Here is a 144,179-nt window from a genome sequence, read left to right as displayed (position 1 = left end):
TGACTTTGTTTAATTTTATTAAATGACCTTTAGTAGTATGTATTTTATGGAATTCAATCTGCATATTAATTTTAGGTGGTCCTTTGTATTAACTTGGCAAGGCTTTGCCAGTTTACAACTTTTTTTAAAAAATAAAATGTTTTATAGTGGTAATTAATATCAAGCAACTAAACATTGAGAATTTATTTTATGCCAGATAAGTAAGTATTTTATGCCATTCACTTTTCCACCTGCTGGGTTTACAAAGGTACATCCAGTCCAGCTTGCTAGTTTGGGGTGGGCTAACCCCCTCCTTCCCCCCCCCCCCAGCTCAGACTTGTAGGTTGGGTTAGGTTCAAAGTACCTTCGGTTTGCTCGATCCTAAAAGCTCACAAGCTTCCATGGATGTATTTTTCTTTTAGTAGCCAGCCACAGGGCTAAGGGAAGGTACTAAACGTGTGTGTAGTACTTATAATGCTAAGTGCTTGGGAAACCCTGGATTTTCACTGCAGTCCTGCATAGGTGCCTTCATTCGGATTGACTTGAATGAAATGCTTTCCCTGGTAATGATACCCATTTTACTTTATGCACTTAAAGGATTCTGAGGTTGTTGCTAGCCCTATGATAAACCAAAAGCAATAACCGAGGTAATGAGGTATTACTACCAAATGATTCCTCAGAAGAACACGGCTTTCTTTTGCAAAAAGGTTTTCCAGATTCGTGTTGACACAATTTTCAATATCGGTTTTCTGACATTTACAATAGATGCTCTCTCTGACTAGTAATGTTACATATATTATCACACGATACATATTTCCAGGTTTGTCTTGAGAACATACATTTTGGGGAATTAAAGGATACTTTGTTTAAGCCCTGAGGCTTTAATGGGTGAGCCTGGAGGAGAGGAAAGCAGAGAAAACTTGGAAAAGTCACAGCCAGAGATTCTGTGCAGTCTGGCTAAGTGACTTTTTGTTAACTTTGCCTGACTTTTGAGTCTGTGGGCAGCCTGCCCACAGGGAAGGGTGATCTTAGGGCTCCTCCCCATGGTGTATCCTTTTGATTGATTCAGGAGTTTGCCACAACTGGCTAGGGTGAGCTGGAGCTTGGATGTCTTTAATAGCTCTCTCAAATCAAGATTGGGGGAAGACCTAGTCACAGAGTTACTTTCCCACAGGGAGGCAGGTTTCTATTTCCAGCTCAAGAGTTGAGTAGTAGAGACTCACAAGCACCTTTTGTAGAGGGAGAACACTGCATGAACCAGATTCAAGCAAGGAAGTGAAATGGGCTTCCTCCTCTTTGTCTCCCAACAAGCAAGTCATCAAAGGTGCCGGACCAAGAGGAAACAACATATCCAGTCAGGAGAAAAGACACACACCTGAGGACAGATCTATATGTGGAGAGACACTTGCTGGTGGGAGGATTCAACTTCAAGTAGTGATTCTTTTTTGGGAGAAGGAAGTGTCCCCTATGAATTTAAGAAAGGAACAGACTCAACTGGAGCCTTTCTGAGAGGCCCATCCATCAGACTCTCCATGGAAGAACTGGGTGAGGAAATTATGAAAAGATAAAGAACTTCTAGGCCTCTGGGCTGGGCTGCACCAAGACCAGTAACTTTTTTTTTAAGGTGACATGGGAATTTTTTTTTAATTTTTTAAAAAAATATTTTTTCAAGGTTACATGATTCATGTTCTCTCCTTTTCCCCCCTCCCAGAGTGGACAAGCAATTACACTGGTGTTATCATGCAATACCTATTTCCATATTATTCATAAGAGTCATCTTTTAAAACCAAAACCCCAAATCATATGCCCATATAAACAAGTGCTAAGTCATGTTTTTCTTCTGTTTCTACTCCCTCAGTTCTTCCTCTGGAAATGGATAACATTCTTTCTCATAAGTGCTACAGAATTGTCCTGGATCACTGCATGGCTATTGTTAGCAAAGTTGATTACATTTGATTGTGCCACAATGTATCAGTTTCTGTGTACATTGTTCTCTTGGTTCTGTTCATTTCACTGTGCATCACTTCCTGGAGGTCTTTCCCGTTCATCATTCCTTATAGCACAATAGTATTCCATCATCATCATCAGATACCACGATGTGTTCAGCCATTCCTCAATCGAGGGACACTCCCTCATTTTCCAATTTGTTGCCATCACAAAGAGCGCGGCTATGAATATAGAGCACAAATATGAATATTTTTGTACAGCCCCTTTTTATTATCTCTTTGGGGCATAAACCTAGTAGTGGTATTGCTGAATAAAAGGGCACACGCCCTTTTATCGCCCTTTGGGCATAGTTCCAAATTGCTTTCCAGATTGGTTGGATCAATTCACAACTCTACCAGCAATGTATTAGTGTCCCAATTTTGCCACACCCCCTCCAACATTGATCACTTTCCATGACTGTCATATTGGCCAATTAGCTAGGTGTGAGGTGCTACCTCAGAGTTGTTTTGATTTGCATTTCACTAATTATAAAAGATTTAGAACACTTTTTCATGTGCTTATTGATAGTTTTGATTTCTTCATTTGAAAACTGCCTATTCATATCCCTTGACCATTTGTCATTTGGGTAATGGCTTGTACAGTTGACTTAATTCCTTATGAATTTGAGAAATTAGACCTTTGTCAGAGATTTTTGTTATAATAACTTTTTCCCATTTTGTTATTTCCTTTTCCATAGATCTGACAGGTATACTATTCTATGTTTCCCTGATTTCCTTTTTTTTCTTAGTTTTTAAAACATTATTTTTTTTGGTCATTTTCATACATTGTTCATTGGAAACAGATCATTTTCTTTTCCTCCCCCCTACCCCCTCCCAACCCCTTCCCTAGCCCATGGGCGATTCGTCTGGGTATCATGTGTCCTTGCTCTGAAACCGTTTCCTCGTTGTTGGTATTTGCATTAGGGTGCTCATTTAGCGTCTCTCCTCGATCATGTCCCCTCAACCTCTGTAGTCAAGCAGTTGCTTTTCCTCGGTATTTTTACTCCCTCAGTTTGTCCTCTGCTTGAGGATAGTTTTTTTTTTTTCTCATAGATCGCTGCACGTTGTTCAGGGACATTGTAAAGCCATTACTGGAGAAATCCATTACGTTCTCTTGTTCCACAATGTGTCAGTCTCTGTGTACCATGTTCTCCTGGTTCTGCTCCTCTCACTCTGCATCACTTCCTGGAGGTTGTTCCAGTCTCCATGGAATTCCTCCACTTTATTATTCCTTTGAGCACAATAGTATTCCATCACCAACAGATACCACAATGTGTTCAGCCATTCCCCAATTGAGGGGCATCCCTTCATTTTCCAATTTTTGGCCACCACAAAGAGCGCAGCTATGAATATTCTTGTACAAGTCTTTTTGTCCATTATCTCTTTTGGGTACAAACCCAGCAGTGCTATGGCTGGATCAAAGGGCAGACAGTCTTTTATCTCCCTTTGGGCATAGTTCCAAATTGCCCTCCAGAATGGTTGGATCAATTCACAACTCCACCATCAATGCATTAATGTCCAACTTTGCCACATCCCCTCCAGCATTCATTACTTTCCTTTGCTGTCATGTTGAACAATCTGCTAGGTGTGAGGTGATACCTCAGAGTTGTGTTGATTTGCATTTCTCTGATTATAAGAGATCTAGAACACTTTTTCATGTGCTTATTAATAGTCTTGATTTCTTTATCTGAAAATTGCCTATTCATGTCTTTTGCCCATTTTTCAATTGCAGAATGGCTTGATTTTTTGTACAACTGGTTTAGCTCTTTATAGATTTGAGTAATTAGACCTTTGTCAGAGGTTTTTGTTATGAAGATTGTTTCCCAATTTGTTGCTTTCCTTCTAATTTTAGTTACATTGGTTTTGTTTGTACAAAACCTTTTTAATTTGATGTAGTCAAAATTATTTATTTTGCATTTTGTGACTCTTTCTAAGGCTTACTTGGTTTTAAAATCTTTCCCTTCCCAAAGGTCTGACATGTATATTATTCTGTGTTCACCTAATTTACTTATTGTTTCCTTCTTTATATTCAAGTCATTTGTCCATTCTGCGTTTATCTTGGTGTAGGGTGTAAGGTGTTGATCCAAACCTAATCTCTCCCAAACTGTCTTCCAATTTTCCCAGCAGTTTTTATCAAATACTGGATTTTTGTCCCAAAAACTGGGATCTTTGGGTTTGTCAAAGACTGTCTTACTGAGGTCATTTACCCCAAGTCTATTCCATTGATCCTCCTTTCTGTCTCTTAGCCAGTACCAAATTGTTTTGATGACCTCTGCTTTGTAATATAGTTTGAGATCTGGGACTGCAAGGCCACCTTCCTTTGTATTTTTTTCATTATTTCCCTGGATATCCTTGATCCTTTATTCTTCCAAATGAACTTTGTTATGGTTTTCTCTAATTCAGTAATATAGTTTTTTGGTAGTTCAATGGGTATGGCACTAAATAGATAGATAAGTTTGGGTAGGATGGTCATTTTTATTATGTTAGCTCGTCCCACCCATGAGCAATCAATGTTTTTCCAATTGTTTAGATCTAGTTTTAATTGTGTGGAGAGTGTTTTGTAGTTGTGTTCATATAGTTCCTGTGTTTGTCTCAGCAGATAGATTCCTAAGTATTTTATATTGTCTCGGGTTACTTTAAATGGAATTTCTCTTTCTAATTCTTGCTGCTGAACTGGGTTGTAGATATATAGAAATGCTGATGACTTATGTGGGTTTATTTTGTATCCTGCAACCTTGCTAAAGTTGTTGAGTATTTCGATTAGCTTTTTGGTTGATTCCCTAGGATTCTTTAAGTAAATCATTATATCATCCACAAAGAGTGACACAGCTTGGTCTCCTCATTGCCAATTTTAATACCTTCAATTTCTTTTTCTTCTCTAATTGCTACTGCTAGTGTTTCTAGTACAAAATTAAATAATAAAGGTGATAATGGGCATCCTTGTTTGACTCCTCATCTTATTGGGAAGGCTTTGAGTTTTTCCCCATTGCAGATGATGTTTGCTAATGGTTTTAGGTATATACTGTTTATTATTTTTAGGAAAGGCCCTTCTATTCCTATGCTTTCTAGTGTTTTCAATAGGAATGGGTGTTGTTTGTCTAGGGCTTTTTCTGCATCTATTGAGATAATCATGTGATTTTTGTCAGTTTGCTTGTTTATATGGTCAATTATGTGGATGGTTTTCCTAATATTGAACCATCCTTGCGTTCCTGCTTTGAACCCTACCTGATCGTAGTGGATAACCCTTGTGATGACTTGCTGGAGTCTTTTTGCTAGTATCCTGTTTAAGATTTTTGCATCTATATTCATTAGGGAGATTGGCCTATAGTTTTCTTTCTCTGTTTTTAACCTGCCTGGCTTTGGGATCAGTACCATGTTTGTGTCATAAAAAGAATTTGGTAGAACCCCTTCTTGGCTTATTCTGTCAAATAGTTTGTATAGTATTGGGGTTAGCTGTTATTTGAATGTTTGATAGAATTCATTTGTGAATCCATCTGGACCTGGGGATTTTTTCTTAGGGAGTTCTTTGATGGTTTGTTCAATTTCTTTTTCTGACATGGGGTTGTTTAGGTAATTTATTTCTTCTTCTTTTAGCCTAGGCAATTTATATTTTTGTAAGTATTCATCCATATCACTTAGATTGCCATATTTTTTGCCATATAATTGGGCATAGTAGTTTTTAATGATTGCCTTGATTTCCTCTTCATTAGAGGTGAGGTCTCCCTTTTCATCTTGGATACTGTCAATTTGGTTTTTTTCTTTCCTTTTTTTAATTAGACTGACTAGTACTTTGTCAATTTTATTTGTTTTTTCAAAGTACCAGCTTCTAGTCTTATTTATTAAATCAACAGTTCTTTGACTTTCAATTTTATTAATTTCTCCTTTGATTTTTAGGATCTCTAATTTAGTCTTCATCTGAGGGTTTTTAATTTGTTCACTTTCTAGTTTTTTAATTTGCATGCCCAATTCATTGACCTCTGCCCTTCTTAATTTGTTAATATATGAACTCAAGGATATAAATTTCCCCCTGAGTACTGCTTTGGCTGCCCTGATTTACTTATAATTTCCCTCTTTATATTTGTCATTTACCCATTTTGAATTTATCTTGTTATAGGGTGTGAGATATTGATCTAAACATAATTTTTCCCATACTGTTTTCCAGTTTTCCCAGCAGTTTTTGTCAAATAGTGGTTTCTAGTCTCAAAACTGGGATCTTTGGGTTTATTGAACACTAACTTGATGAGGTCATTTACCCTTAGTCTGTTCCATTTATCCACTCTTCTATCTCTTAGCCATTACCATATTGTTTTGATGATCACTGCTTTGTAGTACAGTTTAAGATCCAGTACTGCTAGGCCATCATTCTTCATTTTTTTTTCATTAGTTCCCTTAATATTCTTGATCTTTTGTTCTTCCAGGTTAATTATTTTGTTTCACATGTCTTACACATATACGTCCTACCATTGTACTCTTAAGTTTGAGTTTATTCTTCCTATGAATATTTATGTTCATATTTATGGTAGAGTAAATATCCAGGGTTTTTTAGAAGGAATATCTTATGCCAAGTGTTTTTTTTATTAAATTATTTTAAAGTAATTTTCCAGGGTTACATGATTCATGTTCTCTTCTTTCCTTGTCATGAACTGATGCAAAGTGAAATGAGCAGAACCAGGAGAACATTTTACACAGTAACTGAAACACTGTGGGATAATCAAATGTTATAGACTTTACTTCTAACAGCAATACAGTGATCTGGGACAATTCTGAAGGACTTATGAAAAGGAATGTAATCCACATCTAGAGAAAGAAATGTTAGAGTAGAAATGCAGAAGAAAACATATGATTTAGCACTTGTTTATTTGGGTATATGATTTGGGATTTGGTTTTATAAAATTACTCTCTTACAAAAATGAAAAATATGGAAATGGGTTTTAAATGATAATACATGGAATTGCTTGCCAAGTCTGGGAGGGAGACAACACGAATCATGTAAACTTGGAAAACGTGTAAATTTGTCCTTGGAATAAAATAAAGAAAAAAAGTAGAACAACAAGTAATATATGCTTCCTCCAACATTCTCCTTGCTATAAAACTCGACATCAAATACCTTCTGGAAACCTATCTATCCCTTGGAGTGTAGGTTGGGTGAGTAACTTTGAGGTAGGAGTATAAATAGAAAATTTAGAAAAAGTCATCAGAAGACAGGAAGGGAAATGGAGAGGAGGTGTCTTGGGAAAGGATTCATAAAGAAGGTAATGTTTGGCTGGAAAATTAGGCATTCCAAAGGATAAAATTAATTTGGCCCAACCATTTTGTGTATGAATGAGTTATAAATAATTATAATAAGGACTTTAAAATCCAAATAGGTATTTCTATTATATTCCAGGGGTAATAGGCACTGGAATGTAATAAATAAGGAAATGAGATGAATCTTGAGGGTTCTTGGGAGGTTAACTAGTTTGATGTATTTTCTAGTTACTCTGAGTGGAATTTCCCTTTCTATTATCTCTTGGGGTTTGGGGTTTGTTTTTTTTCCTGCCGACTTTTTTTAGATTTATTGTGTATCGTGCCATCTTCTCTCTCGAATGTCATTAAAGATTTTCCCACTTCACCTAAAAAGTTGATAAGTAAAGCTGATTCACTGCTAAAGGGATACTCGGAGTACAGGACTGATGTAACAGCTACACAAAACTAAAAAAGTAAAGAAGGGTCAACTAAGGAGAGTATGACAGTGAGCAGTAACTGGTTTTGCAAACTTGTGCTGTTTTTTTTAAGGGGTTATTATCTTGGGGGGAAATATCCTTCTAACTGCTTTTACTTTATTTGGTACATTTATAATTTTAAATGGTAAGAGTGGCAGTTAGGCTGACTCAGATCCTACCTCTGCTATCTTGCCTAAATAAATTTCATTGCTACTTCTTTTTGCAAATAAGATTTAACAAATAATAGGGGAATCAGAATTAAATTCTTTTTTTTAAACCCTCACCTTCCATCTTGGAGTCAATACTGTGTATTAGTTCCAAGGCAGAAGAGTGGTAAGGGCTAGGCAATGGGGGTCAAGTGACTTGCCCAGGGTCACACAGCTGAGAAGTGCCTGAGGCCAAATTTGAACCCAGGACCTCCTGTCTCTAGGCCTGGCTCTCAATCCACTGAGCTACCCAGCTGCCCCCAGAAGGAAATTCTTAATTACATAAATGTGATTATTGCATTTCCTTTTGTAACTTTGGTTGCATATAATATTCATCTGTTATGAGGGTTTTTTTCCATGTTGTATGAGCTATGGAGCTAAAATAAGAATTTAAAATTTTATATCTCTCATGTTTAAAATTATTTTTTCTTTGAATTTGTGGCAGGAGTGTTTAACCCCCAGAGAAGAAATACGTTGTAGGCATTCCTTCAACTTAACAAACAAGAGTAGTTCTCCAAACTCACTGTTTATAAGACATCTGTTAACCCATAACACATTCTCCTTAGAAGGTTTTTATGATTCAGATTCCTAGACTCGTCCACCAAATCCTATTGTAAGCAATAAAATAGCTGAACTTCATTTCCTAAAAGTACTAACCACATTCTTGGATCGGAGGAGAACAGAGAAGCCACGTTGGCAAGAAAGTACAGCAAAGAAGGGCTTTTCCCTTTCCCTTCCTTAGAATCACAGCTTTGAAGCAAGTATTGGAAACAGTTTGTCTTTAGCCTGTGCACCCCCCCCCCTCCGGCAACTACTGCTACTTTCTTCACTATGTATATATAAGTAGAGTGCGACGAGAGGGAGTCAGGAAGCATGTATGTGTCTGTTTATGTGTTTGTATGGAAATGTATGAAGATACATATCTATGTTGAAGGAACTGGAAGTGGGTTTTTTTTAATGAGAAGAAAAGATTTAGGAGACAAATGATTGCCTCATTCAAGTATTGCACAGGTCAAGAGCAATGAGTGAAAATGGAAGAAATTGGTGGCCAAAAACTGGAAAATGAGGGGATGCTCTTCAATGGGGAATGGTACATGTTGGTGATGGAATACTATTGTGCTCAAAGGAATAATGAACTGGAGGAATTCCATGGAGACTGGAACGACCTCCAGGAAGTGATGTAGAGCGAGAGGAACAGAACCAGGAAAACATTGTACACAGAGACTGAGACACTGTGGTACAATCGAAGGTAATGGACTCCTCCACTAGGGACAATGCAATGTCTCTGAACAATCTGTAGGGATCTAAAAAACACTATCCACAAACAGAGGATAAACTGTGGGAGTAAAAACACTGATGAAAAGCAACTGCTTGACTACAGGGGTGGAGGGGATAAGACTGAGGAGAGACTCTAAATGAACACTCTAATGCAAATACCAACAACATGGAAATGGGTTCGAACCAAGAACACATGTGAAACCCAGTGGAATTGTGTGCCGGCTATGGGAGAAGTGGTGGGAGGGGGTTGGGGAGAGGAAAAGATAATGATCATTGTTTCCAATGAATAATGTTTATAAATAACCAAATAAAATAATGTTAAAAAAGTAAAAAAAAATCAGTTCCACCTGAGACTCTTAAAGCCAAAAAGAAAAAAGAAAATGGAAGAAACGCTAGTTTAGGTTTCATGTAAACATTTTTTTTCTAATAACTCTTTAATAATGAGGATGTGGGAGGGAGGAGGGAGTTCACTGTTACTTACTGAACACTGCCTAGCAGACGGAAATTAGGTATTTTGAAAAAAAAGATCCTTGTTCAGTTATAAGTTACATAAGGATTAGAATGGCTGGTTGCCAAAAATTGTAACTAACCCTTAAGTCACAAGAATGTTAATAACTAGATTTACTAATAAGAAAAAAACTAAGAGAGAAATAGAGAGAGGAGGTGAATAATTCCCTAGCCTAATAATCCAGAGCCTAACAACTCAATATCTGTATTCAAATCGAGGCCTCGGAAAATACTCTCCCCCCCAGCTTCCTGCTGGGCCTCATCTTATAAATCCTTACTACACCCACTAACTCTCTTATATCACTCCCCAGGAACCAATCAGAATTTCTCAATTAACCTTGTACCACCCAGGGGGCAGGTGTGGGATCAATTCCCTGGTTACTTATTGACCCAAATTCAAAACAAATGGAAGGAAAATCTAAATCTCTGGTTGATCAAATAAAAATACAAATTCTCTTCTCACAATCCCCCCTGTGATTCTTTTGGGATACGAGCATGTGGAAATCTCCTCAATGAGGGTCTTGGGAAAGTAATATGCCTCGTCTCCCCAGTGAATCATTTCAAATAACATATATATATAAGAATCCTCCTAATACAGGTGTATAAAACATTTGCCCTTTCTATGGGGAAATTACAGCAACCTGGGAACAAGAGGGAAATAAAAAAGAAAGAAAACAAAAACAATAATTGATAGGCACATTGACAAAAAAAGCCAATTAGCGAGCATTCCCCTTTGGCATAAGAATTTACATTTAGAATAAATGTTCAACCCCCTTCAGTTCTGTTCATTCTGCATCTCTTGCTGCAGCATGTGGTTTCTATAGGCATTTCCATGGCATCCTCTTCAAAAACAAAAATTTGCCTTTCTGATTTGAGGCACTGGCAAGTCTCTTCTCCTAAAATTCCTGCAGAGGATTTTCAAACTCTGGATTTTAGAACCACCAAACAATTAAAACCTTATAACCCCCCTCCCCCCAGGGTGCTGACCAATACCAGGATTACCCCATAGTAATAAAATTATAAGAAAAAAGAATACACAAACTTACAATAAGTCCTTGGATTATGAAAGGATTGTATAGTCACAATACTTTTGATGTTATTATAGTGAAGTCCTAAAGAGAGCTTGTTTTGAAAGGCATCAGACACTGTAGTGAGATAGGAGCCTTGATGAGGAGACTCCTATTGTCCTTCACCTCTCCTAGGTGATGCTGACAAGAGTTATTGGGCAAGTAATAGGGGATCCCCAGTTGTGAATGGCCAATGGGAAATTGAAGTTCTCCCCTATCAGGTGAACCAGGGGATACCCCCATGTTTTCATTACAGCTATTCTGAAATGTAATATTGCCTAAATCCTATTTTAAAAATCATGAGAACAATGTGGGACTGTCCACAAACCCCTGTGGCAGGCTAGACCAGCTCCATAGAGCTTTTCGAGGTGAAGGCAAATATATTCCTGGAAATTTTATGAATTGGGATTGAGGAGAATGCTGAGCACAGATCTATCATAATAAAATATGTGGCTGTTTTGGAAATAGAGGAGATAATAGAGTCTGAGTTGGGAACCACAGGATGCCTTTTTATAATGTGATTATTTATAGCCCTTATAGGGGTGTATGGGGTGTTCAGGGGGGTAGTATCTCTGGTATGGAGGGCTTGTCATGCCCTCCTAGGGCAGCTCTCCAGCCTCTGACCCCCACCTGACACCCAGCTCTCACTTGTGGCTCCTAGTAGCTGCTAGCATGCGGCAGCAGCCACACCCCAGGCAATGGCTTCGACAGGCTGGCTAAACCTTGTGAGGGTAGCCATCGGGTCGTCGACCCCTGGTGAACAAGGGCTTTGCTCACCCAGTATGTGAAGACTGCTTCGGTGGAACAGACAGAAGAAACCAACAAGAAGGTTCAACAGCTGAGATGGCGATGCAGCAAAGCACTGTGGAGTGCTCAGGGCATGTTGGAGCACAAAGGACAACACGGCCATCCAATGCAGCTGAGGAAGTCTCCAGGTGTAACGACTTTTCGTGCCACTGGGCCCAGGTTTCCAACGCCGAGAGAGTGGGACTGTCTCTGTTCATCGACTTTTCCACTTAAATCTCCTTCACGCACAAGTGTCTTTGTGCACACTCATCTTTCATAGATGAAAATGCACAAAGACAATCATCATCCTCAGTTACCGAGAGACTACCACTATATTTATAGCCCTTAAATCCTGTACAAATTGATATACATGTTTTTTTTTTTTTTTTCCATCTGGGTCTAGTTTCGGCTTTTTTACAGGTAGAATAGGTGTATTATATTCAGATTTGCATGGAATTATTATTCCTTGCCTAACTAATGAATCTCTCATTGGGGTAATTCCCTTAATTGCCTGTTTTGATAGGGGATGCTGAGGAATTGAAGGAGGTGGACCACCTTTGGTCTTAATTTGAACAGGAACAGCTGATTTGAGTAGCCCTGCATCAGAAGATGTGGCCCAGGGAGACTCAGTTATATCAGCTGGTATTTTGGGGGGGTGGGGGACTCTTTTACCTCTTGACTATCTAAAAGAAGCACAGGGAGAAAATTTAAGGATTCCTCAGGCAATTTTAGAGTTATAGAGCCAGAGAGACAAAGTCAAGATGGCAGCATAGAGGCAGTGACAGTTCAGACCTCTGAAAACCCTTCCTTACCAATTACAAATTAAATGCTCCTAGGGGACTGAAAATCAAACCTAACGACAAGACAGAGCCAAGGAACCCTCCTGCTGGACTCAATTTAAAAGATATGCCCCCCAAAATCTGGAATTTGAGAACACTCTGGTTTAAGGGGAAGGGAGAAGGAAGGTCCCAGGACCCCTCTCCCACCTAGAGCACTAAGCCTCCATTAGTAGCTGGTAACTCTGGGCAGACAAAGGTGCTGTTCTGGAGGGAGTACCTTGTGGGCAAAGCTGAGCCAGACTCAGAGTGTCGAACACAAGCAGTGGTGAAGGAGTTAGAGGAGTGCAGAGTGGGCAGCCTAGTTGCAGCAGTGAAGGACCTCCATATTGCTGCCCCCTTCCAGGAGGTTTTGGCTTTAGGGCACATCCAGCCCAACCCAGCTGGACTTAATCCCATCAAAAAGTCTTCAGAAGGCAGGGAAGCTCAAGTTCCAACACCCCTCCCCCACAGACTGCTGGACTATAATCCAATCAAAGCCTCCAGAGGGTAGGGAAGCAAAAGGTCCAATATCCCTCCCCCACAGACTGCACTGAGAGATTTGCTGACAAAACTCCAAGAGGGAAGACTGACAGAAAAGCCCAAAACCAAAAAAAAAATGAGAGCAGCAAGAGCACAGACAACTGCAGAGAGTAAAGAACTGGCAAATTTGAGCAAACAACAGAAAAAGAAAAAAGAAATTACAATTGGCAGCTTCTGTACAGGCAATGAACAAAGAGCAAATGGAGCAGAGGAGGAGGGAACACCAAGAAATAAAACAGAAAACCCAGTGAATTGGACACAGGCTTTGGAAGAACTCAAAATACAATTCAAAACACAATTAAGAGAGACTGAAGACAATTGGGAAAAGAACTTAAAAACTAAGATAAGTCATTTGGAAACAGGGGCACTTGAACTAAAACGAGAAAATAGTGTCTTGAAAGCCAAAATCAACCAGCTTGAAAATGAGGCAAAGGAGATGAAAGATGAGGTAAAGAGGATGAAGGATAACCTCCAAAGAAAATCATACCAGAAGGAGAAGGATAATAAAAAATCCAGGGATGAAATCCAGTCTTTAAGAACCAGAATACAACTAGAATCAAGTGACTTCACAAGGCAGCAATACACTATAAAACAAAATCAAAAGAATGAAAAAATTGAGGAAAATGTGAAACACCTCAGTCACAAAACAGAAGATCTAGAAAATTGTTCCAGGAGAGACAACTTAAAAATCATTGGTCTACCAGAAGACCATGACAAAAGAAAAATCCTGGACATCAGACTACAGGAAATTATCCAAGAAAACTGCTCCGACATTCTAAAACAAAAGGGAAAAGTAGAGATTGAAAGAATCCACAGATCACCTCCTGTACTTAATCCCCAACGACAACACCCAGGAATGTTATAGCCAAATTCAAGAACTATCAGAATAAGGAAAAAATATTACAAGCTGCTAAGAAGAAGTCATTCAGATACCATGGAAGCACAGTGAGGATAACACAGGATCTGGCTTCATCTACACTGAAGGACCAAAAGGCATGGAATATGATATTCCAGAAAGCAAAGGAACTTGGTCTACAACCAAGAATCAACTACCCAGCAAAACTGACTATATTCTTACAAGGGAAAATATGGTCATTTAAAAAAAAATATAAGATTTCCAAGCATTTGTAAAGAAGAGGCCAGACCTGAACAGAAAATTTGATGCCCAAGCACAGAACTCAAGAGAATAATCAAAAAGTAATTATAAAAGGGGGGTGGGGGAGATAGAGTTATAGAGCCATCTTGAGAGCATGTTATTGTGGCTCTATATTTGCATAAAAGATTTCTCCCTAACAAATTTATGAGGGAACTAAGCATTAAAAGGAAAGAATGTTCCACTAATAGGGGTCCCACAGACATCATTTGAAGGGAAAGCTTTGGAACCTTTAGAGGTGCTCCTGATACACCTATTACATTTAATGAGCCAATAGAATTGTATTCACAATCAGGTTTACCCATCATAACTGACTTGGAAGCTCCAGAATGGACAGGGATAACTTGTGTTAAGACATCAGGGTCTAGAAAATCAAAGGTTTCTCTCTCTGATTCCAGAGCCCTTCTCCCCCCCCCCCTCATATCATCAAAAGGATCCATGGTTATTTCTCTGGGGTCCCTCCACACTGAGGGGAATTCCCACCATGAATATAATTTTGATGGGCCCCATTTTGGGTGTTTTGTTGTTTGTCTTGATTTGCCTCATTTGAATTATTTATATGTGAGTTTGTAGTATTGTTATTATTTCTAAAGCTTTTAGTTTATTCAACTTCCTACAGTTCATCATTATGTGACCCCTTCTCCCAAAAAAGTAACACATTAGTGGTTGATTCCCGCAAAGGGGCTATGGCCACTCCTTGATTTGGTTTTACTTTTTAAAAATTTTTTTCATTTAAAATTCTTATTTCCTTCCTTAATGCCACCACTAAATCATTGTTATCTTCATCTTTTTTTTTTTCATGGTTGTCAAAGACATAAACTGCTACTCTTCTTAATTTCTCAAGATCCATATCCCAGTTTGGGCAGTTAGTCTTAAAATAGTCCTTAACCACTTTACAACAGTTTTTCACAAATTCTCTTCTTATTTGTCTGACAACACTTTCTCTGGAAAGATCCAGGTCTATATATCTACCTCCTAGTTCAATAAGCCTATCCATAAATTGGGAGGGACTTTCATCTATTTTTGCTTAATATTTTCAAATTTTTCCATGTACCAGGCTTATCAGAGCAAACTCTCATTGCTTTAAGTAATGCCTCTCTAGCCTCACATAATTGTAAATATTCTTCCTTCACATTTGGGTCCCATCTTGGGTCTTCCAGAGGTCAATGGATTGTTCCCTTTCCCTGGGTCTCATTAACAAGAGAAATAATTTTATTTCTTTCTCTTTCTGTAAGAAAGGTTTAAAGCAAATTTTCCACGTCAATCCATTAGGGTTCATAAGGGTAGTAAATATTTTCAAGGTTTTTTATAACTCATCTTCAATGGAAGGGTTATTTGCCTTGAATCTCTTGATATCTTGTGGAGTTAAAGTTATATGTTGTTTAATACGCACTAAATTCCCTCACTTATTGTAAGTGGGTGCTTCTCTTGGGACCTTTAATAGAATTATCTTCGATTTTTTGTTTGAGTTGCAATGGAGTAGGAGAAGAGACAAGGAGGAGGAGTAGGGACAGGGGGAAAGATGGGTCAGGTAGGAGAAGAGGTAGTTTGGATAGAGTGAGAGGTAGTAACTAAGAAAAGCAGCAAGTACTCAGCTGTTCTTAGTTAAAGGGAAAAGACATTATCTCATCCGTCTGTGTGAAACTCTCAGGGAATCAGCAGTAGTTGGGGGGCAACAACAGCAGCTTATCTGTAGAAGTGAAATGGGCTTCCAAATTGCTCAATAGCACTAGACCAATAGCTATAGCCATGAGGCTAATCTGCTCCCCTGTCTATCCCAAACTGCTCTGCCAATTTAAAGAAGAGTAAGAACTTCTAATGCAAGAATTTAGCTACTAACAAATCTACTCAAGAATAACTTATGGAGTGAAAATATATTGAAGAAAAAGAGAGTACTTGTTTTCCCTTCGTGGTTGCCAAAATTTTAATGGTTAGAATGGGTGGTCACCCAAAATTGTAATTAACCCTTAAGTCACAAGATTGCTAATAGCTAGATTTATTAATAAGAAAGAAGAAAATAAGAGAGAAGTATAGAGAGGAGGTGAATAATTCCCTAGCCTAATAATCCAGAGCCTAACAACTCAGTATCTGTCTCTGTATCTTGGCCTCAGAAAATGCCCCCCTCCCCCACCCCACTTCCTACTGGGTTTCATCTTATAAATCCTTACTACACCCACTAGCTCTCTTATATCACTCCCCAGGAACCAATCAGAATTCCTCAATTAGCCTGGTACCACCCAGGGTGTCAGTGTCTGTGGGATCAATTCCCTGGTTGCTGATTGACCCAAATTCAAAACAAATGGAAGGGAAGTCTTAATCTCTAATTGATCAAACAAAAATACAAATTCCCTTCTAACAGAAAGTCTCTGAGTCTTTCACCCTGTGAGATTTAAAATGGTTGAGGTCTTAAACTGTAGTGATTAAAATAGTGGAAGATATAAATTGTGATAGATATAAGAGTGGGTGAGTAAATTTGACCGCAGAAATATGTTTCACTACAGTGTCTTGAGTTTTTAAATCAAATATAAGGTGGTCGCCAGGGAAATATTCCCAATTATTCAAATACCCAAGTCAATTGGGTTTTATAGAGATTTTAATTAACAATACAATGAGTAACCAAAGAAAGGAATAAGTATGAAGGGCCTCAAGTCAATATGGCTTAGACCTGAGTCTTAAAAGAGAAATCAGTCAGTTTTTTAACACTCACTACAAGGTCTGACTAAACAAGGATTCTAGTAACACCAGGCCAGCGTCCTTCCTCAAAGAGTCTTCCAGCCAGAGATTGTTTCAAAGGGCCTCTGTCAAGAGCCTCCAGAGCTCCTACCCCAGAGGGACAGAGCCCCTCAGAGGAGCTCCTCAAGGAGCTCTCCTCCAGAATGAGAGTCAGAAATCGAGATCCCTGAATGAGATCCAAGCTCTTATTTTTAAGGGCAAAATTTCCTCTGTCACCTCCCCTAAGTCCTTACATCTACCAATCACTGTAGATGTTTCTAAAGGACCTCCCATTTTGAATTCACAGCTGAGTAGTTTTAATCTCTTTAGTAAGTCAGGAAAAAATGCTGCTGTGTCGACAAATTTCATTAGAAAAAACCTCTGAATAAGTTATCACCCTTTTAGGTTTAAGTAGTTTACAAGTTGCCCCACCTTTATAGGTACTTAGTATCCCATTGTATCAATTCTAAAACAGTCATGACTCAAAGAATTTCCTGTCCCTTCCATAAGCATGGACCAAAGTACTTTCATTGTTTAGCAAGCCGTTTTCTGTCCTAAAGCAGTCTTAAGTAGGGTGGAGCAGGGACACTCCCATAGCTAGGAGCCCCCACACTCAAGTAGAGTTCTCACCATCTGCTAGGGAATTTTTTTTAAGTAGAAGATTCCCCAATGGGGGAAACCCCTAACATTCATAAGTCTGAGAAATTTTGAGGTTTACAACCCTTCCAACCCTTATGTTCTGTGATTTTGTAGTTCCTGTGTATAAGGTCCTTTACTAGAGACTGGAGGATATGAAGATGAATAAGAAAGTTTTCTTTTTAAAAAAATGATGTATCCTTTAATCTTGTAATACCATGATTGCCTCTGTATCCCAAAGAGATAATTAAAAAGTGGAAAGAACCTACTTATACAAAAATATAGCAGCACTTCTTTTGTTGGCAATGTATTGGAAATTGAGTGGATGTCCATCAATTGAGGAATGGCTGAAAAAATTTTGGTACATGTTGGTGGTGAAATACTATTGAGCTATAAGAAATTATATTATATGAAATGATAAGAAAGGATGATTTCAGGAAAATCTTAGAAAGATCTGCTGCATGAACTGATACAGAGCAAAATAAGCAGAACCAGTGAACATTGTAAACACTAACTGCAATACTATATAATTATCAACTGTGAAAACTTGGCTTCTCTTAGCAGTGCAATGATTGGGACAATTCTGAAAGACTTATGACAGGGAATGCTGTCCACCTCCAGAGAAAGAACTCATTTGGATGGATGCAGATCAAAGCACACTCTTTCACATCAGCATATATGGTTTGGTTTTGTGTAAATGTGCCTTTATAACAATGACCAATATGGAACTGTGTTTTACGTGATAATATATGTAGAAATTGCTTACCATTTCTGAGTAGGGAAGAATGAAGGAGATGGTTTGGATCTCATAATTTTGGAAACAGTATTCTGAAAGTTATTATTACCTGTAACTGGGAAAATAAAATGTCTTTGAATTTTAAAAAAAAGTTATGCTTGTTTTCAAAGAGTTTACAAACTTAAAGTGAGGTAGTACTGCCACACAAATTACAATAATATAAAATGGAATATTCATTTTGAGATGAGACCATGATGAAGTGATTAAGATTTCAACAGGCAAAGATTGGAGTGAACAATGAGGGATGTATGCATTCCTGGTATTAAAAAGCAAACAAATCATAGTTATAGAATTTTGACTGAATTTGGTAATGATGAAAAAGCATTTAAATATTATTTGCCACTGTCATCATCGTAGAGTTTAAACACAAAGAACTAGATATTTGCCTAACAGTTCAAGACCTAGAATGCCACTTAGAAACTTGGTTGTTATGCAACGTTCTACCTTACTAACTTGAAGACATCCTCAAAAATGGAGCAAGAATGTTAGCAAAACAGATTGATGTAGACTATTTAGTTTATGTATAGATAAGGAAACAGACTCTTCCCTCCCTACCAAGAAAAGAAAGAAAAGTCCTTCCCTTTTAGCAAATAAGTTTACTTATATTTGGCCATGTCTCTGTACTGACCTGTCTCTGCCATTAGTAATTGATCATTACATTTCTCAAAGTTATGTCTTTCAAGTTTGATTTCCCTTATAATTTTGTAGTCATAAATTATTAACCTTATAATACTTGCTTCATTCAGCATCAGTTCATGCATGCCTTCCTAGGTTTCTCTAACTATCCCTTTTGTCATTTCTAATTATTCCAGAACTATTAAGTGCCTACTATAATGTCAGACAGCATACTAGGCACTGGCAGTGGTTAATGAAGACTAAAGTGACATCACTATGTTGAGGTCAGTGTAGACTATGTCCACTAATACGTCATTTGGGGAATTGTGAAATGATTCAGCCATTCTGGAGAACAATTTAGAACTGTGCCCCAAAGGCTGTAAAACCATATACATACCTTTTGACCCAGCAATATTATTACTAGGTCTATATCCCAAAGAGATAAAAATAGAAAAAAGATAAGGACTTGTATGTGTATAAATATTCGTAGTAGCTCTTTTTGTGGTGGTAAAGAATTGGGAAGTGAGATGTCCATCAATTAGGTAATTGCTGAACAATTTGTGGTATATGATTATAGTGGAAATGAAAAGCAAAATTAGCCCAAGCAGCAGAACAGATCCATCCTCTGTGGTATCTCCTTCTCAGAGGTTGCCATGAGTGCACAATCAGCTGGGACCAAATCTCCCTCCACTTTAGTCTTGGCTTGTGGCATTTTCAAGCATAATAATCTACTATTGGTGTGGTGGCCAGCCTTGATGCCATTTTTGTGCTCATTGAAGGCATCTGATAACAGTGCTGAAAATATCATGCAAAAAGCTTTTCTAGGAACAAGCACATGGCCCTGCTTCACTCAGTGACTGGGAAAGCCCAAGAACATTGTCCTTTCTCAAAATCTTTGCAAGCACGCTATCATGGAGCTGGCATACAATACTGATGAATTTCTGTGGGCAAACACATTTTGCCGTGATTTTACACAGACCCACACAACTGACAGTATCAAAGGCCCTGGTCAAAGGGAAGAATGTTCTGAACAGACCTCTGTTTTGTTCCTAGCTGGCTCTTGGGTAGATGATCATCTTCCATGTGATGAAGTTAAATGATACCGTCTTGGAGATGGATGAACTATCCTGCTGGTAAACCCTGTGGAGTTCTTCTTTTTGGTTTGGAGGCTTCTAAATTTCCCATCATTTCCATCAAACCATTCCTGATGTTTGCAGGTGTTCTGACGCAGATAAATAAATGAGAGGCTGCTCACCAGATCTCTGAAACCTACCCCCTCCTTTTCTGTTCTGTTGCCAACCACGTGTGGACTTCGCTCTCCCCCAGGGCAGCAGCAATAAACTGTCAGGGCAAGGAAAAGCCCTCTGATCTAACCGTTGCAGTAATTCTTGCTTTGGGGTCCACTGCCCATAAGGGGGGAAGGCTGGGCGTCACAAGGATCTGGGTTCAAATTTGGCCCGAGACACTTCCTAGTTGTGTGACCCTGAGCAAAGCAACCCCAACTGCCTAGCCCTTACCTCTCTTTTACCTTGGAATTGATACTTCGCATCAGTTCTTTAATAGAAGGTTAGGCTTTAAACAGTCCAGAGTCACAAAGCCCACGTGACCACTGGTGCTGCTGGGTTCTACTCTGCTCTTCCCAAAGATGCTCTGTTGTGTCTGGTAGTGCTTGCCTTAAAGTCACCCAGAACTCTATGCTTTGTCCTCTGGATGAGCATCTCCAGGTCTTCCGGAATGCTTCTTTGACCTAGTTAGGGTTCATCGTGGTGGGAGCAGACAGGCAGGCAGTGCTCATTTGGCCCCTTCCTGCCAGGGCGATCACACTCTCTCACTTTGGCTGCTTGACTAGATCAGATTTTGTTGTTGGCATCAATGACAGCTTCTCAGCCTCACCATCACCTCTGGAAAACGGTGCCAGGGCTGACTGGTGAGCCGGCCCTCGCAGGCCCCTCTCCATGCAGTGGCAGCTGCTGGGCTCTCACAGCAAGAGCTGCTTTCCTTTTCCGTCTAGGGGACCTCCTGTTGTCCACAGATCCCGCCGTTCCAGGCCCCAAAGGGGAGAGGGATCGGCTTAGTCAGAGCTCTGGGCTCCCTGTCCTGCCAAGGATAACGGGGGAGTGAAATGGACAACTTGGGGGCCCTTCCTCAAGCCAGAAAGTATGTCAGCAGCCCTTAAAAAAGGCTTCTCAGATGCCCGGCGGCCTGCCTTGGTCCTGTGAGAGGCCCACCCTCTGCCCTGGCATGTGCACAGGGTTGTGGCTGGAGGGTAAAATGGTAAAATGATGAGACAGACAGTCGATTACATGTGATAAATTGGAATGGAATGGCGCACCGGGTCCTTCTCTGGCTCGTTTTACAGGTGAGGATACGGAGGCAAATAGGATTAAGTCCCGTCATAAAGCCAGTGTCCGAGGCCAGATTTGAATTCGGTGTTCCTGACTTCAAGCCCAACCCTCCGTCCACCCCATCTAAGTGAGACCCAATGGAACCGAGCCACTGGCTCCACCCTTCCCGGATCATTGAAGTCCAGATTGGACGGTTTGAGGAGCAAGTGGGTAGCGCTGGCTTCTTCCGTGTCTCCAGGCTCCAAGCACTGCCCGGTACCTGCTTCCCTGACTCTCGTGGCTGCTCGAGCAGCTTGTTCTCCTCCAACTCCTCCAGGGACATGTTTGCACTCAAGGTCGACACCGCCAGCCACTGGCTGACAAGTTTGAGCAGCCACTTGCCCTCAGTCCAGTTCAGCTTGCCTGCCTGCCTGCCTGCCTGCCTGCCTGCCTGCTTAGTTTTACCGGACTGTGGCCGCTGCACAGGCTGCGGCTTCTTGGGAGCCGTAGGCGAAAGCTGCGTGTCAGGTGGACCCTGAGGCAGCACTGTCAGCCCTGAAAAGGACTCGACAGCCCTCAGTGCGGACGAGAAAGCCACCCCCCACATCCAGAGGAAACCCTGCAGGAGCAGAAATGCGGAAGAAAAACAACTGCTTGACTACAGGGGTCGTGGGGGAATGGCTGGGGATGGAGACTGTAAATGATCATCCCAGTGCCAACACCAACAGCATGGAACTAGGTTCTGATCAAGGACACAAGCAATACCCGGAGGAATTGCGGCAGCTGCGGGGAGGGCGAGGGAGGGGAGGGAGGGAAATAATGTGATCACTGTAACCAAGGAATAATGTTCTAAACTGACTAAATAAACTTATTCAAATGGGAAAACAAAACAAGCCCTCAGTGCAGAGGTGCAAGTCTTCCCTGAACAAGGCAATATTGCAAAGAATGGAGCAATCTCCTTCTACGATGGGCTTTCTACATTCTGATGGGAGAGGCAAGCACGTGCAAAAGACTATGTGTCTCAAGTGAATAAATACAAATATACATCTATCAAGCAATTACACAAATTTCCCTGCCATCCTCTAATAGGCACTCACTCAGCTTCGTCTTCTCTTCGTTACCACACAGCCACCACTTCCACAAGTACTTTGTACGGCAGGCATTTCTTCCTTTGGTCTTTTTGAGGAATGAGCAATGCCTCCACCAAGGGGCACAGCTACCTCAGAGGGGAGCAACTGGGTGGAATTCCAAACTTCTTTCCAAATTGTTTGCTCCACCTCAACAGCTATCCAAACAGAACACGAATTTGCCTGCCTTCCTCCAGCCCCTCCGACAATGATCATTTTTCAGTTTTGTTATCTTTGTCATGTGATGATTGGCGGTATGAACATTAGAGGCGTTTTCTTAATGATCCCTTATTAAAGACTGGGGGCATTTTTCCTTTCAGATGGCTGTAGATAGCCTGCCATTCTTTTGAAAATCGCCTTTTCATCCACTTTGACCACTTATCTATTGGGAAATCTCTCTTGTTCTTATATTTTTCTATCACTTTCCTATAGAGGGCTTTGGATAAGGCTAAGGCACTGAACTTAGGCTATATTGTGGCCATTGCATGAGAAATCTGCTATACCGATTTCTCCCAGTGAATTCTTTCCTTTATTATTCTGACTTTGTTTTTGCAGAAACTTTTCTACTTTACATAATCAAAATTATCCATTTTTTCCCTGTGATCTTCTCCCGTCCACATCTATAAACCATGTGACCTATTTTCTTCAAATTGATTTGGGATAAGGATAGACACGTCTTAATCTTCTGGGATGACATTAATCAGAGGCCAGATGGAAGTATTATACATCTATTTGGAGTTTGCTGTGCTAATGGAATTACATGTTTGTCCAAACTTAGTTTCTCCCAAAGTGGTTTTCAGCTTTTCCCTCAGTTGTTGTCAGATATTGAGTCTTTGCAACAATATTTGGCATCCTTGGGTCTGTGGAAGTCTATTCTATGTTCATTTGTTCTGTGTGTTGTGTCCCCTATCTGTCTACCTTTTCTAGTTTTAAACCAGCACTAAATAATCCTGATGATTACTATTTAGTACTACAGTTTGATATCTGAAAGTACTTGGTTTTTTCACTTTTAAAAATGATTTCCCTTAATATTTGTGAACTTTTGCTTCTCCAGATGAATTTTGTTCTATGTCTAACTCTATAAAGTTTTACTTTTCTGACACTGAATCTATAACTTTATTTAGGTCGGTATATATATATATATATATATATATATACCATAAACAATTTTCTTTCCGTCACTACTTCTTGCATTTTGTTGGTAATATAGTTTCAATTAAGTTTTTATTTGACTCTATAGGGTTCTCTAATGAAACCATCATATCATATACCAAGTGTAATAATTTTGTTTCCTCTTTGCCTACGTATATGCCTTCATTTTCATTTACTGTCTTATTGCTAGAACTAGCATTTCTAAAATAGTGATGACAATGTACATTCATCTTTTAACCTTCTAACAGCCTCAAACATTTCTTCAGCACAGGTAATACTAGATCTTGCCTTTCAGTACTATTTAGTTTGTAAATAAGGAATGACCGGTTTGTTACTATGGCTTTTCTTTTAAATTCAATAACTTTATTTTTGGAAATGCACATAAAACATAGACACCCCAAGCTATGTCTTCCTCAGCAATCTCTCTACCAGTCCTGAATTGTGCTTTAATTTACATATGTGGTGGCACACAAAACATCACAGGCTTGCTTGGAAGCCCAGATACATTTGCATTATTAGTAGTACATAAAAATTCTTCTTTAAAGGTAAAACTAAATAAATTCTAAGGATAATTCTAAACAAAGAAGCATAACACTTTGGAGAACGAGGGTTTTTTAAAATAAAGAAAAATTTATTTGAAATATTTTTCCATGGTTATGTTTCATGTTCTCTCCCTCCCCTCTTTTCTCCCCCCTCCCGGAGCTGACAAGCAATTCCACTGGGTTAATCATATCTCATTATTCAATACTTATTCCAATATTATTTATATCTGCACTAGAGTGGTCTTTTATAGCCAAAACCCCAATTATATCCCCATCAAACCACATGACCAATCATATATTTTCTTCTGTGTTTCTGCTCCCACAGTTCTTTCTCTGGATGTGGATAATGTTCTTTCTCCTAAGTCCCTCAGAATTGTCTGGGATCATTGCATTATTGCCAGTAGAGAAGTCCATTACATTCAATTGTGCTCTTGGTTCTGCTCCTTTCTCTCTGCATCACTTCCTGGAGGTTGTCCCAGTTCACATGGAATCCCTCCAGTTCATCATTCCTTTCAGCACAATAGTAATCCATCACCAACAGATACCACAATGTGTTCAGCCATTCCCCAATCGAGGGACACCCCCCCCCATTTTCCAATTTTTTGCCACTATAAAAAGACCAGCTATAAATATTTTTCTACAGATATTTTCCTTATTATCTCTTTGGGGGTAGAATGAGGTTTAAATTCTTTTTTAACAGTTGCATAAAAACTATTCATTATGGGTGGTCATTAATGCATTAATACTAATATGCTTGCTTAAAAACTGGTTCTCTTTTCCTTTACTTGACCAAACAATCTCTTATTTAGCACAAAGTAACTGGAACAGTGAATAATATTTCATGGTGCCAAAAATTAAGAGTTGGAACTTGGGTTAAAGTCTCAGCTCTTCCAAAAGCTAGCTGTGTGACTATAAGCTAGTTATTTTCTATATCTGAATCTCAGTTTCCTAATCTATAAAGTTGTGATATTAGTCATGTACTACCTACCTTGTGGCACAATCAAATGGAATAGGATTAATTTAAGTATTGTGTAAATATGAGCTAAACTCATATCAGCAGAGTCAAGATTCCAGAGAGGGTACGTAAAAATCATGGCTAAGAGCAGGCACCATGAAGTGAAAAAAGAAAGCTTTGGAGTCCTAACAACTTGGCTTCAAGTTCTGTCTCTGAAATATATTAGCTATACAGCCCTGGGCAACTCAACCTTGCTATGCTTCAGGCAATATATGCTCTCAGACTATATATAAGTTGTGGAATAGTTGTTATTCTGCATTGGTAGAATGAATTTCCTTATGCAGAATCCCCCTACAACTAATTCACACGTATTCCTTGTTTTCATTCAGATAACATAAGTTGCCTTAAAAGTATTCCTTCACTTAAGAAAAAAAAAATCTAAATTAAGCAATCTGTTGAAAAGTGATATTTTGTTATAAAAACCAGTTTAATTAAATTAGGAAATATTTATGCTACTCAATTAAGATGGATATTGAACTACTAGTATTCAACTAGAATTGAAACTATTAAATACCTTGAAAAAGAACAAAATTCATATGGCAATAGGAGAAAGGAATATGAGTGATTTCCACTCCCCCCCATTTTCCCCTCCAAGATACATCAACAAGTTAGGCATCAAACCACAACTTCCCTTTGTTTTCCCCAACTTTCTATTCCTAGCAGCTTCTGCATTTAGCCATGGAATCCAAGAGTCAGACTGAACTAACCTTTTCAGTGAGGTCATATTTTAATGCAACTATTTAAAAAATTGAAATCTTTGTTTAAAAAAATAAAAAGATCACTATCACCAGGTTGGATTTATACCAGGAGTGCAGGATTGATTTAACGTAATACTATAAATATAACAAATCATGTTAATAATAAAAACCACATAATTATATCAATAGATGCTCAGAAGGCTTTTGACAAAATCCAACATTTATTTCCATTGAAAACACTAAAAAGTGTGGGAGCAAATTGAGTTTTCCTTTATATATTAAATTTCTACCTACATCCAAAAACAAATATATGATAGAGAAAAGTTAGAGGTGTTTCCAATAATATCATGGTAAAACCGGGATAATCATTTTCACCATGCTATTTAATATAATTCTAGAAATACTAGTTATAGCAAAAACAAGAAAATCAAGGTAATAAGCTTAGGTAAAGAGAAAATAATTATTGCTTTTTGTAGATATAGGATTCTTTGCTAACACGTGAATCAAAAAATTCAAACAAATAATAAATTCAGAAAAGTTGCAGAATATAAGTGACATAAGCCATTGGAATTCCTGTAGATATAAAGAAATTCAGCAAGAAGAGTTATAGAAATTCCATTTAAAGTAATGACAATAGGAATAAAATATTTAGGATTGTATCTACCAATATGTACCCAGAAACTATGAACCCAACCCTAAGACATTTAGCAGAAATAAACAAATAATTGAGGAAATATTCATTGCCCATGTCTGAGCTAATTCAGCAAAACTAAACAGCAATGCCTAAAGTAATCTATTTATTTAGTACTGAACCAATTAAGCTACCAAAGGACTTTTATAAAGCTAGAAAAATTGTTCTGAAGGTGTGGCGAAAATGTATCACACCGACACAAAAACTCCAAAGTAAATAGGTTTATGGAGAGGAGGCCAAACTCCTATAAAGCTGGACCTGGTCAAGATGAAGACCAGAGACCTTGAGCCTCAGGAGACTGCCAAGACAATCTGATGCCACAAAATACAATCATCACATTAATGATGCAAATGCTGATTAAGCTAGAAAGTATTAAAAAAATTAATGGTGGTAACATGTTTATTATTATGGCTGAATTTCCTAAGGTCCATACAATAAGGGGGACAACGATTATGAAACACAGGAGGTAGCCCTTGGGTGCCTGTCTAGACTCCTCCACCCCTGGTCCAACCATCTTGTTATTAAAAAAAAAAAAGGTGTGGTGGGCTAAGTGGAAATTCTTGGGTGATAGGCTTCAGGTCAAGAACTAAACAAGATTTGACTCCACCCTAATCTGTATTTTTCTTAGCTAATGTTTGTAATTCATATGAACCAAACTTTGTTATCTGACTATTAACTCAAAGAACTAATGGCTGTTAGAAGGGGTTGGGGACTGCACACTCTCAAAGGCCATCTGGAGGGGCTGGAACCAAGACAGTGGAGTGCAGGCAGCGACAAAACCTCCCAGCATCCCCCTCCAATCAAAGTTCAGAGAACTCTGGAGGCTGAGCCAGTGAAGGATGGGGAAGAGGCATTTTTCCAGCCCAACACAGTTTAGGAGGTTGGCAGAAAAGCTAAGTAGCGCCAGGGTGGCGGTTAGCCCTGAAGGCTCTGTACACACCATAGCAACACAAGCAAAAGGCCTTGGAGGCAACAACAGCAGCATCAGCAGAAGCTTTGGGAGCTTTCGGAACATGGATGATGAGGGGGCTAGAAAACTGGTCAGAAAGAGACCGCAGGGGCCTCGTGGCTTAGGACCCTGCTGAGTCTGCTTAAAAGCAGATCTGGCTTGCATTTTCTGGACAAAGAGAAGCATTAACTCTTGCAGCCACAGGGGAGCAGGAGCCTGGTCAGAATTCTAGGGCAAAGAGTGCTTGTGGTTGCTCACAAAGGAACACGGGCTCTGGTCTCCGTTCTAAGGCAAAGGAGTATACGTTTTGTAGATGCAGGGAAACAAGGTCCCTCTCTAGATGAAGACCAGAGTGTGAGCCAGAAGAGCAGGGACCATATCACTCCTTCAATCATATCGCTTTAGAAACATTGGAAACTTACAGACCTCTAGAAGTAGTAATGAACACGGGAACATAAAAAACCTGAAGCTTGAGACAGTTCCCCTCCATCCTGAAGCAGAACCCAACTTCAACAAAAAATTTAAAACCAAGAAATAGGCTAGAAAATTAGCAAACAACAACAAAGAACTTAACCATAGAAAGCTAATATGATGATAGGTAAGATCAAGACACAAACCCAGAAGATGACATCAAACAGCTAAAAGCAATGCCTCAAAGCAAAATATGAATTGGATGGCCAACAAGAATTCAGGAAAGTGCTCAAAACGGCTCATCAGAAACCAAGTAGAGAGGTTAAGGGAAAATTGGGAAAGGAAATGATAGTGATACAAGACAATTATGAAAAGATAGTCAATAGCTTGGTAAAAAAGGCATAAAAAATACTGAAGAAAATAGCAACCAAAATAGGAAAAATGGAGAAATAGGCACAAAAACCCACTAAAGAAAATAATTTCTTAAAAAATATAATTGGGCAAATAGAAGTTAATGACTCTGAGACTTCAAGAAACAATAAAACAAAGTAAAAAGAATGGGAAAAATAAAGAAAATTGAAATATCTCTTTGGGAAAACCACTGATTTAGAAAATAGATCAAGGAGAAATAATTTACGAATTATTGTACTGCCTGAAAGCCATAATCAAAAAAAGAGCCTAAATATATTTCAAAAAATCATCAAGGAAAACTTCCTAGAACCAGGGAGTAAAATCGGCATTGAAAGAATCTCCTGATCACCTGTAAGAGATCCCCAAATGAAAACTCCCAGGAATATCATAGCCAAATTCCAGAGCTTTTAGATCAAGGAAAAAATATTACAAGTAACAAGAAAGAAGAAAATCAAATATTGTGGAACCACAGGATCATCCAATATTTAGCAACTTCCATATTAAAGGAGCAGAAAGCTTGGAATATGATATTCTGAAAGGCAAAGACATAAGGGACTCTATAGTTAAACTGTATACATTCCTATATGATGATACACCTAAGAAATTAATTATTATTGGGGCAAGATCATAGCTTTGGGGACAAAAATCCACTATTTGACAAAAACTGCTGGGAAAATTGGAAAACAGTATAGAAGAGATTAGGTTTAGATCAACATCTCACACCCTGCACCAAGATAAATGCAGAATAGGTGAATGACTTGAATATAAAGAAGGAAACAATAAGTGAATAAGGTGAACGCAGAATAGTATACATGTCAGATCTTTGGGAAAGGAAAGATTTCAAGACCAAGCAAGGGTTAGAAAAAATTACAAAATGTAAAATAAATAATTTTGAGTACATTAAATTAAAAAGGTTTTGTACAAATAAAAACAATGCAACCAAAATTAGAAGGGAAGCAACAAATTGGGAAAAAATATAACAAAAACCTGACAAAGATCTAATTACTCAAATTCATAAAGAACTAAATCAATTGTACAAAAAAATCAAGCCATTCTCCAATTGATAAATGGGCAAGGGACATGAATAGGCAATTTTCAGTCAAAGAAATCAAAACTATCAATAAGCACATGAAAATGTATTCTAAATCTCTTATAGAAAAATGCAAATCAAAACAACTCTGAGGTATCACCTTACACCTAGAAGATTGACTAATATGACAGCAAAGGAAGATAATAAATGTTGGAGGGGATGTGGCAAAATAGGGACATTAATGCATTGCTGGTGGAGTTGTGAACTGATCCAACCATTCTGGAGGGCAATTTGGAACTATGTCCAAAGGGCTTTAAAAGACTGTCTGCCCTCTGATCCAGCCATACCACTGCTGGGTTTATGCCCCAAGGAGATAATAAGGAAAAATATAGAAAAATATTTCTAGCCATGCTTTGTGGTGGCAAAAAATTGGAAAATGAGGGGATGTCCCTTGATTGGGGAATGGCTGAATAAATTGTGGTATATGTTGGTGATGGAATACTATTGTGCTCAAAGGAATAATGAAGTGAAGAAATTCCATGGGAACTGGAACAACTTCCAGGAATTGATGCAAAGTGAGAGGAGCAGAACCAGGAGAACCTTATACATATACTATGGCACAATGGAATGAAGTGGACTTCTCTACTAGCAGCAATGCAATGATCCAGTACAATTCTGAGGGAATTATGAGAAAGAACACTATCTACATTCAGAGGAAGAACTGCGGGAGTAGAAATGCAGAAGAAAAACAACTGCTCGATCACATGGGTCAATGGGGATATGATTGGGGATGTAGACTCTAGGATCACCCTAGTGAAAATATCAATAATATGGAAATAGGTCTTGATCAAAGACACACGTAAAACCCAGTGGAATTGCTTGTTGGCTACAGGAAGGGGGTGGGAGAAGGGGAGGGAAAGAACATGAATCATGTAACCATGGAAAAATTTTCTTAATTAAATAAAATTTTTAAAAAATACATATTATTGAGGCAAATAGACTGATGGCACAGGTGTGAGTTGAGGAGTGAGAAACAGGGATATGAGGAGAAAGAGGACAAATGAGGCAAATTGTCTCACATATAAAAGGCAAAAAAATAAAAGTTTTTGCCAAGGGTAGGATGGTTGATGGACAAAACTTGAATGTTTCATCGGAATTGGCTCAAAGAGGGAACATACACATTCATTTGCGTATAAAAATCTATTTTATCCACCAGGGAAAAGGAGGTGAAGGTGATAAGAAACAGTATGGTGGGACTGATAGAATAGAAGGCAAAAGGAGGCAGTGGTCAGAGGTAAAACAGATTTTTATGGAGGGACAGGGTAAAAAGAAAAGGACAAATGGAGTAAAATAGGGTGCATGGAAATACAGAGAGGAATCGTAAGGTTATATGTGAATGGGATGAACTCAACCACCATAAAACAGAAGCAGATAGAATGAATTGGAAACTAGAATCCAACAATATGTTGTTTACAAGAAACACTTAAAATAGACACACAAGTTTTAAAAAGAGGGTGGGATAGAGAAGAATCTATTATGTTTCAGTCGAGGTTAAATAAGGCAGAAGTAGTAATCATGATCTCAGACAAAGTAAAAGCAAAAATAGATTAATTAAAAAATAAGCAGAAAACTCATTTAGCTAAAAGGTATTGTAGACAATGAAGTAATAATGTCAAGGCAAAACAAACTCACATGAACTGACATAGCATCCAGATTCTTAAAGGAAAAGTAAAACGAGTTATAGGAGACAGTAAAACTATACTAGTGGGGATCCTCAACTTTCCCTTCTCTGAACTAGATAAATCTAACTACAAAATAATTATGAAATTAAGGAGATGAGCAGAATTAAATAAGACTTCTAGAGAAAATTAAATGCAAATAGTGTAAAAAATAGACTCGAATACAGGACTACAATCCCCACAAGCCCTTGCTCAACTTCCCCAAAATGCTTTGTAATCTCACAGAAATTCTCAGGTGGGCCGAGATCGAGAAGGTACTTAAGCTGATTGAAAAGGCTTTTGGCTCTCTTCTTGGACTTCCGTTTTGGAGCAGACGTGGCTCTTTCCATAATGTAGGTGAGGTCTTGTCTAGGCCTCTGGCCTAGGCACGTTTTCCTTATCCTGTATTTTCTTTAATCCTTAATAAACCTCTAAAAAAATATAATACTCCTTGCAGAGAGAAACTAATTTCTACCTGCCTCAGTCTCCCCTAAATTTTAACTGTTACAATAGTATACCTTTTTCTTAGTTGCACATGGTATCTTCACAAAAATTTACCATGTATTAGGGCATAAAACCCTCAGAGCCAAATAGAGAAAAACAGACATATTGCATGCAACCTTTTAAAATCAACACAATTTTTAAAATTATATTTACTAAAGGGCCATGGAAATAGATTAAATTAATTGGAAACCATGTAATCTTAAATAAGCATTTCATTAAAGGGAATAACAGCAATGAGATCCCGTACTAAAATTTATGGGATGCAGTCAAAACAGTACCTAGAGGAAATTTCAAATCTCTAAACATATCAATAACATAGAAAAAGAGCAAATCAATGAATTGGGCATGTAATTTAAAAAACAAGAACAAGACAAATCCTCAATTAGTCACCAAACTGGAAATCCTGAAAATTAAGGAGGTTCTAATAAAGTTGAAAGCAAAAAAGGCATTAAAATCACTAAACTGGGAACTGGTTGTATGGGGGGCGGTGGGGGGGGGGGGAGATAAACCATTGGTTAATTTAGTTTTAAAAAGAACTCACCATTTGGCAAAAATTATTGGGAAAACTGGAAAGCACTTTGGCAGAAAGTAGTGATAGACAAACATCTTGCCCTGTATATGAAGTACATGATTTAGACATGAAGAGTGATATCACTAGTAAATTAGAAGAGCACAGAAAAATGTACCTGTCAGATCTATTGATAAGGGAAGAATATATAACCAAACAAGAGACAGAAAAAACATATGAAATAAAATAAATAGAAAATATAATAGAAAATTTTGATTATATCAAATTTAAAAGATTTTGCACAAACAAAATCAATTTAGCCAATTTAAAAAGAAAGCAGGAAATAGAAGGGAAAGGGAAGTTTCTCTGATAATGTCCTAATTTCTCAAATATGTAGAGAACTGGGTCAAAATTATAAGAATCTGAGTCATTCATAGTCAAGGATATGAACAGTAGTCTTCAGAAAATGAAATCAAAACTATTAATAGTCACATGAAAAATAGCCTAAATCTTCTTTAGAGAGATACAAATTAAAACATTGGGGTACCACCTCACTCCTATCAGTTGTCTAGTTGGACAGAAAAGGGAAATGACAAATTTTGGAGAGGGGACGCTAATGCGCTACTGGAGTTGTGAACTAATCCAGCTGATTCAGGAGAGCAACCATGTCCAGAGGGGATATAAACCAACATATTCTTTGACCCAACAATACCTCTAACAAGTCTGTATCTCAAAAAGATCAAAGAAAAAAGAAAATGACTTGTGTACAAAAATGGTTATGGCAGCTTTTTGTCGTAGCAAAGAATTAGAAATTGAAGGGATGTTCATCAATTAGGGAATGCCTGAACAAGTTGTGGTATATGATTTTGATAGAATATTATTGTACTAAAAGAAATGATAAGCAGGATTCTTTCAGAAAAACTTGAGAAATTTATATGAACTGATGCAAAGTGTAGTGAACAGAACCAGTATTGTTCAATGATCAACTTTGAATGAGTAAGCTATTCCAATCAATACAATGATCCAAGAGAATTCCAAAGGATTTAGAATGTAAAAATACTCAAGAGAAAAAACTGATGGAGCCTAAATGTAGGTTGAAGTATAATTTTTTCAATATTTTTCTTGCAACATGGTTGACAAGGAAATATATTTTGCCTTTAAAATGGATGGAGGAGGGGCATGAGAGAATTCAGAACTCAACATTTTAAAAATGAATATTAAAAATAAATAAGAAACTTTAAAATAAGAAAGCCATTCTGGAGTAACAAAAGGGCAAGAACTTAAAGGGTAATAATGAAGAAAAATGGAGGATGGGGATCTTATCAGCACCAGATCTCCAATTATAATAAATAACAGTAATCTTTTTTTTAAATTTAGATTCTGCTATTTGTCATATCAAAGAAATATGAAATAAAACAGATTCCTATCCATTGGCAAATGGCTAAACAAATTGTGGTAAATGTTATGGAATATGACTATGCTGTAAGAAATTTATTTGTTGTGTGGGTTAGTTCTTTGAGAGGAAGAAGAGGAGATTATACTGGAGAAAATGATAAAAAGCAAAATACATTAATATGTAAAAAACAAATTATTTGGTACGGACAACAATTAGGAGAATGGATTACATACCCAACATACAAAGGCAAATGAACACAATAGCATAACTGCTCAATAATACTAAAGACTCTAGGTATTAAGATAAAAATACACTATTTTATAAAAACTGTAGGGGATATTGTAAAACAGTTTTGCAGAAATTAAGTGTAGACCAACAGCTTACACTATGGATCAAGATAAATTCAAAATGGATATACTTTATTCATAAAAAGTACTACTATAAGCAAATTAGAGCAACAAAGAAAATTAACCTTAATATATATGAATAGGGAAAGAGTTAATTAACTCCATAAAGTTTGTGGAACATAGCATAGAAAAATTTTACTGTAAAATATTGAAAAGCTTTTGCACAAATTGAATGCAATTAAAATACACAGGGATTAACTGATTTTGGACTATATCCACGAAATTGGCAAAGATTACAAAAGAAGACAATATTGTTGAAGGAGCAGCAAGAAAATAGAAGGATTTGTATATTTATTATTAGCATTTATTTAATATTAGTATGTTATTATATACTCATTTATATACTAATATACATTCTATATCGTCTATTATATGGTATATATTTACATATAGATAGTATATAATGATGCTATTTAATGTCAGTCTATATTTAAAATTAATATATTATTGGTAATATGTTGATTGGATCAAACCATTCTAGAAAGCAATTTGGAAATATGGTCCAGAAGGGACCACATTTTACTTACCCAGTTATAGAACACTATTAGGTCTCTCCCTCAAGGAAATAAATGAAGAGGGGGAAATACTACAACTCCATTTTTTTGCTATAGAAGAGAAATGAAATAGAAGGCACCCTCCCATTCGTTAAGTTAATCACAGATGCGATTTTTTGGATATTTTGCCACAATAAATGATGAAATGGACAATTTCAAGGGAATCCAGGAAGATATTCTAGGAATTGATGCTGAGTCAAAGTGTGTCTAAGAAAACAACTTACATAATGACAAAATTATTTTTAAAATGTATTTGGAAAGACTTTATATCTCTGACCAATGCATTTACCAACTGCAAATTCCAGAAAAATAAAGGTGCACTGCAACCCACCTACTGCCGGAAAGACAACATAGTTAAAATGCAGAGTGACAAAGCCAACAGAAGAAGTTGTTTTGCACAGCTATGCATATTTGTGATGAGGCTTTTATTTTTCCATCTATGGAGTTGCAGAGGAAGAAGAAATAAGTGCTTATGAGAATAAAATATTTTTTTACAAGTAGCCCATAGCAGCTATCCGGGAAATGAATCAACCTCGCAAGCAATAAAGAAATCATTGATCATCCCCTGAGAGAAGATGAAGACTCCAAAAAATGTTGCAGCCCAATTTCAGAGCTTCAGAAAGTCCAAGCCCTGTGTTGACCAAGTTGGAGAAGGTGTCAGATACCGGAGGGATGGCCAGAACCAGATTAAAATGTCATTGGGAGGTAGTTAAGACAATAAAAAATAAAACATAGGTAAACTCAGTCCATATGGAGCCTTCAGGCTTCAGTTTCATGGCCACAATTTCTATGTGAGGGCAGCAAAGTGGTACGGCAGGCTGAGTGCCAAGTCTGGAATCAGGAAGACTCATCTTCCTGACTTCAAATCTGGCCTGAAACACGTAGCAGCTGTGTGACCCTGGGCAAGTCACTTAACTATTTAGCTTCCTCATCTGTAAAATGAGCAAGAGAAGGAAATAGCAAAATTGCTTCCAGTATCCACCAAGAAAACCCTCACCGAGTCACCAAGAGTTGAACAGGACGGAACAACAACACATTTCTGAGTTTCATAGATCGAGTTCCGCCTATTTATTTTATAGACAGTGAAAGCGATGCCCAGAATGGTGAAGCAATTTGCCTCCTGTCACCGCGATAGAAAGTGGCAAAGTAGCTTCTTCTCGCTCACAATTGCTACTCTTCATCATACCTACAGAACGGGATTCGAGCACCTGCAGGTTTGGCTGAGTCAATGACGTTCAACGCTGTTGGGGACTTGTTTTTGCTGGTTTTCGTGTCAGAGCTGGGCTCTCCTCTCCGGTATTTTCTCCCAGGAGGCCCCCTACCAGAGCATCTCTGCCGCTCAGCATCTTAGAGATGTCCGGTACGGTGCCAGGGTCACACTCAGCGAGTGTCAGAGGCAAGAGCCAAGTCCTGGTTTGCTACCGATTAGAGCAATTACAGGAACCCCGAAATGTCCTCTTTTTGTGTTAGACCTTCCCTTCCACCCAGTAACCACTCACAAACTTGTGGGAGTCCTAGAGGACTTTTTAAGTTTTAAAAATGGAATTTCACAAATCAATTGAACTTAGTTATTTGAAAGGAGCTGCCTGGGCAGAGGAGGTTTCCTTTCATTCACAAAGATGGCCCTTGGGCGGGGGCAAAGCACTTCAGCAGTCAAAAGCTCCCATCCCTGTTCCTGACGTCATAAATCGTGTGATTCTCAAGCTGCTGCTTCCTGTACTCGGCCCTCCTCCGTGCACTGTCGGCCATGCGCTGCCCAAGCATCACAGTCGGCAGTAAGCCACTAGGGGCGCCACCAGACAGCACGAGTGAGTCTTCGGGTCACAAAGGCACAAAGGAAGCCGGTGTATGCCCGCCCCCGGGAAAGGCGTCACACCCCGCCACGCGAGAATGTGTCCCTGCATTCACCAAAGCCCGAGGAAGAGTCCAGCCAGTCCTCGCAGGCAGAGGAACACGCCCGCCGTGGATGAGGGCCTCTTCTTGCCTTGAGTCCTTCGCGGAGGACACAATTGTAAGTCGATGCAGGGCTGCCCTCGGAGCTGAAGCCTACACAGACAGTTCGGCTCTTAGAGAGTCCCTCTTCCCTTCCCGGGAGGGGGGCACGTCTGCCGCCCTCATCCTCCCTCGAGGCCGCCCGAGAGCCTGGCGGAGAGCCAGAGGAGGCCAAGCAGGACTTATCCTGCATGGTTGGAGCTCGGCTGACACCTGCTCCAAAGGGATCGAGTCTTCTCCGATCAACAACTATTACGGCTGTTACCGTAAAGAAGGAAAGAGGAGCCCGTCATTCGAGCTGCTGCTTCCGGGCCATTCCGATCTCTTCCCAACTGCGGGGAGCTGCCGGTACACAGCAACAGGTCCGGCGGCTCAGAAAGGCCTAAGGGGCCTGGTCCCGAAGAGAGCGGAAGTGGTCAGAAGAAGGAGCTAAGCTGCTCCGGCCCGGAGGCGTTTTAGGAAGCGATCCGTTTTCCTGGAGAAACACCCGCTTTGAGCCAGGCTCGGCTCAAACGTCTCCGTATCTTCTCTGGTTCCCGCTTAATGCGGCTCTTTTTCCAGCACTGACGTGACGCGGAACAGCTTCCTCCGGGACCCTTGTTCTGCCTCACATGGGGTTGGTGAGCACGTGGCCCCTCTCCTCTTTGCATCCCCCACCAGGTCTCACGTTTGCGGAAAGGAGTGATTAAAAAACATCTGACGGCTCTTCTGGAGATTTTTAAATCAAAGGACGTTCACTCAGCAATAGCGGGACAAGAGGGGGCGCAGCTCTCGCCTCCAGACCCTGGCCCGGTGGCGCCTCCAATCGGCAGTGCCAGTCTGGAGAGGAGCGCCCACCTCTTCAGCAGGGGCCATTTTTGACCGGAAGTGAGCCCGAGCCATGATTACACAGCTGTCGGGTGTCTCCAAGGTATTCTCTACTCCAGATGAACGCCATCCGATCCTCAGGCAGCCTCGGTCTAGGACTTTAATCCCCGCCTTGCTTTTTGGCAGCTCTACAGGGCACCCTGGCCCGGCCAGCCGCTCTCATTTGGGATACTGAATAGGAGTGAAGTCCGGAATCTCTCGGCTTTCCATTTAACAACTGAAGACCATCCTTCGTGTGAGGGAGTCTCTTTTTAACCCAGAGACCTCACATTTACCTTTAATAAGTACCATCACAATAAAGTCGGCCCATCGAGATTGCTGGAGGACAGGATGGAGACGCGACAGAGTAGCCATCCGCCCCTCCCCCCTTCCAGCCCAGCTTCCTGGTCCTCTGAAAGCCTGACCCGTGTGCCAGGCGGGCCTTTATCCCCTAACGGAGCTCTCCGCGCTCTTAGTCTACCTAAGGGACTACGCTCAGGCCAGAGGCTCTGGTCCCTCTTCAGGGTCATCTACAGAAGGAACACTAGCAGGATCCAACCTAACACTTGGCAGTTCTCTAACCATGCACCGCCTCGAAGGATGCCATCGTGGAGCAGACCCGCCTCTCCATCTTGTCTAAAGGGGGTCCCCAAGGAGTGCCGGACTTGGCGAAAGGGAGGGGGCTGGAGGGTGGGCTGATTCCGGGTTCACGGGAAGCTTTGGCTTGTCAACGTCTCGCATCTTTAGTAAATGAAGGAAATGTGTAGAGCAAAGGCGTGGAAGGATCTCTTACGGGGCAGAAACGTGGCTCTATTTGTTCTCCGCCCTACTGACGAGATCCACAACGTGACGTCTTTCCGTGCCCCTCGATCGTCAGACCTTTGGGCCCTCCTCAGCTCCTCCAGAAGCCGCCTCCCACTTTCCACATTGCCGTCTTGACGCATCCCGTCCGGAGAGCACGACGTCAGATGAAGGAGTGACATCACCGCGAGCAGGGCAGCCAGGCGTAATGCCGGCTTGGGTGGAGCCCGCTTTGTCCGGACAGCGGCTGCGGCTGCTCCTCCCCCTCTCAAACGTCTCCCGCTGATCTGCCTGGCGGGCTGGGGGAGAGGCTGATGGCGTCCAGATCCCCGGCCAAAGACGGGGGCACCAGCGCCTGTGGCTCCGGATCTGGGGGGCCGCCTTCCCCTTCCTGCCCTCTGGTGAGCTGGCTCGAGAGAACACAGCTGGGGGGGGGGGACGTCACCCTCCTCTCCCTCCGGGACAGCAGCCGCCCCCCCTCCGGACCCCCAGGACCAAGGCCGCCAAGTTCTGCCAGCGAGGCTCCTCCCCGTCCTGGGCGCTTCTCGGGCAGCCACCCGGGCTCCTGGCGAGGAAGGCTCAGCTGCCTCCGACGTCCCCACTCCCGGAAGTTGGCCCGAAGTTGGCCCGACCGGCTCGTCTCCACGTCCCAGTTTTTTTCCCTGAAAACAGCGTTTCCGGAGAAGCCTCTGGGTGGGACGTCCCGCCTCCCGCTGAGGGCCTCCCCTGCTCGAGAGGACAGAGAGGCCCGAGCCCAGCCTCGGCTCCCCCTTTGCCAAGAGCCGAGGAGCCGCCACTCGCAGGGGCTGTTCTTTCCCTGCCCGGGGCGCCTGCCTGCGGAGCCCTGGAGGGCCCAACGGGAGCTTCTGGGCCAGCTCCAAGCCCGGCCCGTGCTGGCCGGGCCCTGCAGCTCGCGTGAAGCAAAAGCTAGAAGAACCGGGTCGGCCGGGTCAGCAGCGTGAAGTCACGCCCAGCGAATGCAACCCAGCCACGCGGAGCTTCTTGGAAGTCGCAGGGAGGGCGCCGAGAAGGCCAGCAGCTGCTCTGAACCCTGCGGAGCCCCCCCGCCCAGAGCCCGTGCGGGGGACCCGCCTTCCGTGAAGGGCCGTCCTGAGGCGGAGGCCGGGGGGAGAAGGGGGGCCAGAGACGCCCAGCACAGGGCGGCTGTGCCAAGACGACGAGGGAGACGCCATTCCATGAGTGACGCACACACCGGGCCCTGCTCTGGGGCCATTCCCGGGTCGGGCCCACGAGAGGGGCTTCAGGCCGTCCCTGGTGAGGCGGAGCCCGGCCCGCGGAGGACATGCTGAGGCCCTGCTTTCCTGCTCCCCAAAACCCTTCTGACTCTCATCAAGAAAAACAGACCCCCCCCCCCCAAGCTGGGCCCAGTGGCCACCCTTAAACCGGAATTACACTTTATGACACCGAATGTTCCGCATGAAAGCAGCTTCGTGATACAATGGGTCAGACTCTAGAGCAGGCGAAGATCGGGCCATAACCACAGGCACAGACACCACGTGTTCCTGGACAAAGGACACTCCCTAAGCTACGTGTGGACACAACGAACACGGAAGCGTCTCTGTTCCCTGCCCAGACGCGTGAACATTCTTTGGTCATCTTCGAACAAGGAAGAGTTCTGGATTTTCGAAGTCACTGAACCCAGCCTGTTCATTGTTCAGAGAAGGACTCTGAAGTCCGAAGAAATGAAGGGCTTGGTCAGGGTCCCACAGACAGCAAATGGAAAAGCTAGGATTTGAACCCAGACCCGGTGGCTCCAAAGCGAGCACCTCTTCTACCTTGCCCCGACTGACTTTTGACAAATGAATTTCATTTTTTCCAGGGACCACGTGGACCCGGAACACCCACAAAAACAGAAACGGCCGTCGTTAACATGGAAACTTGCTTTTCTAGAAGACAAAACGGATGTCTTCTGGTCATGCTCAAAGAAATCTGTGTGAACTAGACTTTGACAAGGTACAGCCTTTTATTATGCAATCACAAAACCATGATTCTGTACAGGAATGTCTGAGTGAACAGGAATCAAGGCCCTTCAATGGGGCGTAGAGAGCTCAGAGGACAGAGAGAAGAGCCTGGCGGGCGCTGCTCCGTGCGGCAGTAAGACACGAGTGTTCGATTCGGCAAGTCCTGCAGAACGTCATGCCACAGTGCGCTCGGGGCAACAGGGCCGGGACATGCAGCTGTCACCGAGTGTCAGAGCAGATAAAAAAGCCACGTGTGAATTCAGAAAATAGACAGTGGTTTATTTAGGTGATTTTTAGTGATTTCACTCGGCGTCCCTAACAAAGGACATCCGGACGCTCTCGCTAGGCGATGGCTTTGGCTTCGGGCAGGAAGGCCTCCCAGTACTTGATGAGCTGCACGGACAGAAACAAAGAGGGTCGTTAGTCCATGAAAGCACGACTGCCCGCGGCGTGCGTGCAGCGGCCCCTCCCGAGCCCCGACAGTTCTAGGAGCGGCTGGGAAGGACTTTTGTGAACCTTGAAAATTCCCAGGCCCGACTTCATAAGGCTGGGTTGAGACCATTCCCCACTTCAGACAATGGAATGTGAGACCTCTGCTCCACCGTACTTAAGCCTGCTTTAGGGGAAGAAACTCCTCGCTGAACAATGCAAGGTGCTTACAGCCATACTTGGAGTAAGGCAAAGGTTCTTAAGCCGCGCCTGTTTTAGGACCATACAAGGGGCGCTAAGTACCTGTAAAGGTCAGGCACCTCGTGCGCTCACCAGGAGCCAAGAGCTGAGAACTTACTCAGGCGTGAATGACTCAAAGATTAGCCTACTCAGGTGTGAACTAAGAATGGTCCGTCCTTTGGAAAACGTCTACTGTGATTGGGAGATGGAAGGACTTAGGGGAGGAGACATAGGAGAAAATGCCCTTTAAAAGGAGACCTCAGGAGAGAGAGGGGACAGTCAGCTGGTAGAGTCAGCTGAGATGGAGCTGAACTAGTGTCTCTCTGAACACTAGAATCCTTGCTTGGACAGATCTTGTGGTGAGTGATTAAGGACTGACTGATCTTTCTCTTAGGGCTTGGGCCTGGGTTGGCCAGGGCTGCCCTGAGCCGGCCTTTCCTTTTCTCTCTCTTTCTCTCCCTTTCTTTAATTCCTCATTTGTATGAATTAAAATCTCTATAAAACCCAGCTGACTTGGGTATATTTAATAATTGGGAATTTTTCCCTGGCGACCACCTTATATTTGATTTAAAAACAAGACACTGTCTTGAAACCATATTTTCTGCGGTCACAATTTAAGGCAATTTACTCATCCACTCTTATATCTACCACAATTTAAGTCTTCCACTATTTTAATCACTACAGTTTATGACAACCAACAATTTTAATTATTACACTCTTGCCCTTGGAATGCTCACTTGCCAGGCTGGGTACTGCATGACTGTCAGCCCCTCAGATCCATGCGAGCTGCCCGAGCACGAATGCCCGCCACGAGTGCCCTTTCCAGCAGTAGCTGCAATTCCTGGTGGCCCTTCCCTCCCTGGGTGCCTCTCGGGTGAGTCTCCCCAGGAGTGCTGCCCGAGGCAGTGAGGGAGCCCATTCGGGGCAGAAGTGCCCAGGTGGCACCTCTGGCATCGTCTTTTCCTCGAGTAGATGCTTCTTTGTCTCTTCTGGGCCGCGTGTGTGCGGTCTGTGTGCTGCAGGCATCTCTGAAAGCCCACCTTCCCGAGGTTGTCCAGCACCTGCTCTCGGGCTCCCCAGGGCGAGGACAGCCCCCCTGAGGAGGGCCTGCCAGGCCTGCCGCCATCGGGGAAGGGAGGATGAAGCACTGCGTGCAGCTTCCACGATTCCTCGGTGAGCCACGGCCGTCTCCACTTGAGATGAGGAAACTGAGGCCAGGAATCACCGCACGATGGGTGAGGAAGCGCCTGAGGCCATCTGTAGCCGCCTGTGGATCCCCTCATTCGTCTCTGGGGAGGATTCAGGCCTTGGGCAGTCTCTCCTGGTACCAGGCGACTTATCCTCCCCCTCTTCCATTGATCAGGAAACGGTGAAGGGGTGATAGAGCTGCTCTTCGGTGGCAGCCTGCGGGCTCCGCACGGCTCTGCTGCAGCCAATGCCAAGGACGGGGACTCCGGCCTTCCACTGTCCCCGGCTGGCCTTCTGCCCGGCCAGTCGACAGACAGACATCACAGAAGAGCGCCGACACCAGCAGGGCCTTCCCACTCCTGCCCCAGCAGCTCCGGCTCAAAGGGAGCTCAGAGGGGCCACACAGGGGCACGAGCTCTCCCTGACCATGGAAAGGGCTGTCGGATAGGAGAAAGAAGAGCCGTTCCCGGAGAGGTCACGGGGAGGCAGCTTCACCCTTGAAGCAAGCAGAAAAGACCCGACAAAGCAAGCCCCAAAGAAAGGGATACGTCGAGGGACGGCTGGAAAACGCAGCCGTTTTCCTGTAGAAACCAGAAGTCCGCTTGTAAAGCGTACAGCGAGGGAAGGTATTACCGTGCAGAGGCAGCGTGGCCGGCGGCACTGAACAGTGCCAGGCTGCCTGTCCTCCTTCAGGGAGCCCACAGCGTGAGTAAAAAAATACCACGTAGTGTCGGAGGGGATTGGAAAACACGGGCACGTGAATAGCAGAGATGTTGAACTGGCCCATTTGGAACATAAGTTGCAAACATACAAGCAAAAACACATTCACAGCACTTTTTGTGAATAGAAAAAACTGGAAACAAACTGTCCAACATTACGGGATAGATGAGAAAACTGGTAAATAAGTGTAATAGATTATTCTACACAGGGAAATTTAAACGATGAAGAATTCAGAGAAATGGGGAGACAAACTGATATAGAACAAAGAAATCAGCACTGAAAAGAAGAACGCACAGGGATTAAAATTATCTTTAGACAAAAGATTTCAGGTCAAATACAACTATTTTAAGTCCTTTTCTGTTAAGGTGGCAAACAGAAAAAAGTGTGTGAAATGTCGGGTGTTATTAGTTACAATCTGTTATCAGACTGGTTGTGCTTCATGATTTTTATTGGAAGGTACACCACAGGAGTGATTGCTTATTGGGAGGTAACTTTATATAACACAAAACAGCAACAAGATATTTGTAGGAACGAGAAATTTGTCACATGGGACGGTGGTTTCTGATCAGTTCTCCATTGCCTCTTTTCATCCAAAAGTAATCACATTTATGGTTTTTCAATTTTGAGCATCTTCACTTCATTCCGAGATCTTGACAATATTCACTCCCCACCAACAAAATTTTGTTAATTCCTGAAAAAACTTCTAGATATGCTTCGTCTGGTCCAAGAGTTCTTCTTCTCTTCGTTTACTTTAAGCCATCTCTGCTTCCTCGTGTAGCTCATCTGATATCCAAACATGATGGCTCCATTTGTCATTGATGCAAACCAGCGACAGAAATGTTAGGAGGTTTTTTCAAAAAGCAGGCGGTTCCCCGTGTTCCAGTTTTATCCCTAAGTCTTCTTTAGATGATATGGTTTAACTGGATTTCTCCCAAGGTTTTTGTGGACTCATTTTCCTCCATGACTCCTCACTGTTTCAGAAGGTGATGCATCTCGTGGTTTTCTACCATACGGTTTTGCAAATTAATTGCAAATTAAACCACTGTTGCCCTTGGCTGGCAAATCTCTGCTTGACAAGGACGTTTGATGAATATGGCAATTTCCTGGTCTTTTTGGCCTCCTCATTATGACCATTATTTTACCTTTTTTAAAAACCGCCATAGGAAATGGTGGAAGTTTGTTTCTAATACTCTTTCTACTACAGCAGAACCTATTCACCAACTATTCACCTCTCTTGATTCTTAGATTAAAATTCCTTAAGCGCAATATTAAACATGAACAAAGTATGTAGCAGTTATAAAAAACTGCAAGCTCTAAAGATTTGTTTCAAAATAACTTAATAATTCTAAAGCTTACCTTTTATGTAGACATTTTCCTATTAGAATGACATTATTTTCTACTTAACTCATTCAAATTTGATGCAGCAGAACACTTACTTGTTACCCAGGGTTAGTTTTTTGTTGGAGCATTTGTGGACTCATTTCACTGAGATCCTAAATGTTTCATAAAATGTCATGACTCTCTGACCTAAAGATGCCACTGTAGGCACGTGCCCCAGGAATGTCAGAGAAAGAAAGGTCCTGCGAAAATATTCGTATTTGTGTTGGAACCTAGAAACAGAGCAAATGCCCATTGACCGGGGGACGCCTGAAATCAATAGTGGTGAGTGAATGACACATAATATTCCTGCTGTAATAAATAATGAACATGATGAACAGAAAGAAGTACTGGAAGACACGAACGAGCAAAATGAAGTAAGCAGAACCAGGAAAACAATATGCAAAAACAACGCAAAGGGAAAGAAGAAGAAAACAACGAACTGAAGGCGACAAAATTATACTGACCCATCTTGGGCTCAGAGAAGAAATGGAAGAATGCATTTTCTTCCCTTCTTTGCAGAGGGACTGTGGGAATAGAATCCCACGTAGGATGTGAGAATTGGAAGCTTTGTTCGTTACGTTTGTTGAATTGCCTTTCCCTATTTCGTACTATTATATAAGGGATGGTTCTTTGGAAGATGGGGGGTGAAAATGAAGGTGTATAAAAACAACATACATCAGTAAGATTTTAAATTTAAAAACTTCACCATCTTCTTAAGTGAAATAGTAAACATGGAAAGACTTTCCTCAGGATTTCATTTGCTCAAATCCCAGGACCGCAGAATTTGAAAGTTGGAAGGGCCCTTTCAGGGTCCATAAGGTCCATCCCATACGTGAAAGGAATCCCCATTATAACATACCTGACCAGTGTTCTCTGCTTGACAGCTTCCGACAAGGGAGACCCACTCCCCTCTCAAGGAAGCTCATTCCACTTTTGGAGAGCTCTTAATTGTTAGGAAGTTTTCCCCAATATCAAGCCTAAGAGTGGCTTCTTCACAACTATCTTTCGCTCTTAGTTTGGCTATCTGACAGAGAAAATCGAATCCCTTCTTGACCTGATAATTCCCTTTAAATACTTAAAACAGCTATCCTGACTCCTCTGAGTCTTTTCATTTCTAAGCTAAACGTGGTCAGTTCCATCAATAATTTCGCACAGGATCCAGGGCTCTTTGCCATCCTGGACAAGGATTGATTTTCTCAAACTGTGCTACTCTATAATACTCTATGTGGGCAAAGTACAATACTATCAAATCTTTATTCCTGAAAGCAATGAATATGTGGAAAGTTATTTGAATTTCTCAGGTAAATTAAACATATCTACTGTAGAAACAATGCAAATTATTTGTTTCTTTCAATAAAAAAAATTAGCACTTTATTTTCAGAAATCTGTCTTCTGAAACAGAAGGGAAAATACGAATTCAATTTATTAACAATTATTATCCTTTCTTAAAATAAGAAATGATGTGGAAAGTCAAGAGATATGAACAAAAGACTTGTAAATCGGGACACACAGTCCATAAAAAATACAAAAAACTTCCAAATCAATAATGGTAAAAGAAATTAAAATCAAAAGAACTCTGAGGTTTTACATCATGCTGAACAATTTGACACAGATGGCCAAAGATAGAACTAGTTTGTGTTGGAAGATCTTCAAGAAGACAGGAACACTAATATAATTCGTGTTGAGAGAGATGTAAATTAGCCCACTTTTTCTGTTGAACAATTTAAAATATATAACAAGTTGATAAATTGCTCAGACCTTTCAGCCAACAATTCCACCACTGGCCATAAATTTAAGGAAGTTAGAGAGAAAGAATAGTGCCATACATATATTTACCAAACTATTCACAATGGTACTTTGGTGTATTCCTCCCTTCTAGCCAAAAAAAATTAACAAAACAAAACCTCTGCTACAGTGGGGAATGGCTAAACAAAATATATGAATATGATGAACTTATTGCTTCATAAAAAATGAGGAATGTGAGGACTTGGGAGAAATATTAGAAATATGTAGGAAATGAGTCAGGTAAAGGAAAATAGAAGGAAGGGAATATGGGAACAATGACCATAATAATGTACCCAAAAGTAACACTGAAAGATAATGGAATTAAGATGAAATACAAAGACCCGACTACCATTTAGATATAGACAGGTAGAAAATGTTGCACATACTGTTGATGCACATCACTCTGAGTTCTTTTTCACTTAACTCTTTTTTCTTAATATAAGGAAGAATTCTACACTGGAGTGCTAGAGTTGAATGTTGATAGTGCTATTTTGAAAAGGCAACAACAAAACATTTTACAAGTTATATGGAAAGCAGACTTTATAGTTTTAAAATTACTGAAAGAATCTAGCTTACCTGTTGTTGTGTTTGTACTAATGATTCCAAGTACTTGATAATAACAGTTTTAAAATCTTTTACTCGTTCCTTCTGTTAAATGAAATCAAACAAAATTTCTCATAATTGATAAACTAAATTATTTAAAATGCAATAAGGATATTTAATTACTTAAGAGCAGTAAAACTTCATTATATTTTCATGAAAAGTAGAAAACTATTATACATGCCTCAAATCTTCCAACTTCCTTTCTAATGGTTTTGGAGATTTGTTCAAAGTCTCTCTCTCCTTGCTGAACTTTGGCTTCCCACTGATAAAGAAATACACACAATTACATGTTATTCCCATCTAGCTAAGAAGTTAAATTTAAATCTACCATTCTCAAGTATAACTAAAAAATTAAGGTTCAACAGAATACTTTAGTGCCTCAAGGAAATTCAAACTATAATTCTTGATAACATCCTTTTAACTTTTATGTACTTAAGTGGAACTAATGTGTCCTAGACTTTGCTCAAAAGGAGTTCCGTTTTGAAAGTTTACTAACATTTTACTTCCACGTGGCAGACTGAATCAGGATTAGAGTGCCCTAGTATTTTCAAAGATATTCTCTACAGGCAAGGTATAACAGATGAAAATCTCAAATAAGAACTATTATTGTCATACTGATATTATTCTCTTTCCCTTAAATATTTTCAAAACATGCCTATAAAGACTTTAAAGACTTTTCATTTAAGTAAAAGAAGCTATAAATGTATGTCCATGAAAATATTTGAAACTCAAAAAATCATGTAGAATAAAATCTGATTGAAAAAGGTAAAAATCACCTGTGGAATTATGTTCAGAGAAGAACAAATTCCCTAGTAACCATCTCAAGGTCCGCAGGTAAATATATCAAGTGCAGCAACAACAAAACAAGTTGTGATTAGTGACCAATGAAGCAGCCAAAATAAAAACAACTGTGAAAATTTAAGCTATGCAAATGATGGTTCCCCATTATATAACAACACTAGCACATACTCTTTAAAGAGTGTTTCTATTTATTTTCAAAAATATAAAGTTTGTCCTACCTCTTCAATTTCCTTATTGAAGCATGGCAAAAAAAGCGTATATATTATGACAAACCTCCATAAATGTGCTAAAATACCATATATACATACATATATATGGGAAGAATGTTGCAAAAGACAACAAAACATAGGATAGCTCTTATTCTTATCCTATTTAGATATATATTTTTAACCATTTAAATTAAATTACAAAAGATAATCAAAAATTGTTCTTCTATGTCTGTTCATTATTCTGACCCTGATCCTCACTAGGCACAAACTAAAGGCCCTGAGAGTCTAGTTATTTCGGACCAACTATATACAATTGATTAAAATAAATCTAAAAAATTTCAGAAACACGTGGAAACAACTGAGGTGCTCAATGGTTTAGAAATTAAAGACATGAAAAATATGCATCAATGAATGAATTATGAATAACATATCTAACAATGTGAACAGATAAAACAACTGACATCAATTACCTCTCTGATTTCATTTTTAGCTTGCTGTATTTTATCTGGCTTATTGGCAAGCATCATTTTTGCTTCAGCTTCACGTTTTTTCTGCAAAGTAACCTGAGCATCATCCCATTTCTGCCAACATTTCATTCGATGATCAAATACTCCCTATGAACATAATAACTTAATTTTAATAATTAAATATATAAATTGACATTTCATTACTATAGAAGCAGAATGAAATTGGAGGATATAAAATAATTGGCCTGTATAAATTTTATTCTAATATATTTTAAGATTATCTTTGAAGCAGATACATTAGCAGTTAAGAAAAAACAAATTCACACTCAATGCTTTCAAAAACTGACAACAGATGAAATAAAGGAGGGATAAAATTCAAGCAAAATAAGTGATACAACTAAATCTGTCCACACCAGAATCACAGAAACTCAGAGTTGGAATTTCAGAGGTCATCTGGTCCAAACTGATTTCAAAAAGGAATTCTCTCTGACTTTTACCCAACAAGTGATCATCAAGTGAAGACCTCTAGTAAGGCCTGGGAGGACCATCCATTTCATTTCTGGAAAGCTCTTAAGTTTTATGAAATATTTTTACCTTACATCAAATTTCAAACTTCTCTGTAACTTCTCCTTTGCTCCTAATTTTGTCCACTAGGGCCAAGAAAAAGAAATCCAAACTATCTTCTACATGACAGTTTTTCAAATAACTGAACACAACTTTCCTGTCCCCCACAAAGTCTTCTCTTTTCCAAGCTAAACATCTACTTCATTCAACTAATCCACATATGGCAAAACCCACTTTAAGGACTTTAAAGGAGATTTCTAACAGAAGGATATTGTTTTTCAAATGTAAACCAAAGTTCTAGATCAAAGGATAATGACATTTTTGTCACTCTTTAGAAAACTGTAAACTGTTTTCCAATGGTTGAACTAAATTTTCTAAACTTCAACAATACATAAATGTTTCTCTCTTTGCATGACCTCTTCAACATAGATTATTCCCACCAGGTTTTCATCTAAGCCTGCTTGCTGAGTGACACCTTATTTACTCTTTTCCTATGCATGAATTATAGCATCCTTTCATATAGTTAAGAGTCAATAATTCTTTTGAGATTCTTTGAGAACAGTTCAACGTTTTTGACTCCATATCTATTGAATTGCTTTTCACTACTTTTGCTTCTCTTTTGCCAGAATTTCCTTCTCTCTCTCTGGCACCATGGATTCATTTTTGTCATATCCACTATTTTTTGAAAAATATTTTATTTGATGAACTGGAGGGATTCCATGTGAACTGGAACGACCTCCAGGAAGTGATGCAGAGTGAAAGGAGCAGAATCAGGAGAACATTGTACACAGAGACGGATACATTGTAGCATGATCGAATGTAACTGACTTTTCTATTAGTAGCAATGCAATGATCCTGAACAACCTGGAGGGATCTATGAGAAAGAGCATCATCCACATTCAGAGGAAAAACTGTGGGAGTAGAAACACAGAAGAAAAACAACTGCTTGAGCACATGGGTCAATGGGGATATGATTGGGGATGGAGACTCTAAATGATCACCCTGGTGCAAACATCAACAACATGGAAATAGATAGGATCTGATCAAGGACACATGTAAAACCCAGTGGAATTGTGCATCAGCTACATGAAGGAGTGGAAGGAGGGGAGGAAAGGACACAATTCTAGTAACCAAGGAAAAATGTTCTAAATTGGTAATTAAATAAAATTTTCAAAAAAAAATTATTTGAAAACAATATTCTAGCATTTTGTTTCCTTCCTGATTTACTCTCATGGATAGAATTTCTCTTTTTAACCAACACTAGATTTGTTTGGTTGCATTCTCATAGATTCTGTGTTTCATCAAACACTATATTCATTAAGAAAGCTTTGTAATCTCTTTGAGGGTTGAGTACTCATTCTGATGATTTATCTGGTTGTGCTCTGAGTTTTTTCTCTTGAAATATTATAATAGCCTCCTTCTACATTGGGAAATTTACGTTTCACCAGCCTCGGTCCCTCCTATGTGTAGCTATTTAAGTACAGAAACTGATCATAGCTGCTTTTTTAATCTCCCTTCCTTAGACCCAGAAATGCCGTGAAAGTTGGCCCCTGACTTATTTCCCCTCCTTGATTCTCCTTTCCTTCTCTGGCTAATTTGAATCATCATCTATGACTTTTTATAGGATATGGGGAAAGTATGGAGGATATTCCAATCTGCACTTTTGGGGGGAGTGGAAGTCTCTAATCTAGGAACTTCTCTAGGAAGGCAACCATATACTTTCTCAATTTCCTCCACACATTACTTGGCAGAATCAGCCACCTGTCACTTGTTATGGACTTGGGGGTGAGAAGAGAGATGAGATTTGTTTGTAAAGACTTTGAAACAGGAGGCAATTGCAGCAAGAGTCCCAGGCACAATCCCTATTAGGAATGGAAAGGTAAGTAAGGAAAAGGTATTTAGTAAATACTTTTAAGGAGTGGCAATTTTGGTGTTAATAAGAACTTTATCTTGTTGGGTGAAGTTTCTCCCTCTTTTGTCTGATGGATTTAGATATAGTTGCTCTATATCTGGTACTTATTCTTCCTGGGGAGTTGGGGGGCCCTTACGAGTTAGTTGGGATTAGGGAAAAGTGTCTAGTCTATCATCTTGGTATTTTCATAACCCAGAAGTCCTGTTTAGCACTTTCAATGACTCTAGGTTGCATCCTGCCAAAAAAATTCATCTTTTTATCACTTATAGGTAAATGAAGAGTAATGGGGTGGGGATGAGGGAAATGATAGATGTAAGTGGAGGTAGTATATTAATAATGAAGATTTATTTGTGACATGTACTTAAATCATCAAGGACATCATAGACAAAACTGTACAGTAGAAAGGGCACTGGTTCTGGAATCAAAGGACTTAGGTCCAAATCCCATCCTCACATTTACTGTATGTCCTTAGGCAAGTCATTTAACGGCCCTGGATTCAGTCTGCTTTTCTTTGAATGAGATGATCGGACAAGAAAGCCTTTTTGCTTTGAGGTTCCTTCCCAATCTAAATATATGATTGTCTACAAGGACTCAGCAAGCTACAGAACACAGTACAAATCTGTCAGGGATCCTGGCTCTGTTACTCATTTACCTGTACAGGTATAAAGTCCTCTCATGCCTATCTGTATACTATGGAAGGGATAAGGGATGCTGGATTATAGGAAGTCAATATTCATGACTAGAAAATTAGGTTGGTGCCAAAAGCAAAGGATAATAGAAAGCTGGGTCAAGCAGATCCCTTTAAGAATGATTTGTGGAATGACAAGAACAGGAGTGGCACAGATTAAAAAAGGCGTAGCAGAGCTTTAATTTGCATTACTGGGGGATGGGGTGGAATATCCATTCAGATGTGATCAAAGATCCACAGAAGTAGAGTTCAACAGTCCTGAGATTCCAGCTTGATCACAGTGGACAATACACAATTTGTGACATCTAAATAAATAAGGAGGCTTTTTAAATTTATACTTCCTCTTCCCATATTCCATCTTCTAGTCAAACTGAACTACTCGCTGAAGGCAAGCTGTATTTTCCATCTCTACTTATCCTTTCCTCTTCCCTAGAGTGCTCTCTTCAATCTTCGTTGATATGGGATTTTAAAATGCCAGAAGGTTAGATTCAAATGCCACTTTCTCCAAGAAGATTTTCCCTTTTCCTCTGAAGGTCTATCTAATATTATAGTTCTTTTTATAACAATATTGTCTAAAAATTATCTGAAGCAGATATGTTCCTGTCATATTTTGGATGCAGTGCATCATTTTATTCTTTAAATTAGCTAGCGGACATTCCCCAATTGGCAAATGGTCAAGGGATATGAATAGGCAGTTTTTAGATGAAGAAATCAAAACTATCAATAGTCACATGAAAAGGGTTCCAAATCCCTCCTGATTATGAATCAAAACAACCCTGAGGAACCACCTCAGACCTAGCAGACTGGCCAATATGGCAGCAAAGGAAAATAAGAAACGCTGGAGGGGGTCTGGCAAAGTTGGGACAGTGATGTGTTGCTGGTGGAGTGGTGAAATGATCTGACCCTTCTGGAAGGCAATTCTGAATTATGCCCATTGGGCTTTAAAAGACTGCCTGCCCTTTGATCCAGCGAGACCACTGCTGGGTTTGTATTGCAGAGAGATAAAAAAAATGTTTGTATGAAAATGTTTACAGTCTTTGTGGTGACCAAAAACTGGAAAAGGAGGGGCTGCTCTTCGATTGGGGAATGGCTGAACACACTGTGGTGTCTGATGGTGATGGAACACTGCTGTGCTATGCCTGATTTCTCTATGAACTGGCAAGACCTCCATGAACTGATGCAGAGTGAAACGAGCAGAACCAGGAGAACGTCGTACACAGAGACTGATACATTGTGGCACGATCAAATGTAATCGACTTTGATATTAATATCAATGCAATGCTCCGGGGCAATCCCATGGAACTTATGAAAAAGAATGCCATGCATGTCAAGAGAAAGAACTGAAGAAGTAGAAACGCAGAACGGAAACAGAGGATTCATCATGGAAAAATATCCTAAAAAATAAAATAAAATAAATCATGTGGAAAAGATCAAGTAGCTAGCTGACATTAATATAGTATTTTGTTCAGTCATGGCCAACTCTTCCTAAGTGCTTTTCTTGGCAATGATACTGGAGTGGTTTGCCATTTCCTTCCCCAGCTACAAATGAGGAACTGAGGCAAACAGGGTTAAGTGACTTACCCAGGGTCATATAGCTAGTAAGGGTCTTGAGACCAGGTTTGAACTCAGGAAGAGTAATGTTCCTGATTCCAGGCCTGGTGCTCTCTCCACTGTGCTACCTAGTTGCCCAACATTAACGTTAGCTAGCCATAAATGCCTATTTATATGTGTGTAATATCTGACTTTATTTGGTATCCCTTTTGGCTATTAGAAATATTAATATGATGTTACTGCACTGTCAATACTAGATAGTTTTTCAGCTCAAACTTATGTATATAATTTGCTGTAATATGGTACCAGAGAATGCATGTGTCTGTATAGTGTCCATGTGTACAAATGACACATGTATATGCATGCTTCTAAAATAATGAATATTAAAAAGAAAACAGAAATTTCCCGATCATAAATCCTATGTTAAGTGGAAATAGTGGGGGGAGGGGACAGAAGAAAAGTCTAAAGTAGGGAAAACGGGGCTTACTTTTACTGCGGCAATCAGACGAATGTAGTCGCTAAGTAGTTCTGAAAACACATAAAAGTCAGCAAAAGCTTGTTCCTGATGTAACTGGTCTATCTTCTCTTCAACCTCTGCAAGCTGAGACAAAGCTCTAGATAAAGCAGTATGATCCTCAGAATTACCTAACATGGCAGCACTTTTAGCAAAGGCAGCTGTATTGGCTGAAAGTTCTGAAAAAGAAGTTTAACAACTTTTACTGCATGTCAGCAAGAAAAAGCAAATGAATGCAAGTGTACAATTTCTGACTTATGTCTTTAAGTTGCTGGCATGTTAGTAATCATCAGGGAAAAAGCATGAAACAATCATTCATCAAACAGCATTAGGCAAAATATGCTCAAACACTCCCAAAAATCTGGCAATAAGTGAGACCAATTTCTGCCCAGATTTCCAGATGCTGAATAGTGTTTGAATATTTAAGGAAGGAAAGTGGTAGAGTGGAGACGATCGCGTGCTTTTCCACTCCATTAATGAACATGCCATCAAGAAGTATAACAAATAGTAATCTTTGACCCTCAAACCTATTCATCACTGACTGCGTCCTAGAGAAACAAGTACTTAAATAACAGAAAATTTAAGAGAATTCAATAGCTATTCAGATAGGGAAGTCAAAATTGTAGAAATATTAAAAGGAAATCTCCTTTCCTTCCTTTGATGCTCAACAAGGCCCAGAATGAAGTAACCAAATTATATTGAAACTTGAGCAAAGAATTATTAAACATAATCATTTCTAAAGAGTTTTAGAAAAGGAAAATAAATATTTTTGTTTGTATTCTGGAAATGGTCATTGACAACTGTAATTCTTAGTCACTGTATATTGTAATTATTTGTTAAAGTTCTACAAGTCCTATTTCACAAACGGATATGAAAATAGCAATAATTACTACTCTCAAATTATCTTCAATGAATAAAAATTTTACATATGAATAGAGTTCAGTTACTATTTTAATTAGATTTTTTTTAAACTGCCATAAGGGAAAATTATTTGCTAAAGATAATTTTCTTTTTTAAAAAAACTAGCCTATACTCTTAAAAAGGAACACCAGCATCAAAAATCTCTGTACACACATCCACAGCCCCCCACATTCAACACACCAGATTTATTGTAAAACCTCATAAAAGCACTATAGTTTTCCAATTCTTTCAAAGAAAGTACTTTTAATTCTACACCCCCATCAGAGGAAATGCAGAATCAAATCTGAATATTTCTTTTAAAGGACATTTAAAAATCTTGATGTTTTCTTATAAATTATCTAAAATTTAAGCCACTTACACACATTCCAATTTAGAAACAATTAAATACATGAAGAAATATTATTACATAGAATTATTTTATTTTATTTCTATTATAGAAGCTATTTTAAGGCTTTAGTAACTCTAATGGCAGCTAGAATGGTACAGTGAATAAAAGGACAGTGTGTTCAAAGCTGGCCTGAGCTACTTATTATGTGTGACCCTGGACTAATCACTTAGCCTACTTGCTTTAATTTCCTGATCTACAAACTGGAGATCATATCACCATTTGCTCAAATAAAATAATATTTGTAAAGTACTTGCTTAGCACATGCCAGGCACTATATAATTATTAGGTATTATTATTTATCTACTTCTAAATTCTACAATTAGACATCAGATTTAGATAGATATCAATAAATGAAATCGACAATAATACCATTCAACTACTATTAAACATTTAAAGTTGTCTTTCTAGAACAACACAGTTACTTTAACCTCACAGAAGAACAAAACCAACCTTTTCTGTGACAGACCAAGGCTTCAACACTGGCATGAAGTTTCCTAAGTTGCTGATCCAGATTCTCAAATTGCTGCTGTTTTTCCTCAAACCACTAGGAAAAATTGAAAAATGGGGTTAATTTAGCAAGAACAAACCACTGTAAATTGGGTTACCAATGGCAAGATACAATCCTTGTTTTAAAGCAACAAATTAGCCATGTATAGCCATGGTGGCCAAGTGATGTAGCTGAGAACTGAACTCAATAAGCAAATTAATATCCTATTTTCTACTTCTACAGCTTTAAAATGCAATTGTTGAGGCTCATTAATTCATCTCATTATTCAAGTCGAAAAATCAGCTCTTACTGCATCCGATTCATTCATCTTGATTGTCATTTTGTTGACAGCGTCGGCCGCCTTGTTCACCATCCTCAATATTCCTGCTCCACTCAGAGCCTGAGTATTAACTGCTCTCGGCAGCTGGAATTGAATGACAAATAAGGGCAAACAAACCGGTTAAAAGCCTAGAGGTTTAACTGAGCACAAGAGGGACTGGAAAACAGGGGGGGAGGGGGATGTCGTGTTTTCTTTACTCTCATACATTTCAATATAGCAGGACCTCATTTCTCACATATACTACTTGTACATTCTCAAAGGAAAACTTAAAAAATAGACTTTCATTTGCTTTTCTTCAGCATCTTTACATTTAGATGGAACAAACACTGTGTTTGTCAAACGATATTAAGAAATTGCCAAGTACCTTAACACTAGCCACCTGTTTGTAGCAGGAATAAATTGCTAATAAAGAAAGGGGGTTGGGGGGATGTGTGGTAAGTAAGAGTCTGTAAATTTCTTCTTTTAGGCTAGGATTTATATTTGCAGAGTAAGAATTAATTGTAAAAAAATTTCTTAGTAAGAGCCTTCAAATTTGAAGTAGTATTTCAAATCAGGTAGTATTTTAGCTAATATTCTCTGAGCCTGAAACATCAGCTATGTCTGTAGAACTTCAAGTCTTCAAATATAGAAAACAGGAAGTTAAAAATGTTAATATAAAATAAAGCATTTCTTACCCTAACATTTTACTTTTCATCAAGTGCTTTTTATTAAGAACCTTTTTTTATAAGTGATATATAATTTTATATAAATTTCCAACAATATATTTAAGCAACCACCTAGGATTTTTAAAAAAGAACATTTAGATTACCATTTAAATGTTAGCTCTTTCAAGAAATTATTTCAAATTATTTCCATTAAAACAGATAGTTCTTAACTTAAAAAATTGGAGTATTAAGAAAAATGCAGTACAATTAGGAAAATTACATTTTACAAACAAGTTATGTTGGAGGAAACACGATGACAAAACCCCAAAATTAAATAAATAGAAATATCACCTCAGAACTCTCTAGGAACTGCCTTAAATCAGGATCTTGAAGCAATGTTGGATGTTTCACTGTACGCTGAAGATACCTAGGTTAAAAATATTGGGATTCTACTTCAGGAAAAACAATGTTAAAACATTTTGTCTAAAAGAAAATAAAAATAGGTAAAAACAAAACCATCCTACCAGTCTATAATCGACCTGACTTTAAGTATTCATATAACTTTTTAATGATTGGAAAATATGAAAATATTTTATCTCCCCTTGTAAAAAATAGACTCGAATACAGGACTACAATCCCCATGAGCCTTTGCTCCACTTCCCCAGAATGCCTTGTAATCTCACCTGGGCCGAGATCGAGAAGGTATTTAAGTGGATTCAAAGGCTTTTGAGGGTTTTTTTCTTGGCTCTTTTGGATTTCTGTTTTGGAGCAGAGGCGTCTCTTCCATGATGTGAGGTTATTTTGTCTAGGCCTCTGGCCTAGGCACATGTTTCTTACTTGTATATTCTTAATCTTTAACCTTTAATAAACCTCTAAAAAATATAATACTCCTTGCAGAGAGAAACCAATTTCTACCTGCCTCAGTCTCCCCCTCTCCCCTAAATTTTAATCCTTACACCCTACTTTAAAGGTCAAGATTATTTGTTTCACACAACGCCTCCCTCTCTCTCAATTCTACACAGGGTAAACAACAAAAAAAGGATCAGTCATCACTTGATTTAGTTTTATGATTACAGAATTAGAGCCAAGTACAATCTTAAAGGTAATCTAAGCCAACATCCTAATTTTACAAACAAAAAGGAAAGGAAAGGGAGGTCCTGAAAAGTTAAGGGACTTGCCCAAGAGCAAAACTATGCATCTTTCTAATCAGAAGACCTAGGATCAATCAAAGTTCCAGAAAAATTGGACTGTTCTCAGCAGTGGTAATATTTTCTGTAATGTTAAGTGGTCTCCAAAGAGGCAAGCTCAAAGGAGGCGTGAAAATTACAAGGAAGAGCATGGCTTTTAGTACCCTACAGTCTGGCAGGACTTCTGCCACTTACAGAAGGACACTGAAGGTGGGATGGAAATTCACTGCCTGCATTCACTCCTTAGGAGGGCAGACAAGCTGTTGGGCAATCATTCCCCAGCTGGCCCTTGCTTGGCCCTCTATGTCCCTGGTCTCGCTCCTCCTGGCCAACTGCAATCTCAATCTCTGCCACTACAGTGGCAGTGGCAATGAAGTGCTGACAAGTCGTAGTACTCTACCTGGCTCCGGACAAAGTAAGGATATTTTTATGTCACTAAGAGAATGAAAAATTACTCTTAAAATACCTATTTCATCTTTATCTCTTTTACTAATTAGTTTTGTGAACATTTTTGGATGTATATAACATATTGGCACAGCAATACATAGATTTAGAAATAAACGTGGATAAAAACTACTGATAGGGATGCACAAGCAGAAGAGTTCAGTCAAAATGAACCAGATGATCACTTTAGTCCTTTTTATGGATTCTATGATCTGAAGGGTCACTTTCTACTTATATTAGGCTTCTGGTGAGTCAAGACTAATTTAATCAAGTGAAATGACTTGGAAAAAAATACTAATATACCATAAGTTTGTTTCTTGAAATTTCTGTTCTTAATAGTATTCAAATGAGAAAAAAAATGTATAGCAATTAAAATTTAATTTTTTAAAATACAACATTTGATTTGGGGTTTTATTGACGTGGGCTGCTATATGCGGGTCAACTGAAGGAACTGAGAATGCTTAGCTCAGAAAACAGATTTAAGGAGGAATAAGGAAGATGATAGTTGGTCTCTAAAGGGCAGCCATGTGGAGGATGCTCTGTTTTACTTCTTCTCAGAAGGGCAGAACTCAGAAAAATGGATGAGGATTACAGAAAGGCTTATTGAGATTTGATAAATGGAAAAACTTCCTCACAATTGGAGCTACTTAAAAGTAGAACGGGGAGCCTTCTGGAGGCAAACAACAATATATACATTCACTTACACTGAAAAGACGTAGAAGAATAACTGAAATATTAACAGGAGAGCACTAGTCTTGTAAATGATGAACTCCTTCATGAAAATCCACAAGAAATTACTCACTTCAAAGCCAGTCATGTTAAAGTTACGCTTGACAAAACAATGACCCAAATCCTGGATTCCAGAATAGGTGTAGACAAAGTCAACCATTCTCTCTTTTTAAAAAATTATTGGGTGCAGAGGGGTGGCTCAGTGGATTGAGAGCCAGGCCTAGAGATGGGAGGTCCTGGGTTCAAAAGTGGCCTCAGACACTTTCCAGCTGGGTGACCCTGGGCAAGTCACTGGACCCCCATGGCCTAGCCCTGACCACTCTTCTGCCTTGGAGTCAATATACAGTATTGATTCCAAAATGGAAGGATGGGTTTAAAAAAAATAAAAAATTGTTTTTAACACAAGTTAAAAAAACTAGTTTTTAACCCTGTACATAAATATTTATCATTAACTCAAGTTAGTCTTCTGGATTATTCAAACTGGCCACTGTCAGCATTTAGTTGGTGGAGGATAGAGAGGAGTAAAATTGGGACTTCATTGCTGTTCAGAAATTTCCAATATAGAACTCACTCCACTAATGCAGATCAATAATTTGTCTGTCTTAAATAGCTGTCTGGGTCAGAGAAGCTGATGACATGCCTATGGTCACACAGCCAGTATTATGTCAAAGGCATGATATGATGTTTATTTTCTTGGGAGTTACTGTTTTACCATTAAATGATGCAAACTGGAACAACTTCAAATTGTTGTTTACAGTAGATCCTGTTAAATGTAATTTACCCTTTAAGAGGGCTGTGATTTTATTTTTACCAATTAATATACTAGAAGATATTAATATCCTATAAAATTCTGCCAATAGTAGGAAGAAAATGGTTTTCTTGTTTTTTTCTCGCCTTCTTTCAAGAACCTTCATCTTTAAAATCATACTGCTTGATAAGAAGAAAAGTAGACAGTTGTGGAATATCAAGGCACTGCAGTGGTGAATTGTTTTAGTACTGAAACTTGCTTCATCAATTCTGGGAGTAGAAAACTATTCTTTTAATAGGAATATCTTAAGAATTTGCAGGGATTCAAAATATTTAATCTTATCTCATTTTACAGATTAAGAAACGAATGCATAGAAAGCCGAACAGCTTGCTGGAGGTCATGGGGCTCATTAATGGCAGAGCTAGTACTCGATATCCATGTCTTCTGGTTATTAGACCTGTACATTGCCCAATACATTATATCAAGCGGTCTCTTGTATCTCCTCTAATTTTTTCTTCATTTTACCCACTGAAGTAGCAAATATGCAGGAAAATAATTAGGAATGAGTGGAAACAAGGTTAGTAAGATAAGGCAGATAGACTAGAAGCCTTACTCTGCTTTCTTTGCATATTTTTAATATGAAATGAACACTTTTCACACTACCCTGTTTCTTGTTTCATTTTCTCTCTTTTCTCCACTGAGAATTTCCCTGGCATAACATTTAACAAAGACTAAGTGAGAAAAGTGTTTTCACAAAAGAAGTCAGGCCAACTGTCAATATTCCCTTAAAACTCCCTCACTACTTTACTCTGCATGAAGGTATAATAAGCAGTATGCTGTGTTTTCAATCCAGGAAAGAAGGCAACAGATTCAAATTATATGTCCTAGGTACAATAAATCTTCATTAAGTTACTTATCAAGCATGCCATCTAAAATAGCTCAAATGCAATCACAGAATCATAGAAGGTCTAGAAGGGTCTCTCAAGAGGTCATTCCTTTGTTTTCAGAATTTCTCAAAATCCATCAGCAAGAAAGTTCTCTCCGCGGCTAACTTAAATTCTTCTTGTTGTACTTTAACACTCATTCCCAATAGTGATACAACAAATACTAACTGTACTACACAAACTATCCTTTCTGCACCAGATTCATCATTTAAGACTTTCCTTTTAGCAAATTACTACAAGGTGATTTTCATGTCATGAAATTCTCCTAAGATTTACACTTTATTAATGAGTCACAAGAATGTTCATATGAAGATAAAAATCCTAATTATCTGGTTCTTCAGTTATAAGTGAGTTTAACATTATAAGATATGGTAATTAAGCATGACAATTAATTAAAAGCAAGAGATTTCACTTTTGAAGTCGAAAAGCATTGATATCTGTACCAAATTTATTATTTTCTATATTCTTTATTTACTTTTAAGTACCTTTTACACCTCGACCTTCTTTCTCCCTATTTGCTATTTCCTTTTTCTTTCTTGACTGCTTTTTATTTTCATACTCCCTCTTTTTCAGGAAGACAAAGTGATCAGAAAATATCAATTCTTTTTTGAGTAAAAGAAGAAGAAGATAACATTTTCCCCTTTCCTTAATATTTACCTTTTCAGGTATTCCTTGCTCTTTGATTTTCGGTATCAAACTTTCCACAGAGCTCTGGTCTTTTCTTTGCAAAAAGTTGGAAGTCTTCTATTTTGTTGAATGCCCATACTTTCCCTTGGAAGTATATAGTCAGTTTTGCTGGGTAGCTGATTCTTGGTTGGAGACCCAGCTCTCTTGCCTTTCTGAAGATCATGTTCCATGCCTTACGATCATTCAGAGTAGAACTTGCAAGGTCTTGGGTGACCCTGATTGGCATTCCTTTATATCTAAATTGTCTTTTTCTGGCTTCCTGTAGGATTTTTTCTTTTGTTTGATAGCTTTGGAATTTGGCAATTACATTCCTGGGAGTTGTCTTTTGGGGGTTTAGTGTAGAAGGTGTTCTGTGAGCTCTGTCAGTGGCTGTATTGCCCCCTTGTTCTAGAATCTCTGGGCAATTTTCTTTGATGATATCTTGTATCACCATGTCCAGTTTGGTGTTTATTTCTGGCTTTTCTGGGAGTCCAATTATTCTTAAATTATCCCTTCTCCCCCTATTTTCCAGATCTATCACCTTGTCGGTGAGATATTTTATGTTCTCTTCTAATTTCTTGGTATTTTGGCTTTGCTTTATTGATTCTTGCTCTTTTACACGATCGTTGTCTTCCAGCTGCCTGATTCTGGCCTTTAAAGCCTGGTTTTCTTTTACAGTTTGGTCAAACTGGTTTTGTAGATGCGTGAATTTCTTTTGCATTATTTCCAACTTTTCCTCCCAGAAGGCTTCCATCTTTTTGGTCATTTCTGATTCAAATTCTTCATAGGTTTGTGGAGAGTTTCCATTTCCTTTGGAAGGTTTTGGAGCATTTTCTTTTATATTATCTTCTGTCTGCTCTGTATTTTGTATTTTGGCTCCATAGAATGTGTCCAAAGTCGCCCCTTTCTTCTTATTTTTCTTGGTATTTTGGGGCTTCTGTGGTTCTGTGGAGTTTGCCATTTCTGAATGTGGAGGATTAGTTTTTCTTGTCTCTGTCTGGTGATCAGAGGCTTTAGTCCTGGGCTGATTGTCTATGAGCTTTCCCTGGGTTAAACTGAATATGCCTCACTGGAACTGGAATGGAAGGGTCGGACCACGAGGCCACACTCTCCCCCCGGCTCGCTTTCCGGAAGTTGCCTTCAGAATCGCTGGCCGTGAGGCTGTTTCATCGGCCTGCGGGGGGGATGGGCTGCAGCTAGCCCAAGCTCCGGGCAAGGACTTTCACTGAGACTTGGATAGCAGGATCCAGCCCGTGAGGCTGTCTTGCCCGCCCTGAGGGTTGCTGTTGTTTCAACCAGCTCTCTGCAGGGGAAGCCCCAGGCAGTAACTTTCACCAGGACTGTAGAAGACCCTGAGGGTTCTGCTCTCTGAGCCCGGCCTTCCGGGAGCCTTGGACTCTGCGCTCCTACCCCTGATGTCCGAGGGATCTCGGGTTCTGGCTTTTGAGGGGAGCCGTACCTTTTGAACCGGGTCCAGGTCCAGGAGGAGGGTTCCCAGGGTCTGTGCTGTTGATCGTTTTGAATTTCGGCGCCTTAGGAGCTTATCGTTTGAGATCGGTCGGGAAGGGTTTTCAGGAGATCTGAGCTTTAGCTTTCTCTAAGCCGCCATCTTAACCGGAAGTCTCCACTCCAATTCTTTTTTAAAGAAGTCTTGGGGCTTATAACCTAACAATCTTGGTTTTAAAAGCCTATTAATAATTATCTTATTTAAACTGGGAAATACATGGTTCTGTTTTGAGACAGTGTGATGCAAAGCCAGGCTGGGAAAGCAGTTATTCAAAGTCCTCATTTTAATTCCAAGTCTTATTAGGTTCTATCATATTTTTCAATTTCTGTATACATGGAGAAAGTAAATAAAATGTTTATACTAGCAGTAGTTATAGAATAGTATAAATTTTTTTAAACCATTACTTCCTGTCTTAGAATCAATACTGTGTATTGGTAACAAGGCAGAGTGATAAAGGCTAGGCAACGGAGTTTAAGTGACTTGCCCAGGGTCATACAGTTAGGAAGTGTCTGAGGCCTGATTTGAACCCAAGACCTCCTTTCTCTAGGCCTGGCTTTCAATCTACTGAGTCACCCAACTGCCCCCTAGAATGGTTTAAATTATAAACTAGTTTTGGATATGGGAGGAAAGAAATCAGAATGATTTGACTACCTCCTCTTCTTCTTCTTCTCCTCTCCCTATTTGTCGCCTGTAACTCCCTGCTACATTCTAGAACAACTGCTGGTCCCTCTCCTCTTCCCTCCCAGTGTGCTGGATGCTGGTTTGAGCCTAGTCCACGGGAAACCAGTCTTTACAGCGCGTCTCAATATTGAGGACTGGGTAGCAAGTTACCGTGGAAGACCCTCTCTCCAAGATCCCAGTCCAGATTCCAAGGGGGAGGCTCACCTTTGTGCGCCTCTTACTTAGTAAGTCACTGAATCTTCTTGGCTCTCGGTGGTCCCCTCCAGCCCCGAATGGGAGTGACGGGAAGGACCCCCCGAGGAGCTGCCCTGAAAACTCCAGCCTGCTGACCGGAATGTAAGGGGCGGCTCACAGCAAAGCAGTCCCCACCTCTGGTCTTGGGCAAGTCCCTGAAGGGCTCTGGGCTTCGGTTCGCATTTCAGGTCTAAGTCTAAGAGGAAAAGCACGTTGGGGGTGGGGGTGTTCGACCTCGCGTAATGCAGAGGGCTGCAGTGGCTGACCAGAGACGCGATGATCCCTTCAGGAAAACAAGACCAAGTCTCTGCGGAGTCAGCTGGAGACAAGAGCTTTCACCTCGTACGTACGGCCAGGGAGAGAGAACTGCTCCGCCCCCCCTCAGCCATTCTGTCTCGGAGGAGCCACAACAGCCAGCTCCAAGGCTAGCCAGCCCAGTCGAGGCAGGACACAGCTCGAAGGAGGGAAGGCCCTGCAGTGCCACAGAGGCGAAGGGCCTTGGCCGCGCGCCTGCCCTCAAGGGCCTCTCCTGTGTGCTGCCTGCCAAAGGCTCTCCGTGGAGCTGTAGGAGGGGGAGCTGCAGGCTCCCAGGGTAAGCTTTTAGGGTGTCACCTCAGGAAACGCCTTTGCTTGTCGTTCTGTTGACCGGCCTTTACCTTCAGTCTTAGAGCCAATGCCGTACACGGGTTCTGAGACAGAAGGGCAGGGACAGACCGGGACTGGGGGTTAAGTGACACCAGACTGAACCCTGAAAGTCTGGTTCTCAATTCCCTGCGTCACTGGCTGTCCCCCGTGTACTGGCGTTAATGGAAAGCACTGATGAGCGTTAGCTCTGTGAGTGCAAACCGAGAGAGAACTTTGGGTCTTGGAGAACGGCCTCCTTTGGACTACGCGTTCTGTGGGAGGGCGACTACGCCAATTCAAGGTAATTGGGGGCTCTGCGCCTAAGACAGCTCCCGAGTGGGCGGATCTGCGGTCCAGAAGTCCTTACTTAAGCGCACGTGACGGACGCCCTTCCCCCTCACTGCGGTACACTGCTCAAGTGGATGCTCTTGGGCCCATTAGGAGCCTCTGCAGCAGGCCTCTCAATGGCCAGAGCCAACTCCAAAGGGCAGTCAAAGCCTTCTCCGGCACCAACTCGTGACTGCTCACCTCGTGGATTGTACGTGTTCTGCTATCTCCCCTCTACGACGCCGAAGGCAACGGCTGGCGGCTGAGGGCGGATGAAAGGTGAAGACAAAGCAACCCTCCCCCTCGCCTCGCCGGTCCCCAGGATGGCTTCCTCTCCCACTGCCCACTTTCTTACCTGCACCAGGCCTCACACTTCCCAGACTGCCTTCCCTCAACGGACTCATTGAAGAATGTGTTTTGCTTTTGCAGGGACATCAAGGGGGCAATCAATTCTTCAGTCCCCCAACGACTAGCAAACCCTTACATTTCGTCCAGTTTGATGACAAAACTTCTTCATGTTTTGGGAAGAGACCACAAAGTACAACTATGTTTTCATACGTTGAGTCCTTAATACCTTGTTTCTCTGTGGTCTGTCCTTCATATTCCTTGATAAGGGGACCACGTAAGAATGGGCAGGACACCATTATTACTATCACTAAGTACCTTAGTCTGATTTCTGGCCCTAGTTCTAAGCTCTGATTCCTGTTGAAGTCAAACGGAATGCTCTCATTTCCATTTCTAGCCTCGCTCCATCTCTGGTGTTACCTACGTCATTTCCTGGTCCAATTTCCTACTTACACACACAAATGCCTCTGTGTGTGTGTACACCAATATCCTTTTTCATTTACATTATGGGTTAAACACACACGCAGGCACATAAAAAACATATACATATGTATACTTATCTAGGAAAATGAATGCTTAGTACAGTAAAAAGGGAAAGAGTTGGCACAAAGTGTGTACTTCATCCATCTCTTACTTCCTCTAGGTGCAAGTCAGATTTTCTTAAAGTTAGGGAGGAAGTGTTTGTCAATCTTTGGGAATTTAATTCTATTATAATATACTACAGCTATAAATGGAATGATTTAATAGTTTCATAAAGAGTTTCATAACACAAATCAAATCCCATACAACAAACTCAAGAAGCATCCAAACCCTATTATTTTTGCATCCTATCAAAGTTAAACAAAACTAATAACAACTTAAAAACATCATTCTTTATTCAGATTAACAATGCTCAATTAACACCCACAAACAGTACAGACCTAATAAAAACACAGATAATGTGACAGGAATGATTCCAAATTCTTTGGCCAAATATTCATTTGTCTAATTAGATTCAACAAAACTTTACCTAATTTTTAATTCTTCCTTGTAAAGATAACTGCAGATGTCTCCTATTTCTCTTTGTTCCATATGGTTCAGGAACATCTTCAATTTGTCGATGATCTTAATTTTTAGCATATGATTGCATGATGACACCAAATTAATCTTTAGTTCTAGTCATTATTATATGAACAAGGACTAGAGGGAACATTCATAGCATATTCATAGTATGTACCGAGTTATCAGGTTTTCTCTATAAAGTATTAAATAAAGTACTATTATGGGACAACAGGTTTAACTTAGAAATACTTGTGTTTCATTATAAACACAGTAGTGGGATTAGATCTCTCCTACAGAAATAATAATAAAAAAGATAAGAGTATTACCTCTCAAGGGCTGCTCTTCTTTTTTCTACAAATTCAGTGGACGATGAATCTTCTTTGCCAACCTTCACTTTGGTCATGCCTTTGAAGATATTAAGTGAGTTCTGAATGAATTTTACAGTATTTGAAACAATTTTTATCATAATTATCACAGCAAGAAACTGTTTCCATTACATTTGGACATTACAATCAAAAATACAATAAGAGATTAGTAAAACAGGGGAAAATGCAAGAGCAAGTTTGAAAATTAGCTTAAAATTCTTAAACTATTGCTCCATGTTAAAGGGAAAAAAAAAATCTTTCTTAACTCCCATTAAATTTTATCATATGGGTGACATTCTTAAAAGTCTCTCTGGGTCAGTTATACAGATCCAAAAATTAGGCTGAGCTGCATTTACCACTTGGAACAGAAGAGTAATGGTTTCTTCTGCTTTCACTACTGTTCTTAAGTGAATAAAACATTTATTGTATTTCAGAAATTATAAAATTGGATTTCAAATCAGAATTAATTTCTGTTCAGATTTTTTATTTTTAGGGCAGTATTTAAGAATCTACTTGCCAAGAGAAATAAAATAATAAACCTAATTTATGATTTTAGTGTCTTCCTCACCACATATTTTATTTAGGCTGAATTCTACTATGACAAACTCAAAACACTGATATGAAAATTTTCTAGTAAAATGTCATAGCTGATATCATAAATCTAGCCTAAGGTAAATTTTAAAATTTATATAAATACTGATTATTACAAATGTTTTCCTAGTTGTGGGATATTTGGGACACTAGGGATTCAAGTAAAAACAAATCAATGTAATTCAGTGTTTAAATCTAACTTTAATACAACTACCCCAGATATCAGAGATTTTTTAAAACATGGAATCCCTTTTGTAAAACTTGAGAATACAATAGAACATAGATTTTGTTTCTGGTACTTAGTTTACTATAAATATAATTTATAGAATCTAATATAATTTACTTAATTTTTAGTCCTACTCTGATAACAGCAATTTCTAAAAGTCCTAAAATCAATCAACATACTTGTTGTAATGAAATGAGATAGTATAGTATGCCAGATATAAGCCAAAAATGATTTCACAAAACCTGATAAGTAAATAAATGTACCTTACTACATTAACCCTTCTTTTATATACAAGAGTGAAGTTTCTCTTTTCCTCTTGTCTTCTTGAAGGGCCAACTATGATTTGATAGCAACCCAGTCAGCTAATAAGAATTTTGCACCTGCTTTTTTGTAATAGCCTTCAGACTAGTGTTGGAGTTCTTAACAAGGAATCCATGAACTGTATACATTTTGATAATGCTATTTCAATATAATTGTTTCCCTGAAAAGAGACACAACTAGCTGTAGCAATTAGAGAAGAAAAAGAAATTGAAGGTACTAAAATTGGCAATGAGGAGACCAGCTATCGCTCTTTGCGGATGATATGATGATCTACTTAGAGAATTCTAGAGAATCATCCAAAAAGCTAGCAGAAATAATCAACAACTTTAGCAAAGTTGCAGGATACAAAATAAACCCACATAAGTCATCAACATTTCTATATATTTCCAACACAGTTCAGCAGCAAGAACTAGAAAAAGAAATTCCATTTAAAATCACCCCAGACAATATAAAATACTTAGGAATCTATCTGCTGAGACAAACACGGGAACTATATGAACACAATTACAAAACACTCTCCACACAGTTAGAACTAGATCTAAACAATTGGAAAAACATTGACTGCTCATGGGTAGGACGAGCAAACATAATAGAACTGACTATCCTACACAAATTAATTTACTTATTTAGTGCCATACCCATTGAACTACCAAAAAACTTTTTTACTGAATTAGAAAAAACCATAACTAAGTTCATTTGGAAGAACAAAAGATAAGATATCCAGGGAAATCATGAAAAAAAAAAACCGCAAAGGAAGGAGGACTTGCAGTCCCAGATCTCAAACTATACTATAAAGCAGTCATCAACAAAACAATTTGGTACTGGCTAAGAGACAGAAAGGAGATTCAATGGAATAGACTTGGTATAAATGACCTCAGCAAGACAGTCTATGACAAACCGAAAGACCCCAGATTTGGGGACAAAAATCCACTATTTGATAAAATCTGCTGGAAAAATTGTAAGACAGTGTGGGAGAGATTAGGTTTGGATCAACACCTCACACCCTACACCAAGATAAACTCAGAATGGGTGAATGACTTGAACATAAAGAAGGAAACTATAAAGTAAATTAGGTGAACACAGAATAGTATACATGTCAGATCTTTGGGAAGGGAAAGACTTTAAAACCAAGCAAGACTTAAAAAAGAGTCACAAAATGCAAAATAAATAATTTTGACTACATCAAATTAAAAAGTTTTTGTACAAACAAAACCAATGTAACCAAAATTAGAAGGAAAGCAACAAATTGGGAAACAATCTTCATAAAAACCTCTGACAAAGGTTTAATTACTCAAATTTACAAAGAGCTAAATCAATTGTACAAAAATTCAAACCATTCTCCAATTGATAAATGGGCAAGGGACATGAATATACAATTTTCAGTAAAAGATATCAAAACCATTAATAAGCACATGAAAAAGTGTTCTAAATCTCTTATAATTAGAAAAATGCAAATCAAAACACCTGAGGTACCACTTCACACCTAGCAGATTAGCTAACATGACAACAGAGGAAAGTAATACATGTTGGGGGGGGGGGGGGATATGTGGCAAAATAGGGACAATTGCTGCTGGAGTTGTGAATGGATCCAACCATTCTGGAGGGCAATTTGGAACTATGCCCAAAGGGCTTTAAAAGACTGTCTGCCCTTTGATCCAGCCATAGCACTGCTGGGTTTGTACCCCAAAGAGATAATAAGGAAAAAGACTTGTACAAAAATATTCATAGCTGCACTCTTTGTGGTGACAATAAATTGGAAAATGAGGGGGTGCCCTTCAATTGGGAAATGGCTAAACAAATATTGTGGTATCTGTTGGTGATGGAATACTATTGTGCTCAGACTGGAGGAATTCCATGGAGATTGGAACAACCTTCAGGAAGTGATGCAGAGTGAAAGGAGCAGAACCAGGAAAACATTGTACACAGAGACTAATACACTGTGGCACAATTGAATGTCATGAACTTCTCTACTAGCAGTAATGCAATGATCCAGGACTTATGAGAAAGAACACTGTCCACATCCAGAGGAAGAACTGTGGGAGTAGAAACACATTAGAAAAAACTGCTTGATCACATGGGTTGATGGGGATATGATTAGGGATATAGACTCTAAATGATCACCCTGGTGCAATTATCAATAATATGGAAATAGGTCTTGATCAATGACACAAGTAAAACCCAGTTCAACTGTTACAGAGGTGGATGAGTGGGTGGGTGGAGGATGGGAAGAACATGAATCATGCAAATGTGGAAAAATATTCTAAATTAAATAAAAGTTTTCAATTAAAAAATAAAATAATATAGGTGAATCTATAGAAAGGACTACACTAGAATTCTTGGTCAACAAAATAAGAAAAACAACTTGGTATGCTCTCTCCAAACATACCCTACACACACATATATGCCCTCAAATTATTTTCAAGTCTAGGAAAACAGGAGTATGAGATTGGAAACTTCATGATAGAAGATACTAAAATTCCATACATAGAAGAAAATATACATCTACAAGATGTTGCAAAAAAAAAAATGAGGGTTTAAAAATTAGTGGATGCAGTATGGTACAATGCAAAGAACACTGGTTCTGGAATCTAACACTTACTGGATTACCTTGAGCAAGTTAATCACCTTAGAAGTCAGTTTGCTCATTTCTAAAATAAGGGAACCAAGACTAGCTGATCGAGTTATATCCCTTCTACCTTTAAATATCTATGATAAATCGTGTAATAGAAAGGATGTGATTAAACATCAATGATACCATTGCTAAAATTATAAAAGGAGTCAATAAAAGTCTATCTGCTTTCAAAAGTCAAGAATTTAAAATAAGACAAATGTAAACCTTAAAATTTCTTAGACTTATAAATGTTGGAAATTTCACCATTGGGAAATTTCATACTTGGAAAATTTCTTAGTGATAGTCTATTGGAATGTGAACCCCATTGGCATGGGAGGTTCCTCCTCCTCCCTTCTTAAGATTACTTTAGGAAAGAAACCTTTTGCTGAACAATGGAAAGGGCTTTGACCTATGCTTAAGCATAGAACAGGAATTTCTTTGAGTCATGATTGATTTTAGAATTGATACAATGGAGATACTTGGAATGACAGAATCAGGTCTTGGAAAATACAATTTCCACCCTACTCAGTCCTAACAGGATTTAGGAAGGGCTGCAGCATAGATCAAAATTTAATTATTCCAATCTCTACCCTACTCAGGGTAACAGGATTTAGGAAGGGCTGCAGCATAGATCAAAATTTAATTATTTGAGAACATGACCTCCAACAGACATGTGCAAAGCCACAGACCTCTGGGCGGTCCCGGGTTAAGTTAGAGCCACCATTGGCACAGGGAAAATGATGGACAGTGATTGTTAGATGTGAGAACTGAGGGGAGGGAACTTGGATGGTTTCCTTAAAGATAGAGGGGTCTGAGGACTGGGGGGTGGTTGGAGAGTTTTGGCTCTGAGTGGTTGGAGAGGTGCTCTGAGAAGCTTGCTCTGAGGAAGCTGGAGGTGGGGGCCCCGGACACTGTTTCTCCATTTTGGTCACGTGAGTAATAGGGACTGATCTCCTTTCTTTGCCCCAGCTATCTAAGGGGTATCTAAACAGAAGGGGTATTTAAGCCCTATGTGTGTGTCTCTGTCTCTCTCTCTCTCTCTCTCTCTCTCTCTCTCTCTCTCTCTCTCTCTCTCTCTCTCTCTCTCTCTCTCTCTCTCTCTCTCTCTCTCTCTCTCATTCCTTTCTTCCTCCTGTTTGTAAATAAACTCTATAAAAGGCTGACGGCTGACTTGAGTTTTCAGTTAGGAATTACATAGCTGAATTCCTTGGCGATCTTAAATTAATATATATCAGTCTTTTAAAGTGATTTCCTTGTCACACAAACATGCCCAAACAGTCAAGTCTCATCAAACTTGAATATGAAAAAGCTTAAGTATCAAGGAAATGGACTAGGTAAGAGAACTAAGATACAAAAAGTCAGCCTAGTTTAACACAAATATATCAAATTCCATAAAATCAATAAAGTATTATCTGGGAATTAAGCTACATACTTCTTACCACTTTTTTCTGGATATTAGGAAATCACTTTTCATTTACTGACCCACTTCCATACTCAAATTCTGTCCACTGAAACCTTAATCACTGGAAAAAGCTAGAATCTCCAATTGCTCCTAACTTGATATATTACTTAAATGTTTTAAGTAATAGATTTCTACATACTCTAAAATAATTCCTAAGACGGCATTAAATTAAGTACTTTAGGTTGGCATCTACATCAGGATTCCCCCCCCCCTATATTTGGGAGAAAGTGAAAGTGAATATAAAAACACTTATAAATTTTAAAAGTAAAACATATCAACAATTGAGCATAAAAACTTTAAAAAATAAGACTAAATTCATGCTTACCTACAATACTCTTCTCTGGAGCTGGGGGCACAATATAACCAATATGTAAGTACTTTGTGGCTAATTTGCTGTGTAATCCAAGAAAGTCGCTAAATCTTCTTTTAACTGAAAATTCATTTTTATTGAACATAGACAGGGAAGTCTGCCAAAAATAAGAAGACATTTTATATAATATACATGTAAAATATGTAATTTAAGGTAAAAATTATGAGCTAGTCACAAAATCTTGGATTTGGAGGTTTGTCAAACACTAGATTATAATACTTATTTACTACTATAGTAATCTAGTGTTTGACAAATTCAAAAATGCAAACTATGGGAATGATAAATAACTGCCAAAAATTACTGAGGAAACTGGAAAGCAGTTTGGCAGAAACTAGGTATTGATCAACATCTCAAACCATATTTTGAGATAAGGTCAAAATGGGTATATGATTTAGAAATAAAGGATGTTATAAGCAAATCAGAGGAGCACAGAATATTTTAACTGTAGAATCTATAGGAAGTGAAGAATTTATGACCAAACAAGAGACAGAGAGCATTTGGAGACGTTAAATGGATAATTTTGAGGACATTAAATTTTTGTACAAACAAAACCAAGGCAGCCTAAAATTAGAAGGAAAGCAGAAAACCGGGAAAAAAATTTTACAGTGAGTTTCTCTGAAAAAGGCCTCATTTCTCAAATATAGAGAGAAATGAGAAAAATGTGTAAGAACACAAGTCATTCTCCAATTGATAAATGGTTAAAGGATATGAAGTTAGTTTTTCAGTAGAAGAAATCAAAGCTACGTATGGTCATATGGAAAAATGCTCTAAATCACTATTGGTTAGAGAAATGCCAATTAAAACACCTCTGAGGTACCACTTGACATTTATCAGACTAATATATCAGAAAAAGAAAATGACAATTATTGGGAGAGATATAGGAAAATACACACTGTTAGAATGGTGATTTGATCCAACCATTCTGGAGAGGAATCTGGAACTGTGAATAAAGGGCTATAAAATGTGTAAACCTTTTACTCAGCAATACTACTACTAGGTCTATACTTCAAAGAGATTTTTTTAAAACAGAAAAAGGATCTAAATGTACAAAAATACTTATAGCAGCTTTTTCTGTAGCAGCAAAGAATTAGAAATTAAAGGGATGTCCATCAATTGGGGAATGGTTGAACAAATTGTGGTACATGAATGTGATGGGATAGTATTGTACTATAAGAAATGAAAAGCAGGATGTTTTCACTAAAACATGGGAAGACTTACATGAACTGATGCAAAGTGAAAAGAGTAGGATCAGAAAACTGTACACAGTAGCAGTAATAGTGTATACTAATCAACTGAATGACTTCTATAGTCTGAACAATATGAACCAAGATAATTCTAAAGAATTTAGGGTGGAAAATGCTTTCTATCTCATGGAGTCTGGATGCAGACTGAAGCATACCTTTTTAAACTTTATTATTCTTGGATTTTTGCAATATGGCTAACATGGAAATGTTTTGCATGACTGCACACATATAATGCATTTAAAACTGCTCATCTTCCTTTCTCAAGGATGATGAAGGAAAGCAAAAGGGGGAGAGAAGTTGGAATTCAGAATTTTTAAAAAATTAATGTTAAAAATGTTCACATGTAATTGAAAAAGAAATAAAAATAAAAATTATTCTTATAAGACCCTGCCAAAAAATGTAATTGCACATGCAATAGTAATTTGAAATAACTAATAAAAGCAATTACATAGATATTTTAGAGGAAAAGTTAGAGGAAAGACTACACTTGCTTTGCCTAGGCATTTACTTGTAAAAATGTTGTCAAAAAGTGCTAAGTGACATAGCAAAACTCACCTTTGTTGTCACTCTATACGCCATATAAGCATTCATGCCATCACCTAAAGACAAATAATAAAATAAAAAGAAGTATTAAAGAAGTTTAAGAGAAAATTATATTTAATGTTGTAGTCATTAGCTTATATTTAATAAAGAAAATATATGTGAAAAGTAACACAAGTTGTCAAATAATAGGAAATGCAACACAAAATATTGTCTCACCAACTTTCTCTGGATCTGAAACACCAATTTCTATATCAAAAACATCTCCATTTGCTTCTTCTTCAATCTAGAAAAGAGAAATTTGTGGTATTGTTCATCAAATTCTAATTTGCTAGACCCATAACCATCAAAATATTTTGGATCATGACTGAGTCCAATACCAGTTGTTACAACAAACATAAAGTGTTATAGCAAAGCTTCATTTCTGAGAAAAAAAAATAATACTGTTTTAACTCTTCAAAAATATCCAGATTTTTTGTAACCAAGGAATAATGTTCTAAATTGACTAAAAAATAAATTTCACTAAATGTGAAAAGGATATTCAGTATTATGAATTAATCAAAATGATACCAAAAGGCTTTCTCATTTCATGGTTAATTTCCAACTGCCTATTTTTATAATAAATATTTTCCTAATATAAATACATATTTTTACATTATTTGAATTTTATTTTCTCAAAGTAATGTGCTTTAACACAAGAATTTCCCTTAAAATTTGAACCAAAAAAAATTAAATAGCCATACTTTATTTTTGACAATGGTAGATAAGGGAAAAAACTTAAGTATTACTCATAGGCATGGTTTTACTAGATTTAAAATTCAAGATATTATGTGGCACAGCAGTATTGTTTGGAAACAAAAGCCTGTAATTTCTGCCTATAAAAATCTATGAATTGTGACCTTGGGCAAGTCATTTAACTACTCTCTGCCAATATCAAAGGACTTATCTAAATTACAGATAGGACTTTTACATATTTTCATAACACTCAAAATCTATTGATCTATATTGATAAAGTCCCCTCAATCTGTAAATCACTCTAGAGTTCAACAATATACTTTCATATTATATATAAGATTCTTCTAACAATCTTTTGAGATAAGCTTTTCTCCATTTTAAAGATGATAATATTGAGACTCAGAGGTCTGTGCTTTGCCCAAGGTTTTATGTCTTAAGTAGGAATGCAGTCAAGACTATAACCCAGACCTATGAGAAAGAATGCTAATCACATCCAGAGAAAGAACTGGGTAGGTAGAAACAAAGAAGAAAAACAACCGCTTGATCACATGAGTTGATGGGGATATGACTGGGAATACAGACTCTAAGTGATCATCCTAATGCAAATATTAATAATATAGAAATAGGTCTTGATCAATGACACATGTAAAACCTAGTGGAATTGTTCATTGACTACAGGAGGGGGATGGGAGGAGAGGAGGGAAAGAACATGAATCATGTAACCATTGAAAAATTATTATAAATTAATTAATTGAACGAAGATTTTCAGATAGTAAAAAAATTAAAATTATAATAAAATAAAATTTAAAAAAAGACTATAAACCCAGACCTTGTTTTTCTAAAAGATTTATCAAGGAGGGTTAATTGTTGAAAGGAAAAATAACTATTAATTTTGTAAATTGATTTAGATAGCAAAATATATTCTTTAATTATAAAACTTTATTTAGTACCTCATCTCTTGATCTATCGAAGATCACAGGAGCAGATATACTTTTTGACTCAATTCTGGGTGCCATTAATGTGGTAGGTGTTATAGGGGTGATTGCAGGAGAAGGCTCAGGAGAAAGTATAGGCTCCCTTTCTGGACTATCCAATGAAACTTCTTCTGTGGCTTCTAGACATAAATAAACAAGTTGATGAAAAATAATGAAAGGAAAATTCTAGAATAGTTTATAAAAGACTGTAAACATCTGGCATTCTTCTCACAAATATGATTAATAAGAATCTCTTAAGCTTATTTTGATAATCTTAATTACAAAATAATTATCTCATATTTCTTCCCCAAAGTTCACCTTAACTTCAAAGTTAAAAATAACTCATAATCAATAATTTACTAAGTCAACTATTAATTTTGCATATTCATGGGGGATAAGAATAGGCTAATTAAAAAAACAATTAATATTTTGCTTTCTAATGTATATTTCACATATGGGACAGAATTATTTTTCAATCTTCTTGTACTTAAGATAATATTCAAGTTAACTAAGCTATGGTAGGAAGTTAGCCAGAAGCAAGATGAAACTGAACTGAGTCAAAATTCAGAACCACAGTAATATAGAATAGGCCAGTTAGAAAGGCCTTTTAGTATGACTTATACGTGAAAGGAATGCTCACTATAATATCCAATAACTGTTTTTCCCTCCCTGCACGAAGATCTTCAAGGAGAGTGGAGCGCAGTACCTTTGGGGGAAACCTTTTCTACTTTGAGGCAGTTTTAATTATAAGGAAGATTTTCCTGACATTAAGCCTAATTCTGGCTCTTTGTACTTTCCACTTACTGCTCTGGTTTGTCTTCTGAGGTCAAACAGAATACATGTAACTTTTTTTCAATAACACAGTTCTTCAAATAATAGGACCCAGCAATGAAACTTGCTCAAGATTTCCCTTCTCAGCGTTAAACATTTCCAGTGCTTTTAACTGATTCTCATTTGATAATGGACTCGAGACCTTCAATATTCTGGGTGTTTTATCAGTCATTCTTAAAGCATGGCTCCAAAAGTGAAGGGTTACTCCATTTATAGAATGCCTATTGTGTATTAAAGCACAGTGCTAATGCTTTACAAATATCACCTCATTTGATCTTCATCACAAGCACACCAGGTAGATGTGATTACCTATTTTACAACTGAAAGCCTGAGACTAACAGAGGTGAAGGGATTATTCACCAAGGGTCACCTGGCTAGAAAATGTCTGAATCCCAATTTGAACTGGAGTCATCTGTGTCATGAACCACTTAGCTGCCTCAAGAAGTCTCCAGGATAAGGCAGCCCAACAGTACATTAGGTTTTCTAGCTTCCACACCATTCTGCTGACACAAATTGACCGTATAACTCTCCAAATTCCCCAGATCCTTTTTATGACCATGTGAAGTTGTAACCAAGAGTAAGACTATATTTATCTCTATTGAATTTCATCTTCTTCGGCTCGGTCCAATGTCTAGCCTAAGATCTTTTTAGATCCTCACTCTGTGCTCCAGTGTGTTGGCTTTTTGCACCAGCTTTGTGTTATCTGCAAATCTGAAGAGATCAGAGATATATTCATCCAAATTACTGACTGAAATGTTAAACAGTACAGGGCCAAGTACAAAGTCCAAGAGTCACTTTGGGGAAACCTCTGGCCACACTGACATGAAGCATTGGCAGCGCTCAGAATTAGGACATCCTACCCATTCTGAACCCATCTTCTTCATGAGAACAGTGAGAGAGGCTTCATCAGAAGCTCTGCTAAAGGCTAAACAAACGACAACCCTAGCATTCCTCTCCTCTATTAGTAGTTTGAGTAAACGTGTGACAAAAAGAAATGAGGTTATTCTCACCTGACCTGCTCTTGAAGAACCGTATCTAATAATACCAGAATTTCCCCAAGAACTGAAGTCCAACCCAGTCACCTACAGTTTTCAGTCTCGGTTCTCAATCTTTTGTTTTTAATGTGTGTACTCCAATCCTTCAATTATTGCTAGTGGCTCAATAATCACATCTATCAGTTCTTTCATTATCCGAAGAAGTACTCTGGAGTAATGACCTGAAATGATCAAGGAAGGCCCAAGGTATTCTCTTAATATCTCCTTGAGAATCCGTCCTTTTTGTCTGCGCGTGCCCAGGACGAAGGCCATTTTGCTAAGCAGCGAAGAAGGAAACAAAAGAACTGGGCGCTTTTGCCTTCTATCATCATCTCATCGATTTCAGAATCCTATTCTATCTTCGATCTTTCTTCTTCTCCCCAAACATGTGGGAAAACAAAAAAGCCCCACGGACTTGTCCATAGAGCCCCTCTCTAGCCAAAGCTCTTTCTGAATGTTGGCCTTCAGGACACTTTTTCCAGCCCCACACTATGTTCTTAACTTATACTCAGTCTTGCTTCTCTTCTCTTTCCTTTCTAAAGATCTCTGGTGGTTAATGAATTCTTTGTGCAGATACATCACATACATCATGTTTTTCAGACTAATACCATACTTCCTCCTTAATGGAAACTATTAACCTCTGTGTTTCCATGTTCCTCTCAAAGTCTCTTTTTATCATTTCTTTTAGCACAATAATATTCCTTTATATACAACTACTATACCTGTTCAGTCATTTCCTAATTGATTACCATTCCACTTGTTTCTAGTTCTTTTGTACAACAAAGAGTTGTTATAAATATTTTCCCTCTTTCTTTGATTTCTCTGGGGCATAGCCTAGTAATGGAATTACTGAGTCAAAAAATATGCACAACTTAGTCATTTGGAGGAAATAGTTCCAAAATATTTTCCAGAATGGCTGGGCCAAATTATGGCTACACTAACATGGCACCTATTTGTTTTCTTGCCATCTCTGCAGAATCATTCTACTTTTTGGTCATTTTTGCAATTAAAAGACTAGTGGAGGGGGCAGCTGGGTAGATCAGTGGATGGAGAGCCAGACCTAGAGACTGGAGGTCCTGGGTTCAAATCTGACCTCAGACACTTCCCAGCTGTGTGACCCTGGGCAAGTCACTTGAGCCCCATGGCCTAGCCCTTACGCCTCTTCTGCCTTGGAACCAAGGCAGAGGTAAGGGTTTAAAAAAAAAAAAAAGGAATAGATTGTGTTCATTTACATTTCTTTAATCCGAGTGATTTAGAGCATTTTCATGTTGACTACTGATAGCTTGAATTTCCTCTTTTGCAAATTGTTCAGATATCATTTGAAAATTTATCTATCAGGAAATGGTTATCAGTCTTATATATTTGAATCAGTTTCTTATATAGCTTGGATATCAGATCTTTTGCAGAGAAAATTTACAACAAATATTTTCCCCAGTTAAGTATTTGTCTTAGAAGCACAGCTTTTCATGTACTAAAATTTTCAACTCTATGTAATAAAAATTGTCAGGGGCAGCTGGGCAGCTCAGTGGATGGAGAGCCAGACCCAGAGACGGGAGGTCCTGGGTTCAAATCTGGACTCAGACACTTACTAGCTGTGTGACCCTGGGCAAGTCACTTGACCCCCATTGCCTAGCCCTGACCACTCTTCTGCCTCGGAGTCAATTCACAGTATTGACTCCAAGATGGAAGGTAAAGGTTTAAAAAAAAAATTGTCCATTATATCTGTGATCTTCCCTATACCATGTTTAGTCAAGAATTTCTCTGCCCATAGTTGTGAAAAGTTATCTCCTTCCTGGCTCCCCTACTTGTTTATGACGTGGCCTTTTTATCCAGGTCATGTATAGATTTGGACTTTATTATATATGAGATACTGGTCTGATTCTGTTTTCTGCCAGATTCCTTTCAAGTTTTCTTAGTAGTTTTTATCAAACTATGGGTCCTTTGATTTATCAAACATTTAAAACTACACTAAGACTTTTGATATATCTTTGATATAATTTACAAATAAATAAAAAGAGCCTCAATTTTTTTTCTACTGCTAGGACTGCAATTAAAAAAAAAACAACAGTCTTTTAACAACCATTTCTGAGAAGCAAGTCTTTGCTCAATTGGCATGGCATTTAAGTAACACTAAACAATTATTTAGATGATTCTGTTAAATTACTTAGGACTATATTTCTTAATGTCTTTTAATTATTTATATAATTTTTCTGTGTTTCTTAGTAGCTATTTTACATATTATTTAAATACATATTATTTTATATATGCACACATACACATATGTAAATATATATATTCTGTTATTTTGAATGGAATTCCTTTTCTATCTCCTCCCTCTGAAACTACTACTCTTTCCATATTTTACTGTTTCCTATATAGTATTGTTAGTAATATATAGGATTGCTGAAGAGTTTTGTGGGTTTCTTCTATATCCTGCTACTTTATGCTAATTCTTCAATTAATGTTAGTTAAATGTCAGTTAAATCTCTAAAGTTCTTTAAGTAAACTATGACATCATATGGAAAAAAAAGGTGGGAATTTAGTTTCTTCTTGGCCTAGGCTTGTTCCCACACATTCTTTTTCTTGTTGTTGTTTAGAATTGTATCACATAATAGGGCAATGATAGGGATCTTTGTTTTATCCCTGATCTTAGTGGAAAGACCTTTAGAACTTCTTCATTACAGGTAAAATACAAGTTGTTGTTTTTAAATAATATTTTCCATAAAAAGGAATAGCCCATCTATTGCTGTAATTTTTAGTGTTTTTAAAGTAAACAAAATTTTATTTTATCAAAAGCTCTTCTAGAATGAATTGCTATAATCATACAATTTTAATTTTTGTTCTTAATGTGATCTATCATGTTTATGGTTTTTTAAATATTGAACTAATTAAGCCTATATTCCTGGTAGAAATCCAATCTGGAAAGAGTTAAGAATAGGTCCAACTACAGTGGCATCTCAGAGTCAACCTAGATCTTTGGGGAACACAGGAAACTTCAACTGTGGCATCTTAATAAAAGGAGAAAAAACAACAATGACTAGTAGAGGAGTACAGTGGAGTACAGCCTTTGTAGGAGGAAAAAGTGGCTGTAAGAAGCATATTTTCAAGTGCTGTCTATGGTCCCTAATGGTCCATGTTGGCTTTCGATTCAATAGTAGACACAGATGGCAGAGGTATCCTACACAAGCTCCTGAAGAACTCTAAACTATTATCAACAAGGATCCCCCAAAATATTTCCAAAAGAGGTACTCTAAGGAAATTTAGCCTTTGAGTCTCTTTTCTACTTTTCATGTCTTTTACAGGCTGTTGCTTCCTGTGTTGAAACCATTTATTTGATAGGCAACTCGGCATAGTGAGTAGAAAGGAAGAAGCAGAGTAGTGCAGCATACTGAGGATCTCATTGTTTACTTGAAGCCTTGGGTTCAAGTCCATCCTCTGATACAACAGCTGTGTGACTCTGGACAAATTATCTGACCTTAGAGCACTAGCTAGCTTTCTAAAATTTTAAGTTGAAAAGCAGCTTTAGACTTACAGTGGTATGTATTTATGTATGTATGAATAAAAGAATATGCATCTGTTAAATGTTTACATATCTTGTAAGCTTTTAAACTTTAGAAAAGGGGACAAATTAATTTGAAAGGTACATAATGTTTAAAACATTTTATAATATTTAACTCTATATATGTATTTTTTAAAACCCTCACCTTCCGTCTTGGAGTCAATATTGTGTATTGAGTGGTAAGGGTTAGGCAATGGGGGTTAAGGTTAAGTGACTTGCCCAGGATCACACAGCTGGGAAGTGTCTCAGGCCAGATTTGAATCTAGGACCTCCTGTCTCTAGGCCTGACTCTCAATCCACTGAGCCACCCAGCTGCCCCCATTAACTATATTTTTTAAATGAAACAGCAACTAAGAAAAATATGTTGTGGTTAGTTTTTTGCACAAAATATGTGGAATTCTGGAAAATACGGAAAGTACTGGAAATTTTTCATCAGTGCAAAGTATTTTTAAAACTACAAACAACTACAATATTTTGAAATAATAAGGCATTCGAGTAAAATACTAGATTGTAATCATCTTTGGTCATTCAATAAATCAATCAGTAAAAAGCTAGAAATCATAATATTTTAATTATATTTTTCAAAGATAAATGTTTTAACAAAATTACTGGAAATATGTCCTGTCTTGCTACTCAAAGTATTTCAAATACTATCCACAATTAACACATCTGAATTTAAAAAGTTTTCCATCCATTCTATGCTCTATATTTCGCTTGGCTTTAATAGCCAAAAAAAAAAAAAAAGCTGTATTATTCATAATTACCTGCAAAAAGATCTTCTCTGTCATCATCTAATACGATTTCTGCAGGTTTAGGACCATTGGAATTCGTGCTTAAATCTTCTGCAGGAAGACTAGCTGGTTCTGGAGATGATGGACTTGACTGGTTAAAAAACAAACAAACAGCAGATAATGCATAAACTCTCTGTACTTGCATCTTCTATATTAATATTACATTATTCAAAAAAGATTTTTATAGCTCTCACGTTTTTACATTGCCTAGATTTCCCCTGTATCCTGAAAAGTATCTTTTTTTGACAAGAAAATAAAAATGTTAATAAGAAATAATAAGGAAATAACTCCAGTCATTCTTATTTCCTACTTCCAACAAGGTAACAGTGAACAAAAGGGAAGGTGTAAGTATAAAATGGGTGTATATGCACACCTATGTGTATTTGTATTGGTCCAGTAGATGATACTTCATGCAGAACACTAGAACAATTTCAGTGCACTCTATTCTCAGCTTTAGGTTACCCGAGTATTGTAAGGATCTACATTTTCAGTGGTATGAGTGCCAGCTACACTGACAAAGACTGAAATTCACCTAAAATTTAGAAGACGAGAGTTCAAAGTTACTCTGCTGAAACTTGGTAACTAGCCACCTTGCAAAGCTTAACAAAACCTGTCCTTTAGACAAGAGTTGGTGCTGTTCAGTTGTTTTCAGTCCTTTCCGGATCTTTGTGACCCCATTTGGAGTTTTCTTGACAAAGATATCGGAGGGGTTTGCCTCTTCCTTTTCCAGCTCATTGTATAGAGGAGGTCACACAATTCGTTAAAGAGTTTGAGGCCATATTTGCACTGAGGAAGATGAGCCTTCTTGACTCCAGGCCAGGTATTCTATCCTCTAAGCCACCTAGTTCCCACCAGAATTATATAAGCTGGGGACACTGGGCGGCCCAATGGATTGAGATTCAGGCCTAGCGGCGGGAGGTCCTAAATTCAAAGCTGGCCTCAGACACTTCCCTACTGTGTGACCCTGGGCAAGTCACAACCCCCATTGCCTAACCCCCCACCAACCTTCTGCCTTGGAACCAATGGAGAGTATAGATTCTGAGATGGAGAGAATGATAGAAGCTGTGACCTTGAGACCAATGGTTTTCTGGCCTGGATGGCACAAAACTAAATGTGAATGGAACTGCTGGGACTAGAAAACTTTTTGAAATAAGATGATTTTTCAAAGGAGCAAATCGTGGGGAAGTTTTGTGTTAGTTGGGATGCTGTAAATTTGAAATTTACCTCCTGGGCATCACTTTTCATTTCAAGTTTCTAGTACTTGTAGCTTTTGCAAAGTTTCTAATTACTTGTGATTGTTTAGAAAATGGCAAAAAGATGGCTGTGACTTTGTATCATGTTCCTCCTTTGTCAACCCTGAGACTTGACATGGGTCATTATGTACCAAGAGACATACAATTCATTGCCATACCTTTAGAGTTTGCCTTTTCTAGCTTAGTAGCCCCTAGTAGAATTTACTAACACAACCATCAAGTACTTACGGCTACTTCACACTTTGATGAGTCACTAGTGTTTCATTGAATCTCAAATTAATGTTACTTTAGGATATTAATTTAGGAAATAATTAAAACTAAATATATTGTTTTATGATAAGATTTCCCCAGAAATTTAGAAAAATTACACTGTGTATTTAAATTTTTTTCTTTATTTTATCCCAGTAACAAATGTACACATAAGTTTTCCATGGTTATATGATTAATGTTAGCTCCCTCCCCTCTCCCATCCCAGAAATGACATGTAATTCCACTGGGTTATACATGTATTATCACTCAAAATCTATTTCTACATTATTTATTTTTATAATAATCTTTTAAAACCAAAACCCCAAATCATATACCCAAATAAACAAGTGCTAAATCATATGTTTTCTTCTGCATTTCTACTCTAACAGTTCTTTCTCTAGATGTGGATGGCATTCTTTTTTATAAGTCCCTCAGAATTGTCTGGGATCATTGTATTTACTGCTGTAGCCTTCTGTATTTTTATGCATTTCTTGGGGGAAGGATGAAAATTAAGTGTAACCATGTCAATACTCTACAAATCCCAAAAATGTTTCCAAAGCAATCTATAAAGGAGTTTAAAAGTTATTTGCTTCTGAAAGTTCAGTTCTAGTTAAATTCTAATAAGATGGGAATTATCATAAAACTTGGTCTCCAAATAACTCAGTAAGAAAGGCAGCAACATGCCTCACAAGCACAAATTTTACACTTGGGTAGAATTTTCTGAGGACCTACAAATAATTTTCAAATGTAAGGCATTATAACAACCATAAAGACAACCAAATACCATAGAGAATGTGTCTTGTCATAGGCATAAAAATTTAGATGACTTAATGGAGAGCTGGAAGGCATGGCCTTCTAATTCAACCTCATTATTTTAAGGTAAAAAGACGGAGGTCCAAGAAATTTGCCCAATTCCACATGTAATATGTGGCAGAACTGGAATTTGCACCCACATTCCCTGGCTCAAAATCCTGTACTCTTTACCTGCCCTCTATGCTATCTCTCAGGAGACTTGGATTATAGTCTCAGCTTTTATACTGTTATGGGTATATTTGATCTTGTTTGGATTTTATATTGAGAGCTGATTGATCCTTACCAAGATAGGCTTGAGCGGTTAGGGTAACCTAGTGTAGACAGTTGAAGAATTTGCTGGACACAGCTTAATCCAACACTTTATTATTAATGATGAGAGATAAAGCAGGATTTATATTATTCTAATACTAATATTCTAGATACGCCCCCCTTCTAAATCCTCACATATTTGCTCCTTAAAAGTATTCTTATCTATTTAAGATCCAAATATCCAATTTACTATTTTCCCCACTGGTATGTATAGTGGAATTTGGTGTAATAATCAAATGAATTGGATTCCTGTACTGTCCTGCAAGTCATTAGCCATATTACTTTGGGCAAGTCACAATATTTCAAAACCTGTTTTTCTTCATTTACAAAATCAAGAATTGTTTTTTTAAAAAGTATCAATAAAAATCTATATAAAATATTTTCATTATGTACATCATGTTATGAGCATTGAATAACATCAGTCAATAAACATTTATTAAAGTCTATTATGTGCCAGTCTCTAGGGAGAGTATTAAACAAAACAAAGACAGTCCCTGCCCTCAAAGAGTTATAATGTAATTGGGGGGAGGGGACAGGATGGGACACTGGTTTTTGGTTGTTATCCTTCATGCTTCAAAGAGGAACAAAATAACACCACTATATTGGGGTCAACGTAGTGTGTCTGGCTGATCAGACAACACAAGCTAATAGCCCATAAGAACATTTGGGACGGAGATGTCTCTAAATTTGTGCATCTCACATTTTTTTGGAGCTACTGCAATTCTGCTTTGCTCACAGAGTATGTCTTCTTCGATGCAGGCATGCGATGCTAAATGCTACTGTGCTGCTGTCTCAATCCATCCCAAAGTTCTTCCGAGAGACTTTGAGTGTTATTTTGTTTCTGTGGCTCTGCCTTGTGAATTCTCTGTAAAGTACTTTTAGGCAAAGGTTCCTGGGGCATTCCAACTAGTTGCACTCTGCAGCAGTGCCTTGGCAGTACAACTCAAGAAAAGATCTCAGTGTTGGTAATCTTCAGAATCTTCCTAGGACAATTCCAATGGAAGCGAGTCATTTCCTAGCATGGTGACATTATACTTTCCAGGGCGCACAGGCACATAACAATGAGGTCAGCAAAGCAGCACTGGGTCCCCTTCAGTTTGGTAGGCAGCCTAGAAACCTCTTCTCTCCTACACTTTTCTTTGGAGCCACCCAAACACTGAACTACCTCTGGCAACGTGTGCATCGACTTCATCGCCTAGGTGGACGTTCCTGGAAAGTATATTGCCAAAGTAAGTACACCTCAAGATTTCTCTGACGACTCCACAGAGGGATGGTATGGTGCTGGCTAGTGAAGAAACTCTGGTCTCTTGCTGTCAAGCCAAAATGAGAACAACTGGTGGAGAATCAATACATGCTCTGCTGCATCTCCGTCTCGGAGGCTGCACTGAGGACAACAGTAAGTTGAACATCAAGTCTCCCTCCATTTTTTAGTCTTGGCTTGCGGTCTTTTCAAGTTAAATAATTTACCATCAATGTGGTAGCTGACTTTGATGTCATTTTATCATCATTAAAAGTCTGACATCACTGCAAACATCATGTAAAAAGCATGGAAGCAAGCAGACAGTCTAGTTTCACTGGTAAATGAAAAATAAAAGATCATCCATTATCCCAAAGCCAAGCAAATATGCTGTCAAGGAGCTGGTGTACAATACTGATGAACCTCTCTGGACAACCAAATTTTGCCATCATCTTCTACAAAACCTCATAACCAACAGTGTCAAAAGACTTGGTCAGATCAACATTGTATACAGACCACTATTCTGCTCCTGGCTTTTCTCCTGGAGTTGTCAGGCAACAAACACTATTCCTCAACCCTTTCTGAAGTCACACTAGCTCTCAGGTATCACTTCCAGATTAAGGATCAGCAGACAAAGGAGGATTCTGGCAAGGATCTTGCTGTAAATGTTGTCAATGACTAAGAGACCCTCCTGTGATTGTCACAGGAAAACCTATTTCCTTTTCCTTTTGTAGAGATAACAGAGGCATCCTTGATCTCCTGGGGGATAACTTCTTGCCATATAACCCAGAAAACTCTAATCAGCTTTGCCTTGTAAATCTCTGCTGGAATGGAAAGAGCATCAAGCACTTTGCCACATAAGAGGAACCTAATGGATTTCAGAAATTTGGTGTACAGCACTGCATTTATTCATCTAAGCCAGAATCCCTGTAAACATCAGGACTGGTTTGATGAAAATGATGGGGAAATTCAGAAACTACTAAATGAAGAATGAGAAATCCACAAGATTTACCAGCAGGATAGTTCATCCTCCTCTAAGAAGGCAGCATTTAACTTCATTAAAAATAAGCTGCAAACTAAGCTTATAAAATAGCAGATGAAATTCAATTTTATACTAATGGTAACAATGTAAAGCACTTCTATGATGTCCTGAAGGCTATTTGTTGGCCAAAAACCTATGGTGCATCTCAACTACTCAACACTGTTGGAGCTACATTGATCAGTGATGAAGACATGATCCTGGAGAGACGGGCTGAAGATTTCATAGTATTTCCAATAGACTGTCATTAACTGATTAATCAATATTAACGTCACTGACTATATACCTCAGAATGAAGACAATCTTTTTCTAGCCAATATTTTAACTGGGGGAAGATAACACAAAAAAAGGAAACTCAAAAGAGGGAGAAGAAAGAATTGAGAGAAGAGATAGAAAGAGCAACAAAAGTCCAAAAGCGATGTCTGCAGTGGGAGATAGATAGAAGACTATGCTGAGCCTCTTTCTTTCTCTCTCTCTCTTTTTTTTAATAAAAAACCCTTAACTTTATGGCTTAGAATCAATACTAAGTATGGGTTCCAAGATGGAAAAGTGGGAAGGACTAGGTAAATGGGGTTAAATGACTTGTCTAGGGTCACATAGTTAGGAAGTGTCTGAGGACAGATTTATATTCAGAACCTTCTGTCTCCAGGTCTGACTATCTCCTGAACCACCTGTCAAGTCCACCCCTTTCATTTTATAAAACCAAATGAAACAAACATTTCCATATACAAATGAAACCACAAATCTATATATGTAGCTTACTTTTCTCCATACCTACATAATATTCCTATCCACTAGTGTCCCAGGTCTTCCTTACCCTACCTGCGTTACAGTAGACATTGGCAAGGCAGTCAACAGGTACACAGAAATTAATTCTTTAATATTTCACCCTTCTGTGCTCTTTCTGGAGGTAATGTCCATAGTTTATTCTTCCAGGATTAAGTCTGTGGCTGTGTATAATTTTTTCCTAGTTCTATTAATTTCACTGTTCAGTATCTTAAATTGTTCTTTCCAAGTTTTTAAAAAAATCAGTCTGTTCATTGTTTCTTATGGTGCAGTATTATTCCATTACAGTCATATACCACAATTTGTTCAGACATTCCCCAATTGATGGGCATACCCTCAGTTTCCAGATCTTTGCCACCACAATGGGAACTGCTATGAATATTTTGGAACATATGGATTGTTTTCCTATTTTCCTGATCGTCTTGGGAAACAAACAGAAGATATTGCTAGGTTTAAGTTCCTTTCTTAAGTAGAGGCCCTGGAGCCCAGTTCTATTCTCCAGTCAAAGGGTCCAAACAAAGGACCAGAGGGTACTGGCTAGTGAGATGTGAAAACCAGATATTCAATCTTGTAGCATGAAATATCCCAATAATTACTTTCCTAGGGAAGGAAGGCATGCTAGAGAAGTCCAGAGAAATATAAAAGTACTGAATTGCTAAATGGATTAGTATTCATACTCTTCATTTGGTCATTGAGTCAGTTGTGAATATATCTAATTATATATTATCATCTATCCCATAACTTTCTACTTAAAAAAAAAAAAAGAATGAAATTTCATCAAATCTAGGTAAACTCTATGTCCCTCCCCTTAGAATTTACCAATCTAGGACCTGTTGGAAAAAGGAAATGAGATTTATTTTATTACTTGTTCCTTGTTAAACCATGCTGAAACTGTGATCAATTTTCTTCTCTAGATATTCACTATCCCTTTTAATAACATGTTCTAGAATTTTGTCAGGAATCTGAGTCAATTTAATAAGTATTTCTTAAAAACACTGACTACTTTGGGCCATGAACTATGATTGATGCTGGAATTGACCCTGAGTTAATTATCTGTGTATACAGATCCCATTCTCTTCTTTTTTTCTGAAAATGAGGCCATTTGCCCTTCAGGTCTAAGAGTTGGAAAGACCTGAATTTAAATCTTGCCTCAGATACTCACTAGTTCTGTGATCCTGGATATTTACTTAACTTCTCTTTGACTTAATCCACCAGAGAAGGAAATAACAAACCATTCCGGTATCTTGGCCAAGAAAACCTCATATAGGGTCACAAAGAGTAGGACACAAATCAACAACAACAGTATTTCAATACTTTCCCCAAAATTTGTGTCATTAGCTCAGTAATCACACCTGCCAATTCTTTTAGTAGCCCATGATTTCATTCATTTGGATTTATATACATCACGGGCAGCTAAATGTTTAATGAACCACATTAATTCAAAAAAATGTCAAGAATAAGTATTGCCTCATCTCCTCTAATTTGTTAGTAATTTTCCTCTAACATGGAATATTTCAAGTGATATTGCAATGAAATCTCAAATTTAACATGTCCAAAATAGAACTCATCATCTTTTCCTTAAAACCCAAGCCTCTTCCAAACTTCTTTAGGGTACCACCATACTTCTGGTCATCTTTGACTTCTCATTCATATCACATATAATTGATCAGCTGTCAAATATTGCCATTTTTATCTCCACAATATCTTTTGCATATGTCCCTTCCTTTTTATTTGGATAGGCACCATACCAATTCAGAGCCTCATCAACAACAGCCTCTAATTTGGTTTCCCTGCCTTTGCTTCTTGCCATTCCAATACATCCACCACAGATGTTAAAAGCAATTTCCTAATTTTTAGATTTAAATGTCACTCTTTTATTCAACAAACCTGCCTCAAAAATCAAAAATCAAACTCATTTGGTATTCAAAGATCTTGACAACTTGGTCTCTCAATTTACAGTTTTCTTATACTTTACTCCCTCCCAAACACTTTGCAACACTGTTCTACTCACTATTCTAGAAACAAAACACTCCCAGCTCCTGTCTCTGTGCCTTTGTACTGGTTGCACTCCATGTTTCGAATACAGTCACTACCTCTTCAGGACTTAAGCACCATCGTCTTCATGAAGCCTTTTCTGGTTTTCCCAGGAGCTGGTGCTTCCTCCACAAACTATTTTTTTTTTTACTAATTTTGTACATATTCTGCACATACTTATTTGTGTATCTCCCCAATTAGGAAGTTAAATTCTTTAAAATAAGGACTATTTCACTTGGGTTTTGTATCCCCCAGCATTAGAAAATACAGTACCTAGGACATAGTAAATGCTTATTGACTATCTGGACAAATGAAATGTTTTCAATCCTTTTGAGGAAGCTGAATCTTCTATCATTTTTTCTGACATCAAATAAAGATCAGGATACAGAAAGACTAAAAGTACATTTACAAAAGTTTAGCTCCATCACAAAGTTTCTTCAGACATTCATGAAAATATGTCTAGGTCTTAGCTCTATTTCACTATGAAACTTTATGAACGTTATGTGCTTTATGCTGACCATAACACCAATTACAAATTGCCAAGTTTTCCAACTTTTCACCAAGCATCCCTTTCTATGTTTGGATAGCTGTTAGGGAAGTTTTTGCTTGCCTCAGGCCTGAATCTGCCTCATTGCAGCTTCCACTGTAAATTACTTATAATTCTTCCCTTCCCAGGCTAAGGAGAATAACTCTATTCTCTCCTCTATTTGACAGCTCCTTTAAATAGTTGAAGCCAGGTGTCTTATTCCTTTCTCCCCAAGTTCTCTCTTTTTTAGACTACGGATCCTAACAATTATTGTGAAATTTTCAGTTACCCAGAATTCAAACACAAACTTGATAAGTCAGTATCCATTTTTTAAAGTACAAGATGTATGTTCAATTCACAGATGTGAATATTGTGATGTACATACAACCAGTGCTGTAGATGTAGTAAGTTTTCTCCGTTCTCCTTTTTGGGCTGCCATTTCAGTTAGTCTAATTAATTAGATTAATGAGACAGTCTCTATTTTACCTTAATTCTTCCTGTGAAGACTTCTATTAATGAGGACATTTGTTCTTCCATGGCTTGAGTTTGCTTTTTTTTAAAATAGTTATCACAGGCAGAAATAAATAGAAGGGAAAGGAAGTATGTCATCAGCTCCCCTGCCATGGCTGAATCTTCTAGTTGGATTTTATTACACTACTTGCTCATTTCAAGTAGCAAATTTCCATTAATGTGGAAATGAAAAAAAGCTCAAACTTTATAGTTCAATTATTCAAACAAATTAAATGATTTCTAATACTTACTTCTATAGTTTCTATAATGCTTTCATTTCTATTATTGCTTCTTAAATGGTGTGACATTTTGATCTATGTTCTTTAAAGATGTCAGTAAAAAGAACCCAAACTACCAAATAATAGTTTTACTTTAGCATCATTTTAATTCTGGAATTATTTAATTCCTACATGATTCTTAGTGTATCATGTGAAAATTTAAAACTAGCCTGTTAAGACAACTTTCAATTTTAAAGCAAAGTATCTTACTTCTGAACCACTGAACTGTATTTCTCTGAGACAATAAGTAAAGTCCTCCCTGCAATGCTGGAAGATGTTATGCAAGTGCTGTGCAGCTGTTCTAAGGACCTCATGGTGACTCCTGCCATCTGGAAGACTCGCCTTTCTGATTTGGTCTGAGGTCAGAGAACCCCGAAGCAGAGGCACTCAGGAAAGGGATGTCACAAAGAGCATAAAATGGGGACTGTGGAAGGAAGATAGGGCTCTTCTGCCTTGGAATCTGGGGAAGAGGATGTGGCTAGGAGAGGACTGGCATGCCCAGTGTGGGGAGACAGTGGGCGAGGCAGGGAAGCAGTTAGTCGCGTTCCAGCATAGGGGAGTACTGGCTAGAAAAGTCTTCGCACATACACACAGTAAGGCTCAGGGCTGCTCTGGAGAGATTCGTGAAAGGAATAGCAAGCACATGCCTTTTCTTCCTCTGGCCTGCTTTTTATTATTTAATACACAACTGTAAATTGAGATATAGTCTCCAGAGAGTATTCATCTTAACAATGTTGCTGCTTGTCCTTTGTTTTGGAAGAGGATCAAGGACATCACATGGCTGATGTCTCGCTTGTCCATGAATCGGACTTAAGTGAGGAAAGTTGCCCAAAATTGTCAGCTCTCTTCCAGGGTCATCAAAGTCCAATGGCAAGACAAGAGTCAAGATGACTGACAACATAACTATGTTGCAGTGGATAATTTTGGTATCTTTAATTTCTAAGTACTCCACAGCACCTATTTCCTCCACCTTCACAGCCATTGGAACAAAGTGTTCTCATCCACCCATTCCACTGGAGAAAGTTTTTGCATGCTTGGGAAGGCTAACCTTCCCTAATCACTGAAGGGTTTCAGGTTTCTTCATCCCCATTTGATGAGGTATTTTAGCCAGAGTGTGACTGCTGAAGCATATACTACAGCTTCTTGAAGTCATACGTGAGATTTGGGTGAAAGGTGGCCCCAAGGGTAGATGAAAGGGCACCTAGGAAATAAAAAAAAAAAAAGAAAGCAAAGAAAAGAAAAGAAAGGGCACCTAGGTAGCACAGTGAATAGAGCACCAGATCCAGAGTCAGGAAGACTTGGGTTCAAATGTGACCTCACACACTTCCTAGCTGTATGACCCTAGGCAAACCACTTAATCCCAATTGCCTGGCCCTTACTGCTTTTCTTAGTATCTGAGTATCATTTCTAAGGTATATAAAAATTAATTAGTTAATTTGATTAGTTAAATAAGAAGGTTCCCTATAAAAAGGTCCCCAGCTTAGAGAAAGGAAATTTTGAAGGGTTACCTTAAAACAAAGCTAGAATCTCTTGGAGGTGTCCAAGGAGAATGTCCAGTGATCCCTTGGTGGGAATGTGGGAGTTAACTGCTACTCTTGGGTTGGTCCTCTCAAGAGTAAGGAGGTGAAAGATTTTGCTTGGATTTGCTTGTGGAAGATTTTTAGAGGCAGTTAAGTCTGGAAAAATATCTTGAATACTGAAGGTTTGAAAGTTTGCCTGATCAGAGAGCAGAGGAATTACTGGGCAGTTCTTTGGAATCCCTGTTGGGGACACCAGAGAGTAACTGCTGGAAGAGTGAACAGCCTGTGATCTGACAGAGGCAGATTTTTGAGCTTTACTGGAAAGAGATGGAAGTTGGCGGATTTTTATAATATTAAATTTCATTGGTTCTGGAAATAGGCTTAGTAAATTAGATGAGAAAATTAGTAGTCAGACAGTGTAGAGTTAAGGAGGATTACCTTTCAGTAATCAAGAAGAGGTCTTTTGCGAGACAGGTTTTTTTTGGGGGGGGGCATAGATTTAGAATTTCTTAGTTTTAGGGAACATTTTTACAATAATTTTTCTTTCTGTTTCCTTTTACTTTCTCTTTCCTAAAATTTTAAAGCTATAATAAATAGTTGTTTTGTTTTGTTTTAATATAACCAGTCTTAGCAGAATTTCCTCCAACTGTTAAGACCAGCCATTTCCATCCGTCAATCCACAGGATCACCTTCAACCCAAGAGCCTGTACACTAACAACTATTGGCAAAATACCAATACAGTTACCAATAACAAGGGCCAATATCCTTTATTACAGACAGCAGGTAATATTTTTTTTTAAAAAGGGGATAAACCATCCTACAAAGGTATATCATGTAAAAATGCAGATCTGGCCATATCACTACCTTGCTCAAAAATGTTCAGTGGTTTCTCCACTGAATTTAGAGTAAATTTAAAGCCCCCCTACATTTCCTACCTATCTTTCTAGTCATATTTTCTATTACTTCCCTTCCAAATTATTTTACAGTCTAATGAAACTTCTAGCTATTCAACTTGAGCTCAATGCTCTGGGACACATAAATCCAGTGGTGGTCAATGCACTACTACTTCATGAAACATTCCCTGATTTCCAAGTTGTTAATGCAACTTCCCTCCTCAAACTGCCTTATAAATTATACTACTCTGTGCGCATTATGCCTACTCTTTGGGGATTTCTTTCAGATGATTGGTGTATTCTTTCATTTTTTACTTTACCCTATTAAAATGATATATTGGTAGTTTCCCTTTTTAATTTCTTGAAATATGATGTCTAGGTTCTTTTGTTTATTTTGGCTTTTGGGCAGACTACAAATTCTTAAATTATTTCTCCTTGATCTATTTTCCAGGTCAGTTCTTTTTCCTAAGAGATGGTTCACATTTTTTTTCTATTTTTTTCAATCTTTTGAGTAAATTGTTTCTTCATATTTCATGGAGTCATTGGCCTCTACTTGACTATTTCTAATTTTTAAAGTTATTTTCTTCAGTGAATTTCTGTACATCTTTTACCAGTTGATCAAATTTGACTTTTTAGCATACATTTTCTTCAATATTTTTGTGGGGGGGGGGGCAGCTGGGTGGCTCAGTAGACTGAGAGCCAGGTCTAGAGACAGGAGGTCCTGGGTTTAAATCTGGCCTCAGACACTTCCTAGCTGTGTGACCCTGGGCAAGTCACTTGATCCCCAATGCCTAGCCCTTACCACTCTTTTGCCTTGGAACCAATACACAGAATTGATTACAAGACAGAACGTAAGGATTTAAAAAATTTTTTTTGTGTGCTTCTTTTAGCAAGCCTGTTTTCATATTTGTATTATAGCTCTCATTTCTAAGAATTATTATTAGGTTTGTGGCCAGTCTCCTCCTCCTCTCTCATAACCACAACCATCCCTCTCTCTGCCCTGGAATTGCAAATGGAATTGGGTAATGAGTGACAGACTTGCCAAACAGCATATAATTCTGTGCCCAGTGCTAACACAGGGAGGTCCCTGGGAATTCCTTTCTGATTAGGGGCCCCTCATCTACAAGTTCAAGCCCATTGTCCACAGACATCTCTTTCTAGTTTCCAAAGCTGGAAAAATGACCCATTTGACTTTTTGTTGACTTTTCTGTTAAAAAAAATATGTTTACAAATGTTTTTAAGTTATTATTGGGAGAACTCTGAATGAATACAGGTCTTATTCCACCATCTTGGCTCCACAACACCTTCCTTCATGTCTACTCTGAAAGAGTCTAAGTTCTTTCTGAATAAGGATTGTTCTGTTTTTATTATATATATATATATATATATATATATATATATATATATATATATATATATATATATATATATATATATATATATATATATATATATATATATATATATATATACTGCCTTATACACGGTTTTTTTGTTCAGTTGTTACTGTCATGTCCTAATCTTAGGGACCCCATTTGGTATTTTCTTGGCAAAGATATAAGAATGATTTGTCATTCTCTTCTGCAGCTCATTTTAAACAGGGTTAAAGATCACACAGCTAATAGGTGTCAGAGGATAGGTTTGAACTCAGGTCTTATTGACCCCAGGCCCAGTACTGTATTCACTGTACATAGTCATACAAACAGAGCCAGAAGATAATAAATGTTTGCTGAACTAACAATGTATGATCTTCATAACAAAAACCTCTGACAAAGGTCTAATTACCCAAATTTATAAAGAACTAAACCAGTTGTACAAAAAATCAAGCCATTCTCCAATTGATAAATGGGCAAGGGACATAAATAGGCAATTTTCAGTTAAAGGAATCAAAACTATTAATAAGCACATGAAAAAGTGTTCTAAATCTCAATCAGAGAAATGCAAATCAAAACAACTCTGAGGTATCACCTCACACCTAGCAGATTGGCTAACATGACAGCAAAGGAAAGTAATGAATGCTGGAAGGGATGTGGCAAAGGGGGAACATCAATGCATTGCTGGTGGAGTTGTGAACTGATCCAACCATTCTGGAGGGCAATTTGGAACTATGCCCAAAGGGCGACAAAAGAATATCTACCCTTTGATCCAGCCATAGCACTGCTGGGTTTGTACCCCAAAGAGATAATAAGGAAAAAGACTTGTACAAGAATATTCGTAGCTGCGCTCTTTGTGGTGGCCAAAAATTGGAAAATGAGGGGATGCCCTTCAATTGGGGAATGGCTGAACACATTGTGGTATATGTTGGTGATGGAATACTATTGTGCTCAAAGGAATAATAAAGTGGAGGAGTTCCATGGAGACTGGAACAACCTCCAGGAAGTGATGCAGAGCGAGAGGAGCAGAACCAGGAGAACGTTGTACACAGAGACTGATTGATACACTGTGGTACAATCTAATGTAATGGACATCTCCGTTAGTAGCAATGCAGTGATCCTGAACACCCCAGAGGGATCTACGAGAAACAACACTATCCACATCCAGAGGAAAAACTGTGGGAGTAAAACACAGAAGAAAAACAACTGCTTGAATACATGGGTCGAGGGGGATGTAGACTCTAAATGATCACCCTGGTGCAAATACCAACAACATGGAAATAGGTTCTCATCAAGGACACATGTAATACCCAGTGGAATTGCGCATCAAGTATGGGAAGGGTTGGAGGAGGAGAGGGAGGGAAAGAATATGATTCTCATAATGTTCTAAATTGACTAAATTAAATTTTAAAAAATTAAATTTAAAAAAATGAACTGACAATGTATGAAAAGATGTTGCTACTTTGTAACTAAAACTATTAAATCCATTACATTTTAAGTGATCAATAAATACTTATTAAGTATTTTTAAGATGAGTCTTCCTGGCTCCAGGCCTGGCACTCTATTCACTATGCTACCTAACTGCCCATGGAAATACTAGGAGTTCAAATTGGACTATACAAATGAGGACAGTACATATTTCCAATCATTAAGATATATAAAAATAACTATAAACATAGTAGGCTCAAATAATCAAAGAATAAATATATAGTACATAATATATGTGCTGCTGAAGTGACCACACACACATACACACATATAGTATAGTATTCTGCACATAGTAGGAACTCCAAGAAATTTTATGGTAATTAAATGGGAAAGTATTAGACAACACTTTTTGCTGCTTTAAAAAGTTTAACTATTTTTAATGAATAAAGTTTTACTCCAATTTGTCTCATTTCAAAAAATTCTAAATAAAATGAAATCTATTATTTCTCTCACATAGTCCAAACTCCAATCATCTCTCATTTGGACTATTGCAATAGTCTCTTATTTGATGTTTCTACCCTCACTCAACTCCCATCTGTTCTCTACAAGATAGACCAAAATTTTTTTCTAAAGCGCAGGTCTTAACATGTCACTTCCCTATGTTATAAACTCCAACAGTTCGGTACCATCTCTGCAATCAAATCTGCTCCTCTATTTGGCATTTAAAGTATATCTAATTATGCACTAATTTTTTACAATTTGGAGTAAGAATATAAATTGTGGAAAACTTAGAAGTACAAGGTATAAAAGGAATACAATAGTTGGAAGTAATATGAGGAAATATGAGGAAAGCAACACTGAATATACTTTTAAAAATAATAAAACTCTGAATCCAAGTCAATAAAAAAGAATCCAAAGGAATTGGGTTTGAAGCAGGAAGGGACCTCAAAGGCCATTCATTCCAATTCATTAATTTTCATTGGCTGTTCCCATGCCTGGAATACTCTGGCTCATCTTCACCTCCTGGCTTTCCCAGTTTTCTTCAAGTCTCAGCTAAAATCCCACCTTCTATGAAAAGTCCTTTCTGATCTTTCTTAATGCTAGTACAGTATTGTAAATTGTGGACATTTTGAAATTTTTATTTTCTTTTGAGTCTATGACATTCTTCCATCTGTATCATCTATCTAGTCTGAAAGAAAGAGAAATGGGAAGAAAGGAAATTAGACAAAAGGGTTGGAGTCTCAGCTCATTTGTTAGAATCCATTATAGAATTTTGGGTACTATGTTAGTGTTTTGATATGTAGAATTAAATATTTAGGCCTTCCACCACTACTTCAGCTGAAATCAGAATTTGATACTTTCAGTTATTCACTATAAACTACCAAATAAAGTACTGAATATTTCCTAGCCTATCATTCAAAGCCTTCCCACAACTAAAGCACTAGTCATAATGGAAAAGCTAAATCTTTTTCTTTAAAATATTTTATTAGTTTTAACTAGTCATCTTATCTCTGTCCCACTACTTGTTCATCCATTTACCAATTTATGGGAAACCCTTTCATCCACTTATATACCTATATGCCATGAATTGTTCATTCATTCATTAATGGGAATCCTATATACTGTCACCTCAAAAAGAAGTTATCAACTGTACATCCTTAGAGGTGATTTTTGCCTATAATTATTCCTACCACTAGACTACCTTCCCCCCCTCATTTAACTTCCCTTCTTCACTTTCCTTATTTGACTGTTAAGTGAAATGTATTTTTTGTGGTCAAATGTGTCTCCTTTCTTTTGAGAGTGATACTGAAGTATTAACCATTTTCCCCAACCTCACCCCACTTTATGCATCCTGATTATTTGAAATAATTTTCCCAACTTTCCTTTTCCTTTACCTCACTCCCTACCCAGTGTTTCCTCTTCCCTTCTCTTTCCATTTTTTCTTAATATGATCAAAACATAACCACTCCTAGGATTTGTCTAATTAGATGTCCTCTATATACCCTGAGCATGAGGATGTGTTCAGAGGGAACACAGATATCATTTCTCCGTATTTGAATGTGGACCATTTATCCTTATTTAGTACTTTGTCTTCAGGAATATAATATTCCAAGTTCTCTGCTCCTTTCCACTGGTGGCTGTAATTCTTATTGTGGCTCCTTCGTAATTCAGTTCTTTCTTTCTAGATGCTTATAGCTTTCTGGTTGCTTTTCTTTGACCTGGAAGTTCTAGATTTTGGCTATCATGTTCCTAAGAATTTCAGAAGAAAACATTGAAAGATAGAATAGAGTTCTTTCTCTTTCCACTTTGCTCTCCTTCTAAGAGATCTGATTTTAAGATTTTTTGACATGTTGTCTACATTCTCTTTTTTGGGGGTGTGGGGGTGGTGGTCATGTTTTGATAGACAAGTGATTCTTAAATAGCCTCCTTGACGGGTTTTCGAGGTCAGCTGTTTAAATAAGCTACCTTACATTATCTTCTATTCTGCCTCCTTCCCCCAGCATTTTAACTGTTCTATTTTTCTTGTTGCCTCTTGTAGTCATTAGCTCCTATTTTGTCTGTCCTATTTTTTAGGAATACCTGGGGTCTAAATCATATCATTGCTGCTCCTGGCTTCTGAACTTATTGCTTTCTCCACACAGTTCAGAGCCTCCCTTATTCAGGTAATGCCACTCCACAATGCAGGTCTCCTTCTTAGTACACCCTGGATCTGTGAACCAGAAGTGGGTAGCAGGCAATTCAGCTGCCAATTTATACCTGTCTAACTCAGTGACCTGGTTATAGGTCTGGTAGTGCCCAGCATCGGTTGGGTCCTCATCTTGCTCAGGTGCACAGCTTCTACCTAGACGTAACATGCTCCTGATCCACAAGATCTGTAAACCTCCCCGTCTGTCTTCCTCTACTGAGCTGGACTGGACAAATGACTCATTGTGACTTTTTCTTAATCTCTCCATCAGGATTCAGTTTGGTGCTTTTTCTAGATCTGTTTGGAAAAGTCTGTGGAGGGGAGATCACCACTTTCCTACTACTCTGCAATCTTGGTTCTAGCTCTTTTTTATTTCATTCTACATAACACTAAGCAGTCCTGTTTTTCCACAATATATCTCAAACAAACCCAACATGAAGATGACTCTTGCAAAGCAAATTATAGTATTTCTATACCTCCATCTACTGAAATTCCACATTTCAAGGTCCAGCTCAAATGGTTTATCTACCAATGAATGCTTTCTTGATTAACCCAAAGCGAAGTAATATTCCCTTCTTCTGTAAGGCTTTCACAGCACTTTCACTTTTCATCATCTCTTTGTTGATAGTATTTCTGCTTTCCAGTCCTCTTCCCCAAAGGCAGTCAAAGCAATCTTTCTAATGCACGTTTGACTGCATTAAAGTGAAAATCATCAAAATAATCTGGTACTGGTTAAGAAATGAAAGGGTGGATCAATGGAATAGACTGGGGTAAATGATCTAAGCAATCAAGCATTTGATAAATCCAAAGATCCCAATTTTGGGGATAAGAATGCACTATCTGACAAAAACTACTGGGAAAATTGGAAAACCTTATGGCAAAAATTAGGTTTAGATAAATATCTCACATTCCATACCAAGATATGGTCAAAATGGATGTAATGAATTAAACACATGCATGTTTGATCATCATATCACTCTTGCTTAAACTCTCTTTCATAAACTATCAAATAAAATATAACTTGGCCTAACAGTGAAAGCTCTCCAGAATCTAGCTCTAACCTACATTTCTAGCCATATTTCATGTTATTTCCTTGTATGAGGTTTACAATCCAACCAAATTGAATTTAGTAAACGTTTCCCTCTCTTGTCTCTCTCTTTCTATATGTTCCTCCATGCTACCAACATCTCCACCTACTTATACTCTGCACATTTGTCCAAGCTCAGATGTCCTTCATGAAGTTTTCAATGACTTGGCCATCAAACTTACACATTCCTCTTCATATCTTGTGCCACTATGATTCATTCATTTAAGGGAGGAAAAAAAATTTAGATGAGATCTTTGTCCTTATAAAATTTATCATTTAGTAAAAGAATGAAAGAATTTAGAACTAAAGAACTTAGAAAGAACAAAGGAAGAGAGTTATTGACTAGAAGGATCAGAAAGAAAAAGGTGGTATTTGAGTTTAACTTTTCTTCTGCATTTAAACTATAACCTGTGGGGGGAAATTAGGTGGCTCAGTAGATTGAGAGCCAGATCTAAGATGGGAAGTCTTGGGTCCAAATCTGCTTCAGACTCTTCCTAGCTGTGTGACCCTGGGCAAGTCACTTACCCCCCATTGCCTACCTAGCCCATACCACTCTTCTGCCTTAGAACCAATATTGGTTCTAAGACAAAAGGTAAGAGTTTAACAGTAATAATAATAAACTGTAACTTATATTAAAATTATTTGTGCACATCTAAGCCCCTTATTGGTTTATACATTTCTCAGAGAAGTGACAATGATGATTTTGAATAGGCATCAATAATAATAACTACCTAACATGTAATAGAGATGCTTATGTTTATTGACTTTATAATCCTTCCTATTCAACAGAAAAGCATTCAAAAAGGGGAAGCCAAAAGTTCTTCTCATCATCATTTTCTACCTCCCAACACTTAAAAAATTATAAATATAGCTGCTCAAATATCAGAGCAGACAAAGGTTACCTGGAAGTAGCAAATGTTGTTAAGAGATTCTTATCTTCCATTGCCATAGAACCTAATTGAACCTTTGCTGACAGATATGAGTTTCTTTTAGAAACAATTGGTAGTAGTCGTCTCTTGGTAACCGAGGATGACGATTGTCTTTGTGCGTTTTCATCTATGGTGTATAGATGAGTGTGCACCAAGACACTTGTGCGTGAAGGAGATTTAAGTGGAAAAGTCGGTGCACAGAGACAGTCCCACCCTCTCGGCGCTGGAAGCCTGGGTCCAGTGGCACAAAAGTTGTTACACCTGGAGACTTCCTCAGCTGCACTGGATGGGATGTATGGGGTGTTCAGGGAGGGGTAGTATCTCTGGTATGGAGGGCTTGTCGTGCCCTCCTAGGGCAGCTCTCCAGCCTCTGACCCCCACCTGACCCCCAGCTCTCACTTGTGGCTCCCAGTAGCTGCTAGCATGCAGCAGCAACCACACCCCGGGCAACGGCTTTGATAGGCTGGCTAAACCTTGTGAGGGTAGCCATTGGGTCGTTGTGGACCCCTGGTGAACTAAGGCTTTGTTCACCAGCATGTGAAGACTGCTTCGGTGGAACAGGCGGAAGAAACCAACAAGAAGGTTCAACGGCTGAGAGGGCGACGCAGCAAAGCACTGTGGAGTGCTCAGGGCGTGTTGGAGCACAAAGGACAACACAGCTGAGGAAGTCTCTAGAAACAATTACCAGTTCATTAACATAGACATTTTGAAAGGTGAGTCAAAACACCTTTCTTGGAATTTTTAAGCTAGCCATGAAATAATCTTCGCAGCCAAATGCAGCTCTCTTCCAGCTTAGAGGAATTAATTAAGTGGCAGTTGCATTTTTAGAAGCACCCTATTCAGCGTTGTGCTGTCTGTTTGAAAATCAAAGGTGATTTCTGACTTGTTCAGCCAGCTTGAGGCCAAGAACTATTTTATTTTTGTCTTTGTATACCTATGCCCTAGCACAGCTAGCAGGTCCCCATTAAATGCTTGTTAAATTTAATTTCATTTCTGCTTATTTGGAAATTTGTTATATATTCTTATTCTAATCATATCCATAAGTTTTATAAAGATGTAAAGTAAAGAAGTGAGAGAACCTTGATCTAAGAGATCTTGAAGTCAGATGACTCAGTGGATAGAGAGCCAGACCTAGAGACAGTCTTGGGTTCAAATCAGGCCTCAAACAATTCTTAGTTGTATGATCCTGGGCAAGTCACTTAACCCTCATTGTTTACCCCTTACAGCTCTTCTGCTTTAGAATCAATACACACTAAGGGTTTAAAAAAATTGCAAAAGTATAGAATGTATATTGTAGCGAGGGAAATTACAAAGTGCAAAGAAGTGCAAAGAATTGATTGACAGTCCTCAAGCCTCAGAATTCTGCAAGAGCTGGCTGGGTGAGAGTTCCAAGCTGTTGAAGGGACAGGTTTCCAACTGTCTGTCTGGAGCAGGTGGTCAAACCTGAAGGGTGTGGGTCTGTGGACTGTCCCTGGACAACCTCATCTTATAAGCTGTCTCCCTCAAATTAAAATCAAAAGGATTGAGAAGAAGATCCCCATACATTCTGGTGAACAGAGTTATTTTGGAGGAGCCTTCTCTCTCTCTTTGCTGGAACATCTGAGGACTCAACAGCTAGATTCCTGCTACCTGACCCACCACGGACTCTGTGTGTGAGATTCTGAGTTCCCTGTTGGACTTATCCTTAGAAATCTTTAGTTGAGTTCGTTAGACCCAAGGCTAAGCTTAGGAAATTAACTATAGTGGGTTAAATATCTTGGGCAAATAGTCAGATGCAAACCCTTTTCTGCTTTCCTTCCCCATCATCCCTTTCTTTGTTAATAAATTCAATTATTTAAGTTTTTCCCTTTTGTATAAACCTTTTCCCCTTCTTATATTCCCCATAACAATATTGACCAAGAAAAAATTCAAGTTAGCTATTCATAATTTATAAACATTTGCCTCATTATTTTGAGTTTCTTCATTATCCCTGAAAAACCTTACAACAATGTTCCTCAAACTGGAGTGCCTAGACTAAACAATGGTCTATATGTGGTGATACAGTACACAGTGAGATCATTATGGCTTATTCTGGATACTCCTATTAACGCAACCATAAATTATATTAGCTTTTGGGGACAACATTGCTAAACTTCTAACTCAATGTGCTTGAAGTTACCTAAAATGCCTAAATCCAAAGCATTTTTAGCCTGTATTTCTGCATTTAAGTTTTTTAGTTCAAAATTTAAGACTTATATATGTTAAATTTCACATTACATTCAGTTCATTGTTCCAGCCAGTCAATAACATTTGGATCTTGAATCTGTTACTCCAACTGTTAGTTGTCCTAATCAACTTTGTATCATCTACAAATTTGATGAAAATGCCTTCAAAGTTGTAAATAATAGACTCAAATACAGGATTACAATCCCCACAAGCCTTTGCTCCACTTCCCCAAAATGCTTTGTAATCTCACGGGAATTCTGAGGTGGGCAGAGATCGAGGAAGGATTTAAGCTGGTGGCAAAGGGTTTTGGCACTCTCTTGGCTCTTGAACTTCCGCTTTGGGGCAGGCGTGGTTTTTTTTCATTATGTAGGTGAGGTTGTGTCTAGGCCTCTCTATGGCCTGGACACATGTCTCTTATCCTGTATTTTCTTTAATCCTTAATCTTCAATAAACCTCTAAAAAATATAATACTCCTTGCAGAGAGAAACTAATTTCTACCTGCCTCAGTCTATCTAGTCTCCCCATATTCCCAAATTTTAATCTTTACAAAGTCTCTACCCAAGACATTCTTTGAGTATACTTAATTCACATTTTCCTACTCTATCCTGAAAACCTATCATGATAGACTCTGCTAAAAGTTTCAGTGAAATCTTGGTAACATTATCTGTTTATAACATTGCAAAAAAATATAAACATGGTTAGGTAGGAATTATTATCAGTGAACATATATTGGATCCTAGTTATCATTGGCTAAATTACTAAGAAATTAACTAAACAATCCATTTTAAAATCTTGTCAAGGATTAACATCAAGTTTTATAGTTTGAAGAATCCACCTCTTCCTTTTTGCAAATTTGAACCCTGCTCTACAAAATAACTGAAAGGTCATCAAATACAATTTAGTAATTCCATTTGAAGTTCTTCAATACCTCCAATGACCTAGATTCCTTTAAAATGGATGAGTGGTCTCTTACTCCTCTTTATCTCCTCTATATGGCCTCCAAATTTAATCTTTTATTTTCCAAATAAACAGATCGATTCACTTTGATCAAACAAATACTTGCCAACAAACACCCAAACACTCTGACCCACATACTCAAAGTACATTCTCCAAAAGTTAGTTTACTGCTAGCAAAAAGGGAGAGATGTATTCTTTAACCTTGATAGTTTGATACCAATACCATAGTATGTACATGTCAACTTAAACCTCAATCACTTTATCCTTTTGGGCTTTTATATCTTGACCAAAAAGGAAGAAACAAAAAAATTTTTCAAAAGTTTTGTTCTCTGCATACTTTCTGTTGAGTACATGAAATTACTGTAAAAGGTCTAAAATATATTTTTCCTCCACAAACATATACTAGATTATATATTTAAAAAGTTTTTCCTCAGGCTGAAAAATGCTATCTACCTCCAGACAAAGAGAACTGATAAACTCTGAGTACAAAATGAAGCAAACTCTTTACTTTCTTGATTTTTCTTGTGTTTTTACATTATGGCTAATATGGAAAGATGTTTTTACATAACTTACATGTATAATCAATAACATATTTCTTGTCTTCTCAAGGGGTGTTGAAGGGGAGGGAGGAAGGGAGAGAAAATGAAACTCAAACTTCTAAAAAATGTTTTAAATGTAAAATTGGGAAATATTTAAAGAAATAAAAATATTTTTAAAAGGTTATATAAAAATATTGGTAACTACACTATACAATTTTCTCTACTAATCAGGCTTACAACAGCTTTTCTCCTTATCTTGGTCTGAACATTTTTTTAAAAGTTCATTATATAAGCCATAACTCTTTTCACAAGGCTCAGTTTGTGCTGGGTTTTAGTTTTCCTGATACTATTTTTGAAGGCCTGTGACTACTCTTCTTGGTTACATACCTCTCCTTCTCTGTTTGAACATACTCTTAAAATCAGAGCTCAGAAGACCTATTACAGTTTTTTTCAGATGGCATTTCCATGTGGTTGTGTCAGATTTATGTTTTTGAGAGTTTCTTAATCCTTAAGATGTCTTCCTTTTCAGAGTTTTGGGAGGGGATTTTGACTAAGATGGCTGCTTAAATGAAGGCAGGCAGCCCAACTCTCACCCCACATTACTTATACTCTATCAAAAACCTAAAATTAGCACCAATGATCAAGAAATCCAAAACTTTTAACCCAAAACTGCACAAAAAGTTAACCAGAAGCTAATAGGACAATATGAAAGGCAGCCAAACAGAAAAGTCAGCTGCCCTTTTCAGGAAAACAAACTTAGGAGTATCCTCAGGGGCAAGATAGGTAGCTCAGTGGATTGAGAGCAAGGCCTTGGGTTCAATTCTAGCCTCAGACACTTCCTAGCTTGTGATGCTGGGCAAGTCACTTAATCCTCATTGCCTAGCCCTTACCACTCTTCTACCTTGGAACCAATTCTAAGGCAGAAAGTAAGGATTAAAAAACAAAACAAAACAAGTATCCCATCATGTCCAAAAACAGCCTGCAAAGTTTCCTATTCTGACACAGCAGTACTAATGATCCCCCCCAAGAAAGCTCCAGGATGGAGTCATCAGAAGCAGTAGTAATCAGCCAGGTGCCTCAATATTCACAGCCAGGGCCCAAGAAGTCAACTTCAGACCCTGTCTGTCTGTCTGTCTGTCTATCCGTCTCTCTGTCCGTCCATCCATCCATCCATCCATCCATCCATCCATCCATCCATCCATCTATCTATCACTCAGTCCTGGGACTAGAGTAGCCTCTCATTAGGCTTCTTGTGGTTCCTCAAATAAATCATTCAATCTCTCAACTCAAAGGCGTTGTCTGGAATTCTCTTATCATGCTGGCTTGCTTCAAGTTCCAGCTAAAATATTACCTTTTGCTTGTTAACTTGACAGAAAATTCAGTGCTTTGAACCTTAAAGATCCAGAAACAGTTAACCCTGGAAATGGAAATCAAGAGAGAAACCCTGGTGGCCCTGATAAAAACCAAACAGGATTGATCATCCCACCCAAAAAAGTCAAGCAGGAGGTAGATAGAGCCTGGCCCTAGGACAAAGTCCCAATTCAGGAATTAAGAATGGAAAGATAAGAAGAAGAAGATACAGAGTACCTCACAGAATTATAATAGATTCAGAGATACCCAGAAATACAAATGAGAAGAAAAACTCTGTAACAACCTCAAAAAAAAAAGAAATATTTTTTAACATGCTCAGAGGAAGGTTGGGGGGAGTGGAAGCAGACAAGCATAATTTTTAAATATTTAATATGAAGATTTAAAAAAGAAAACATTAAATAATGAAGATTTGTGGTTTCATATAATTCTCTTTTTGTGTTCCACTTTGTATATGGAAATGCTCTTTTGGGAGATGTTTGTTAAGCTCATAATTTGATTTTTTTTTTTTAAAGAAAGTGAGGAAGGCCTAGTATTTTGGGGATCTCATGGGAGAACACAGACAGGTATCACGCATGATAAGCAAGTACAAATGGTTTGTAGTATCAGTGTTTGGAGGGAATTTCCAAATTGATGAGATCATATTGTCATTTGAGTAAAAGTGGTGAATACAAAAAATGCAGAGAAACATGAAAAGAACTGTATGATCTGATTCAGAGTGAAATGAGAACTGAAGGAATATATACAACTATAACAACTAACCTAAAACACCAATAAAAACAAACCGAGGGCAGCGAGGTGGCACAGTGCATAGAATACTAGACCTAGAATCAGGGAGGCCTGAGTTTAAGACCAGCTTCAGACTTACTAGCTGTTGTGGCCAGGGGCAAGTCTGTTTGCCTCAGTTTCCTCATCTATAAAATGAGCTGGAGAAGAAAATGGGAAGCTACTCCAGTATCTTTGCCAAGAAACTTCCAAGACTGAAACAACTATCAACAACAAAAGAAAACCAAATTGAGTAAATGAAAAATCAATGATAGATCTGGAAAACAACCAAAAATGTAAAAATAGCTCCCAACTGACAGCAGATAGACAGGACTACTTCTTGTGTATAATTGACAGATGTAGTCACTGTATGAGGTATTTTGGCTCTGATCATTTCACTCTGCATTATATTCACATATCAATTTGTCCTCTTAACTGCTCCACAACTCGCCTGGTCCTTGCCTCTTTTTTGGTTGTGTTTAATATATTTCTTCACTAAGCTCTTTGTGTATAAATCTGTATGCATTCAACCATTTGTTGGATTTGCATGCTCTTTAGTTAATTCAAATTAAACAGAAGCTACTGTTAATGCATTTTAGTTAATAATGGGGAAATATTCAAAACAAGTAACACAAAGTAAAAAAACAACCTAATAATAACAATGACATGTATGTGTATTTATATTACCATAGTATTTATATGTAAAATGGGAGTAATCATAGCACTTAGTTCCCTGGGTGGTTGTGAGGAACAAATGAGATAATGTTTGTAAAGCAACATGATTGTAATTTATAATTATAACATAATGCTGAGCACATAGTAGGGGCTATTATATCAAAGCTAGATTTTCATTACTACTTTTTTTTGCTGTTGTTTTATCCAATCAGCTGCCAAATTTAGCTATATAATCTGTATAACATTTCTCCCATCCCTTTAATCACAAAACCACTGCCTTAGTTATGGCCCTGATCACTAGATGAACTGGAGTTTGCAAAAGCCTTCCAGCCTCAAACTGATTTTCCTAAAGTACAAATAAGACCAATGTTATTTCCCTATTCAATAAACTCTCAAAGATCCCTATTGCCTCTATTATTGTCTCCTAAAAATATAATTCCTCTTCTATGTTTTTAAAGCCTTTTACTCTTTTACTTTTGCTCTCCCCAAAGCTACCTTTTCAATTTCATTACACTCCTTCCAGATCTCAATGGTTTAGCCAAATAAATAAGCCTTCTTACTCTTCTTCAGGTGATACACATCATTTCACATCTCCATAACTTTCCACTGTCTTTCCTCATTTGTGAAATAAACTCTCACCTCACTTCTGCCTATTAGAATTCCTTTACATAAAAACTGTATTCAAGTGCCACCTCTTATAAAACAAAATCTTTATCTCCTCTTTGAAGTTTTCTGCCCACATCAAATTTACCTTGGTATTTGTATACATCTATGTACACATTGGCTAGTTGTCTCCAAGACCAAGTAAACTCCTGAAAGGCAGAGGCTGTTCCAGTTTTGTCTTTATTTCCCCAGCAATACAGTGCCTAGCACACAGAAGGCACCTAATTAAATTCATATTGACTGATTTTGGTAAGTCAACCAAATAAAGAATTCTAAGAGCCAGAGGTAAGATGAGAGGATAGAAGCAATGTTTATTCACAAGTTTCACATAGCTTGCATGTGTTCAGAATTGGTTACAAATAACCAAATTTCTACACAAAATCTCTTGAAAAAGACTAAACATATTTTCAAAGTGTTATACTGAAATTCAGAAATTTATATAAACACTAGTTTTCATTGTTACTCATTCCTGTCCAATTCTTCATGAAAAAAACACTGGAATGGTTTGCCATTTCCTTTTCCAATGGATTAATGGAAACAGTGTGACTTGTCCAGGGCCACAAGGCTATGATATATGTTGGAAGTAGAATTTGAACTCAGGTCTTCCAGACTACAGACTCAGCATTCTGTCCCTTGAGCCACTAGCTGTCTCTAGTGTAAACACTATATTTACATTGTTTCTTTTATTCAACTACAACACACACACCTTGCTAAACAAAATATTTAGTGAATGGACTTTGAGGCCCAGGATCTTCTGTTTAATTTGTATAAATCAGAAGGCACTTTCTTTCCAAAAATTGTATGTAGGTTTTATGTCATAGCAAGTAATAAGAGGTAATTAACTTCAAGTAAACACCATAAAAATATTTACGAAAAAATTCTTTGCTGGAAAATCCCTAAAATTTAGACAAAGGAAAAAATTCATTAAAAAACTACAAGACATATAATGTTCTTGTAATTTCTGTTGTTGTTCTAGCTTTGGATTTCCCTTTCTTTGTAACTTAAGTCTCAGTAAACTCCGTAGGGTTTTAAGAAGTAACAGGTTCAGGATGTCAGTCCTTCCACCAATGTAAATCCATTACTGCCCCACAACTTAATAGTTATCCAAGGCACTGAGAAGGTCAGGGGACTTGCCCATAGTCTCAAAGACAATATGCTTCAAAGGAAGGAGTTGAACCCATACACCATTCGTACTTATCCCACATGTCAAGTGAGGGAAGTCAAATGACATCTAGATATATTGGCCTCTACAATTAAGTACATTCAGGGTGTTTCCTTTAACAAAAACAGGAACATACAGTTTGACAAGACAGCTGATAATGCAAAACAGAGGAAAAAGTCGTCGTCGTCCCGTCCCCTCCCCCTCCCCCCGCCCCCCCAGTGTTAACTTTAATGCAAAACAGGAGATGAAGGGATGGTTGGGGACTCGGTCCCTTCCAATTCTACAATTAGTAAAGGCTGTAGCACTTAAGGAACACATTTAAAACGCAAATTGTGCTAGTCCCTAACTCAGAAAGACGAGAAGATGAAGAAAACAAGGCGAGGACACTGGTTTACCTTAGAGACAACCCTTCCCGGAGATAACTCCCTTAGGGGAAACCAGTAATCCACTAAGGATTTTTACTGAAAAACAGAAGTGCATTCCAGGCTCGGAGTTGGACCTCGTCCACTCCACATCCTCCCATGCCATTTCCCTTCATTCCTTTCCCCTCTCTGGGCTCCAGATCACCACACCCCCTCATCCGGACCAAAGAGGAAACCTTTCCTCGGGGAGAGCCTGGAGCCTTGAAGGTCGCTCCCCTCACCTCCCGAGATCAGCTGGGGCTCAAAGGAAGAGGGCGCGCACACACACCCTGGGGGGTCAGGCCCGAGGGGCGCGCGAGAGAGCCGGGATCTACTAGGTCCCGGGCCCGGGAAGAAGACGCCTTCCCGTCAGCATTGGAGCAGAAAGTAGAGGGGTTCGGCCGCCGCGCCCCCCACCCCTACAGGATCCCGAGGACCCGAGACCGAGGGAAGGGGCTTGACAGGTGGAGTCAGCGGGGGCTCCGCCATGGGGTGGGGGAGGTCCAGAGACAACCAAGGATGAAGGGAAGAGGAGAGAGAGCCCCGGGCCTAAGCACCACCGGCGGGCAGGTCTCACCTCTAGGGTGGAGACAGTGCTGGTGAACAGGTCCTCCCCATCCTCCAGTTCTTCAAAGTCCGCTTGCTTTCCGTCCCCCAGCGGAGGAGGCTCTCTCTCGGCCGCCATCTTCGTCCATCCAACTGCGCGAACTCAGCCTCGCAGCCCTGTCACGTGAGCACACCTCGCCAGCGTTTCAGCTACGGCCCCCGGCCCCTCCCCACCATCCTCGTGACTACGCTCTCCCTCGCTTCTCTCTCCGCCTCCCCGGGCCTGCGCCTGCGTGCCGGGACTCCGCTACACCCCCTTCCTTGGCCCCGCCCTCTCTTCCCTGCTCTGACTGGAGTCGCGGTGAGACTTAGGTGTGGATGATATTCATGGATGAGTGGATCTAGAATTCGTAGCAGAATCCTGAATATCAAAGTTCATCTTTTCTACTGTAGTAAAAGTTTGGGGGTTTATTTGGAGTACAGAGAAAGCTTTGAAAGAAACGAAGAAGCCTCATTGTTTAGGAAGTAAAGCATTGCATTTGACGGAAATGGAATGCCTTGGGAGAGAGTACCGTGGAAGCCAGTTTGGCTTGGAAATGAGGGTGTACGAAGGAGAATAATGGGAAATGAAGATGGACACGGGACCAAACCGAAGCCCGTTCAATAGGTAGCCAAGGAGTTTGAATTTTATTCTAAAGGCCGTAGGAAGCCACGGAGAATTCTCTAGATAAGGACATGATCAAAGCTGTGTTCTCTACAGCCCCAAGCAATTGCCCTAAATCTAAATTCCCTTTCCCAGCAGAACTTGAAAAAGCTGTCTTCATTCATTACTTTCACTTCATCACCCGTAATTCTCTTCTAAGCCCTCTACACTGACGCTGGAACTCATTAGGCAACTGGTGACCCTTTCATCCTTCTAGACCTCTACTACCATCTGATATTATTAACTATTCTCTCCTATAGAAACTATTGTCTGGTTTCCTGGCTAAGCTTTCTCTCTCTCTTGGCTCTCCTCCTGTTTCCTGACAGCACCTTTTCGATCTCCTTTGCTGGATCATCGCCTACAACACGCATTAACTGTGGGTTGTAACCCAGGGATCTGTCGTTTGGATCTATCCCTTTCTCCAACGCTAGTTCACAGCCTTATTGTTTCTAACCTGAACTACTGAAGTAGCCTTCTAATGGGTTGTCTGTTTCATATCTCTCCCCTCTATTACCTTCACACAGTTGCCAAACTGATTTTTCTGAAAGACAAATTTGCCCACGTCACTCTCCTAACTCAAGTAGCATAGTGGCTATCACAAGGATAAAATATAAACTCCTCCATTTCGTATAAATCTCTTCACATCCTGAACCCAACCTAACTATACAACCTCATCGCAAGTTAATTCCTGACCAACAAAACTTTTACTGCCGAAATGCATTCTATAATACCCTGTGTATATAAAGGTATATTTGCCATTCATCGTTTTGGAACTGCAAATTACAACTTACCTCTGAAAGGAAGAATGATATTGCTTATTAGAAAATATATATGCATAAGTAGTTATACTTGCTTGTTTCTCCAATCTAGACCAACTTTCATATCAATTCAGGCAGTTTAGGCAGAAACCCAACTTTCAATAAGCCCTTATTTATAAATTTCAGAACATCTTTATACCCAGGTTAGGACCTAGGGTGCTGGTGATAGAAGAACTGCTTGGTAGGAGCAGTATTTGTTTTACATAGCCTGGACTGGATCCTCTTTAAAGGAGGAAGAAGGCTGTCCTGGCTTCCTTACTACCTGAGGATATAGATCTAGCCCAGTGATAGCAATCTTTTTAGAGCCTGAGTGCTGGGCCCTGCCCCCTCCCCCACTGAATACCATGCCTTCCCCTCCTCCCAGGAATAGAGTGTTATGCCCAGTCCCCCATCTCACCCCCCAAACCCCACCCTTTACCCCAGGCAGGGGAGGGAGGAAGCACTCCCACTGGGTTGCTGGGTAGAGGGTCTGTGAAGTGAGGAGGGGGAGGGGAACAGCTTTGTCCCAAGTCCCTCTGGCTTTCTAGTAACCAACTCTGGTAGGCAACTGTAAGTGTGCCCATAGAGAGGCCTCTATGTGCTGTTTTTAGCATGTGTGCCAAAGGTTTGCCATCACTGGTCTAGCCTATGAAGAATCATGGTTCCTGAGGCTTGATAAAATTCCCACTGCAAGAGAATCACCATAACTCTCTGATTAGCTAGTACCACTATAACTGATTTGAGGAAGAGAAGAATCTCTGAATCATTGTATATTTATTGATATGTTCTTGAGTAAACTTCTTTGATTTAAATATTTTATGGCCCACAAGTGTTTCATTGCCTTTCAATCCCAAACCTAAACTACTGGATTGACGTGAATTAAGCCTATTCTGGAACATTTGTTTTAGTCAACAGAACTGTATCAGAATGACCATATGGTTGAAGTGGTAGAAGAATGTGGAGGAAGAATGATGTGGGTCATTGGATGGCCAACTACAAGAGTCTAGCATTCTTTGACTGTCATGCTTATGGTACATTTGGGAGCACTCTCAAGGGAATAAGGAAGGACTCACCACTGACTATGTTGAATTAATGAAGTGTGGATGGATTTGGCAAAAAGAGTAAAAGTATCATATGAGCTAATCTTCCCTGACTTTTGTTAGCCCTTTAAGAAAAGCTAGATTTTGTCAGTATAAGGAAAAAGAAAGTAAGTAGCTGGTGAACTTAGTATCTGGAGATTTTGAAACATGAGGCTGATAAGAAGACAAACTATCAAAGGGTGAACAAACATAGTGTTTACTATGTATCAGGCACTATGCTAAGCATTTTACAAATACTGTCTCATTTAAGCATCACAAAATCTTTCAAGTTCAAATACATAGAGAACTGTCAAGTTTATAAGAATATAAATTATTCCTTAATTGACCAATGATCAAAGGCTATTAACAGATGATAATCTTGAAAAAATTAAAACTATTTTTAATCATTTGAAAAAAATGCTCCAAATCACTGTTGATTAGAGAAATACAAATCAAAGCAATTCTGAGGTATCCCTTCATCTTCCATCAGACTGTCTAATATGACAAAAAAGAAAAATGATACTTTTGGGAAAATTGGGTGGAGCTGTGAACTGATATGACCATTCTGGGGAACTATTTATAAACATGTTCAAAGTGCCATAAAACTGTGCATACCCTTTAACTTAGCAACACCACTACTAAGACTATGTCCCAATGAGATCAAAGGTAGGGGAGAAGTGAGCAGAACAAGGAAAACATTGTACACAGTAACAGTAATAATGTACAATGATTAATTGTGAATGACAACTATTACCAGCAATGCCAAGACCCAAGGCAACTCCAAGGGACTCAAGACAGAAAAGGTTTTTCCCAGAAAAAGAACTGATAGAGTTTGAATGCTGTGTGAATCATACCATTCTTGACTTTATTTCTTACATGAATTGTTCTCTAGTGTAAGCAATATGTCTTCTTTTGCAATGTAATGAACATGAAAATATGTTTTGTTCAACCTATATTACCTTTAGTCTTGGAGAATGATAGGAGGGAGGGAGAGAAGTTGAATTACAAAATGTCAGAAAATAATTATTAAAAATGGTATTGACATATAATCAGGGGAAAATGAAAAAAAAATTTAAATCCTGAAAGATAGGTGCTATTATTATTCCTGTTTTATAGTTGAAGAAATTGAGTCAGATAAAGGTGAAGTGATTTGTTCAGGGTGATATAGCTAGTAAGTGTCTGAGGCAGAATTTGAACCTGGACCTTCCCAAGTTCAAGCTCAGCTCTCTAAATCCCCTTTGTCTGACCCAAGGATTAGACTCATCAAAAGTCTGTAACATACTTGATAGTTCTGAGCCATTTAAATCTATGTATCCAGACTTGCAGGATTGCTGAGGTGAATAGCCCCAGGTTGGTAAACAAAGTTCCACTGAGACTTGAGTCATACTAATTCTAGGACCCTGAGGGCCTGGGAGACTATAAGCTGAGTCACACTAAGAAAATCCAGGGTCTAGCCTGCACAGTTAAATTTGGAGGAATTCAATTGATGGAGAAAAATCTAGATAATTCTATAATCTGAAAAAAACTACTGATACAAGTTAGTGCATCAGTAGTAGCAGCATAACACTTGATAGAGCAAGCAACAACGTGAGCCCTAGCAGAGTTGGCAGTGTGGTTCAGGGAGCAAAGAGTCAGCTACATGGAAGGTATCAATAGCAATTATGGTGTAAACCCTAAAAGAATGTCCAGCAAAGCAGGCCTCTACAAAATGTTCAGTGTTGTTGGACCAGCTGTAAGTAATGTTGCTGGTAGGGTTTATAAACAGGTTTTGACTGATAAAGGTATAGGCCATTAAGTTTGTTTTTGCTAAACAAAAGCTTTGCTGTCATGTTCCTGATTGTTGGGATTAGATGTCCCACCTCCCAGAAGTAATGGTCATAATAAACTGGTGCCACCTTAATTCTGAGGAAAGGTTTTCTGATCTAGGGGTTCCTTGAATCTGAGCATCTAGCAAAGTTTACCCAGTAAGAATGGACTGCTTTAAGAAGTGTTTGAAATTATCCCTCTCTGGTTCTTTTTTCCTTCCTTTGTGGAAGACCTAGATCTTAAGAACTCTATTTCTTAGAAGACTCCATGTACCCTGAGAAAATGAATTAGATCCCATCTCAATTTTCATGACTTCTTTCTCTTATGATAGTTCAGATGGAGGATTTAAAGTGGATTTGGGTGGAAATAAGCAGAATTTGGAGGAAGTGCTTTGTTCCTTAACAATACAGAAGTTCTGAATGGTTAACCAGGGAACAAATGAGTGAGTGATGGTAAAAAACAAGTCATAATACCAGTTCAGACTCTGGGAAAGGTTGCATGCACAAGGTTCTTAGCTATATTGTTAGACATGGCCCTGTGATAGAAAATGGTAGCTGAGCCAGAGGAGGCATCATCCAAATTGAATGATATTTCTGATGTAGATTCTGCTTATCCTCACTAGTTTACATTGGGGTCTGCTATTAATTGCACCTAATATCAATCACCCCAACTTTTATGGCCTGTGATCTTTCAAAATGTTACATTATGTGTTGTCCTCCTGTATTTGTCTTTCTTTTAATTAGATTAAGCTTCTCCTCTAGTGCTTCCTGGTGAAAGTGTTTCACATAGTGCCAGTTACAGAACTATTTAAGTGGTAAAAGCTCCTTTAATTACTTCTAAGATTTTGTCACCAAAGTTTGGAATATGATAGAAATGGCAGGTTTTACTTAGGCTGCATCTGGTTTCTCTTTTAAGGGGTAAGGAGATTATCCTCAGGATCTGAAAGGTCCAAGGGACTAGGCCTTGAACCATTAACATGGCTTCCTGGCCATTTGAAGTGTAAAAAGGCCAAGCTCTGAGGAACCAAAACTCCTCAGGCTTGACAAAATTCCTACTATGAGTATAGACAATGAGGAAATATCTGTACTCGACATGTATGCACCAAATGGCATAGCATCCAATTTCTAAAGGAGAAACTAGAGGAACGCAAGGATGAAATAGATAGAAAAACTATACTAGGGGGCAGCTGGGTAGCTCAGTGGATTGAGAACCAGTCCTAGAGACGGGAGGTCCTAGGTTCAAATTTGGCCTCAGCCACTTCCTAGCTGTGTGACCCTGGGCAAGTCACTTGACCCCCATTGCCTAGCCCTGACCTCTCTTCTGCCTTGGAGCCAATACACAGTATTGACTCCAAGACAGAATGTAAGGGTTATTTAAAAAAAAAAAAACTATACTAGTGGGAGACCTGAACCTTCTTCTATCCAAACTAGATAAATCAAACCAAAAATAAATAAGAAAGAGGTAAGAGAAGTGAATGAAATCTAAGAAAAATTAGAGTTAGTAGACATGTGGAGAAAAATAAATAGGGTCATAAAGGGATATACCTTCTTCTCAGAAGCACATGGTACATTCACAAAAATTGACCATGTATTAGGGCATAAAAACATTGCAAATGAGTGCAAAAGAGCAGAAATAATAAATGCAACCTTCTCAGATCAAAATGCAATGAAAATAATAATTAGTAAGGGTACATGGAGAGGTAAATCAAAAATTATTTGGAAATTAAACAATATGATTCTCCAAAACTGGTTAGTTAAAGAACAAATCATAGAAACAATTCCTAGTGTGAACAACAACATGGAAATAGGTTCTGATCAAGGACACAAGTCATACCCAATGAAATTGCGTGTTGGCTGCGGGAAGAGTGGGTGTAGGGGAGGGAGGGAAATAATGTTATTATTGTAACCAAGGAATAATGTTCTAAATTGACTAAATAAACTTATTCAATTGGGAAAAATATTCCTACTATGAGAATCACCTTTTCCTCTCTGATTGGGCATTGTCACTGTGACAAATTTCAGAGAAAAATAACAACTTTGTCTTCCTGTATTAATGTTATATACTTATTGATCCTTTTTTTTTTATGATTGAGAAAGTTTCTCTTTGTTAAATATTTTATGGTCCACTATTGTCTCATTGTGTCCTAGGCCTGAGCCACTAAAGGTCATTCTGAACCACTAAACCAATCATATTTAGACCTGATCTAGAAAATTCTCCTGGCCAGGTTTTCTAGAGACAGAAAGCAATGTTCTGTCTGATTCAATGCTTTAATTGTCAAAGAAATAATTCAATATTCTGAGTTTTTTTTAAATTAGCAAGACATTATTATTAATTTTATTTGGTAGTTATGAGGTGGTATAGTAGAGTATAGAACTTAGAGTCAGGAAAATCTGAGTTCAAATTCTGACTCAAACAACTTATAAGCTGTGTGAACCCTAGATGAGTCATTAACTTATATCCTCATTTTCCTTAGCCAAAATATCAGGATGATAACAATAGCTACTTCCTGGGGTTGTTGTAAAGACCAAATAAGGCAACATTCTATACATAAAGCATTTTGCAACCTGAAAGTGTTATCTAAGTGCTAGCTTATTATTATTACTTGTAAATACAAAAAGAATAGGATCATGGATGTGTCAGCAGGTCTTACTTACTAATCAAGTAGAACATGTTTAACCAGTTTATAATCTTACAACTTGGTTGAAGAGACAAAGGAAAAATTGGGGGTTGCAAAGTTAAAGGCCAGGCTTAACAGTTAAAAGATAAATAGTGGAATACGTAGTACAATGATGGGAGAAGGATGTACAAAGATGTAATTGGTGAAGGTTTAGTTATATGGGTATAGCAACCAAATAGTGATAGGAACGTTTTAGTCACAAATATTGCAAATTGTGTAGGTTCTTTTCTTTTTGAACTTCTTGGAGACAGTATTTTTTCCAGTGGAACAAATTTGCCCATACTAGTTTTCTTCAGGTTAGCAATACCTACAAAAGTACCCACGGCACTTTTTAGTGATATTAAACTCTTTAGAAGCACAATAAAGTAAGATTGGGTTAGGATCTTAATTTCATAGCTTACATGGCACAGGCACACAGCATCTCATTTCCACCAGCCTAGAGATTTCTACTGTCTTCAAGAATATCTTACATTCAATCTTTTACATTTATAAATTTTATGCATGTAGTTTGTTTCTTTTTCCCTTGGGTAGGAGCAGTTATTTTTTCACAAATCACTCAATTTAAAGACTGTTGTCATTAAATGTAAATGTGAATAATAATATGTAAATTTGAATATGAATATATAAATTTGAATAGTCAGTGTGAATACAAGGGTCTGATCAATCTTTTTTGCCAGTTACTCTCTGTGAATCCCAAGGAGTAAAGAACTCATAAAAAAGGAGTAGGCTTTAAAACATTAGGAACCATAAGTCGGATGATTTTATGATACCTTTTCTGCTTGATGTGAAAGGACAAGCCAGGGTTGGTAGTGGGAATGATTTTTGTACTCATATACTCTTAGTTGGCATTTTAAAATTTTGTGGCTCCTCAGAACCAGGAGAACATTGTACACAGAGACTGATACACTGTGGTACAATCGAAAGTAATGGACTTCTCCATTAGTGGCAATGCAGTGTTCTGGAACAACTCGGAGGGATCTATATGAGAAAGAACACTATCCACATCCAGAGGAAAAATTGTGGGAATAGAAACACAGAAGAAAAACAACTGCTTGATCACATGGGTTGATGGGGATATGGCTGGGGAGGAGACTCTAAATGAACATCCTAGTGCAAACATCAACATGGAAACAGGTTCTGATCAAGGACGTATGTAATACCCAATGAAATTGCACATTGGCTGCAGGAAGGGTGGGTGGAGGGGAGGGAGGGAAATAATGTGATTATTGTAACCAAGCAATAATGTTCTAAATTGACTAAATAATTCAAATGGGAGAAAAAATTTGTGGCTCCTGACTAATCTTGCAAATGTGCATTGTCCTTAAAGATGAGGTATGATTTCTGGGAGACAACTCTCAGTGATGAGAATCTATTTTGCTTTCAAGTGGAAATCATAAGTTACAGTCTAAGTGTTGACCCTGGACCAGGCAGAGAGCATGGCTAGCTCTCCTAGGATTCAAAGAGCTAGAACTAGGCTCAAGGATCTACCTCCTCCTAATAATTTTCTGAATTTTCCCCCATCCCTCCCCCCCCCATAAAGCAGGAGACTGCTAAGATTTGGAGCTACTGACTTTCTAATGACACTAACTCCTAGTGTAATGTGACTAGTATTGTGTTCAACCTGATTCAGCTTCTATTAAATTTCAGAAATCAGAGGATTTTTTTCAGTTCTTCTCACCACTCAGGCAGCTCTCTGGGGGCCTTAGAAAGAACTAAAGCCAAAACTGACCAGAATAATACTTGGTGCTTCTTCATCCCCCTTCCTAAATTTGTATTCATAATGGAAGGTTCTTCATATTTAAATATTAATGTCAAGTCATTAGCAGTGTTAGCGAAATATGTAAGCATTTCCCTGATGCTGAGACATCTTTTCATTGAATGCAATTGCGTGAAATAGAAAAATGGATAGGGTATTTCCCCTATTTTAGAAGCATGTTGACTTCTGAACCAAAACTAGAAGCATCCAGATCCACCTTAGCCATTGAGGAAAGATTGAACAGGTGGGTGAACAGATAGAATACTGTCTGTAGGCAGGAAGAACTGAATTCAAAACCAGTCTCCATACTTCTAGCTGTAGATGCTAGGCTAGTCACTTAACCTTTGACTGCCTTAGTTTCCTCAACTACAAAGTGGGGATATTAATAACACTTATTTCCCAGGGTGATTGCAAGGATTAAATTAAAACATTTTAATCACATGTCAGCAACTTTTGATACCATGAATCTCTGGATTTACCTCTCCATCAATGCTACTTTGATAGTTCTCTCCAAGAACAAGACATGGGAGGTAACTTTTTTTTCAAAATGGTTTCCCAGACTTGTATTTCTCTCTCCTCTCAATGCATGTGTGTGTGTGTGTGTGTGTCTCCCTCTCTGTCTCTTCTGTCTCTCTCTCTGTATTTTGTAGATATTAATATCCTCTTTGACTGTAGGAACTGACTCATGCTTGGAAAAAGAGAATTAAAATGTGGATTCATAGAGCAATTGAAGGAGGCTGTACTGGCTCATCAAATCCAATAAGGATGCTCCTTGTACTCTTTGTTAGATTGAAACTGTCCTAGGGACAGGTCCCCCAGCAGGATTGGATATCTTTTATTTGAGGCAGCTAGGTGGACCTGAAGTTGAGAACACCTGAGTTCAGATCCAGCCTCAGATACTGACCTTGAGCATTTTACTTAACCCATCTACTTCAATTTCCTTATCTCCAAGGGTTGTTGTGAGAAAAAAATTAGATAGTATTGATAAAGTACTTAAAAAAACCTTAAAGCCTATTATAAATGCTAGCCATTATTATTTATAATGGTATAGGCCCTGCCCTTTCTAGGTTAGGCTTTTTCTTTATGCAATGGAAGTGTAATCATTCTCAATAAGCCTCATTCTCAAAGCATACTCAGCCCACATGGAAGAGGGAAGAACATCTGCTTATGGAGAAGTGTGATGACATATAATGGAAAGACTCTACTCCTGAATCGAGAGTGTATACAGGCATTCTGATGGTTTCTGAATTCTACTAATTGAATGAAAGCCTTATCTTTTTTTTTTTGATTGCTTGATGTATCAAAACAAAGAAGGCTCATAAAAAGCATTCACTGGATGATCTGGCCCTTTCCCCTTCTCTAATGTTGAACAAAGGACAAAATGCTACATACTTCTTCTGGTGGGAGAGGTGTCCCAAATCACTCAAGCTTAGAATGCAGGATCCTGAATTTGCTGAGAGGGAGTAGTTGACATCTTATAATATTTCCAGTCTTCATATGCTTTTCTGTCTTCCACATATTTTCCACCTAGAGTGATATTGGCCTCTTGGGTACACCTCAAACACAATACTCCATCTCTCAGCTCTGCATTTTCACTGACTAACCTCTCCATTCCTAGAAACCTCTCCATCCTTGTCTTCACCTCCTGACTTCCCTGGCTTCCTTTAAGTCCCAGGTAGAAATTTTGAATTCCTAAGAAGTCTTACCTGAGCCAGCTTAATACTAGAGCCTACCTTTTGAGATTGCATCCAATTTATCCTCTATACATCTTCTTTGTACATAATTATTTACATGTTGTCTCCATTAGAATGTGAGCTCCTTGAAAGACCTTCATTATTTTTGCTTTTTTTGTATCCCCTGCACCTTGCACAGTGCCTGGCACATTGTAAGCCCTTAACAAATGATTTTTGATGGGAAACAAATGTTTGTTGAGTGATGGGAGGAAAATAGATATGGAAGTGACAATGATGAATAAAGAATATTCTGATTCCCCACCTTGATCAGTGATTCAGGGTATAAGAGAAATTTTAGTGAGTTCTGAAAAGGGTGATCTTGGATATAAGGCTCAGGAGGAAGCCAGGTCTCAAGACCTGCCAGAAGATGGAAAAAGTGATAAATAAAGGTTTAAGATGAAAAGAAGTTTGTTAAATATAGAATAAGCACCTTAGAAAGCACTACAGAAGGGAAAGGCAAATCTAGAAAAAGACCTTATGTAGGTAAGGTTGAAGTGGATGAGAATAATATAGCAGACAACTGCAGTCAAAGAAAGGCATTTGCTCATTTTCATCCAGGGGTTCAGTATCACTAAAAGGGAAAACAATATAAGGTGATGGGTATTATTCACTCTTGGTGAATGAGTCCAGGCAGAGTGTCAGTACCTGGAGAGATCTGTTGAAGGAGGCAGGTGACTAGGACATTCAAAGTTGTGGATGGGGCTAGTGCCAGCACCAGTAGGCAATGTTAAACAGCATCAAGGTCCTAGCAGTAGCCAGTATCAGTACAGGAAGTATGCAGTATACCTCAGTGGCCTTGGGTATTACTATCCTATTACTATCAGTCATTGCCACTGGTATTACTATACAGTAGTAATAAAATGAACAGTGACATTGGCCCCGGAAGTCTGGGCATTGGCATAGGCAATAACAAAGACAGTGCCTTTTCCTCATTATAATCTGGAATGATAGAACCCATTCTAATTAGTACCAATATAATATACAATAGTCACTGGGCAACTCCTTCCCAGGGAGAGCCTGGAGTACCGAGGTGTAGCTGTTGGAAATGGTTTGATTTCTAATGAAATTTTCTACACTGTCCCCTTTGAAGAAATGGGGTGTTTCCCTGTTCCCTACCATGATGGGGCTCATAGGAATAGGGAGGAGGGGAAATATTGTTGGACAGATGAATTACAATGATGTAAAAAAAAAACAGAAAAAGTATAGATGAAGTAACAAAGAAATACACAGAAGAGAAAAGAAGAAAGTTCAAAAGGTGACAGACAAGCAGGGCAATGTTAATTCTATCATCACAAATTAAGCATATACTGAAAATCCTAAGTTATATATAATAGACATAATTTTATATAAAATCCTCTTTGTACGGTTTTCTTTATATTTGGAGAATTTTATTTATGAAATTATAAAAGAAAAAAAGAAGAGGGATTAAATTAGAGACCAGAAGGTCTCTTTTAGCATTAAATGTGTGAAATTCTATAAAAAGTTGTTGCTTAATAAATGTCTCTTGATTGATTAATGCAGCTTATTTTGAGATGGAGTTTGTATTAGATGAGGAATTAGAAAATTTGGACCCAAACCTTCCCAAAACACTGGTAAGAGGCCTCTGTGCTTTGGTGCCAGCTCTATAATTAGCTATATGATTTGAGAAGATAATATAGTTTCAGTAGACCTCAGTTTCCCCTATTATAAAATAAGATGTCAAAGTTCATTAAAATTTCTAAGATGTTCCTTCCAGTTCCAAATTTCTATGATTATTATCAGGCAGAATCAGTCTAGCATCAAGCCCCATTTTCTTTGTTGTTATTCAGTTATGTCTAACTTGTGACCTCATTTGGAGCTTTCTTGGCAAAGACTATGGAGTGGTTTATCATTTCCTTTACCAGCTTACTTTACAGATGAGGAACCTGAGGCAAACAAAATTAAGTGACTTGCCAAGATTCTCACAGCTAGTAAGTGTCTGAGGCTAAATTTGAATTCAGGCCTTCCAGGCTCTAGGCTCAGTGCCGGTGACTTCTAAAATCTAAGGATAAATAGGGCATATGAGCATGTTCTCTCTCCTTTATTTGTAATCATTGACAGCATGTCTAATGACAGCACCAAGCTTCCCACTCCTCCCTTCTCTTCAATTCTTTTTTTTTTTTAAACCCTTACCTTCCATCTTGGAGTCAATACTGTGTATTGGCTCCAAGGCAGAAGAGTGGTAAGGGCTAGGCAATGGGGGTCAAGTGACTTGCCCAGGGTCACACAGCTGGGAAGTGTCTGAGGCCAGATTTGAACCTAGGACCTCCCATCTCTAGGGCTAGCTCTCAATCCACTGAGCTACCCAGCTGCCCCCGCTCTTCAATTCTTAAATGTAAAAAAATCATGATTAGAACACTTATAGATCTTCTGGCAGCCTTCAGAGAGAACATGACAAGTCTGTAATCATCCAGAAGGGCAGAAAACTGAGTACAGCATTTTTGAAAGGCTGTTGACCTCTTACTAAGAATAGTTTAGCTTTTCGAACTCTGAACCTATTGAAGTCACTCAATTAATAGGCATTTATTATATATTTACTGTGCTAAGTTTTGAAGATACACAGAAAGGCAAAAAATAGTCCCTGCTCTCAAGATCACAGTCTAGTGGGAGAAACAAATTGAAAACATCTATGTACAAACAGGACATAGCCAGGATAAATAGAAGTTGATCCATAGAGGGAAGGCACTAGCATTAAGAGGATAAGGAAAGGTTTCCCATTGATCATGGGATTTTAGCTGGAACTTGAAAGAAGTCAGGGAAGCTGTGGTAGAGATAAGGAGAGTATTCCAGCCAAGGGAAAATAGGCAGTGCATATACCAAATGATAATGTGGAATGGGGGCATTTAGGATCACTTGGGACTGAAAATATCTTCTCTGAATATGGGTGGAGTATGGAGTCATTCAGCCAACAGGCAATGTAGTATAATGGGAAAAAATGGGAATCAGGAGACTTGGGTTCCAATTCTGATTCTGCCACTACTCCTACCAATGTAACTGTTACTGGGCATCAGCTTCATCATTGAAAAAGTGAGGGTTATTATTACTAATAAAAACTGAAACTTATAAAATGCTTTAAAATTCACAAAATACTTTACATGTATTACTTCATTTGGCTCTCACAACATTGCTGTAAGGTAAGCATTACAGATATTGTTATTCTTATTTACAAGTGAGGAAATTCAGACTTAGAGACCCTTTGATAGGTATCTAACTGGGGACTAAATGCAAGGGACCAGGATTCTGATTTAGGATCTTCCAAGTTCCATATTATAATATATTTCACAGAATTATTATAGGGTTTTTTAAATAATATAAAGTTTAGGAGCACCAGCTGTGTACAAAGAAGGAAATACATCTACACATAAGTTTCTATCCTTGAAGAGTTTAGAAGCCAGTTAGAGACAAAACAAACATATAATGACTAAGGAAAACTGGCCTTTGTAACAGTAATTGTCCTGAATTCCACATTTTGCCACTCTTTCAGGATTCCCTGGTATCCTTAAGAGCACTTAAGGTGGGCCAACATGCAAAGTTAAAAGCAGGGAAAGTTCCAACCACTCTGAGAACCCTCTCCAACCAATCTTAAAATAATGCCTCCAAATGAATACTGGAGTGAAAGAAGCAATTAGTGAAGCAACTTTCATGCAGAGAACAACATGAAAGGAAGGCAGAGAGGATCTAGTTCACTGGGGTTAGAGGGAAGCACAGCCCACAGAAGGCTACATCCAGGAGTAAGGCTAAAGCCAATGGCAAGCCCCAAACCCCACATCTACTGCTCTACATTCTGATCCTGGGCCCCAGCCAGCCTCAAGACCCTGAGACCCTGCCTAAGTCAATAACTGCGCAAACCCATACCCACCCCTTAAAGTTCCAAACCCCAGTGCAAGCCTGTAAAAAGTCCCAAGCCCTAGAGCAGGCAGTCTGGTGGTGTGCCTGGCAGGGTACAGGCCCAGAGTGAGGCCCCAAGCCCCAGCACAAGGCAGTCAGCAGGGCACATAGTAGTACAAGCCAAAGTAGAGGCACAGAGCCCTTGCCTAAGCCTACAGTAAGGAACTGAATGCCAGCACAATGCAGTCCTCACATGCTTGATATGTTTAGACCCAGCATGAGGCCCAGAGCCCCTCTCCAAGCCCACAGTGAGGTCCCAAACCCCAGGGCAAGGTAGTGTGCTCAGCCTGATCAAGGCCAGAGCACAAGGCCAGAGCAAGGACCAAAGCCCCTTCCCAAGCATGAGGCTAGCTTTAAAGCCCAGCATAAGGCTCATAGTGCTCCGAGCCCTATAAGCCATGAAGAGTCCCAGGAAGAGATTAAATCAGCATCATTCTAAGTTGGAGGAACTGAAACTTTCAGAAACCCAGAATTAGATCTGAGGGTAACAGCAAGTAAAAATTGAAGTTTAAAAGAGTGAACTCTCTACCCTAAGAACAAAGCCCACATTTAAGATAAAAGTAAAATTCTAGAAAATGGCTGAGAAAATGATTTTAAAAAATAAATAAACAAATAAACAATTCATATCTAACCATAGAAAATTTTTATGGAGACAAATAAGAGCAAAACACAAAATCAGAAGAGGATAACATGCAAAATTGAAAAAAAAAAGGGACTTGGACTTGGGCTCTGGAAGAGGTCAAAAAGGATGTCAAAAATCAAGAGAGATGGAGGAAAAATAGGGAAGAGAAATGAAAGCAGTGCAAGGTAGAATTTACTAAAAGGAAAAAGAGGTACAAAAATCTAATGGAGAAAAGAATTTTTAAAAAACTAGAACTGACCAAATGGAAAAGGACACTCAAAAATTCATGGAAGAAAATATTTTGTTAAAAATTAGAAGTTAGCAAGTAGAAGCTAATGATTTCATGAGACATCAATAAACTATAAAATAAAAAAAAAATTAATGGGAAATAAGAAAACATGAAATATCTCATTGAAAAAACAACTGACCTGGAAAATAGATCCAGGAGAGACAATTTAAGAATTAATATTACAAGAAATTGTCAAAGATAATTATCCTGATATTCTTGAATAAGAGGTTAAAATAGAAATTAAAAGAATCCACAGATCACCTCCTGAAATAAATCACCAAATAACAACTGGAATATTATGACTAAATTCAAGAGTTTCCAGGCCAAGGAAAAAATACTTAAACAGCTAGAATGAAATAATTCAAATACCATGGGGGATTACACAAAACTTAGAAGCTTCTACATTACAGGACTAAAAAGCTTGGAAAATAATATTCTGGAAGGCAAAAGAACTAGATATATGAACCCAGAATCTTGTAACAAGCAAAACTAAGTACATTCTTACAGGGGGGAAATGACAATTTAATAATATAAATTTCTAAGCATTCCTGATGAAAAGACAAGACCTATACAGAAAGTTTGGTATTCAAACACATGACATAAAAAAGGATAAAAAGGTAAATGAGAAAGAATTTTAAGGGATTTGACCTCATTAATGTCAAAGTGCTTATATTCCTACATGTAAAGATGCTATTTGTAACCCTTAAAATTCTTATCAGCAGTTAGAAGAAATATACATAGACAGAGGGTGTGGGAGCAAATTGGTTAGGAAGACATGATATACAAAAAAAAAACACACCACAAAACAACAACAACAACAACAACAAAACAAAGAAACCTCAAGGGGTGAAAAAGAGGATTGCATTGAGAAAAAAGGGAGATAAGCACCAACACTGGGATGGGAAAGAGGAGGGAGATAAGTTCAATCATATAACTTGAGAAAACTTGGATGGAAATTTGTTATTACATATAATTGGTAAAGAAATAAAAAGAAAATAGAAAAGGGAAAGGAGAGGTGGAATGAGGTAATTATCTCACCTAGAGAGGCATGGGAAAACTATTACAATGGAGGGGAAAATGAGGGTGTTGATAGGCAATAATTAAACCTTACTCTCATCAGAACTGTCTCAAGGAATAATAACCATACTCTTTTGAGTATAGAATCCTACTAAAGTACAATCTAGAGAAGTATAAGGGAAATAAGGTAAAGGAAGGTAATTAAAGGAAAGGAGAAGTAAAGGGTAGTGATTAAAAGGAAAACACTTGTATTGATCCAGCCATTCTGGAGGGCAATTTGGAACTATGCCCAAAGGGTGATAAAAGACTGTCTGCCCTTTGATCCAGCTATAGCACTGCTGGGTTTGTACCCCAAAGAGATAATAAGGAAAAAGACTTGTACAAGAATATTCATAGCTGCACTCTTTGTGGTGGCCAAAAATTGGAAAACGAAGGAATGCCCATCAATTGGGGAATGGCTGAACAAATTGTGGTATCTGTTGGTGATGGAATACTATTGTGCTAAAAAGAATAATAAAGTAGAGGAATTCCATGGAGACTGGAATGACCTCCAGGAAGTGATGCAGAGCAAAAGGAGCAGAACCAGGAAAACATTGTATACAGAGATTGATACACTGTGGTACAATAGAAGGTAATGGACTTCTCCATTAGTATCAATGCAATGTCCCTGAACAATCTGCAGGGATCTAAAAAATACTATCCAAAAGCAGAGGATAAACTGTGGGAGTAAAAACACCAATGAAAAGCAACTGCTTGACTACAGGGGTTGAGGGGATATGACTGAGGAGAGACTCTAAATGAACACTCTAATGCAAATACCAACAACAGGGAAATGGGTTCGAGTCAAGAACACATGTGATAACCAGTGGAATCGTGCGTCAGCTATGGGAGAGGGAAAGGTGGGGGAGGGGGGGCAGGGAGGAAAAGAAAATGATCTTTGTTTCCAGTGAATAATGTTTGGAAATGACCAAATAAAATAATGTTTAAAATTAAAAAAAAGAATAAAATAAAAAAAAACACTTGTGAAGAATGAGAGTGGAAGGAGAAAAGGCAGTATCAAAAGGGGAAAATTAGATGGAGGGGAATATACAGTTAGAAATCAATGTGAATGGGATGAACTCACTCATAAAATGAAAGTGGGTAGTGTAAACCTTAAAATTTCTTAGACTTATAAATGTTGGAAATTTCACCATTGGGAAATTTCATACTTGAAAAATTTCCTATTGAGAGTGGGAACTCTATTGGAATGTGAACCCCATTGGCATGGGAGGTTCCTCCTCCTCCCTTCTTAAGATTACTTTAGGACAGAAACCTTTTGCTGAACAATGGAAAGGGCTTTGACCTATGCTTAAGCATAGAACAGGAATTTCTTTGAGTCATGATTGATTTTAGAATTGATACAATGGAGATACTTGGAATGACAGAACCAGGTCTTGGAAATTGCAATCTAACAGGATTGAGGAAGGGCTGCAGCATAGATCAAAATTTAATTATTCCAATCTCTACCCTACTCAGGGTAACAGGATTTAGGAAGGGCTGTAGCAAAGGATCAAGATTTAATTATTTGAGAATATGACCTTCAACATACATGTGCAAAGCCACAGACCTCTGGGCGGTCCTGGGTTAAGCTAGAGCCACCATTGGCACAGGGAGACATGGACAGTGATTGGTAGATGTGAGAACTGAGGGGAGGGAACTTGGATGGTTTCCTTAAACATAGAGGGGTCTGAGGACTGAGGGTTGGTTGGAGAGTTTTTTGGCTCTGAGAGGTTGGGCTGCTCTGAAGGAAGCTGGAGGTGGAGGCCGCTGAGACTGTTTCTCCATTTTGGTCACGTGAGTAATAGGGACTGATCTCCTTTCTTTGCCTCAGCTATCTAAGGGCTTGGGCCTTTTGGCCCAGCCTAAACAGAAGGGTTATTTAAGCCCTATTCCCTTCTCTCCCCTTTCTCTCTCCCTCTCTCTCTATATCTCTAATTCCTTTCTTCCTCCTGTTTGTAATTAAACTCTATAAAAGGTTGACGGCTGACTTGAGTTTTCATTTAGGAATTACATAGCTGAATTCCTTGGCAACCTTAAATTAATATATATCAGTCTTTTAAAGTGATTTCCTTGTCACAGTAGCAGAGTGGATTAAAAACCAAAATCCTATGATAGGTTTTTTATAAGAAACACATTTGAGGCAGGAAGACACATGCAGAGCAAAAATGAAGCAGAATCTATTGTGCTTCAACTGATATTTAAAAAAAAAGCAGGAATAGAAATCATGACCTCAGACAAAGCTAATGCAAAGATAAATCTAATTAAAAGAGAGAAGGAAGGAAATTACATCTTGATAAAAGGTATCATAGACAGTGAAGTAACATCAATACTAAACACATATGCATTAAATAATAGTATAACCTCCAGATTTTTAAAGGAGAAATTAAATAAGCTTCAGGAGGAAATAGGCAGTAAAACTATACTATTTGGGGACCTCACCTTCTCCCTCCCGGGTCTAAATAAATATAACCAAAAAATAAACAAGAAAGAAGTGAATGAAATTTTAGAACTATTAGCACTACTAGATCTCTGGAGAAAACTGAATGGGAACAGAAAGGAATATACAAAAATTGACCATGTATTAGGACAGAAAAACTTCATAATCAAATGCAGAAAAGCAGAAATAATAAATGCATCTTTCTCAGATCATAATGGAATAAAAATTACCATTAATAGGATTCATGGAAAGACAAAATAAAAATTAATTGGAAACTAAATCATCTAATTCTAAATAGGGTGTGAACAAATCAATAATTTCATTAAAGAGAATGACATTGAGGAGACAATATATCAAAATTTATGGGATACAGCCAAAGCAGTATGTAGAGGAAGTTTTTTTTTTTAATTTCTGACAATTTATATCAATAAAATAGAGAAAAAGCAGATCAATGAAGTGGGTATACAACTAAAAATAGTAGAAAAAAACAAAGTAAAAATCTCACTTAAAGACTAAATTGGAAATCCTAAAAATCAAAGGAAAAATGAATAAATTGAAAGTAAAAGAATCATTGAACTAATAAATGAGACTAGGAGTTGTTTTTATTTAAAAAAACAAACAAACATAAAATAGCACATTGGTGAATTTGATTAAAAAAAGAAAGAAGAAAATCAAATTACCATTACCAAAAATGAAAGGAGTGAATTCACCTCTAATGAAGAGTAACCTAAAGAAATCATTAAGAGTTGTTTTGCCCAATTATATGCCAATAAACCTGATAATCTAAGTGAAATGGATAAATGTTTTCATAAATGTAAATTGCCCAGATTAAAAAAGATGAAATAGAATACTTAAGTAATCTTATCTCAGAAAAAGAAACTGAAAAAGCCATCAATGAACTCTCTAAGAAAAAAACCCCTACGGTCAGATGGATTCACAAGTGAATCCTATCAAACATTTAAAGAACAATTAGTTCTAATACTATATAAACCATTTGGCAAAATAGGCAAAGGAGTCCTACCAAATTTTTTTATGACACAAATATGACATTGATATATCAGCCAAGAAGAGCAAGAACAGATAAATAAAATTATAGGCCATTTTAATTAATAAAGACAGATGGAAACATTTAAAGTAAAATGCTAGCAAAGAGATTACAGGAATATATCAGAAGAATCATTCACTATGACCAGGTGATATTTATACCAAGAATACAGGGCTGATTTAATGTTAGGAAAACTATCTGCATAACTGACCATATCAATAATAAAACTAATAGATATCACATGGCTATCTCGATAGATGCAGAGAAAGACCTCGACAAAATATAACACACATTCCAATAAAAACACGGGAAAGAATAGGAATAAATGAGACTTTCCATAAAATAAGTAATATCTACCTAAAACCATCAGCAAGTACCATCTGCAATGGGGATATTAGAAGCCTTCCCAATAAGATCAAAGGTGAAGCAAGGATGTCCATTATCACCACTCTTATATAATGAACTAGAAACAGTAGCTTAAGCAATGAGAAGAAAAATTAAAGGAGTTAAAGCAGGCAATCAGAAACCTAAACTATCACTCTGCAGATGATATGATGGAATACTTACAGAATCCTAGAGAATCAACTAAAAAAGTAATTGAAATATTAACTCTAGCAAAGTTGCAGGATACAAAATAAACTCCACATAAATTATCAGCTTTTCCATATATTGCCAACAAAGTTCAGCATCAAGAGGCAGAAAGAGAAATTCCATTTAAAATAACTCTAGACAACATAAAATACCTGGGAATCTATTTGCTAAGACAAACACAGGCATTTTCTGAATACAATTACAAAACACTTTTCACACAAATAAAGTCAGATTTAAACAATTAGAAAAATCTCAATTGCCCTTGGGGAGGTCAAGCTAATATAATAAAGATGACAATTCAAACTAATTTATTTATTCAATGATATAACAATTGAATTGCCAAAAAAATTTATAGAACTAGAAAAAAAATAAAATTCATTTGGAAGAACATGAAGACTATCAAGAGAATTGATGGGGAAAAAAAAGTGAAGGAAGGTAGCCTAGCAGTACCAGATCTCAAAGTGTATTATAAAGCAGTAATCATTAAGACAGTCTGGTACTGGCTAAGAAATAGAATGGTAGATCAATGGAATAGATTAGATACATAATATACAGGGGTATGTAAATGACCTTAGCAATCTAGTGTTTGATAAACATGGACACCCCAGTTTTTGCAATAAGAACTCACTATTTGAACAGAACTGGGAAAACTGAAGAATAGTAGGGCACAAACAAGTATAGACCATTATGTCATACCCTATACTAAAATAATGTCAAAATGGGTATATGATTTAGATATAAAGAGGGATACCATAAGTAAATTAAGGGAACACAGAATAGTTTACCTGGCAGGTCTTTGGAGAAGGGAAGAATTTATGACCAAACGAGATAAGAGAACATTATAAGAAGTAAAATGAATACTTTTTGATCATATTAAATTAAAAAGCTTTTGTCCAAACAAAACCAATGTAATCAAGATTAGAAGGGAGGCAAGACAGTGAAAAAAATTTATAACAAATTCCTCTGATGAAGTCTAAAATTTCAAATATAGAGAACTAAATCAAATTGTTAATGACTTGTATGTCATTCCCCAATTGGCAAATGGTAAAAGATATGAATAAGCAATTTTCAGATGAAGAAATCAAGGCTATCAATAATCATATGAAAAAATGTTATAAATCTCTCTTGGTTGGAGAAATGCAAATTAAAATAATTCTTGGGTACCACCTCACACCTATCAAATTGGCCAATATGACAGTAAAGTAATAAATATTGGAGGAGATGTGGCAAAATATGAACACATACATTTTTGGTATGATTCTGATCCAACCATTGTGGATGACAAATTGGAACTATATCCAAAGGGCTATAAAACTGTGTATATCCTTTCATTCTGTAATACCACTACTTGGTCTGTATATCAAAGAGATTATAAAAAACAAGAAAGGACCTACTTGTGCAAAAATATTTATAAAGCTGCTGGTCTTCTGGTAGCAAAGAATTAGAAATTGAGAGGATGTCTATCAATTGGGGAGTGGCTGAACAAATTGTGGTATATGAGTGATGGAATACTCTTGTGCTATAAGAAATGATAAGCAAGATGATTTCAGAAAAACCTGGAACGATCTACATGAACAGAGAAAAATAAGCAGAATTGGGAACATTGTCCACAGTAACTACAATATTATGGGATGACCAACTGAGCTCCTATCAGCAGTACAATGAAATAGTAAAATTCTGAAAGACTAATGACAAAGAATGCTATCTAGCTGGGGATGGGGGTGGGGAAACTTTTAAAGTTGGATGTAGATCAAAGCATAATATTTTTCACATTAATTTATTTATCATGTTATTTGGGGGTTTGGGGTTTTTTAAAGTTTATTTGTTTAATTAATTTAGAATATTTTCCCATGGTTACATGACTCTCCCACCCCCTTCTCATAGCCAATGAGTAATTACATTAGATTTTACATGTGTCATTGATCAAGACCTGGTAGTAGTCTCTCGGTAACCAAGGATTACCAAGGACTGTCTGACCTTCGATCCAGCCATAGCACTGCTGGGTTTGTACCCCAAAGAGATAATAAGGAAAAAGACTTGTACAAGAATATTCATAGCTGTGCTCTTTGTGGTGGCAAAAAATGGAAAATGAGGGGATGCCCTTCTATTGGGGAATGGCTGAACACATTGTGGTATGTTGGGGATGGAATACTATTGTGCTCAAAGGAATAATAAAGTGGAGGAGTTCCATGGAGACTGGAAGAACCTCCAGGAAGTGATGCAGAGTGAAAGAAGCAGAACCAGGACAACATTGTACACAGAAACTGATACAGATACATTATTGCATAATTGAATGTAGTGGATTTTTTTCCTAGAAGCAGGGCAATCCAGAGGAACTCATGAAAAACAACACCATCCACATCCAGAAAAAGACCTGTGGGAACAGAAACGTGGAAGAAGAACATATGATTAATCATGTAGTTTGTTAGGGATATGATTAGGGCTTTGATCACTATTGCAAATATGAATGACATGGAAAAAGGTTTTGAAAAATGATACATGTATAACCTAGTGGAACTGCTTGTCAATTCTGGAAAGGGGGAAGGAAGAGTCGTGGGGAAAATCATGAATCATTAACCATTTGAAAAATATTCTAAATACATTGAAAAAAAAAGAAACATTATTTCATGAAATAAAATCAACTTTGCTTCAGGAAAAAAAAAACGAAACTGTGGAACATGCACATTTTTCAAGCCTCCAAGGATGTAAGAGGCTGAAACATTTTCCTTCCTCAACATCTGCTGAAAAAGAGGAACCGTCTCCCTCTGGCTACTGTGCTGCTGAGTAGCTAAAATGTGAGCTTATAAAATTCAATTACTCTGCACAGAATGAAAAGGATCCTTTGTGGCTTAGCTTTTCAAGAAAAAAATGGTGGAATATGAGCTTTTCCTACATCATTTTGATCTTCTCCACTCTAATAGTATGATTTTTTAAAAATACCCAACACTAACTTCCTCATGTGTGGAGTAGAAACGGACTATCGGATAGTCTTCAAATCACATGAGGAGGAAGCGATCTCCCCCAGTACTTTATCTCCTTCTCCCTCATAACCTAGATTATTTTTAAGCAGTGACGGTCCAACTTATGACTTATTCCAGGGTGGGGCATGAGTGAGGGAAATTGAGCAGCTTCTAGCATAGGGGCCATATTTCTGGAATCCAAAGTTAGACTATTGTGCTAAACTATTTGTAGAGTTGTTACTCAACATCCAGGGGTCTCTACAGGGAATGGTCTCAATCATAGAGGCCTGACCTCCTCCCAAAGGGTCAGTTTCTATCACTTTGGCTCTACTACCACCTTAGAGCAAAACTCTAGTGAAAGCGCTTAAGATGAAAACTTAGATATATTAAAGGTGGTTTCTAAAATGTGGATAACAGTGTCTTTTGCTTTAAAAAATACACAAAGCACAAGACAGCCATCAGATAGACATTTCTTTCCTCCTCCTAGGATGTGTGAAGCAGAGTCAGGCATACATAAACAAATACTGGCAACGTGAAGTAGTAAAATGACCACTATTGTTATGATATCTTCCCTCCAAGTGAAGCCAACTTTGTGGGACTGGGCTGCTGCACAGATCTTTTATGTTCTCATCAGCTGCCCCTGTCTGAGGGAAACACACAATGCATTTATCCTGGCCAAGCACAGCATGGCTCTCTTGAGCCCCTCAGTCTAGGATAATCCTGGCAGTAGTCATCTTTTCTACTAAGGACAGCGCTCTTAAGAAAATTGTCTCCCTACTTCATTGGAGCCTAAATCCTGAACCCTTTATCCTTCAAGGCTGGAAACATTTGCTTCTCAGGATCACTAGTTTGACCTGTGATGATCAAGGAAAGGAACAGAAAGGCAGAAGGCAGCCAGATTTGATACCCACAGAGGCAAGCACAGCTCTCCTGAAGAGGCATACATACACTCGTGCCAGAAGTTGACATGACTACTAAAGGGGAGGGGAGACAGATCTTGTCTCCCCCTTGCCAGCAATCCAAGGGAGAGAACATACTAGAAAAGATTTCTTACAAAAGACTGAATCACTTCTCCTTTCTCCTTTCATACACCACAGGAGGAGGTAATTCCTCCTGACAAATGTCCCTCCTCCAAGCTCTCAGTTGCCAAATATTTTTGGCATAGCCCTAGTCACTGGAGACTGGGAGTTCCTTGTGTCATCTTGACAGTGTGTTTTGGTTTCAGCAAAGAGCCAGAACGTATGTCCAACTCCCTAGAAGATGCCCAAGTCCAGGAAATAGCTATTGGTATAGAACAGGCTTACCAAGGTGTAACAGGTTTTTGGCCTTTTGATCTCTGCTGCTCAATTTTGAATGTCTGAGAAAATGAATAAGAAAATTATTTCACTGCTGAACCTCATGACAAATACCAACCTGGATAAGAATTTCCATTCAAGATGTTCAAATTTTGGCAGTGTTGTAGGTCTATTTGATTTAAAGAAAACAGGGAAAAGCCAAGGTAATGGGCACGGGAGATTGGTAATCTATGTGCAAATTAACCAAATTCTAGTCTACGGAAGGACTTGATGAAACTATGGTCTCTTAGTGAATAACACATTTAGGTCTGACTAATAGAGAGAAATAACCTAGAATCTTCATACCATGGGCAGTCCATCCTTTGACTTTCCTGGAGCTATGTGCTTATTGACTATCTGTTGAGTTATTTTCCTGCCGTTACACAGAGCAAACTTATAGAACCTGGTGTTGTTGTTCAGTTGTTCTAGTTGTGTCCAGCTCTTCACAATCCCATTTTGTGTTTTCTTGGCAAAGATACCGGAATGGTTTGCTATTAACTTCTCCAACTTATTTTAAAGACTAGGAAACTGGGCAGAGTTAAGGGACTTGCCCAAGTCACACAACTAGTATGTCTCTGAGGTCAGATTGAAATTCAAGAAGTTGAGTCTTTCTGAGTCCAGGCCCAGCGCTGTATCCCCTGCTGCACCTAACTATACTAGGACCCTTAAGTTGGGCTCTATGTTCTACTCTGAGCTAAAGTAACAGAGACTCCTAAACCTAAACCACCCCTTCCCCACAGCTCATTAATGTATTCTAAAGAAAAGATATAGAATTGGTTGCTAACTAATACTTTTTTCTGCATACATTAGGAAATCTTTTAGAGGATCATATATTTAGAGATGGAAGGGACCTTAGAATTGGGTTTTGACTTATTCCAAAGCCTGAGTCTAATTCACTGGTGTTTCTGAATTTTTGCTTGGTGTTCCGCAGTCCTCCTGTGTTTCATTTGTTCTTTGTTCATTACCTGGATAAAAGCTGTCAATTGTCATTTCTTTTTTCTTTTTCTGTTGTTTGCTCATATTTTTTGTCTTCTTTCCTTCTTATTGGCTGTATTCTTACTCCTCTGTTTATTTGCTGGATCTGTGAGTTGGGGCTTTTCTGTCCTGAAAGGGCTTCTTCTCTGCTCCACTGATTAAATGAATTAGGCTGATGGAGCTGACCTGTTATATTAATGAGCCTTGAGGCCATATCTTCCCCAGCTGCCAGCAGAAACTGAAGCTGAAGGGGTGGAGTCTGAAGGTAGTGACCCTCATCCTCCTCTCCTCCTTTCTCCCAGCCTCCTCCCTGCCAGCTGCTTGGTCAGAGTCCTGTCCTTCCTGTGGTGGTACCTTGGTCCATTTGCAGCCTGCGCCCTGGGATCCCAATCAGCCTGCTTCTTATTGCTGGCCTCAGCACAGCAGATGGGGGAGGGCTGTTGGAGATTGGGCTTCCCCACCCTCTGAAGGCCTCTTATATGCACTATGGATAGCTTGAATTAAGCCAGGTACGCTAATGTGCAGAGCTGGATGTGTCCTGAGCCCGGCCCAAGATGGAGCAGTGCTAGCTAAAGGCTGGACCAGGCTGTCCTACGCTCTGCCCCTCTCCTCCAGCTGCCTCCCTGCCAGCTGTAGAGAGAGACCTGAGCCTCTAGTAGGTGGAGTAGCAAAGCACTCCCTGTGGGCTGGAGCCCTTGCCCTGAGATCCCAGCCATGACCCAAGTCTCAGCACAGTAGGTGGGGGAGAGGTCCTGGGACCTCCCTCTGTCCTTTCCTTAAACTGGAGAATTCAACCTTCTCTGTGTACCTTTTAAGTTGAATCGAGCAGGAGGGTCCCTGGGCTCTGTCCTGTTGTTGGAGTTGCCTTTGGGTCCCCCTTGAAGGGGTTTTGTTTTTTATTGGTGTGGAAGGAATTGACCTTGCTGCTTATAAACCACTGTCTTGACTCCCCTGTCTCGAAGGGACCTTAGAGGTCATGTAGTCCAAAACCCTTGTTTTACATATGAGGAAAATAAGGTCCCTAGAGGTGAAATGACTTGGCTAAGGACATACAGATGTGACAGAGTCAAGATATCAACCATTTTGTTAACTTTGAATCTACACTCTTTTCATGCTGTCTCACAAGAAAACTACCTACTTTAGAACAAACGTTTCTTCTAAATTAAGGCAGTTTTAGCACTTTTCTTTCTTTTTTATGTAAGAACTGATGAGAAAGAAGAGAAGAAGGTATTGGCTTCATGGAAGGTAAAACTTCCTAAGCCTCCAAGCTACCCAAATGTGAACTGGGCTGCCTCAGAAAATAGTGAGTTCCTTCTCTCTGGAGGTCTGTAAGCAAAGTCTGGGCAACAACTTGTTGATTTCTAGACAGGATTGCTATTTAAGCCCAGGCTGGACAACATAGCCTGTTTAGCCTCTTCTAAATAAGGTTCTGTGCCTCTGGTATGGTATAGCACAGTGGCTCTGGACATCACAATCACAAAAATCCTACGAAAAGGATCTCAATTCCTCCCTAGGCTTTCTGATTTCTCCAGAGTGCATATAGGTAGTTGAGAACTAAAACCAAAATATAAACATATAGACAACTTTTGACCATTTGTTTTAAGATGTAGCAAATACTTAGGCAACAATTTATACTTTTTACTTAAGTTATTCTTCTGTTTGCATGATTGATTGTTGTCCAGGCATTCAGTTGTGGTTTGGGGATCCTGTGAGCCACACTCTCAACAGAATTTTCTTGGTAATGATGCCTGGGCGATTTGCCATTTTCTTCTCCATTATACTGGTGTTTTACAAACTGAAGGTAACGGGGCTAGATTTGCATAAAATGCTATTGGTCCTCGCTATTTCCAATTCTGCGTATACGTATATTACAGTATATTCCAAAGAACAGCTACTACTGTATGGACATTCATGCCAGGGGTTAATGACTAGGTTCTGATAAAGACTCCTGGGTTAACAAAATCAGCCTCACAAGGAAAGAATGATCAATACAATATAATATATACATTTTTATATTGAATTTTCTTATTTTTAGCTGCCTTTTTGATGCTTTACTAAAAATTCTAGTGAATATCTATTCTTTTGCTGGAAAAATCCATTTTCTTTGTACTAGATAAAATCTATTTCTCTTAAATACTTCCTTTAATCTAATTTCTTCCTCCATTGACCCAATTGCTTACTACACAACGTGGACTTAATCACAAGCTTTCTTCCTGTCTGCCTCTTTTCAGTGAGACCTAGATTACGGACACTTTTGACTGATAAATTTGTCTTGAGTAGTTTTAAAACCCCAAAGCATTCTGCATTTTTATAAGATTTATTAAGAACGTTTTTTCTGGACTTGCAATTTCATTTTAGTATGGAATTCCCAATACTGAAACTCCCTCTAGTGATACCAGTCAACGACTTCTTTATAACTTATAATCTTAGAGAGTTGCTTTGGGAGAGACTAAATGAAGTCCCTTTTGGCACACAGTTACTATGTGAGAACTAGAAATAGAACCCAGAGTTTTCCAAGGCTGGTCTTCTATTTCTATGACAGTCATTCCTTTACTATCAATGGAAGAAGTTAAAACCAAATATCTGTATAAACCCTACAACTTTTCCTATAATAAAAAGTAAAACCCAGACTTTGAAAAATATGATTCAATATGGTACCTGTAGCTTTGCCAGAGTGTGGTATAGTTGAAAGAACACTATGGATGGAATTAAGTTCCACTTTTAACATTTACTGTATGTATGACGTTGGGCTTAATCTCCCTTAGCCTCAGCTTCCTCATCTGTAAATGAGGGGAATTTGACTATGTAGCTTGTTGAATATATAGGGATCAGATAAAAGGAATGGTAGTATTTCTCTTTCGTCCATTTGTTTCCTCTTACCTAAACATAATCATACAGATGTCTAAGGTTTTGTGAAATCCACAGATAATCTCAAAAACTAATTTAGTTCAACACTGCATTTCTCCATTAAATTCATATTTTTCATGTAGTTAAAAACTAGAAGGGGATGGTGGTTTATTTGGGTTCATCTTTCTTTATCCATCTACTGATAGAGATGTTAATATGTGAAAAAGCATCATTAATAGAAGGCAAAGAAGCAATGGCTACTTACGGATTGTTCATAAATTAGAAAAAGAAAAAAATCTGTGCATATACTAAAAAGAATTACTCCAGTTCTTAATTTTTGGAGGGATAATTGATGGATAAATCATTCCTTTTTTTCATTCATTCATTATATTACTTTTTATGCCGTCCCCATGTGTGGGGCTATCAGGTGGTTCAGTGGATAGAGTTCTGGGTCTAGAGTCAGGAAGACTCATCTGAGTTCAAATCTATGTGATCCTGGACAAATCAGTAACCCTGTTTGCCTCAGTTTCTCATGTGTAAAATGAGCTAGAGAAAGAAATGGCAAAGCACTCTAGTATGTTTGTAAAGCAAACTCCAAATGAGGTCACAAAGGATCAGAGTCAGTTGAAACTACTGAGTAATAACAATGTGTAATGAGTTGCAAGTGTTAGATTTAAATTAAACTGTTAGATTTAAAATAGTTTTGAGCATTAAATAGTTGTAGATAAGAGAGTGGGAGCCATAAAATGTGATAATTAAAATGTTTGGGAGCAAAGGAAATATATAATAATTATGACCGCTGAAATATGTTTTCTACTGTGTCTTGGTTTTATATAAATATAAGATGGTCGCCAGGGAATATATTCCCAATTTATGAATATGCCCAAGCCAACTGGGTTTTATAGAGAAATTTAATTTATAATACACTGATTAATCAATAGAAAAAGAGAGAAAGTAAGGAAGGAATAAGAATGAAGGGCCTCAAGCCAATAAGGCCTAGACCTCAGTCCTAAGAGATAAATCAGTCAGTTTTATCACTCACCCAAGGTCTCTCTAGGTAAGGCTTCTCATGCCAACCTCAGGCTCCACCTTCAAGAGAGCCTCCTTTCAAGAAATGTTTCCAGAGAATCTTCCTCCTGACTCCTCCTGAGTTCTCCTTCCATAGCCTCCTTCAAGACCTCTCCAGGAGCTCTCCCTCCAGGACCTCTCTCCTCTCAGACCTCCTCCAGAGTATCCACCCTCTCAGACAGAGCATCCAACCTCTTCTCAATCAGAGCATCCACCCCCTCAGTCCTCAGACCCCCCTATCTTTAAGCCAACAATCTAAGTTCCTTCCCCTCAGTTCTCACATCTACCAATCACTGTCGATGTCTCCCCTGTGCCAATGGTGGCTCTAACTTAACCCAGGACCGCCCAGAGGTCTGCCTCCTTTGCACATGTCTGTTGAAGGTCATATTCTCAAATAATTAAATCTTGATCTTTGCTGCAGCCCTTCCTAAATCCTGTTACTCTGAGTAGGGTGGAGATTGGAATAATTAAATTTTGATCTTTGCTGCAGCCCTTCCTAAATCCTGTTACTCTGAGTAGGGTGGAGATTGTAGTTTCCAAGACCTGGTTCTATCATTCCAAGTATCTCTATTGTATCAATTCTAAAATCAATCATGACTCAAAGAACTTCTTGTTCTATGCTTAAGCATAGGTCAAAGCCCTTTCCATTGTTTAGCAAAAGGTTTCTGTCCTAAAGTAGTCTTAAGTAGGGAGGAGAAGGATCCTCCCATGCCAAGGAGTTTCACATTCCAATAGAGTTGTTACTATCAGTAGGAAATTTTTTCAAGTATGAAATTTCCCAATGGGGAAATTTCCAACATTCATAAGTCTAAGAAATTTTAAGGTTTACACAAGAATTATAGAGGAAGTGAAGATGGTGAATTTTTAACTGACTTTTCCAAAAATAAAAAAGTACCTATGAAACATTTAAGTTTAATCTGCATGATTAACCTTTTCTCCATAGCTTTCTTAAGTTTAGAGAGTCAACCAAACAACAAATCAAGCCCTGATTTGGAGGGTTTGCTAATTTTTGAGGTGTTAAAGCTTAATCACTGGTTCTTGTGAGTCAGTACAGCTAGCTCCAGCACACTTCTACAAGAAAGTGAATACTAACTGCATTCTGACTTTAACTTATAAGAAATGTGCTAAAGTGGGAAAAGCAATGGATTTGTATTCAGTATACATGGGCTTAAATTTTACCCATGTGACCTTGGAAAAATTACTCACTATCTCTGGGTTTTGTTTCATCAGCTGTAAAATGAGGTGGTCGGACTAGATGTCTGTTAAGTTCCCTTTCTGCTCCAAATATCAGATACCTGTTTAGTAGGCTAATTCTCCTAGTCAATGAAGTCCAGTGGCAAAGCAAAAGTCAAGACAGCTGGTGATGGTTTGGGATGCAGTGGATGACCTTGGCTTCTTCAATGTCTAACCAAACTCCAAGTGCTTCGCTGTGCCTTTATGGCCACTGGAATAAAATCTTTCTCGTTGGCCTCTTTCCCTCACATGCTTGAGTTAGATACCTCCAATGGACTGTCAGTTACTCTAAACCTGGTTTAGCCTGTGTGCTGAGATAGTTACCAGAGTATGGCTGCTGTACATTCCACAGTTTCCTGGAGCTACAGATGAGAAGTGGGGGGCAGGTGAGACACCAGAGAGGGAAAGCAACCCTCAAAGAAATTCTTACCAAAGTGTTAGTCTTCCCTGAACACATTGGACATTCCAGCACTTTATATATTACCTTGATAAATGCTTATTAATTGAATAATTAAAACTATCCAAAAATGAAATGGGTTTCATCAGTAAATTCCAAGTAGACTTTACCAGGAAATACTAGCTTACTAGTAAACCAAATTCTCCTCCATTAGAAATCTTTCAACCATAACTTAGGCAATCACTTGTTGGTTATTTTATGGGATAAGACTACATGACTACTGCAAATCCTTACAACTTTGAGATGACAATTTTTTGAGATGTATAAATAGTATATGGTAGATTTTTAGAGTAGGGGAACCTCATTTCTGACAAGAGTAATTGGAGGAGGGCGGTTTAGTGGATAGATAACTAGGCCTGGAGATGGGAGGTCTTGGGTTCAAATCTAGTCTCAGACACTTCCCGTCTGTATGACCCTGGGCAAGTCACTTAACCCTAAATGCCTAGATCTTACTGCTCTTCTGCCTTGGAACGATACTTAGCATAGATTCTAAGACAAAAGGTGAAAGTTTTAAAAAAAGTGATTGGAAAAGGTTTCACTAAGAAAGTGGCATTTGAACCTGATTTTAAATGATGAATAGGCATTTGCCTCTTTTTATGGTCTTAAAGTCTAAAACATAATAAAAATCAAATACAGTTAGAAAACGAATAATGTGAAATTATGTGGAAAGAATAAGGGATAAGTGCCTTACTTCTGAAACAAAAACCATTATAAAGTGTTTCCTATTACTACTGCTTTTATAGGGGCTAAAGACAGTATTGGACCCCAGAACCACAGTTGGTTTCAAAGGAGTTTCAAAACTTTATAGTAATGTCATTATTAATTTATCAGTTATTTTGTGAGAAATCGTACAATATTTTAAGAGCATATCAATGAAGTAGACATTTACATTTGTTGCCTTCTATCTTGTCAACCTATTTCATAAAAAGGGGGCAGCCAGTTAAAGCAGATAACAGTTTGCAAAAGTAACTGCTCCTTCAGAGAGTATTTCTCATTTTCCCTGTAACTTTTTTTTGAACCCTCACCTTCCATCTTAGAATCAGAAACTGAGTATTGGTTCTGAGGCAGAAGAGTGGTAAGGGCTAGGCAATGGGGGTGAAGTGACTTGCCCAGGGTCACACAGCTGAGAAGTGTCTGAGGGCAGATTTGAACCTAGAACCTCCCCTCTCTGAGACTGATTTGATTCTCAATCCACTAAGCTACCCAGCTGCCCCCCCCCCCATTATGTTTTTTTAATGTGCAAACTTGTGGAGCTTCCTAAACAAAGATTTAGCCTATCACAAAGGTCTGCCTACTTCTTCTGCAGGCCTGTCAATTCTGGAATGGCTTTTGGATACTGGAAACCCCTATAAATCTTGACCCGTGCATTCCTCTTTTCCTCCTTTCTTTGAGGTCGAGGTGGTTCTTTTCTTGGTCAAGGTCAGTCTTTCTAGCTGCACCCATTATCCAGTTCCATTTTGTGACCTATTGATCAAGTTGTCCCACTCATCTCCAGTTCTGATCTATGGATCTTTCCCCGCTGTTTACAAACAGAGCTAATTCAATCCTACCTTTAAAACATTCCACTCGATTGTGCCCAAACAGCTTGAGCCTCTAAAGAATCTTCCTCCCAGCTACTTAGTGCCCAGTTCCTTAAAAACGACTTCAGATGTATACTTCATAGCAGCTAAAATATGCTCAGCTGCTTCCACTCGACGCTTTCTTTCCTGTGATGCTTTTCTGGTTCTCGTCTTACTTGTTCGGCCGCTTCCCCCGATAGGTACATGTTTAAAGTCTGTGAAAGGAAGAAGAGAGATACAGGATGAGAGTTTGAAGAGACAATAGAGTCCATTCAAGTTGTCTTTTTTAATGAGAAGGGAAATCCAGGCATGCTTGTAGGCAAATGGGAAGGAAGGAAAATGAAGGAAAGAGGGGCGTGATCAAAGGGGGAAAGCTTCTGGTCCTGAGCTGACATCTAGCCTCATACACATTAGCTATAGAAGTCAAAGAAGCAAAGGATGGCTTGTTCATGTATGCGTGACCTCAGGCAAGTCACTTCACCCTGTTTGCCTCCTTTCCTCATGTGTAAAATGAGCTGAAAAAAGCAATCACAAACCACTCCAGGATCTCTGCCAAGAAAACTCCAAATGGGAGTCAGGAAGAATTGGACCTATTGAGACAAATGAACACCAAATAGCAGAATACTGGGTGTGGTGAGAACAAGGCACCGATCAACATAGCTCTATCACTTCAGCAGCAATCAGTGTTCCTCAGAGGATCTTAAATAGGAAGAGGGGAATCTTCAATTGCTCCTGGATATCTCCTTTTGTTTTCTTCCTCCATAGCGAATCATTTGTCAAATGTTGTCCATTTTACCTTCCCCAGATCGCTTTCATCTTTGTCATTTTCTAAGGCCTCATCCCATCTCTCCTGAATTACTGTAATAGTAATGGAGCACTGATTAAGCACTTGCTGCATGCCAACCACTGTGCTAAGTGCTGGGGATACAAATAAAGGCCAAAAAGTCCCTCTTTCCAAGGGATCATAGTCTAACAAGGGAGACAAAATGCAAACAAGCATCTATAAGTGAAGGATACACAATTTGCATTTACTCTCAGAGGGAAGCCCCTAGATTGATGAGAAGTGGGAAAGGCTTCTTTCAGAAAGTGGGACTTTAGTTGAAATTTAGGAGGGCCCCAGGGAAGCCTGAAGGTAAAGCTGTGCGGAGAGAATTTTGGACCTGAAGCCAGCCAGTGACAACGCTGGGAGGTGGGAGATGGAGGGACATGTGAGAGGGATAGCAAGGAGGCCAGTGTCACTGGATTGTTTGCAGAGCACATGGAGGGAAGTAAAGTGTAAGAAGACTGGAAATGTAGGAAGAGAGCAGGTCACGAGGGCTTTGAAAGCTAACCAGAATATTTTCTAGTTGATCCTGCTGGTACAATCTTTACATTACAGTCTTTTGAATGGGAGGAAGTGATGTGGTTAGACCTGCAATGATTAGATCTACAAAAGACTTTGGCAGCTGAGAGGAGGATGTATTGTTGTGGCAAGGAGACCAACCAGTATTCTATCCAATAGTCTACATTGTGAGTTGCTTAGGGATGGTACCATGGTTGTGCCAGTGTCAGAAGACACGTAAAAAAGCTAGACAAGACAGGACTGGCCATGTTTAGATATTAGATGTCAGAGAGAGTGAAGAGGGGAGAAGAATACCGAGGTTTTGAACCTGGGTGATTAGGAGGATAGCGGTGCTCTGGAGCGTAGTAAGAAAATTAGGGGAAGGCTTAGGGAAGAAGATAATGAATTCAATTTTGGACATGTGTTTAAGAAGTCGATGGGCTGCAGTTTGAATCACCTAATAGGCAGTTGGAGATGAAAAAGAAGTTAGGAATAGACAAGTAGATACAAGAATAACCTGTCTAGAAATAATGATCATGGGACCTGATGAGTCATCAAGTAAGATAGTAGAGAGTGAATACCAAATTAGCAGGCATAATCTGGTTGAAGATCTAATACAGAAAATGGAGGAGAGATCCAACTGAGGCAAGAGAAAAATCAGGAAAGAATAGTATCTCTAAAGAAAAATCTGGAGAGAAGAGAAATCAAAATCTAGAGAAGAGGGTGATTGACAGTGTGAAACATTTCAGAGAGATCAACAAGTGTGAATTTTAGATTTACTCCACCCTGTTTAGTCTTTAGAATTCTAGCAACCAAGAATGTAGACACCCCCATTTAAGGAGTAAATGTGGGGAGGAAGGTCTATGACCCTCTTGTGCTTGCAAGTGACAAATCAGA

General features: G+C 38.5%; 1 protein-coding gene across 1 annotated transcript; it reads right to left on the bottom strand.

The window, feature by feature from the left end:
- Positions 1-39,821: 39,821 nt before the first annotated feature.
- On the bottom strand, positions 39,822-109,305 carry SNX2 (sorting nexin 2). The gene is made up of 15 exons (XM_001363675.4): positions 109,063-109,305; positions 80,774-80,891; positions 74,562-74,725; positions 73,096-73,162; positions 72,892-72,935; positions 71,048-71,189; positions 65,473-65,551; positions 56,021-56,096; positions 54,996-55,109; positions 54,649-54,742; positions 52,863-53,068; positions 47,664-47,807; positions 46,365-46,445; positions 46,157-46,228; positions 39,822-40,231 (listed from the first exon to the last, which is right to left on the bottom strand). Exons 1-15 carry the CDS (start codon positions 109,168-109,170, stop codon positions 40,181-40,183), a joined length of 1,560 nt encoding a protein of 519 aa, XP_001363712.1. The 5' UTR covers positions 109,171-109,305; the 3' UTR covers positions 39,822-40,180.
- Positions 109,306-144,179: the final 34,874 nt, after the last annotated feature.

This window comes from Monodelphis domestica, chromosome 7 (genome assembly GCF_027887165.1).
Source record: "Monodelphis domestica isolate mMonDom1 chromosome 7, mMonDom1.pri, whole genome shotgun sequence".
NCBI lineage: Eukaryota > Metazoa > Chordata > Mammalia > Didelphimorphia > Didelphidae > Monodelphis > Monodelphis domestica.
Note: the sequence above shows the minus strand (reverse complement) of the source record. Positions and strands in the feature narration are given on the sequence as shown.

Bases quoted from the DNA above. Each gene is read 5' to 3' on its own strand.
- SNX2 (XM_001363675.4), bottom strand. From the start codon at position 109,170: ATGGCGGCCGAGAGAGAGCCTCCTCCGCTGGGGGACGGAAAGCAAGCG. The intron at 71,190-72,891 runs GTGAGTTTTGCT...TATTTTTGGCAG, and splicing joins CGTATAGAGTGACAACAAAG to ACTTCCCTGTCTATGTTCAA. The intron at 53,069-54,648 runs GTTGGTTTTGTT...CTTCTTTTTCAG, and splicing joins CTTGGTCTGTCACAGAAAAG to AACTTTCAGCCAATACAGCT.